The sequence below is a fragment of the Leptosomus discolor genome, chromosome 1, assembly GCF_034619465.1.
Source record: "Leptosomus discolor isolate bLepDis1 chromosome 1, bLepDis1.hap2, whole genome shotgun sequence".
Taxonomy (NCBI): Eukaryota; Metazoa; Chordata; class Aves; order Leptosomiformes; family Leptosomidae; genus Leptosomus; species Leptosomus discolor.
Window position 1 is genome coordinate 165,316,040 of NC_141391.1, and position 123,442 is coordinate 165,439,481.

Genomic DNA, 123,442 nt, shown 5'->3' on the forward strand with positions numbered 1-123,442 from the left:
TGGCAATTCTCAGTCCGAGAGATGGGTGAAGAGAAGCAAAATTTGGTTACAAAGGCTTTCAGAAGCTGGAAGAAATATTTTGATGCTTTAGTCTGTCATTTTCTGGACAGACAAGGAGATTTTGAGGCTGATTCATTAAAATGCATAACCCTTCTTTTTTTCTGATTAGCAAATATTTAGTAGTTATGGCAGGCAGGAGAGTCACCTCTCACCACCTTTTGATCACCGCAGAATGTAGTGATTTTTTTTTAAAAGTGGCAGTTTTGCTGAGACCCCAACTAGCCTTAACAAGTTCTGCACTTGCGGACAATGTGATCACTGAGCCCAATCTCAAACTGGTCTTGACGGACCTTGAAACTAAGGACTGTGTGTGAGGTAACAATGTTTTTTGAAGCTACCTTTATTTAACCACCAAAATTTAAAAAGTGGCAGGAGTGCCATTCAGGGTTAATCTGCACACGGGTTTCACCAATTAACCTGGAGAAGTATTATTTGCAAAGTAGTACTGAGGGAAATGCTTGTTTCCCTCCAGTCAGCACTGATGAGACCCATCTGGAGTGTTGTGTCCAGTTCTGGGCTCCCCAGTGCAATAGAGACATGGCCATAACTTGAGTGAGACCAGCAAAGGGCCACAAAGATGATTAAGGGCCACAAAGATGATTAAGGGACTGGAGCATCTCTCATATGAGGAGAGGCAGAAAAATTTGACTGTTCAGTCCAGAGAAGAGAAGGCTCAGAGGAATCTTATCCTTGTGTTCAGATATCTGATGGGAGTAATAAAGGAGATCGAACCAGAGACTTCTCAGTACTGCCCAGGACAGGAGGCAACGGGCACAAACCGAAACACAGGAAATTCTACTTAAACAAGAACAAACTTTTTGGAACAGGCTGCCCAGAAAGGTCGTAGTGTCTCTCTGCTTTAGCTGACCCTTCTTTGACGGTGGGGGTAGGACCTATTGCATTAGGTGTTAGATTAGAAGAAAAGATACCTTTTTTTTTTTTTTTTTTTTATGAGATTTGATTACCCTAACACTGAAATATCTGTCAGTACATTTATATTAGCTTAGTTGAAGTATATCTCTAAAAGGATGCAGGCTTCTTTACTACTGACAGCCCTTTGACATCTTAACTCTTCCCTGCTATATAAACGTTTCAATTGCTGATTCAGTATTGTCAATATAGTTGCAGCATGCCAGCAACTCGACTAATGTCTTTTGTTCTTAGAATGGTGGTTTTATTCTTAATAATGAGAATAATTACCAGAATGTCTTCAAGATCATTCTTTGTCAAGAAGATAGCATGCTTCACTTAAAAGTTTATAGTTTCTCTGTTTCTTCACCATGCTAACGATTGTAATTGTAATTAAATAAGTGTAGGCTTTCAGATTAATTTGGCTAATTAGCTTATCTGGATTGTTCTCCTGCAGTCTGAATGTCTAATTTGCTTCTATTTGTCTAATATCTAAGCTGTTTCTCCTCCATGTGGAGCTTCTGTCTTGGTAAGAAAAAAGTCAAGGTTTTTCTCTGCTATACAGTTTTAGGAATGATGACTTATGTTATAGGTGAACTATATTTTTTTTGAAGATCCTTGCATTGGAAAACACATTGGCATTTTGTAGGATCATCTGTAATCTGCACTAGCACCTATACTGCTAGGCAAGGAAGGAAGCTAGGGTGTGTTGTGTGTGATGATGCATAGAAATGAGGTTCTGTGTGTGGAAGTGAGGGTACGCATTCTAAGGAGGCCTTAGAAATCGTTTTGAGGTCCTGAGTGGGAGATAAACAGAGCCTGCACTTGCCAGGGTGCTTAGAAGAAAAAAAAAAAAAAAACACAGGAGAACTTTCAATCTTTGCTGTTTGATTGAAATTTAGTGTAAAATGAGTCATGTTTAATTATTTGTCTTTTCACATGGAAATGGCAAACAATTTTTAGTGCCAGCTCACTCTCAAAAACTTTTTTCAAGTAATGTTGCTTGGCAGGAAGAAAATCTCTCTGTCAGGTTGAAAAACTGCTCCATACTCTACCACTGATTTGCTAAGTTATGTAGTGGGATGCTTGTTTTGCTTTGTTTTTTTTTCTTTTATCTGTAAAACACCCAGAGCAACATCAATGCTATATATAAGGTAGATAGTGATTGGCCTCTCTAAAAACTGAGAATTGTTATTTTGGTCCAGCATTTCACAGCTAGTTCCAGCAATGCAAACCTGAAAATTGTTTGAAGCTTATGACAAGTTTGCTTTATCCAATTAGCTAGAAAATGTCATTGCTGGAGCCAGGAGGGGAAATAACTCTAGAATAGTGTTCCCTTTTCACACCACCTGATATCTCTAAAGCCTTTTATTAAAAAAAAAAAAAAAATAATAAAAAGTAATCTTTTGCAGAAATGGTTGTTAAGACCAGAAAAAATTTCACTTCTCGGAAGTAGGCCAGGAATAATTCTCTGTGCAGAATAGAGCCAGTGTGATGGTTGAGGAATGGGTGCAATAAAAGATTCTGACACATAATGCCGGAGGCCAGCTGCCAAGTCTTCCAGTGTCTCAAACTACCAGGAAAAGCAAAGAACTTCAGAAGTGCAACTCAAAATAAGGAGCAGGGAACTGTTTAAAAGATATGCACTTTTTCAAAGACACATCCAGAACTGAAAATGGGAGAAGTCCTAAATTCTGCTCCTTGAAATCCTCAGGTAATGATATTCTTCAATCTGCCTTCCTTACAAAAAACAGGGATGTTCTTGTCCCTTTAAAACTTGTCACAGAGCAGGGACAGCGATCCCTACGTGCTGAGGAGCTGATGCCACTACTTAGGGAGCAAGAGCCGAGAGCCCTTCTCCCATCTCTTTCTTCCTCCTGTCTTTATCTTTAACCTGCAGCCTGTTTATAGGGGAAGGGAAGGAAATCTCTCCTCTCCTGGTGAACTGAGAACAGGTTTACAAAGAGGGAGCTTGAAGGGAAACTTGCCTAAACATGTGGATGTGAGGGGTGGAGCTGGCAAAGACGACCCACCCCTGGGGCTAATATTGCACTCCTGACCAGCGCCTATCGTCCACTCCACTTACTCCCAGTTTACTGATCATTTGCAAGTGGAATAAACCAGAGTCGTAGAGATCTCACAATAAATCTTCAAAGCTACAGAGATTAAGGCACATTAAGCTTCTTTCAGTCCGTATTAGCTGAAGAATCTGCATTGTATTAAACAGACCGTGATAGATAACAACCCTGCCCTGATGTTCATTCGGGTTATCAGCCTGAGCTTTCAAAAGCTGTGACTACTTGGGATTTGGTCTAGTTGCTTAAGTGGGAACGATGTCACGTTCACGAGAAGCGCGGCAGATTTCACAGCCCGCTTCAGTGTGCCTTTCAGCCTGGTTTTTACTGGGGACACTGAAAGCCTGATTTTTCCCTTTCTCTGTTTTTCCCTTCCTTTTCTCCTCTCCTTCGAAGCTTTTATTAGCTGATCTGTATGCAGACACAAAAAAAATACACATAGAACTGAAAAAGAATACAAAAAAGTGACCGTTCATTGTTCTCACTTTTGTTATTCTAATATATCTCATTTAGCCTTGCCATTTTAATCTACCTCATTTTAACTGAAACTATTTACTATTAAGTATAATTTAATTATGTCTTACATTCAGTGTACGAAAATAAATGCCAGGGCCTTTTGCAACATACTCCTTGTCTTCTAGAAACTCAAATTCATCCGTGCTAAGAAGGGACTCTCCTGAAACAGAGTACTGACGTTTTGCATGGCAAATTTTTGCAAAGTATAATGTGGCAAAATATTAGGCTTGGGCTTAACTTGTTCTTTTCAACCAAGGGGAAAAAAAAAAATCTGGCTGCTTTTTAATTAGAAGCCGAGCGAGGCTTTTGTCTTCTGATTTAATGAAAAATTATCCCAAACGATACGTAGCGATCCTTAAAAAATATTAATTAATTTCTGGTGTAACTTTGTGAGACATAATAATTAAGTGGGACCATAATAATCAATGCTGTTTCTGATTTATGAGGATTGTTTGAAAATTATTTCAATATTCTGGAGATTTGGATGAAAACCTAAATTGGTGGCTGTTACCTATGGAAAAAAAAAAAAAAAAAAAAAAAAAAGAAAAAACTCAACAATCTGTGTCTGAATATTTATAGGTAATATTGAGATTGAAGCGTTCTGTTCACACAAGTCAGATTTCTACATTATTTAATTTCGTTGAGGAGAACCGAGGCTTTAGCTGGCTCCATTAATGTTTAAGTAGCATATGATACATAATAGTGTATCTATACCTCTGATATTTTCGCCCTACAAGTCTGCTTCTGACTTCTGTAAGTCTTAAAGAATAATGGTATACACTACTGTAACAGAGAAAGAGTTAAACTAGCAGTTTATCCGGAATTTAAGTGCATTAACTAGGCATTGACAGCTTCATTTTATAAACAGAGACTATTTGTAAAAAAAATCAAAATCTTGCTATTCACTTACAGAACACCACAAAAAATGCAGAGCCCTGACAAGTTCCAGACGCTTTTCAACAGTATATATATTCCTCTGAAGGTCTCCTATTTTCCCAAAACATGAAATTCTGTAGAAATACTGTATCCTTAATAGTTAAAGATACGGTTAAGGGAGCCGAATCTTTATCCATATTCAAAGCTTAGCCATGAAATTGTGTTACTTCCTTCTCTTTGAAATCAATTTACGACAAAAATACTGAAGCTGCCCCCTCGGTTTCTATCCTAATCTGGAGAAAACCCCCTAAAGAATAAGCCTGCATTACAGGGAAGACTTTTTATCTACGGGTTTTATTTTAATTTAGAAGGAAAAACAAAAGTTTGCCGTTCCCGGGGTCTCTCTGGCTTCACAACGCGGGGTTAAACACATCTTTTCTCTCTCATCTGGCGTCCCAACGGCAAGAAACTCCCCAGAATGAAAGTCCTCCGTCTTCTCTTCACTCCCCGAAGAAACTGGGGTGATTTGGCGGCCCGCATTTTGCAAAAAATATGAATTTATAACTCCGAAGAAACACAGACTCGGAGGACGAAAAGCTCTTCCTGGCTAACAGTTAGGCGGGCTCTGCAAAGCACCAATCACAGATCACCGCTTCGCTATAAATTCAGGCATCGGGGTTACTGTAGCCCAATTACTTTCTTTTGATTAGGAAGAAGTCTCTGCAGCGATGTCGGAGACCGCGCCCGCCGCCGCTCCCGCTGTCGCGGCCCCCGCGGCCAAGGCCGCCGCCAAGAAGCCGAAGAAGGCGGCGGGCGGCTCCAAAGCCCGCAAGCCCGCGGGCCCCAGCGTCACCGAGCTGATCACCAAGGCCGTGTCCGCCTCCAAGGAGCGCAAGGGGCTCTCCCTCGCCGCGCTCAAGAAGGCGCTGGCCGCCGGCGGCTACGACGTGGAGAAGAACAACAGCCGCATCAAGCTGGGGCTCAAAAGCCTCGTCAGCAAGGGCACCCTGGTGCAGACCAAGGGCACCGGCGCCTCCGGCTCCTTCCGCCTCAGCAAGAAGCCCGGAGAAGTGAAGGAGAAAGCCCCTAAGAAGCGGGCAGCCGCAGCGAAGCCCAAGAAGCCGGCGGCCAAGAAGCCCGCCAGCGCCGCCAAGAAGCCCAAGAAGGCGGCGGCGGTGAAGAAGAGCCCCAAGAAAGCCAAGAAACCGGCCGCCCCCGCGGCTAAGAAGGCGGCCAAGAGCCCCAAGAAGGCGACCAAGGCTGCCAAGCCCAAAAAGGCGGCGGCGGCGGCGAAGAGCCCGGCCAAAGCAAAGGCGGTGAAGCCCAAAGCAGCCAAGCCCAAGGCGGCCAAGCCCAAAGCGGCCAAGGCGAAGAAGGCGGCGCCCAAGAAGTGAAGTGTTGAAGTGGAAATACTTGAACCCAACGGCTCTTTTAAGAGCCACCCACTATTGTCCCAGAAAGGGCTGACACACTCCGTCACCGAGCTCCGTGCCTGCAGCAGGGCTAACCACACACCAGCATCCGTGTGGGACGTTCGTCTGTGGAGTGGATGGGACGCTAAACTGCCGGCCGTGGTTACGTTAGACTTGGGAAAAATAAAGTTTACATTCCCTGCGAAAACGCTTTCTAAAGGCTGACTTTTTTTTTTTTTTTTTTTGAGCACCACCCGAAGGGTGTATGTGTTAAAGGGACTGCTGGGGGCGGGTGTCGCTGTGGGGCGCGGAGGTTTGTTACGGTGCTTTAACCAGCGCGGTTCCTAACAGCCGGGGTGCGACTGCTACGCCTCTTAGTGACCGGGAACTGTCACCACGGCTCCTCCACTTCCTTGGCAATGACCTTTCCGCTCGGCAGCGCTGTCGTGGGGCACGTTTTAATTTCTGCGTGAATTCACCGACCTGCTTTTTGAGAAAGAGATTGCCCGGGCGGGAGGCGGGTGGAGCTCCCAGCGGTTCTCTTCCGCACCCTGCCGGCCTGGTGGCGGTGAAACCGGAGCGGCAGGAGCTCACCCGGGCAGCTCGCCCGAGCCGCTGAGGCCAGAGCGCTTCGCTCCCGGGGTTCTGCGCCCGGGAGGAGCACAGAGGAGGGGGGCGGCGCGGAGATCCCGCAGCACCGGGGGCTCCGGCAGCTCAGCCTGCGGCCGGCTGTGATTGGCCGATGGGAGAAGCCGCAGCTGCTCATTCGGGCGATTAGAAAATTTCGAAAAGCCGGCGGTGCTGCCGGAACCGGGAGCCCTGCCCGCGCTGGCTCCGTGCTTGCTGGTGATCGTGGGTCCGGGAGTCACGGACAACCCCGTGTTCTCAAAGCGCCTACCCCCTTTCAGAGATGTCGTCGCTTCTCCTATTCTTGTCCTTGTCTTCCCATCTACAAGGCTGCTTCCTGTCTTATACAGAGGAAGAATTTTTAGAGTTAAGACTATTCGGAGACAGCCATGCAAAAAAAGAGCTGTCAGGATCGCTTATTTTCCCCTCATACTAATTTTTGGAGGCGGGTGTAAGTGTAGCTATCGAAACTATATGAATTTATTTATGACGGAAATTGTAGTACAATATTTTCCATCCCACGTGTCTACCGCAAAAAATCTTAACCACAGTTTAATTTATTGGAAAAGTATTTGAACGGTAACACTTACAAAGATAATACATTGCAATTTGCTTGAAGCTGCAAAGTACACAAGGATTCCAGAGACAGGTTATTCATCACCACAAGCCAGCGACTGCTATGATAGATCTTTGTCAAATTATACTTACAGTTCCTTTTTTTTTTTCCTTACAATTTCAAACCTAAAACCACCGTGACGACAGCGCGTTAAAGCTCTTTTCACGGAGTAAGTGGGTGGCTCTTAAAAGAGCCTTTGGGTTAAAAGAGAAATTCCGAAACACTCTACTTGGAGCTGGTGTACTTTGTAACAGCCTTGGTGCCCTCGGAGACGGCGTGCTTGGCCAGCTCGCCGGGCAGCAGGAGCCGCACGGCCGTCTGGATCTCCCGCGAGGTGATGGTGGAGCGCTTGTTGTAGTGCGCCAGGCGCGAGGCCTCGCCGGCGATGCGCTCGAAGATGTCGTTGACGAAGGAGTTCATGATGCCCATGGCCTTGGACGAGATGCCCGTGTCGGGGTGCACCTGCTTCAGCACCTTGTACACGTAGATCGAGTAGCTCTCCTTCCTCGCTCTCTTGCGTTTCTTGTCGCCCTTCTTCTGCGTCTTGGTGACGGCTTTCTTGGAACCCTTCTTGGGCGCTGGGGCAGACTTCGCCGGCTCGGGCATTTTGAGATCGCTTCCCTTCTGCGAACAAGAGAAACAACCAAAATGGCCGCAGCGCCCTCTATTTATAGGGCTGTTATGCAAATCGCAGACCTCTAACTCGTGCGATCTGATTGGACCTTCCAGCACGGGGCGAATCTTTGCCTCTGATTGGTCACAATACGATCCGTCTTCTAATTGGTTGTACAATGAATGACTCCTTCCAGCCAATCGGCAAGCGCTAATCCCGCCCAGGGAAGGGATAAAATGGGAAGCGGCGTTGCGTCAGTATGATTTTCTCTGGGTTGTTCTTGGGCGAGGTTGTGCGGTGTTTCCCCCCAGGAGCCTAAAGCATGTCCGGCCGTGGGAAGCAGGGAGGCAAAGTCCGAGCTAAGGCTAAGTCGCGCTCGTCGCGGGCCGGGCTGCAGTTCCCCGTGGGCCGCGTGCATCGGCTCCTCCGGAAAGGCAACTACGCGGAGCGGGTGGGGGCTGGAGCGCCCGTCTACATGGCGGCCGTGCTGGAGTACCTGACAGCCGAGATCCTGGAGCTGGCGGGCAACGCGGCCCGCGACAACAAGAAGACGCGCATCATTCCCCGCCACCTGCAGCTGGCCATCCGCAACGACGAGGAGCTCAACAAGCTGCTGGGCAAGGTGACAATCGCGCAGGGCGGGGTGCTGCCCAACATCCAGGCCGTGCTGCTGCCCAAGAAGACCGAGAGCCATAAGGCTAAAAGCAAATAAGCTCAGCAAACGAAGCTACTCAGACTTTTAACAAAATATTACAACCCAAAGGCTCTTTTCAGAGCCACCCACACAGTCAGAAAAGAGTTGTATTGCTTTTCTTTTCGGAACTGTTTTGATGATAATTGTTTCTTACACCTTGCTTTTGTTCAGGAACTAAAACCATATTCAAAGTCTTAAAACTTTTGGTTCTTATCTGAGTAGTAATACATTTGCTTTCTATTTACTGGTGGGTTTTTTTCATGAAAGAATACTAGTATTCTAGTGATTTATTGATTCTTCTGTGTCTGTCTTTTAGCTTGATTGGTAAAACGCTTGGTCTTAATGTTGAACCTGCTCAGCTTTTGTGACTTTACAGGCTGTTTATGATGTGAAATATGAGAGGGGGAGTGGAAAAGGCTATGCAGCATGAAAATAAATAGACCATAACAAACCCATATAACTACATCTAAGAATGAAAAAGATTCTTTTTTAGTCCTTTGTTCTTTAAAAAATGCAAAGCTTCTCTGTGACTCAACTTGATTTAGAAATGAGAAATGCTTTAGGGGAAATGGCTCATTTTCATCTAGATCTTTTAACTGGTCAGACCTGCACTGTAAAGCAACAGTGTCACATCTTTGCATTCAGGAGAGACTACTTGCAGTGCTGGTATGTTCCTGGTTTAAGTGGGATTTTCAAAACCTGCCACTCAAATTATCCCTCTGTGCATAGCTATTCCTCTTGGTACATGAGTTAATGGTGGGCAATAGTACTTGAACTGATCTACACTATTAGACAAGTATCATCCAAGAGCATAATATTAAAGCTCTTTAGATACAGTGCTATAAATTATGAGAGCCTGTCTAGGTGATCCATCTTGCTAGGATGTTCCCAGAAGCTGTACCTGATGGTCTGTAGTACACTGCATTGAGGCCTTAGCTCCCACCTGTGTAGCACCTCTGCCTTCCCTATCTCCTGGGAAGAAGGAGCTTAAATGAAGGAAAATACCACCTATAGCAAGACACTTCACCCTGTGCCTCTCTGCCCCACACCCCCCAAGCTGTAGCAGAGAGGCTTTTTAGGTAGGACTGTATCATGGCCAAAGTGGGAGATCAGAGATTATTTGTGCAGAGAAACAGAAAGGAAGTGAGCTGGAGTACCAGACTAGTCTGATACGGTGATGGTATCTGTGCCTAAGGGGTTTGTCTGCAAGTGGATACATTTAGAGCTGTAATGTTTGCATTATGCTGTGTTATTGATCATTAGCTGCAGCTACGTATGTCCTGGCATTTATGCTTCTCTTATTGAAGAACTGTGATATAAAAACTGTGTTTTAACATGCGCAAGTCTTCTGTATTTAGTTTCCGGAATAGACTCCCCTACATATGTGTGTGTCAGAAGACTGCAATCATAAACCAGTTTGGATTGGAAAACACAATCGAAGATCATCTAGTTCAACCCCCCTGCTGTGGGCAGGGACACCTTCCTCTAGACCAGGTTGCTCAAAGCCCCATCCAACCTGACATTGAACACTTCCAGGGATGAGGCATCCACAACTTCTCTGGGCAATATGTTTCAATGTTTCATCACCCTTGTTACAAAAAATGTCTTCCTTATGTCCAATCTAAATCTACTCTCTTTTAGTTTAAAACCATTACCCCTTGGCCTGACACCTGTCTTTTTTGCCTGCCTTGGTAAAAAGCATGTTTCCATTTTTCTATATTGCCAGGCTGCAGTAAGGTCTCCCCAGAGCCTGCTTTTCCTCAGGCTGAAAAACCCCAACTCTCTCAGCCTTTCTTCATGGGTGAGGTGCTCCAGCCCTCTGATCATTTTTGTGGCCCTGCTCTGGACCTGCTCCAAAAGGTCCATGTCTGTCTTGTGTTGGGGACCCCAGAGCTGGATGCAACACTCCAGGTGGGGTCTCAAGAGAGCAGAGTAGAAGGGAAGAATCCCCTCCCTCGACCTGCTTTCCAGGCTGTGTTTTATGCAGCACAGGACACGATGGGCTTTCTAGGCCACAAGCGTGCACGTCTACATCAAAGCACTGAATTCCAGGGGAAGCCCATGGAGGTGGGGGTATCTCTATCCAGGAGCAGGATTTCCCCATGAACAAACTCTGACTATGTGGAAATCAGAGTTGATACCACAGCAGAGGGCCTTGCCCTTCTTTGAGTGTGGAGGTAAGTTCAGCACATCTCTCCAAATTCTTGTCATCTAACTAGAAATTCATTATTTTTTTCACAATTTCATTCCAAATATGTCTTATTTCACTCACTACTCTGCTCACCTCAGTAACTGGAGTTTCACCCTCTGTGATACTGAGGTCCACTTCGCAGCATTCCCTATTTTTGTTCTTAGTCACTAATGGTTGTACCGATGAAGTTTTCCACTTTTGTATGAATTTTGGTTTTGCTAACATTTGAATTAGGGGGTGTGAAACTATGTGAAACTTTGGGTCGTGAAACTCTGCATTGCCTGTTTGACGATGAAAGAGGAACGTGTGGAAACTGCAGGAACCCAGGAACAGCAGGAGCTCTCTCAAAGCTATCTATACATACCTGATAGACATCAAGGAGAACAAAACTCAGGATATCAAGGGGACAATCTATCTACACACGCCAGATGTTAAGGGGATGCCAAGGAGACGCCTAGCAAACCTCTACACGACTGATTGTTAGAAGAGGTTGCATCAGAAAAGGGGCCCTGGCTTGTGCTCTAGAGGGAGGATTCAACTAGAGGACATAGTGAGGAAGACTATGGACAACCACTAGGGACCCTTGAAAGACCACCAGCCCATTTAGTTCTGCTTGATAGAGTGTGCACAAGGGGGAAGGAACCTATGTAAAACATTTCTGGGAAACCATTAGAGTAACACCAACTTTTCAGGGAAAGATGATGAATGTATAATGGGAAAGGTCTATAGAGGTGTAACCATCCGACCAAAAAGCGCTCACCTTTGCGAAATGTTTCGCGTGTGCGCCCAGCGCTGCAATAAAGAATGCCTTGCTTTCTGAAACCTACACATTGGTCTTGGAGAGTGTTGATCTCGCATTTCAGTAACAGTACCAGTTGCAAACCCTATGCTGCCATCACACTGATGAGGCCTCCAATGTAAACATAAATTTCCTATAAATCAGATGGATTATATGATAAAAGTGTTGGCAAATCTACCAGTATTAAAGACTTGTGGCTTTCAAGCAAATTCCATTGCACAAAGCAATGTGGCAAAGCAAATTTAAATAAATGAGCTTTCTCTCATTTGCTTATACAACAAACAGTAGTAAAGAGGAAATCCATACTATATGCTGCCTTAGCTGTATGACTGGGTTACAATATACCTTTACAATCTAAAGAACTTGTGATGCAAAAAACTTTCAACGAAGCTCCCTCAAACGTTATAGATCCCAGTTACGTTTAGGGATAACTCAGTAATGTCAGTTTATATATCAAAAGTCTTGAATGGTGTAGTTAAAAAGCAAAATGAAAGGTTTTTCTAACCCTTTTCACTTTTGCTTTGTTTGCAATGTTAGAAATAATGTGTTAAAAAGCTGTTACTTGACTTTAGTTTGCATATTATTATTATGATTTATAATTGCAGTGGTAGCAGATACAGACATGGACCTAAATTTCTATAGAACCTCTCAACAAAATGAAAATCAACTTTGCAGTCGGATGTAACACACTGATGTGATGGTTTTTTACTAATTATGTATTTATTCTGCAGTTACAGTGAGGTGTTGCCTTACTGCAACAAATGCAATTTCCTCATTGTATTTCAATGAACAGGGCGTCTGTCCTCTTTACAGCACACTTGAAAAGCTATAGATTTTTTTAAATGGAGCAGTTTTGCAAACATTTCCTTTCTCATTTAACTCCTAGTACTATATGTCCAAACTCAGGAGGAAAATGTTGTTCTTATAATCTGGGGACTTTGATCCAAATAATAATTATTGTCTCCAATTCACAGTAAAAGCAATTTCATTAGGCATTATACTCAGCAGCAAAATTTTCTTTCTGCTTTAACTGTTTTTGTTGAAGAAAACCTTCTGGTCCATGAGAGAACTGACTATGTCACTAATAGAAACACTTGGGAAACATGTCTGTGGCCACTTGTAGCAACCTTCAGGCCAGGCAGCCTTCTAGGAAGCATGATATTAACTTATACCAAATGCACTCCATGCTTTGGGGAAATGGGTTTGCAGTTAATTAATCTGTAAACTACTGGTGTCAGCCTCTGCATCACCCATTTCAGCCAGGACACTTTGGAAGACGATTTTCCAAGTCTTCCAGTGGTTATACGGTTAGAGGGAAAAGGTCTACTGGGACGCTCACCCTGCCCTTAGGTAGAGTTATGAAGAAGTAATGATCTTGACACACTAAAAGATTTTCTGTAATTCTTTTAGGCTTCCTTTAGTATTCAGATGGTTGTTTGTAATTTCCTCAGGAAACATGTCTTAGATAGAAACATTGACACAGATCTTTAGGTATAAACAACAAAGCAGACTTTGGGTACCAGCCTGGCAGATCCACTAGCAACAAACCTCCTAGTTAGTCTATAAAGAGTTTTAGTTCATTCTGTTCAATCAAAAAGCCAACATAATCTAAACTCAACCTAGTTTTGCCCGATTGGGGTGTATATTTGATTTAGCTCTGATTTGTTTAAAATAAAATTTTGAATGCAAATGGAATTTGCATTCAGTGACAATTATACTCATAGAAAAGACTTGTACTTTTTTGGACGCCTGTAACAATACACAAATATCTCAGTCCCTGAATTTAGGGAATATATTCTGCCAAGAAATATTCTGGAGATGTTGCCTAAGTTTTGTAAACTACGTTCAAGAATGAAATTACATTAACAACTGCACAAACTTAAAAAAGGTACTAATAATTTTTAAAATGTACACGTGCACAAAATATCTAGAACTGGCGACTACCATAGCCATGTCACTTTTGAGAGTATAAGTAGAACTTAAGATCTTAACACATTTCATTTAAAAATATAGCCTCATAACTCTCAGTATTTATTCATCCACTTCACAAATACAGTCCAACCTCCTATAAGCAGCAAGGTATCTTAGCAAAAGTGTGAAATACACAGGAACATTTCTGGATTCCATATTCGAAGAAAAAATATTGGGTTATTGTCGATTTTTCAAATGTTATACAGACATCTGGTCGGTAACACCTGTAAAGTTTTCTTTCCCTTGTTGGATCCAGTTGCACGATAGGGAGCAATTCTCTGTTTCAGGGGCCGGCAGCTGCCCGGAGCGAACCCAGAGCCCTGCAGCCAGCGCTGCCCATGGGACCGCGCTACGGGGCAGAGGGGTGGCTGAAGCGGAGAAGAGCGGACGGCCCTCTCTGCGGTTGCAGGCACTGAGTTAACTTCACAGGGGCCTCAGGTCTGAGTGTTTCCCAGCGGAGCACCTCACAGCCATTTTCCCTGCCGCTAAGGGACTCGCTCCCTGCTCCCTCTCGCACAGACCTGCAGGGCGCTCCGTGAGGACATGAAAGCGCTGAACCATTGGAGGCCCGGCTCCCGGGGCTGCGGGAAGGAGGGGAGCAGCGGCCGGGAGCGCAGTGTCCGCGTAGACAAAAAGAACGTGGAGCGGCCGTGGCAGAGGCGGACAAAGGGAGCGCTGCCGAGGGAACGGCCCTCCGTGGGCTCCCCACAAGAGGTAGCGGGAATCATCGGCGGGGCGGGGCGGTGGCGCCGAGCGCGGCCCCGGATTGGTCACATTTTGCCGCAGACCCGTTGGGCAGTGGCGAGGGACGGGCCCGGGACGGGGGCGCCGCAGCCCCTAACGCGGGACCGGGCCCGCCCCTCGCCCGCTCCTGCCGCCGGCGGAGCCCCAGAGCTCCCCCGGAACAGCCCCCCGGGAGGGGGGGCGCGAACGGGGGGGACGGGACGGGAGGGGAAGAGCCAAGCGAGGTGCAGGCTGACGGCGGGCGGGGCGCAGCGTGCGGGGCGGGAGCCCGGCCCCGCTGGCGGCGGGCAGAGCCGCCGGACGCGCCCCGGGAAGCCCCTGCCGAGGCATGCGGGGGCCGGCCGGGGGCGGCGGGCGGGGAAAAGGGCGGTGACTGCGGCGAGCCCCCGCCTCCCCGCCGCCCGCCGCAGTCCTCAACCAGGTCGGCTCCCAGGGAATATAGCGGGGCGCCGCGGCGCTGGTGGCGTGCAGAGCGGGGTTGCGGGTAGCGGTAAGATGTCTGGTAGAGGCAAGGGCGGGAAGGGGCTCGGCAAGGGTGGCGCCAAGCGGCACCGCAAGGTGCTGCGCGACAACATCCAGGGCATCACCAAGCCGGCCATCCGGCGCCTGGCTCGGCGCGGCGGCGTGAAGCGCATCTCGGGGCTGATCTACGAGGAGACGCGCGGCGTGCTGAAGGTGTTCCTGGAGAACGTGATCCGCGACGCCGTCACCTACACGGAGCACGCCAAGAGGAAGACGGTCACGGCCATGGACGTGGTGTACGCGCTCAAGCGCCAGGGACGCACCCTCTACGGCTTCGGCGGCTGAAGTTGAATCGCAAACCTTACTTGCACTGTCAAACCATCAAGGCTCTTTTCAGAGCCACCCACAAAGTTCACAACGAGAGCTGTTTATTGCTACAAATATTGCTCAGGTAGAATGGCAGCTAGTTAATAGCAAAAGTTGTGTGATCTTTCGTGCTTTGCACAACGTACATTTTTTCTTATGCATGCAAGGATTTAAATCGTAAACCAAAGTAATTGCAGCTCTTTTTAGGAAAACTGGGGGGCTCTTAAAAGAGCCGTTTAGGTTTAGGTTAAAACCGTTTCATTTGGAGCTGGTGTACTTGGTGACAGCCTTGGTGCCCTCGGAGACGGCGTGCTTGGCCAGCTCGCCGGGCAGCAGGAGCCGCACGGCCGTCTGGATCTCCCGCGAGGTGATGGTGGAGCGCTTGTTGTAGTGCGCCAGGCGCGAGGCCTCGCCGGCGATGCGCTCGAAGATGTCGTTGACGAAGGAGTTCATGATGCTCATGGCCTTGGACGAGATGCCCGTGTCGGGGTGCACCTGCTTCAGCACCTTGTACACGTAGATCGAGTAGCTCTCCTTCCTCGCTCTCTTGCGCTTCTTATCGCCCTTCTTCTGCGTCTTGGTGACAGCTTTCTTGGAGCCCTTCTTCGGTGCTGGAGCGGATTTCGCTGGCTCAGGCATCCTTAAAAGTTTCTTTGCAAGCTCGCCACTGTGCCTAACAACATCGAAAATGGCGCCTACCCCCCCCTTTTTATAAGGGCGTTATGCAAATTAGAGGATTGTAATCCTCCCATTCCTATTGGAGTAAAAAATACCAGCGTAATTACAGGCACTTCCTTCCTGAAGCCGTCATAGCTTGGGCACCGCATCTACACAATTGTTATGCTTTGCAGCTAAGGTGATGGCGGTCCTGCGTTCACTAGCGAAAAAAAAAAAAAAAAATTCATAATAGAAGCTACAGAGTTTACACTAATGAATTTATTTAAAACGTCTAATCTTAGCATAGCAGATTCGGTATTTCGCATGCTCCGTTTTTTTCACGACGCTTAGGACTATACTTTGTATGAGACTTCAAACTCCAAAATTCAATGATTAAAATATTTCAGAATTACTCGTGCACTAAAAACTTAGGAAATTAAAAACTCAGTAATAAACAGCTCTCGTTATGAACTTTGTGGGTGGCTCTGAAAAGAGCCTTGATGGTTTGACAGTGCAAGTAAGGTTTGCGATTCAACTTCAGCCGCCGAAGCCGTAGAGGGTGCGTCCCTGGCGCTTGAGCGCGTACACCACGTCCATGGCCGTGACCGTCTTCCTCTTGGCGTGCTCCGTGTAGGTGACGGCGTCGCGGATCACGTTCTCCAGGAACACCTTCAGCACGCCGCGCGTCTCCTCGTAGATCAGCCCCGAGATGCGCTTCACGCCGCCGCGCCGAGCCAGGCGCCGGATGGCCGGCTTGGTGATGCCCTGGATGTTGTCGCGCAGCACCTTGCGGTGCCGCTTGGCGCCGCCCTTGCCGAGCCCCTTCCCGCCCTTGCCTCTACCAGACATCTTACCGCTACCCGCAACCCCGCTCTGCACGCCACCAGCGCCGCGGCGCCCCGCTATATTCCCTGGGAGCCGACCTGGTTGAGGACTGCGGCGGGCGGCGGGGAGGCGGGGGCTCGGCCGCAGTCACCGCCCTTTTCCCCGCCCGCCGCCCCCGGCCGGCCCCCGCATGCCTCGGCAGGGGCTTCCCGGGGCGCGTCCGGCGGCTCTGCCCGCCGCCAGCGGGGCCGGGCTCCCGCCCCGCGCGCTGCGCCCCGCCCGCCGTCAGCCTGCACCTCGCTTGGCTCTTCCCCTCCCGTCCCGTCCCCCCCGTTCGCGCCCCCCCTCCCGGGGGGCTGTTCCGGGGGAGCTCTGGGGCTCCGCCGGCGGCAGGAGCGGGCGAGGGGCGGTCCCGGTCCCGCGTTAGGGGCTGCGGCGCCCCCGTCCCGGGCCCGTCCCTCTCCGCTGCCCAACGGGTCTGCGGCAAAACGCGACCAATCCGGGGCCGCGCTCGGCGCCGCCGCCCCGCCCCGCCGATGATCCCGCCCGCCCCGCGCGTCTCTGCCTCTACTTTGGACGCTTCCTGTGTTGCTTTTTTAAAAAATTTTTTAGTTATTAGTGTTCGCCTGCATAGAGACCTTCCTATGGTGCATCTAAGTAATCTCTGCCAGCCTTGTCCTTTCCGACCTACAGCTTCCCTCTGTTACTCTGGCCTTCTACGTGTTGCTTAAAGAGGAGGGGAAGGAAACGCTGAAGCCGCGTGATAAGAGGGACTTTTTTTTTTCCTTTTTTTAAATGTAACACGGTAATTCCTTCGTGTGGATTAAAACGTGACCATTTTTTTAGGTTTTGGTTTTGTTTTTTTCTCGCGGCACAGGCACACACGCACGCAAACACACACATATATCTGTCTTACCTTTACCTATTAGGCACCTTTTTGTCTATTGCGAGAGAAGCTTAGCCTAAAGAAGTCCAAGAAAACAGACCGTAAGGAAGCAGCACAAGTCACAACGTCGTGTTCGGGGAATACTTCTTGCTGGGAACCCAAAGGACCCGTTCTTGATCGGTACCTTAATGGAAATGAAAGGCTATTACAATACTTTCACACTAACGCTTGGGTTATCTCCTTGCCAAATGTACCATTTTAAAATAAGAATGCTACTCATTTTTTTTAGTGGTTAACAACAAAATACAGATCAGGGTTTCAATATTACCAACTTCCCTGGCTTAAAGCAGACTTGCTCAAACTAGCAAACTTTACTTCCTGACACAGATAATATTCAATTAACTTATACTGAGATTAAACACAATTTCACAATTTAAAAAACCTATTTGGGGCTAGCTGGGTTTTTTCCTTTCTTTTTAACAGCACTGATTTTCACAAATTTCAAGTGATTTTGCCAATAATAAATCATTTTTTCCATTTTATAGAGCAGTATTGAGATAAACACAAATAAGTCTTTGAGAAATGGGAATATTTTAATTCCCTGAAGAACTTTCAGGAATTTGTGTGTGTGTGTGGTTTCTATTTTAATGTGCTTTTAGTCCTCATATTCAGAGAACTCTTAGCAGTATAAAAGATGTTTACTGGCATAATTTCATGTAACTTCTTTGCAAAACAAAACAAACAAACAAACAAAAAGTGTTTCAGTAGAAATCCTCTGACCTCCCTGTGTGTTTCATATTTGTTAATCATAATGACTCACACATTTCTAGCATAAGAAATTTACTTAGTTCTTTCCCTTCATCACCCCTCTCTTATCCCCTAAGAAAGTGTACTAGATACATGAGCAAAAAGGAAAATTTATATCCTTTTAGAAGATATATACATACACATAACTTTTTTGAAACACAGAAATATAAGGCACGAGGGGTTTTTTTCTTTAAATACTGGTTGCTATCTGTTAGCTCTTTTTCCATTTCCCTCCTCACCAGAGAACCTTGTTCAAAGCTTTTTACCTTTTTTTTTTTTTTTTTATCAAATTGTATATATTGATAGAATCTATTTTATAATTCAGGCAACCACATGTTTTGGAATTGTGACTATAGCATTTAGGAAAGTGTCATAGCCCATTTGATTTGATTTGGGTTTTTTTGTTTGGTTGGTTGGTTGGTTTTTCCTTGACATGAGGGCCTCTTGGCTTTTCTGCTTGGTCACCTTCTTGTAAACACCACCATTCAGCTTTTTGTTTGATTCCTACGTTTAAACTACTCTTCTACAGTTAATTAATAGATCCACTAGCATGTGTGTGTGAGCATCCAGCCAGAAAAGCCTCTTAAATTTACAAAGCAAAAGCAATTAGCAACTCTGAAACACAAATCAGAATGTTAAGACATCCACAGGATTGATTGACAAATGAAACAGTTATGGAAAGATATCTCAAGGAGGAGAAAGGGTACGGTATCATCCTTTCTGTGACAGCAAACACCTGGAGGAGCCTCAGGGAAGGGTCTCAGGGAAGCTCTGGGAGCTCCACTTTACATTTCTGGGCGACATGGCTGAGGGCGGTTGTGCTATATAGTATAGTAGTGGAGTTCTGTGTCTGTACTGGGGAAGTGTGGTGAATTAGTGGGAACTTTAAACTGTACTTTTAGTTAAATAGCTGATAAGTAGTAACTCTTAAATGCTATTTCTAACTTGTTTAAAAAAAAAAAAAAAAAATCAAGCCAAACCACCAAAAACTCATGATGATACAAAGTATCAGTATTTGGGAAGTCTTCTTAAAATACAATGTATACAAGTGTTCACAAAATACAATGTATTTTGAAATAAGTTTAATGTGGTTTTAGTGCTATTCATTCCAGGCCCATCAAGCTGGATGAATTTCACAGGGATAAAATAAGAACTTCCTATTTGGTCTAAGTCTAAAGATCCCAGAGGTTACAGATATCTGAAAATGTATAATAACTGCATATACACGTGCACACAGACACGTACAACAGTTGCTATTCAGTCCTCATAGCAAGTAATCAGCATTGACTACTTCACATTAGATTGCTTGCTCATTTTATTTCTGTGTAGACTGCACTTGTGCTGCTGCGAGGTGAACTCCAGCTCTGCAGCCACCTGCCTAAACCACCAACGAAACAGCTGGAACTGGCCTGGCAATGCTGCTGACTTCGTTACAGTTTTCAGGCCTTGGCTGCAGAGGTGCAGTGACACTTTTGCTCTGGGGAAACTTCTGTGCTGTATTGGCCTAAACTGAGATTAGCTAAGTAGTCTGAGAGTGCCAAACATTGGCAGCCCCTCATTTTCTTTGGTGGCTGTGGTTACCTCTCAGACTTTCAAAATCATCTCTCCTGGACTAGTCCATATCCATGTAAATGAGCTTCATTTTTTCCTTGAAATATTCCTTTTCCCTAAAAAAAAACCTAAAAATAATTAAAAAACAAACAAACAAACAAACAAAAAAAAAACACCAAAAAAGAATTTGTCAGGTCACCCTGCTTGGAAGGACTGGTGGGAAGATCAAAACTGTCACAACTAAGGAAAATAACATTCAATTTCAACAACCAGCAGCATATTTCATTTAGTAGAAAAGAGGAAAAACAAACAAACAAACAAACAAACAAAACCAACAATTGTTCTTAATGTTTTATTTCACTATATAACTAACTTGTACTGTAACTAGCACAATCCTTTGCTTCAAAGTCCTTTAATCTCAGTGTGACAGTGATTTTGACGATGAGCTGGTTGACTACAGCAAAGCATACAGCTATGTCCCGGACACTGTCCTCCTTCCTTTTTCCATCGTGTTTCTTACAGTATGTACTAAGCTCTGGATCCACACGTACATTACAACGTTGGCTTACTGTGCTAAAATCCATGTGAGCATACTGAACATTTATTGAAAATTATCTCATGTGCCATGTGGAACAATTACTTCCTCCTTAATGGCCTCACAGATTGAAGCTCTGTTGTATAGGCCAGCATTTGGTATAGCTTTACTGGTCCATCCTGATGGATCAGTGGTGTGCTTGGGATGACATACAAACACACAGGCAGGGAGACAAGGGGGATGCTCAAAACTGTCTCAAATATTCATTATATGGGGCAGGCATGCAAGGAATTGCTGGAAGGTCTTCAGACATGTGTAGTGATGGCCAGGATAAAGGGTAAAGAGCAACAAAGAGATTTGAGCAGCATGTCAAAATCATGACTATATTTATATATAGTCTCCACGTGTGCATCAGAACCGATGACACAGCACAGTACAGTCTGATGATGTATAAAGATGGCGTGATCAAGCCCAGTAACGTCTTTTCTTCCCAGTCCTGTGCTAGCAACTTGTCACAGTGCTTAAGGGTCAAACAGACTGCAAGACATGGAGTCAGTTCTGGAATGGAAGCCACACACTACCACGGCCTGGAAGCTGGATAACAAATAGTTCTTTCTCTATGATTAACTATTAACTGACATCAACAAGAAGGAGAAGAACCCAAAACCACAACATCTAAATACTGATGTGCTGCAGCAAGCTCAGTGCAAGAACTTATGAGGAAGGGAAGGCATTTTTACTTTAAAGTGAATCGAAGAAAACTCAATAACAACTCGGTGCTATTAAGCAGGTATTCTTTATTATGGCGCCAGGCAGCACAGGGGAGAGCTCCTTCCATACGTGCTCCAACGGGTTAGCAAAACACATCAGTTCATATACACAAAAATCATACATTTTCATCAGATTTCCTGAGAAGGGCAGTCTTACAGTGATGAGTTCCAGGCATTCATAGTCTTCCTCACCGTCCTTTAGTTGAATCCTCCTTCTCGAGCACAAGCCAGGGCCCCGTTTCTGATGCAACCTTTTGTAACAATCAGTCATGTACTAGACATGTCTCCTTGATGTCAGGCAAGATGTTATCTATTTATCAGCTTTGCTCAGCAAATAGCTAAAACCATCCTTGCAGGGGAAGAAAAACTCAGGAAAAATGCAAGTAAAGCTTTTATTTATCTTAGTCAGGGATTGTCAGGGGTTTAACTCTTTCAAAAGTAGAATGATTTCACTCACACCCATTCACATTCACACACATACCCATTCAGAAGGCCAGGTTTGCAAGTAGCCAGTTCTGTTTGCAGGGGCAGGAAGGACAAGAAATTCTTGCTATGAGCCCTCAGCAGGTCTCCAGGGAGGGAGAGGTGTTGGCTACAATGCGCTCCTCTTTGAATGTCCTCTTGTGCAATTTAGAAGCTAACAGCAATTCTATTCTTCTGTCTCTCCAACCTCTAACACTTCTATGACCGTTACAATTTACTCACCAACTGTTTCTCCAGCTGAATGCCTTACTGCTCCAGGACTGATCGTTATGTTCCTGTCATTTTCTCTCAATTGCTTTAATTTATACTGTCCCTTGCTTTATCCTCTGCTTTGTTTTCTCAACCTGGCAGGCAAATATTTTAGGATCTTGATTGCCTGCTGCCTAGGTGCAATTGACATCCTCCATACTTGCAGCTATTCTGCTGCTCTTCTTTCTGGTGCTTGCACATGGTACTTATTTCCAGAGTTCTGGGACACGCATGATTTTTTTTTTTTTTTTTCCATCTCACTATTTCAGTTACTAGTGCTGTATGAGAAGTCACCAGAGTTGTAAAGGCCACCGCTCTTTCCTGAGAGAGTTTAAAGTCTTCAAAGTTTAGCAGCTACAAAATAGTGGAGTGTTGACCAAAAGTCGTGAGGGTGTCCTTTGTAACACTGCTGCACACTGCAGCTCTGTACCATCACCTGGGACATGGACACCCCTACAGTGGGAGGCTGCCACCTGGATGCCTAGGGACTTTGTCACAGTGCTGTCCTACAAGCAATAACTGTCCCTGGATAAAAGGGATTGAAGATGCTAGAAAAGTTGCCTCTCCGGACTTTCACATTACAATGAACTTCATGTGCTGACAAGCAGTACCTGCTACAGTTCTTTGTGGTCTATACTGTTATATTTTCCTAACTTTTCAGAAGGCATGGAAATGCTTGTTGGACTCAACTTTAGAGCTGGAGCAATGCATCTTTTACAGTATCTAGAACACTAACAACATTTTCAGTTAGAAGAATTTGTCTCTCAAAACCAAGGTATCAATTTGTGCTTCCAGTTTTCACCTTACAGCTGTTTTTATTAAATTCAGTTTCCATTGGTTTATATATTATGTTCCTTGAGTAGGTTGCCTTTTTGTTAGTTATTTTTACTTCAGTAAGAGCTCTGCTGAGGATACTTCCCATTTGACTATGGCTTCATAGTGTTACAGAAGAAATCTGATTAACTGTATTTTTTTTTCACTGAATAGTCTCATTTAGCATTAGTAGCTTAGCACTAGTTAAAGTAGTTTAATCCTTAGGCTGCAAGAGCTGAACAAGGATAAACTTTTTTATAAAACTATTGCTACTAACAGAGAACTAGGTGAATCCAACAGATAGGAGTGGAATGAAGAAGATAAGGACCAAGGAAACAATTCCAAGAGAATGAGGTAAATTCAGAAGAAGGCCAGCCCAGCAACAAAGAAAAACAGTAAGAAATCAAGACCACTGATCAGAATTAAGTGATTGGACTTGGGGACTGGGTGCTGGGTGATACAGGTATAATTGAGGAGCATGATCTGGTGTAGGGGGTCCCTCTCCAGAGGCACCCAGCTCAAGCTGTAACCTGAGAACTAATAAAAGAGGAACTGGAAACCTTCACTGGGACCTTATATTAATCAGCAGGATCCTAGGGTCAGACCCTGTTATGGTGGTCAGAGTACATAAATCCATAATAGTTGCTGACAAACAGTATTTCTTAAGGCTCACCTATGTATAATACAAAAAACTTAGCAAATATTCATACTGTTGTGTGTTTCAGACCTTTTATTTATTTCTGAAAGGAAGTATTTCACCAGGACCTCAGTGGTTATGATCTGTCTTACCCACTGAACTGAGAGGAAGCACATGCTTCCAAGCAGTGATTTGAGTCAGATCATACCGACACAGTGCCAGATCACTCATGGAGGATGGCTAAACAGCCACGAAGAGTCTTAGCCAAATATCTTACTGAGCATCTAATATCACCTGCAAAGGCACCAAGGCACCTTATGTGATTACCAACAGCCACAAAGTAGCACCAGTTTGCAAGCCAGTCAGCACATGGTCCTGCTCACAGCCAGCTTCTGCTACCTGGAAGCATTCATTTAGCTCAAGCTCTCCTAAAAACAAAACAAAACAAACAAACACAAAAACACACAACAAAAAACAAACCACCCCACAAACCACAGAAATGCTGCTGGACTTCGCTGGTACTAGGAGAACTTCTACTTGCCTTCTCACTTTGAGTTAGGAAATCTTGCACTAAGTCACATGTGAGTCTTAGACTAAAAAAATATTATGTTAAATAACCTGTCTGAGGCAAATTCAGTTTTATTTCTAAATTGTGGTGTTTGGGTTTTGTTTTAGCAAATACCTTCCAGGATCTATTCTGTATCAGATTTAACTGATAATCAGTTTTTCTCTGAACTTTATAGCAAGTGCAAGTTGCCTTTCAATTAAGTAATTTACCTTTGCTCAAAAAACACAATTAAATACTCTTGATATCTGTTCTTATTCATACCTTATAAAAGGATTTTTTTTTTCCTCAACCTACATCTGATTCGGTATTTTTGCTGTTGCTCTTTTATAGTTAAGTGATTCAACAACATATGCAAACTGATAGAATTCTAGGTAGGATTTATCACTTGTGTAAGGAGGGAAGAGCAAAGCCCAGTGTATAAGCTACAATCAATCCTACCACTGTTCCTCATATCACTACTACAACCATCTGCAGCTGTTACAGACTTCAAAATCCACTCAAATTCTTCCTAATTGCTAGTGCAGTCCACTAGGACAAGCTGTAATAAGTTATTATTAGTGTTCTTTCATAATGTATTACACTCCAAAACTGCTTCAGACTCAGGCATTATAATTTAGGGTTCATATGAGCTTGCCCTTCCTGCAAAAACCTTGCACATCTTCCTTCTCAGCTGATGGAGCATTAGTGCTTTTTGCAATCCAAGCATGCAGCTCTCAAAATGAGTCCAAATAATGCTGTATTTATTAACAGTCCAAGATCTTCAAAAGGAAAGAGGAAAAGTTACAGCTATTAAGGCAAATAAAACCTGTTTCCCTGTCTCAGTCCTCAAAAAAATCTTTTTTTGAACATACAAAAAACCCCCCGTCATTTCTGACTCAAACTTCTGTGGAAATTAAGTATTCTGATCGTTGGCTTATGCAAGAAAGTAAATACCTACTATATAAAAAAACACATTTTTTGCTTGATTTAATTATTGATAATTTTATCGTAAACTGGCATAGAAAAATAAATAAATCTCTTGTTATCACACACTGACAGGAAACGAGTTTGCTTTCGCTGAGACTCTTTTCTGCAGTCACACCGGTAACCATCTACTGCAAAAAAAAAAAAAAAAACACCTATGTTCCGAAAAAACCCACACGTTCTAACTCAATGAACAAATGGGGGAGAAGGAAAAAATGACATAGGCTGTCTTAACTTCCAAAGTACTATTCCCGATAGCTTCCCCCCCCCCCTCTTTTACGCCTCTGAGGTTAAGTAACAGAAAATGGCTGAAAGTCAGAAAAAAAAGGGAAAGAAAATGGTGACGAGGCACTTGATTGGTCAGATTTTGCTGCAGAGTCCAAGTTCCTGACACAGAGAAAGGAGGATTTCCTAAGATGAAGCATATCAGCAAGTAGCAGAAAACCAGGAGTCTTGCGGTTTCAGGCTTTCCAGAAGGATTATTTCCTCTAAGCAATTCTCCGTGGCTCCTTGTTTCCGAGTTTAAACGGAGGCTGTACGAATCCAAATCCAACGGTTTCTTAAAGGCACAGCTACCCATCTGGGGCACTGAAAAAACAAAGACCTTAATTTCCAACAGTTCAGTGGAACAGAAGTTCCCCGAATTACACAACACCGCCTAGATATGAAAAACAAAGCCAAACATATTCAAAGGTGATGGAAAGTCAGAGATAAATTTGGAAATCTACGTGTTTTTTTAGGCACCAACTAGAGATCTATTGAGTAGGAAGACAAGGGGTTGTGCAGCTGAATTTACAGTCAGGGAGAAACCCCTGGGCTCACAGAAATCACTGAATATGACGGATACGGAAGAGTCTCCATTTAACAAAAATTCTGGACTCGATGTCAAGTTTTTAGTCACTAATACTCCTTGTAAAACATTTCATCCGTGCTCAGTTCAGCAAATATTTTCGGGAGTCTAAACACAAACGGGGAAAATTAATCCAAATAGGCATCTCTAGTAATTCTCCCAAGATGCCCAGAACCATCAAGGATGCCACGAGTGTCCCCCAGAGAAGACACCAGCCAGAAGCACACATCTCCTAAAAATGGGACTTGCAGAAATTACCCTTGCCATCGCCCTACCCCCAGAGCTCTCTCTGGAAATAAAGTCTTTACCTCGGGAATAAGCCAAAAGTGCTTGAGAAGGGCTGAAGATGCCCGGAGGGCATCGCTTACGACAGGGACAATCAACCCATGACTGGTAAAGCAATGAGAAAGCCAAGAGCCCTTCCTGAAAGGACAGGAAAGGACTTCTTGCGCCTTCAGACATCACACACAGCCCCCTCAAAAAAAAAACCAACAAAACACTGAAGAAGGGTTTGGAAAGGAAAACAATATTTCTGTTGGGACAATAAACCGCACCGTTGTAACCTTAAGAACATAAAAGTAAACGCAGCATTCGGGAGGCATGTACAATACGCTTTTAACTGAATAAATCTCTAATCGACAACTTAAGTTCTTTAGAGCCATCTTCACGAATTCAGCGAGTTTGTACGATTACTTTTAAGACACACAGATAAACGAATCGGAAAAAAAATCATACAAATCTTTTGGAGCTGGGTATCTGCTCCTTCAGGGACAGAACGCCCATGAGGAACTTTTCCTTAACTGAAATATGATCTGAAAAAACGTGTAGAAAGCAATTTTCACTCTAAAATATCTTCCCTAGCACGATCACCTCAACAGGATTTGACCACACCAGTTTCGCTACGCTCGGAATCCCCTTCAACCCCTTTGAAACACGAGACATTTGGTTTGGTACTTACTTGCCAAGATTACGGGCTGTTGGTCACTGTCAAACTACCCGAAAAACACAAGGAAAACTCATCACTTGCTACACAGGACTTAAAGAGTTTACAGCTCCCTTTAGTGGCCATGTGGTGGCTCTTAAAAGAGCCTTTGGGTTTTCGATAGTCTGAAAGATCCGTTTGATAGAAGCTTAAGCACGCTCGCCGCGGATGCGGCGGGCCAGCTGGATGTCCTTGGGCATGATGGTGACGCGCTTGGCGTGGATGGCGCAGAGGTTGGTGTCCTCGAAGAGCCCCACCAGGTAGGCCTCGCTCGCCTCCTGCAGCGCCATCACGGCCGAGCTCTGGAAGCGCAGGTCGGTCTTGAAGTCCTGCGCGATCTCGCGCACCAGGCGCTGGAAGGGCAGCTTGCGGATCAGCAGCTCCGTCGACTTCTGGTAGCGCCGGATCTCGCGCAGCGCCACCGTGCCGGGCCGGTACCGGTGCGGCTTCTTCACGCCGCCCGTGGCCGGCGCGCTCTTGCGGGCCGCCTTGGTGGCCAGCTGCTTGCGGGGCGCCTTCCCGCCCGTCGACTTACGCGCCGTCTGCTTTGTACGCGCCATCTTCCCGGGAGCAGCTGCCCAGCACCGAAAGACGAAAGTCTGTACAGACAGCGGCCGCGGGGCCCGCTATTTATAGCCCTTAGAGCCCTGTGATTGGCTAGCGGGGAGACGCACGTTCCATTGGACAAAGGGAAGGATTCGAAAAGCCCGCCGTCCGGCGCGGGGGGGTGGGGGAGGGCAGCAGCCGCTTCCCGCTCCTCAGTTCCCTCCCTCGCCGGAGGCGACAGCGCTTTCGCTTCTCCTGCCCCCTCAGCTCTGCCCCTCCGAGCGGGGCCGGCAGCGGCAGGGGGCTCTGCCGCAGCGGTAACCCGCCAGCAGACACGGAGTTCTGACTCCGGCCCCGCCGCAGACACTTTTATGGCCTCCCCTGTCCCGGGCAGGCAGGGTGTCAGCCCCCTTGCAAAAGGCTTTTGCGAAAATCCACCCTTCCCTGCGCATCCTGCGCTAAATGAATTTCGAGAAAGCGCTGTCGTTCTTTTTTTTTTTTTGTAAGCACCCTTTGTTTTTTTCCTTGTATTTTCCTATTACGTTGTCACTTCGTATCTATGAGGAACCCGTTTATCCTGCCGCGCTTATCCTCCGCGAGAGAGAGATGAATAATTAAATTACCATGTTCTTTAAACCGTTTCACTCCTCTGTGCGTGGCGTGAAAAATTTCATGAAACATTGTCTTCCAAATATACACATACACAGACTAATAATCCCTACGGAGCTCTCTGAGTAAACAAGCTGCTCTGGCTTGCGGCCAAGCCGTTTGAGAACGACAGCTAATGTTTAAAGGGGACTGACATTTTATTAGAAAAGGTATAAACTGCATTGGAACAAGGCTGTTACTGCAATTTAAAAAAACAAAACAAAACAAAAAAAACCCAAACCACCTTTATTTCGTATCAGAAAGGAGGGGAACAAAAGAAAAAAACAAAACGCACAGCACTACTGTGCTTATTTACCTGCACTTAAAAACTAGAGCTGAGATAATTACCCTAAAACGATGAAGGAAAACTTTAATAGCTTTAGAACTCGATTAGGTGATTAGCAGTCTTTTTATAGACCTGCCCGATGAACAGTGGGGGGTAGGGCACACGCAATACGACCCAAAGCAACCCCGGTACTTTAAAATGACAAACATTTTTCCCTGCTATTGAACAGCATGTCCTAGTCCGGGAACTAAGAGCGCTAAATACAAGGACCACTCACCGACCGGAAACAGCGTGAACGACTCTTTTACTGAATATGTGGGTGGCTCTTAAAAGAGCCTTTGGTTTAGACGATCTTTCGAGCAGGAGTTTACTTGGAGCTGGTGTACTTGGTGACGGCCTTGGTGCCCTCGGAGACGGCGTGCTTGGCCAGCTCGCCGGGCAGCAGGAGCCGCACGGCCGTCTGGATCTCCCGCGAGGTGATGGTGGAGCGCTTGTTGTAGTGCGCCAGGCGCGAGGCCTCGCCGGCGATGCGCTCGAAGATGTCGTTGACGAAGGAGTTCATGATGCCCATGGCCTTGGACGAGATGCCCGTGTCGGGGTGCACCTGCTTCAGCACCTTGTACACGTAGATCGAGTAGCTCTCCTTCCTAGTCTTTCTACGCTTCTTGTCACCCTTTTTCTGCGTCTTGGTGACAGCTTTCTTAGAGCCCTTCTTCGGAGCAGGAGCGGATTTAGCTGGTTCCGGCATTTTACAAGTCTGTCGCTACCTGTCTACCGCAGGAACGACGTAGTTACAATAGCGGCGACCCCCCGTATTTATAGGGACGGTATGCAAATGAGATGACTAAAGGCTGTTCGTGTCTATTGGACAATCCGACGTCGTGATGTCAAACCATCCAGCATCTACGATTGGTCACCCTTTCATCTGTCTTCCCATTGGTTAACTTTACAATCGCAGCCTCCGCCAATCAGAAGTCCCACCGAACCCCAGAAGGAAGGGATAAAAAGGCAGGGGGGCAGCTCTCGCCGCATTCTTTCTGTTTCCGCAGTTTTTATCTTTTGCATAGGTTTAAATTTCTTTTATCGGTTTTTTTTTGTTTGTTTGTTTGTCGCCTAAACGTTAGTCTGAGGCATGTCCGGCCGCGGGAAGCAGGGCGGGAAGGCGCGGGCCAAGGCCAAGTCGCGCTCGTCGCGGGCCGGGCTGCAGTTCCCCGTGGGCCGCGTGCACCGGCTCCTCCGGAAAGGCAACTACGCGGAGCGAGTGGGCGCCGGCGCCCCGGTGTACCTGGCGGCCGTGCTGGAGTACCTGACGGCCGAGATCCTGGAGCTGGCGGGCAACGCGGCCCGCGACAACAAGAAGACGCGCATCATCCCGCGCCACCTGCAGCTGGCCATCCGCAACGACGAGGAGCTCAACAAGCTGCTGGGCAAGGTGACGATCGCGCAGGGCGGGGTGCTGCCCAACATCCAGGCCGTGCTGCTGCCCAAGAAGACCGACAGCCACAAGGCTAAAGCCAAGTAAAACTCTTTCAATAAACAACCCAAAGGCTCTTTTCAGAGCCACCCACATCTTCCCAGAAAGAGCAGGAACGCTGGAGCCTACCAATAATGTGCTTCTCCAGAAACTGCTTTGACACTGGACACTGTAGGTGTTGAGGGAAGGTTTCTGGAGTATCAACTTTAAATACCTTCAACTTTATTTTGCTGATCGCTCTAGGTCCCTGCATATTTTTTTTCTGTAAGTCACCAATGTACTTATGCAAACTTCTCTTAGTGTTAGCTTTTTTGAAAAATCAATAAACGGCAGCGGTTCGGACTGATTATGAGATCACTCGCTGCCGTGTGGTCTTACACGAGAACGGCAGGGCGGGCGCGCTGCCTCCATCTCCACGGATACAGTGGGGGGAAGCAACGTTAATTCCGACGGATGGGGCTGTGGTAGGGGGAGCGGGTGGAGTTTCCGTACTCACCCGCGGCGAGGGGCGTGGCCACTGCCGACCAATCTTGGGGAAGCGCGCGGTTTTCAAACCTGGGGTGCGCTTTCTTCCCGGTGCGGCCGCTGCTGCCCCTCTTTTGGGGATACATAAGGCATCTGAGTGCCTTGTGCGTGGCGGCCGCTTTGCTTTTCTGCCTACTGAGGTTTTGGGGTTTGTTTTTTTTTTTTTTCTTGTTTGCAGTTTATGGCTTTCAGGCAGTAGTGAGAGAATTGTATTTCACTAGGATGCTGTTTTGTAACTAACCCAGGACAGGTTCCAAAGGGCAGCGTCAAGTATTTCTGAGTAAAGGCGAGGGGGCGAAAATCGTAATGGAGGATCACGAACTCAAAATGGACTCAGGTGTAGTTTTCCACAGCGTGTGAATTCACATAGAAGCATTATGGAAAGCCACACATGGGTGCGGCAGGGGCTCACCCTGTACCAGCCTAGTCTTGAACTGATGTTTTAGTTCTCCGTTTTTCATTCTAGCAGCGTGGGCGGTGTTCAAAAGGGCTGTTGTTTTTCCTTGCTAAAGTTTCCCTTCTTACAGCATCGCCTCCTGGGCGTTGCCGCCTTCTGCTTGGCCCCGCTTTTTGGTGCCGCCTTTCGGCTTGGCAGCCTTAGTCGCCTTTTGGGGGCTCTTGGCAGTCTTGGCCTGTTGGAGCGCGGGAGCCTCTTGCGCTCCGTGGAGGCGGGCACGGCCCCGGTGATCGGCTCGGTGCCTCGGGTCGTGGCCTTTGGAGCTGCCCGCCGCTGCCGTCGGCTTCCTGGAGGTGGGGGAAGAGCGGCGGGCAGTCTCTGACGTGATCAGAGACAGGTTTGAGGGGGGAAGAAACGAAAAGGAAAAAAAAAAAAAAAAAACAACCAACCAAACAAAACCCCACCAAACCACGGAGTGTGAAGGGGATATAAATCAAGATAATCAGTGGGAGGCCAGTATTTATAGGGAGGGGCCTCTCTATCATTGGCGATTCGGAGCGTCCGCCCCGCCGGGTGGTAGCGAAGACTCCGCTCCCCTTTGTGATTCCTCGGAACAGATTAAATTTTTTTCCTTCTTCTTCCACTGTAAGGGACACTGCATTCCTTCCTTTGTTAGGTGGATGTAGGTAAAACAGGATCTTACTCCTTTTTCATTCGGTGGTGGTTTATGCGGAAGAAAACAAAACCGCTTGAAGGGGAGGCAGGAATGCGCCGCCTTGAGCCTCTGACGGGGGGGGGGGGGGGGGGGGGGGCGGTGTTTCTTTGTTCTTTAAAAACTCCCCTTGAGAAATAAGGCGAGGGAAACCCTGCTGCTTTTTGCAGTGTCCTCCCCCAGGAAGCAAAGGAGTGAGTCATTGGGGCAATATTTTAATCGCAAATGTTTTTCAAGCAGAGGGAGGTAACACAGGAGCGCCAGGCTGAAGTGTTGCTTGGAAACAAGATGAGAATCGCGGGACTTGTTTTAAATGGTACTTGCTGCTTATACAGTTTTCAAGGTTGGGTTGGTTGGTTGGTTTGTATTTCCGAAACTGGCAAAGAAGGGTTTTGGGGTTTTATTTCCCCTTTTTATCATAATTGTTTTTTTGAAAGAAGCAGTATTAGGTACTGATCACCTGCCACTCGGAGTTGGACTTTATTAGTAGGTATGCTGAAACATGAAGCTTAGAACTAGAGTTAAAACAGTGTTTAATAATCTCAGTTTATTTAATACAGTATATTAGGAAAAATATCCTGCTGTTGATGGATATTTAATATAGGAGGAAGAGATAACCTGGGTCTGAAGCAGAGAACTGAATTGCAGAAAGTCCTGATTGGGCTGTTTGAAAATCCCGTGTTTAGAAACAGAGACTTCCCAGGTTTCATCTTTACCCGCAGAAACACACTGTGAGGAGGGAGCATTTTTCTTTTTCAGGACAAATGTTCACACTGAAGTGCCTGAGGAGGAAGTGTGGCTGTTTTACTTCTCTTGGAAATTAAGGAAGGAGGGTTTTTTTCCAATAATGTTTGAAAAAATCATTCAAACCCACAAATAGTTTAACACTTTATTTTCAGATGAGATACAGAGAGCTTGAAATCTAGTCTAAAGGGGGTTTTTTGTTGGGTTTTTTTTCCTGTTATCTTCACTAGAAACTAGTTACATTCAGTAACAGTAAATCACAGAACTTACCATTTTGTTCTGTGCCTTTCTAGCTACGTTTCTCCCTTGAGATGGTGCATATAAAAAGCTCAGTTTCATAGCAGTTTATGACTAATGTTCTGTTTTCTATGTCACCGCTAGTATTTTCACAATGTTTTTTAACAGGTTTTTATTAGTACGGGCAAACTGATGAGTTCGGTACGCCAAATCCTCTTCAGCTAAAATATGACTGGAATATTTTCCTACAGCTACTGCTTATAGTTCCTCTTCCTTGTTTCTCCTGACCAGCCATCCACATTTAATGTAGAAAGGCAATATATACTTCTACCTCACTCTATCACTCTGCTTGTTATAAATGAACATACCTTGTTTGTGTACCATAGTTAAATAAAAGTCCTATATATATTGAAACAGAAGAATTGAAGTATAACATATTTACTTATGTGACAGATGAGACTTTAAAGAGCTTTCTTTAATAACAAGCATCATATTTCAGTTCAGATGCTGAATTTCTAATTAATCTGGATCCTTCCCCAAATTTCTTTCCAACTATTTAGACAACCTAAATTCTCAAACAGATTTCTATACAAAGGAGGACGGTTTTAGATTTAAGAATAGCACATCACAGATGATGACAGTCATGAAAAAAACATTTAATGTCATAGATGACCTAAATCACTTTTGACCTTTAAGTCCACACAAAATATATCTTTATGCTTTAAAGTACTAGCTATAGCATTGGTAGTGCAATCTTTCATATAGCATTCTCACAAAGAATGTTATTAAACCTGTAGTTACTTCATAGTTTTCCATTTTTTCTGTAAAACATTAGAAGGTAATATGCAAGGTAATATTAAAAAAAAACCAACAAAAAACCCAAACAACAAAATCAAAACACATGCTCAGTTGCAGAAAAGTATGCAGACCAGTAGAACAGAGTAAAGTGATAAAAGAACATTCACATTTCATTAACTTTATCATAGTGACCACAATGTATGGTAAAAGTCCTTAAATGTTCTTTTCTTTCAAAAAGTCTTACTTGTGTTTTTTCTTGAAAAAGACTATGCTTGACTGCTCTGTAATGACCTGATTGTAGACAGCATAAAGTCCTTGTCCAACTCCCCTGGCACTAAACAGCCTTCGAGGAAAGTCTGATTATTTTTTTTTTATTTTTATTTTTTTTTTAAATCCCCTCCCCAATTCAGGAGGAGGGGAAGTTGCTTCAGGCTTCTGTATTTAGAGAGAAAAAAAAAAAAAGTAGGCACGTTAAAGCATTTGCCTATAAAGTGAATGGAATTGTTTGCCTGCTAATGAGGGAATTTCCAACTGTGGGTTGTTTTTTGTAAAACTTATTTGAACATTGTGATGACACAGTCTATACAAAGGTTAAACATTTATTGGTCTATTCATAAACTGCTTTCAAAGCCTTCACTCATATTTAGTTCTTTTAGCACCTTTTTGCAACCATACATAGCAAACCACAATACGGTCAAGTAGGCATATGTTACAAATCTGGTGTAATGTATATAAACTTTTGAATCGCATCATCAGTAATTTACTTCTCATATTCCCTTGAAAACAGGCCTGCTTAGACACTAAAAAAAAAAAAAAAAAAAAAAAAAAGCTACTGATATTGTTTATTTCTCTCAGACACAGAGTACAGGATCATTGGTAAACATGAAACTCACGTGTCTCCATTCACAAAATTTCAGAGGCACTGGTGTTGACATTCAGAAAATTTGAATGATAGGATTGAAGTTTGAAAGCCAATTGCATTATAGCTGTAGAAACACAACCTAAACCTGCATTTGCTGGTGACAATAAATGGCCTGAGTGTATGTAATATTAAGAAGCAGATTGCCATAAACCACAGGTAATTCCTTGGACAACTTCCTTTTAGCATCTTCACAGATACTCCCTAATATTACAGTGGCAGAGCTGAGTAACGAGGAGGGGATCGATCAGTTTGGGGGATTTCTCCCCAGCACCATAAAGCTGCTGCATCCCTGCTGCAGCAATTTCTGACCAATCCTGCTTCCTTCCCTCCTCCTCCTCCTCCTCCTCCTCCTTCTCCTTCTCCTCCTCCTCCTCCTCCTCCTCCTCCTCCTCCTCCACTCGCCCTCCCTTCTCCTTCTGCCTCCCTCCGGTTACCTTCACCGCCACCCCCGCCCCTCTCCTCCCCGAGTAGGTTCCATTTCGTGCGTCCGCAGGCCGGGAAGGCAAAGCTGCCGGCTGACACCGCGGAGGTGGTGAGCACCCTGCCCCGGCTGCTATTAGAGCCAGGTGCCTTTTGAATACCTCCAGTGTTTCTTGCATTGACTGGTGGTTCGATTTTGACTGTGCTTTATTTATACCGTGGCTGCTGCCCAGGGTAAAAAAAAAAACAACCAACCAACCAACCAAAAAAAACCCCACCAAACACAAACAAGGAGCAAAGAAGCATCAGGGTTCCAGCTTGCTCTGTTAGGAAATGTTACTTCGATTCTGAAGGACTTAACAGCTGAGAGCAATGGACCGTCCTGCTTGACAATCTACTTCTGTAAGGAGCCCACCATCATTAGAACATTTTCTCCCTCGTTCATTCTGTCCTAGAAAACTTGACGCGTGACCGCATGACACACAAACAACCCTACCGTACTAGCTAGGCCGATGCAAACAAACATTTTTTCCTCTCCAAATGGCATCTCTTATATATCACGTCTTTAAGAATTCAATTATTTCAGGTCTCTGCATACAAATGATACTGCTCTTGATATGTGGGGGGGGATTTCAAACAGAAACCAAATCCTTCCCTGTTCCTATAGACACCGCATCTTTTTCCTGTCATGGAACTTTCTCCAAGGAGTTTGTAAAAGAACCTTGAAATACCTGCACAAACCAGGATGCTGGTATCTTGGAAGTCGTGAAGAAAAAAAAAAAAAAGTTAAATGAATATTAGCTTTTTTGGGGGTCAGTCATTTGTTTGGGATTGGGTTTGGTTGGGGTTTTTTTGACCTTATGGGAACACCAAAACTGGTCCTCAGGAAGTGCGTGTAATTAAATGGCAGCTGATACCAGCAGGGATCAGTTTGGAAGTCTAAGAGACAGGAACTATTTACCACCAGGAAGTGCTTATAGTTGTGCAAGCAGCTGTGTTCTCATCTTTTCACTCATCATCTTCAGCTCCTCTCCTTTATTTGGGAAAAGCCTATAGAGATAAGGAGTCCATTTTCTTAAGAAAGCCACCTATAATATTTAGGCAGCCTTTCTGGCCTCATTAACCTTTTGGCTGGTAACTAAATTTATAATTAGATTTGACCTCACTAAATTTGATAGATTGACCCACCAACCTTACAGATAGTGAAGAAGATAAGTAAGAACAGCTTCACCCAGTAGTTGTTTCTGTTCTGAAAATGTCCTAGCATCCTTAGGAGTGAAGTTATTTTAGACCTTAAATCGTCTTTATCACTTTTCTCAGAACTTTCTTTTCTAGTTGCACTACATCTTTCTTTCTTTATTTATTTTGAGGCCAGAAATCTGCACAGTACTCAAGGTGCACCTATTTCACACAATGCTACAATGGCACAAAGATACAATATCCTCCGTTTTGCTCTTTGCTCCTCTTTAGATGATTCTTGACATTCATATTATTTTCATTGCAGTGCCTCTGAGCATTCATCAAATAATAATTTCTTTATTTATTGTTCTCAGATGTGGGAGGGTTTGTTTTTATTAGGATCAAGCTGGAAGGTGCAGTGAAGGTGGAAAATGGTGGTGAATGAGATGGTTCTGAAGACTGAGTCACAGATCAGGGGCAGGAAGACAGGTAGTGAAAGTGAAAACTATTGTCAAAAAAAAAAAAAGTGAATAAATGAGAAGGGTGAAATTTATTTTCATTTAATAACATCCAAAATGTCAAAGCTTAGAGAGCCCAAGATATGTACACAGTAAAGGTCATGGCAAGAGCACTGTTGCAAGTCAGGCAAATGGAGATTTTGTTTTGTCACCAAGAAGAAAGTTTGATTTGCCACCATCCATTATGATCCAAAAGTCCAAGTCCACACGTCTCTATAGGCAGTGAAGTTCCCATTAGTCACTCGTCCCACTGTGTGTGTACAGACTGCCAACTGCTGAAGGACCTTGCAGCCACATCAGGGTAGCTCTAATGCTTTTTTAGGTGTGTGGAGGTTTCAACAGAAAATTTCATACCAGGTGCATCCATGTGTTTGTGTGTATGAATGCACACACATATAACATGCTGGAGGTGTAAAAGTATCACACAGAGCAGCAGCAGCATAGGATGATCCTTATCAAGATAATACTGATAAGATGAATATTTAATTACTATACATTGAAAAACGGGGGGGAAGATACGTCATTACCTTGTAAAGGACTTTGTAACTTTCTCCTGCGTGTGGGGGTTTTTTTTCTGCTTTCAGACAGAGCTATCCCTTGTCCATCTCTGTCAGTCTGGGGGTAACAAGCAAGGGCTACTGAGGGTCACTGAATCAACGCACCAATGCATGAAAAGGTAACACTTTTAAGCATCAGTAATTATGAATACATACACGATTTTAGTGAGGTTCATAAAGCTCTGCCAGAGATGGACCCCACCGTTCCTGAGGCAGGAGCTGCCACGATCCACAACACATGAGGATTTCCAGCTTCCACCTGGAGGAAAGCAACTTTGAATGCAGCAGTGGTGGCTTCAGCATAGGGTTGCAAGTAGAACCTGGAGGCAAATGAAGACCTGAGAAGAAACCCTGCTGTGCCCTGGGGCAGTCAGACCCATGGGGAGCTGTCAGTCCAGGTGCCAGGTCCATCAGGTTAGTCCAGGTAAATGAGGATAAAAACTAGGGCTAAGCTAATCAAAACTCAAGCCAATCCAGCAGTAATTTAGGGGCATATTGAGCTGTCTGGTGCAAAACATGGGATTGTCCTTTATATGGAGGGGATAACCACCAGTCATGCCTATGGGCCTGTTTCCTGGCAGATGACCTGGGCAGAGATTGACAGCATGGAATCTCCATGAGTAGGATGCAGAGAGCATTAATTTTGCTTATACTGTAATTAATGAATTTGTGATGCAATTATGACAATAATTTCTTTTGTTGTTGTTCATGGAATTAGAAAACTTCTGCAATATTTTCATCATGTTGACTGTCACTCTAGGCAAAAATCCATCTCCATTTTCATCTGGACTTCCACATTTCATGTGATGATGCTCTGAGAACACTTACATTTCCCTAGGAAGATGATGCAGTTGAATTCCTTTCCAACAAATGTCTCGCCTAAGTAAAACAGCGCATTTATCACAAGCTTCTGCTTTAGAAGGTGAAGAAAATTTGTATCTCCAAATTGCAACATTTCTATCACAATACTTTTAGCTGGTTTAAAACACACATCGGAGAGACTTCCTAAGTTGATATTAATTCTTCTAATAAACTGAAAATACGTATGCTGGCCTGTCTACTGGGAGATCAGCAGCCTCTTCAGATAACAACTAAACACTTTTCCTTAAATCCACAAAGAAAAGTAGATCACGGAAGAGAAAACAAATCTTGATATTTACATTATTTGACAGCCTCCTCAAGGGGGTGATTGTCTTTTGGGAAGGTCAGGAGCATTACTATGAGCGGCAGGATGGGAGATCTGATGCAGAAGGGAAGAGGAGCCCTACGATCTGCTGTGACATACCTGGAATGGGAAGAGGAGTAGAGCTGCTTTCTTGCTCCTTCCTGCCCTCTCACCCAACCTGCTCCTTCACTCCAGTGTGTTCTGGCAGCCTTCCCACATCATGGAAGACAGTTCAAGGCTCTTCCAACTAATGCTGCCTGATCAGGAAAACAGATTTTTTCACCCTTCCCATACTGTCTTGATTAATTGGAAAAGCTGAATTGTAAAAATAAAAAAAAAAATTAAAAAATTTTTAAAAAATTGATGCACAGTTTATATATTCACTTGTGGGTTCTGAATAACAAAATCCACATAAATGAACCACCAGGAGTAAAGGATGAACACTGGCCATAAAATACAAGACCAAGATGTCAAAATAAGAAATGAAGTGTTAGTCCAGAATTCGATCAATGCAGATTGCTCAGAGAGCCTTCCTTCTTTTCAGAACATTTAAAGGTTTGAGCTCCTGTAAACAGGATGTATGCCCCTCCTTCCAGTTTAATTTTGTCTGTTTTCAGAAGTGCCCCAACACTTCAATAACAGAGAGGCTTATTTTATACCTACAGCTGCTAGTGAAAAGTTTACAAAGATACCACATGCATACACCATGCTAAAAAAAAAAAAAAAAAAAAAAAAAAAAAAAAAGAAGAAAATTAAACTGTTCTTTGGTGTGGAAGAGATAAAATTGGGAAGCATAACTTGACTTTAATAATCACAAAATATAGAATAATATTTCCTCAAATAACCCAAGCATACTGTAATATAGCAATCTAGTCTATGTGCCTATACATTGCTATCATATCTATAAAGACTCTGTAAAATCAGTCATAGAAGCAGCTCACACTTTAGACCATCTGTGGTTTTTAATCACTTTTGAAGTGAAGATATTGTTTAGGTCTAGAACAAATTGCATTATTAGCTGTTTTGATTATTCAGCTGGGTTGTCACTCTTAAGTAGTAATGGACCTTGGATAAGGATGAAAAGTTGGTTATTTAAGGAAGTCTAATATTAAGAGGACAAAGAAAGTTTCATGCAAAAATAAGCAAAGGTTAAATTTTACAGAAAAAATATTAACCACACAATGAATGCCACAAAAATAGATCTAGTGAACTAAAAAGTAGTGAGAAACGGATGCTAAAAGAGATTACAACCTTTTGACAAAGTGCTAATCAACATTCACCCCACCAGGTATAGGAGGTGAACAGGGCAGCTTTCTAGGCAGACTACGTATTCCCACTAAACCACATAAAAAGAACGAAAATGTTTTAAGTGGATAATCTACAACGTATAGTAACAGCTAAAGCATTCCAAGTCATGAGGTGAAACGAAAGCAAAGCTATAGAAAAGACATGCAAATTGTGATAGGTAGAGACACAGACAATTTAAAGTGTCAAAATCCAATGCGAATTTTATTATATTAGCAAGTGAACAAGAGCAAAGGCAGCGCTGGGCGGCCGGGGAGTCTGCACTCCGCCAACGGCTCGCAACTTCCCGCCTCGTGTAAGCACATTATATACAGTCTCATTTCCTGTATTCGCGATGTCGCAATCAGGTCGATACTCTGCGCATGTTCCTTCTGTTGCTAGGGGGTCTTTCTCTGCCTCCTGGTGGTCGTAAGGATGAAGGCTGAGGGTCTTCCTCGTTGCCCTGTGGGTGAACTTATGCAAGAATGTGATTATTCAACCCCTTCAGCCACGGGTCTTGTTTACTTTGCCGAATGTCCTTCAGTTGAGCTATCAAGCCTTCTTGTGAGCACATAAATCTTTCATCTATACCCTCCCATACAGGTTTAATGAACAAAGCACAACATGTTACTTATTACAATCCCCCCTTTTTCTTTTATCCATTATTTTGTTCATTGAACCGTTGTAGCTCTTGAGCACTCAAGACAAGGGTTTCTGCTAAATCAGGCTCATCGGGTACCAATTCGTATTTCGCTCGAATAAGCATCAGGTGAGCGGCTTCTAAACGGTTCTTAACTATCGCAATAACTTTATTAAAAATACAAGGTCCGAACGCAAGCGTTACAGTGAGCAGTATTAATGGTCCCGCCAATGTTGACAATAAAGTAGTAAGCCAAGGAGAATGATTAAACCATGATTCGTACCAACTTTGTTGGGATTCTCGTTCTTTCCTTCGTTGTTCCAACCCCTTTCTTAGCTCTGCCATTGTGTCCCGTACTATTCCGGTATGATCTGCATACACACAGCACTCTTCCTTTAAAGCTGCACACAATCCCCCTTGCTGCAAGAATAATAAATCCAAGCCACGTCTATTCTGAAGCACCACTTCTGATAGTGATCTTAGTGATTTTTCCAATGCGTCTATTGATTTTTCTATTCTGCTCAAATCCTCATCCACTGCTACTCTAAGTGACTTAAATTCAGCTTGTTGATTAATCAGAGAGGTTATCCCTGTGGCCGCTCCGGTTCCTCCAATTGTAAGGAGGGCGGCTATGGTCAGAGCTGTAAACGGTTCTCTCCTAGCAAGATGGTGCTCGGGGGTGGTTTGATAATTGTAGACAAACTCATTTGAGTGATATACAATTTTTGGAATTATTGCTACTTGTATGCAATAATCTTTGTTTTTATTAAAATTTTGTAGGCTCAAGCAGGGTGTTACTCCGATACTTGAGCACACCCATTTTGTGTTTGGCGCTGGTATTAACCAATCCGCGGGGGCTTCCTTGGTGAGTGAAATACTTACATTACACAGATGCTGTTTTATGGGTGGAATTGTCCCAACGCACCGTCCTTTTCCTGTTACTTGTTCCAAGGTGAGACCTTGGACCTGATCTTTTCCTTTTCTCCATAAACATTGTGCAGGGTTCGTCCCATTTACACGCTTGGCCTTAGATGTAATTCCCACAGCCTCGTAAAAGGGTGGTCTAATGCCGTAACACAGCCAACAGGAGCTGGTCATTTGTGGGTTAGTTTTTATTCAATATTTGGTAGCTCGCTTGCATCACTTTCCATAAGGTATTCCCTCCTAAATCTTCTTCCGGGATAGTTATACCAGAGTGAGGGTTTTTACTAGTAAACTGGATATCATCGCTAATTTCAGTATCATTTGCGGGTCCCAGAATTTGTTCATGTGTGAGCACAGGATTTGGTCCAATTGGTCCAGGATCATTTGGAATGGCCTCCTTTTTTATAAAGAATAGGCTACCAGGGTCGGCACCGGCCACATAAAGCCGGACACCCCAGGTTTTTCCGATTATCCATGCTGAGTCCTCTGGGTTTAGGACGGTTATGTTTATTCCCTGACATACGTTTCCCGATGGTGGCCCGTTTCCAGTGTCTATATAATTATGCCGTGTTGGTTTCGTGCAGCCTGAGGGCCTCCACTTTACTGTAATGAACTTGTCAACTCCTCCCCCAGGGGTCCAATCCAATGCTATGGTTTCGCACCCCCAATATGCACAATAATAGTGCCCCGGTGAGTTACAGTATCCTTTGCCTGGGTTTGAGGCTGGGCACATATAGAATGGTGCTACCCGGTCTGGGTGCCAATAGGGACTGAGGGATCCCACCGTCAACTGGAAGGTGGGTGCTCCTGACTTAGTGATATTCTTAATTAATGCTTGGTCTTCCCATCTAGATAGGGTCCAATTAAAAGGTTGGTGTGCGTATGGCTCACAGATAGGGACGCAGAAGACTACCCAGATTGCCCCTATAAATATGTATCGGGAAAAGTGGTGGGTTTTGTAATATACCAATTGCTTATTCCTACCCCAATTTGATACCCGTACCCGATTTTTGTCATTTGCACTCCAGGGCTTCGCCTTTTTGCTACCATCCTTGAGGCAAGATCTCAAGCACTGCTTTGCGGTCCCAATCATTGGGTTCGTTCCTCCACAGTTTTTTACTCCTCTGCCTCGCTCGTCGACTCGGTTGCTTCGAGCCACGAGGGGTACCATCTTCTCGGCAGCAGGGGTATTCTTCAGGAGGGCTAGTGCTTACTTTAGCAGCTTGCCTCAGGATGTACGAATTCCAGTTGGTATCTTTAACTTGAGGTGTGTTGCACTTCACCCCTTTCAGGAACTTCCGTCACTGCCCTCTTACTATTTCAGCGACAAAAGGAATTGGTTCTTTCGAATGGTAACAATAATTTTCGGGCCGGATTCCCTTAGCAAATATCCCCCACCATTCCCTTGATTCGGGAATAGTCTCTCCCTGTGATTCTTTTAATTTTAGTGTCAATTTTGTAAGTTCTCTTTCCCACTCCCAGCAGATTCAGCAGACGCCCCTTGGGATCTTCAGTCTCGGCAATGGGCCCACCACCGTTCCCGACACACCTTACACACAAAGCACATGAATGAGTAACAGTTACAACTTAATATCTGCAATCTTACATGCCCATCTTTAGTCAGAATTGGATTTTCAATATATTCAATTTCAAAAGTATTCATTCAGGTCTTTTGAAATTTTATTTTTAGGTCCCCAGGTACACTGGTCACTTGCCACTGTTGATTCTTTATGGGTCCTTTGATTCGGCTGGCGTGAGTCCACCCTCTTTCAGCTGTTCGTATGGAGGTTTCTGTAGTAAGTAAAACAAGATAAGGCCCTTCCCACTGTGGAGTTAATGAGGTCTCTTTCCATGACTTAACCAACACCCAGTCCCCGGGTTTCACTTTATGGATTGCCATGTTTAATGGGGGTCGTTGGACAAGCAATCCTTTTTTCTTCAACTGTTCCCTACGACTCATTATTTGAGTGATGTACCACAGTACATGTGATTCTTTTAATTGAGGGTGATTATGTGGAACTTCTAGGTCATAGGGCATCCCATATAACATCTCGAATGGGGAAATCCCTACATCTGTACGGGGTTGGGTCCTTATATTTAAAAGTGCGAGGGGCAGACACTTGACCCATGATAGTTTGGTCTCAATCATCAATTTGGTGAGCTGTTTCTTTATCTCCCCGTTCATTCTTTCTACTCTTCCTGAACTTTGGGGATGCCAAGGGGTATGATATTCCCAATTTATTCCCAAGGCCCCCAAGGTATCCTTAACTATTTTAGACACAAAATGAGGTCCCCTGTCGGAATCAATGGCTTCTATTACCCCATATCTTGGGATAACTTCTTCTAACAGCACCTTTACTACAGTTTGGGCCGTTGTTCGTGCAGTCGGGTATGCTTCCACAAAGTGCGTAAGGTGATCCACGATTACCAGTAAATATTTGTACCTACCCACCTTTGGGAGTTCAGTAAAATCTATTTGAACCCTCGCAAAAGGCCTATGTGCCAGCTCTCTTCCCCCTAAAGGTCTTTCTCTTACTTGACTCCTGTTGACCTTTTGACACACTAAGCAACTGTTTGTTATTTGCTTGGCCAGACTATAAATACCCATACACATGTATTTATTAGCGAATTGGTCTATCAAAGCTTGGGTTCCCCAATGTGTGGTATCGTGGATTCTTTGTAATACCCCCATAGCCAAGGATTTTGGAAGTACCTGTCTCCCATCAGGTAACACCCATTTTCCCATTTCATCCTTTTTTACCCCCATTTTATGTAATTTCTCCTCTTCTTGAGTGGTGAAACTGAGGAGGTGGACCACCTTTCCATGATGCAAACAATGCTTTGCTCTCGGATTCTCACAGGCACATGCTATCCCATCCATGCCCCAATCCTCCCAGCAAGCATAACAAGGTTCCTTATAGAGATTACCTCCACAGTTGATACATTCTTCTCTCTGTTTGAAGGGATCCTGAGCCCTTAGAACCATTAGAGCAGCTTTTCTAGCCTCCTGATCCGCAGCATTATTACCCCGCTGTCGGAAATCTAGGCCTTTCTGGTGGCCTCTCACGTGTACCACTGCAATTCGGTTAGGACCTCTTAGGGCGTGAAGGACTTGGGTTATTAGGCCCTGGTGTATTAAATCCCTTCCCTGGGAATTTATGAGGCCCCGCTCTTCCCAAATTTTTCCAAAGGTATGGACTACCCCATATGCATACTTTGAATCTGTATATATTGTTCCTGCCTTTCCCTTTAGTAAACATAATGCTCGGAGTACTGCATAAAGTTCGCACGCTTGAGCTGACCATGCTGCGTTCAAGGGTCCTGATTCTATTACATTAAGATTTCTTCCCCCAATTACCGCATACCCTGATCTTCTCTTCCCTCCTACCACTCGAGAGGACCCGTCCACAAACAGCTTTTCTCCACCTTCCAGTTCCTCCTCCTCCAAGTCTGGCCTTATCTTTGTTTGTTCCTCAATGGTATGTAGACAATTATGTGTCAACCTTTCCCCTTCAGGTTCCCCGTACAAAAACTGGGCCGGATTTTGTAAAGTAGTGCTTTCTAAAGTTAGTTTTGGTGAGGAGATTAAAATCCTTTCGTATTTTAACAACCTAGAATCGGTGATCCATTTTTCGGCTTTTTGTTGTAAAATTCCCCGGATGTTGTGAAGTGATAGAACTTTCAATTCGCTCCTGAATGTTATTTTGTGTGCCTCTTCCACAAGCAGAGCTGCTGCCACTATCGCTTGCAGGCAGGTTGGCCACCCACGGCTCACTGGATCCAAAAGTTTGGACAGGTATCCTATAGGTTTCTTTTCCCCAGCCCACTCCTGTGCCAATACTCCGAATGCCGTACCCCCATCGATATTCACAAACAAGTAAAATGGTCTTTTTAAGTCTGGTAAGCTTAATACTGGTGCATTAATTAAATCCTCTTTTAAGCTTTCTAATTGCTTTTCATCCTCCTTAGACCACTTTAACAGTCCCTCTTGGCTTAATTTGGCATATAGAAACTTGACTTTGTTACTATAATCTTCAATCCATTGTCTGCAGTACCCCATTAATCCCAACAGCTGACGAACCTGTCTTTTGTTTGCCGGAGGGGGCATTGATAGTATCCCATTTACTCGCTCGGGATCTACCTTTTTTTTTCCTTCGCTCAGCCAATGTCCCAAATATTTGACCTCTGGTTCTACAAACTGTAATTTTGATCGGGAAACCTTCAATCCCTTTAGGCTTAGGAAATTTAACAATTTGATACTCTCCACGCGGACTTTTTCCTCTTCTTGTCCAGCTATCAGGAGGTCATCTACATACTGAATCAGCTGTACTCCTTCTCCCTGCTCATACTCTTGGAGAATGTGCTCCAGGGCCTGTCCGAATAGATTGGGAGATTCCGTGAACCCTTGGGGCAACACTGTCCATCTTAACTGCTGTTTTCTGTGGGTTTCAGGATCCTCCCATTCAAAGGCAAAATAATCCCTACTGTCCTTATCTAGTGGGCAAGCCCAAAATGCGTCTTTGAGATCAATCACACTGTACCATCGACTTTCAGGTCCCAGCTGGCTCAGTAAAGTATACGGATTTGCCACAACTGGGAATCTTGCAAGTGTTCTTTTATTAATTTCCCGTAGGTCATGGACCAATCTATAAGACCCATCAGTTTTCTTTACGGGTAAGATGGGTGTATTGAAGTGAGACATGCATGGTTCCAGTAGCCCTTGTCTAATTAATCTTTTAATCTCTGGTTTCAACCCCATCCTGCCTTCTCGTGAGATTTGGTATTGTTTTATTTTTACTGGAATTTCCGGATCCCTGATAGTTACAGTGAAGGGTGGGATATTCAATTTGCCCACTGTCTCCGGAGTGTACCAAACCTCGGGGTTAATTTTTACTTCATCCTCACTCCTAAGGGGACATAATTTTACTTGTAACTCATTATTTTTAACTTCCAAATTAATGCCTAGTGTGATGATCATATCTCGTCCCAGTAGGTTATAATCTGCTTCTGGGACCAACAATAGGGATCCCACCCCAAACTTAGATTCCGTTTCAAAAAGAACGTCTTTTACTACTGGAACCTTGAAAGGCTCTCCTTTTGCTCCAATTACTTGCATTGTCTCCGGGGACAAGTGACATCCCTGGGGTAACTCTTGTACTGTGGACCTCTCGGCCCCTGAGTCCACAAGGAACTCGATTTCCTGTTGCTGGGGACCTATTTTAATTTTTATCAAGGGCTCGGTTTTATGTCTAGCCCCCAGCAAATAGAGCCCCTGACACCCCTAATCCTCCTTGAATATTTTCTCATCCTGCAGCCGTTTTCTGCATTCCCTTCTCATATGACCCTTCCTCCCACAATAATAACACTCCACGTCCTTTCTCCTTGTTCCTTCCACCCCAGGCCTTGGGTCCGTCTTGTGAGTCGATCTAATCCCACCCCCACGCTGTCCTTCCCGAGCCACTGCCACCATCAATCTTGCCTGCTTCTTAAACCTCTCGTCCTCCCTTCTGACAAACACCTTCTGTGCCTCCCTCAATAACTCATCCAAGCCTCTGTTTTGCCAGTCATCTATCTTCTCAATTTTTCTTCTAATATCTTCCCATGCATTTGCTACAAATTGCATTTTCAGCAGAGCCTGCCCCTCCTGAGTGTCTACATTCAGACTCGAATACATTTGGAGACTCTTTCGTAGTCTCTCTAACCATTTAGTGGGCGACTCATCTGCTTCTTGATGTTCTTTGAAAGCTTTATTAATGTTCTGTCCTCTAGGGACTGCCTCCCTGATACCCTGGATGATGATATTTCTAAGATCTTGCATGTGGCCCCTATGTACCAGGTCCTGGTGATCCCAATTGGGCCTCTGTAGGGGCCATTTCACATCTGCCGCTGGCCCCTGGGCATGCTGTGCGTCCCAAATTCGCATCCCTGCCCTCCTGATCATGTTTTTCTCCTCTGTGGTGAATAAAATCCCTAAAATAGCCTGAATCTCATCCCATGTATAAGTATTGGGTCATAAAAATTGATCCACTCTTTCCGCTACCCCCAGCGGATCTTCCAGGAGATCCCCCATTTTATCTTTAAAGTGTCTTACGTCCCCTGAGTTAACAGGGACGGATACGAACCCTATTCCTGGCTGTGGACCCCCCATTGGCACTTCCCTCAAGGGGTACAAACCGCCACCCTCATGTGTACGTCGTGTTTGGCTCCTGGTTCTACGTCTGTAAGTTTCAGGGGAACAGGGGGGCGAATCAGTGTTCGAGCGGTGAAGGGCCGAGGGCAAGGGTTGAAGCGGTGCGGGTGGTGGTGAAATGGGAGGGGGAGGCGGTGGAGGGGGAATGTATGGTGGTGGTATTACAGGGACCGCGTCTTCCTCTCTATTCTTCCTCCCTCGGTAGCCACCCCCCTTTTCTTTTAAAGGGTATAAATTTACCCTAGTGTCAGCTACCATCCACAGACTGGCATATTCACTTTCCTCCAAATTAAATGGTTCCTTTGAGTTAACATAAATGTTTAGCGCCTGACATATCCAGTCCTCAAATGATCCAAAAACAGGCCAATACAGATGGTCTCCTCGAATCTGTTGTCCGCCCCAGACTTCCATGCAATAATGGATCATTTTCACCTTATCTTTTCCCTGCCTAGAGGGAAAGTTATCCCAGTGTTTCAACATCAGCCCTAGGGGACTATCGGGCGGTATTTGGGGCAATCTCACATGGGGCCCCTCTCCCATGGGCTCAAAGGGCTTGCTTTTCCTTTGTCCCATCTTCTGAGGCACTCACACACACACACACCAACTGCTCCCCTCGTTTGTGGCTCGCTCCCTCGCGGGCTACGAGAAACGCACTACTAGAGGGTCCGCACTCACTTCGCCCTGGCAGGACGTCTCATACACCGTGCCCCAGGATACCCAACCCAAACCGAACGGATTCCCGGCCTATACTCACGCGTCCTGCATCTTCGTTCGGAGCTTCGTGCACAAAGATTACAGGGTTACCGGTTCTCCTTTGCTCAGTGTTCAATTTAGGTTCGTCGGTCGAGACAGAAGCGACCTGAGGGCTGCAGGGGCCGCCAGATGGCGGGGCGCCTCCCCAGTGCAGCTGCAGGCCACAATCTAGTCGCGATCCGAGTCACGGCACCAAATTGTGATAGGTAGAGACACAGACAATTTAAAGTGTCAAAATCCAATGCGAATTTTATTATATTAGCAAGCGAACAAGAGCAAAGGCAGCGTGGGCAGCCGGGGAGTCTGCACTCCGCCAACGGCTCGCAACTTCCCGCCTCGTGTAAGCACATTATATACAGTCTCATTTCCTGTATTCGCGATGTCGCAATCAGGTCGATGTCGCAATCAGGTCGATACTCTGCGCATGTTCCTTCTGTTGCTAGGGGGTCTTTCTCTGCCTCCTGGTGGTCGTAAGGATGAAGGCTGAGGGTCTTCCTCGTTGCCCTGTGGGTGAACTTATGCAAGAATGTGATTATTCAACCCCTTCAGCCACGGGTCTTGTTTACTTTGCCGAATGTCCTTCAGTTGAGCTATCAAGCCTTCTTGTGAGCACATAAATCTTTCATCTATACCCTCCCATACAGGTTTAATGAACAAAGCACAACATGTTACTTATTACACAAATAATTACACATTTAAAATCAAATGTGCCAGATGAGAAGGGAAAAATAATTTTTTCACTAGTTCTGAAGATAACAAAAGAGGTCCTTTGAATCTAGGGGAAACAAAAGGAAAAAAACACTAATCACTGCCAGGGAAAATGTCTATGATATTAGAGAGTGAAAGAACTAATAGGCAGGGAAGAGTACACTTTATAGTTATGCAGAAGCTTACTAAGATTTCTGTTGTATTCTATTCATGCTGTAGCCAGTAAGTAGGGGAGGAAAAAAAGGCTGAATATAAATTCTTTTTTTTCCTCAAACAGTAAGTGAACTGAAAAACAGCATGTGAAGGTACAGGGATTCTAATATAAACTGAGGAGCTTCATCTGTGCCAACAGCACCATAAATGTTGTTATGCAAAGATAAATACGACTTTGCTATTTCTATAGATCTAGATCAGGTGATATTAATAAAGGCTGATATATACATTACCAAGCTGGTTACCTACACATGAAAATACTTATCAAAATAGTGACCGAACATAAGCTGAATTAAATAACGTACATAGTAGAAGGCTACAGAGAGACAGGAAAAAAGTCCTAAAACACACCCCCACACACACACCCAAGCCCCAAAGAAAGAGAAAATTCTTCAAAGAAAAAGGTCAAATAATGAAACAAAAAAATGTGATGGCTCAAAGGGAAAGGGCTGTGAAATTACCAATCAGAAACTTTTCGCGATCAGGAAGCATACCAGTAGTGGGGACTCATTAGTGAAACAGGGAAAAGATGGAGAGGGAGGGTATCAAAATGACAAATACCTGGCTAAACAAACACAAAAGACAAGACCTCTGTATTTCGCGCAGATACAAATAAAAAGGGGAAAACTCCTGACAACAAAGATTGTGGCAAACAGCGACTGTTTGGAATAGCATTTATTTCGTAATCCTTTGAGAACAAAGTAACAATACCCTCCAATGTATTTCACGGTAAATTTAAATACTAAGTCAGAGAGAAAAATTCAATCAGTGCGAGAACATAAGGATTTAAGGGCTTTCTACACCGGTCGTGCCTCCGGGAGATACCGCAGCAGCTTCCGTACTGTGCACTAGTGGTGCCGAAAGACCCCAAGCAAAAAAAAAAAAAAAAAAAAACACCAACATCTCCCAAAAAGACAAAGCTGCTCACCCGGTGCACCAGAACCGTTGAGAGCTCCAAAATTATTCGTAAAAGAAAGGCCAGCGCCAAGGGGAATATTACGCCAGTGACCTCCCCCCAAGCCGAAAACATCGACTGACCAGAACGCCGCAATCGCAGCCACCGTTTCCCCCATCTCCGGCCGGGCCCTTTGTTGAAGCGCCGCGAAATGGCGGCGGCGGAGCGCGGGCGGGGCGGGGCGGCCCCAGCGCGGGCGGGAAGCGGCGCGGCCGGCCCCGCCGCCCCCATTGGCTGGATTTTGCTGCAGACCCGCGGCCCGCGGGGCCCGGCTCCCCCACCGGCACCGAGCGCCGCAACGACGGCGCCGGGAAGCCGGGCCGAGCGCGGCGGGGAGGAGGCTGATCCCCCTCCCGGGGACTTGCTCCCGCGGCGCCGAGGCCGAGCCGGCGGCGGGGCCGCCCGAATCCCCGGGCCGGGAAGCCGGGACCGTACCGTCCGTCCCCGCCCCCCGTCGGAGGCGACGGCGCGAACGTCGCTGGCCGCAGAGGGAAGGGCGCGGAGAAGAGCCCGCCCTTGCCCTGCCCCGTCGCAGTCCTCAACCAGGTCGGACTGCTGGCAATATAGAGAGGCGCTGGCGGCTGTTCCCGCCACACGCTGCTTGGGGCGAGTAAAGTGAGATCATGTCTGGCAGAGGCAAGGGCGGGAAGGGGCTCGGCAAAGGTGGCGCTAAGCGGCACCGCAAGGTGTTGCGCGACAACATCCAGGGCATCACCAAGCCGGCCATCCGGCGCCTGGCTCGGCGCGGCGGCGTGAAGCGCATCTCGGGGCTGATCTACGAGGAGACGCGCGGCGTGCTGAAGGTGTTCCTGGAGAACGTGATCCGCGACGCCGTCACCTACACGGAGCACGCCAAGAGGAAGACGGTCACGGCCATGGACGTGGTGTACGCGCTCAAGCGCCAGGGACGCACCCTCTACGGCTTCGGCGGCTAAACTCGGCTCCTGGGATAGATTACGCTCTTACAACACAAAGGCTCTTTTCAGAGCCACCCAAGCTTTCAAGAAAAAGAGCTTTAATCGCTCTTCGCTGTATAGTTTGGTTCTGTCGCGGTAAAAATCAGGGGTAGTGGATGTGGGGGTATTAGGCTTTCGCTATCGTCGCTCATAGGTAGCCCCCGCTACCCGCGGTCCCTCCCCAATCCTCCCAGCCTAAAGCAACAGGCGAGTTTGGAACCCGTAAGGGAGACCGTGTCTCGTACGGGTGACCGTAGTGTTTTCTGTGAACAGTGCTGGGGGAGCGGGTGTAGCGCTGCACCGCGGGGCTCTGGGCTGGAGAGAAAAGCGCTTGGGTTCCGAAAGACTTGTACGTCCTCAGCACTCGCTCATCCTCCTCCCCGCCACCGGTCGCTCCCCCTCCCTCCCGGTCCTCCTTCGAAACGGGAGCGGAAGGGACCCGGGCAGCCGAGGACCACTGGCCGCCGGGGCGGCAAGCGCTATTGCGACAGCCGCTTGCCAGCCACAAGGCTTCAGAGCAGCGGCCGCAAACGGGAAGCTCGTGAAATGGCGGCGCTCTTCTCCCTGCTATGCGGGGGGCGGGACAAAGCGGGAAGGCGCGGGGGCAAGAAGCGCCGAAGAACCACCCGCAGCGCCTCAGGGGCTTCCGAAGGAAAGAGGCTGCGATGCCGTTCTCCGGCGAGAGCGCCTTCCTTTACCGCCCTCTTCTAGCTGAAAGGCTGCCGCTTCTCTAGACACCGCTCTCGACCCGCGCGCAGCCCGCCCCCAGCTTTAAACGGCAGACCTCAAGAGCTGCCAAAACACAGGCGGCAGGAAGAAGCGGGGGGGGGGGAAAAGAGTGCCACGCTACCTGCGGCCCGAACCTCCCCCCGTTACCCCAGTAAACGGCGCCTCGGCGCAGGCTGCCTATGCCTGCTCCAAAAGGCAGAGACACAGCTCTCTTCAGTGCAACGTGTGGTGGCTCTTAAAAGAGCCTTTGGGTTTGGCGGTGGCAGGGCAGGAGGCTCAGGCTTAAGCACGCTCGCCGCGGATGCGGCGGGCCAGCTGGATGTCCTTGGGCATGATGGTGACGCGCTTGGCGTGGATGGCGCAGAGGTTGGTGTCCTCGAAGAGCCCCACCAGGTAGGCCTCGCTCGCCTCCTGCAGCGCCATCACGGCCGAGCTCTGGAAGCGCAGGTCGGTCTTGAAGTCCTGCGCGATCTCGCGCACCAGGCGCTGGAAGGGCAGCTTGCGGATCAGCAGCTCCGTCGACTTCTGGTAGCGCCGGATCTCGCGCAGCGCCACCGTGCCGGGCCGGTACCGGTGCGGCTTCTTCACGCCGCCCGTGGCCGGCGCGCTCTTGCGGGCCGCCTTGGTGGCCAGCTGCTTGCGGGGCGCCTTCCCGCCCGTCGACTTACGCGCCGTCTGCTTTGTACGCGCCATCACAGTCTCCTACTTAAGCCAATCTGGCAAGCGAGCAGTGGCGCCTGTGACTCCTATTTATAGTGGCTCGTGGCACCGCCTCCTCCCCTCTGATTGGTTTCTACAACGAAGAATCTAATTGGTTAATTCGAAACACCCTGTAACCACGGCGGGAGCTGAAGGACCCCTGAGCCCCCCCCCCCCCCCCCCTCACAAAGAAAGCAATACGCTTTTTTCCCCCCTTCATTTCTTTTTGGGAAATATGAAGGGGTTTTGAAGTTTGATTTCCTTATTATTTACTTCTCCTGTTTCCTTCTTGAGTTGTTTTAGGTTCTGAATCCTGCTTGCCGTGTGTATGTTTTAAGCATGACTTTTTACTATGACCTTTGTTTTTTATATGCTTTTAGCTGCCAAAAAATCACGCTAGTATGGGAGTTCTAATTTCTGATTGCAAATGAAGTATTCGATTCCTCTGGAAATACTTCCCCAAATAATTTATAACGACAAAGTATAAGTGGCCAGGTTTTAACATACTTAGCTTTTATTAATTAAATACGAACGAACAAAGAAAAGTTATCCTTGTGACAAACCCAGATTACACATTATGATTTGGTTTTAACCATATTTTGTAGCCGACTCTTTTTTGCGGATTGTAATAGAAGAATCAGCTTGCTGAAGGGCACAATTAATAAACACAAGTCGTTAAAAAGATGAAAAGTCGTTTCCAAATTGACAGAAAATCAAAAAAATTCAAGCCTGGGATTTAACAGTAGGGATCACGGTTCGGCACAGGGGAGGTTAACGTGAATGTTCGAATTGGCCCAATGGGAGGGGACCTTTCCGTCAGCCAATGAACAAGCAGAGCTCCGGTATAAAATGAGACAGTGCGAGTCTCTTCAACACTTTGCTCGTTAGTTCCGTGCTACGGCGGGAATTAATACGCATAGTAATGGCGCGCACGAAGCAGACGGCGCGTAAGTCGACGGGCGGGAAGGCGCCCCGCAAGCAGCTGGCCACCAAGGCGGCCCGCAAGAGCGCGCCGGCCACGGGCGGCGTGAAGAAGCCGCACCGGTACCGGCCCGGCACGGTGGCGCTGCGCGAGATCCGGCGCTACCAGAAGTCGACGGAGCTGCTGATCCGCAAGCTGCCCTTCCAGCGCCTGGTGCGCGAGATCGCGCAGGACTTCAAGACCGACCTGCGCTTCCAGAGCTCGGCCGTGATGGCGCTGCAGGAGGCGAGCGAGGCCTACCTGGTGGGGCTCTTCGAGGACACCAACCTCTGCGCCATCCACGCCAAGCGCGTCACCATCATGCCCAAGGACATCCAGCTGGCCCGCCGCATCCGCGGCGAGCGTGCTTAAGCCTGAGCCTCCTGCCCTGCCACCGCCAAACCCAAAGGCTCTTTTAAGAGCCACCACACGTTGCACTGAAGAGAGCTGTGTCTCTGCCTTTTGGAGCAGGCATAGGCAGCCTGCGCCGAGGCGCCGTTTACTGGGGTAACGGGGGGAGGTTCGGGCCGCAGGTAGCGTGGCACTCTTTTCCCCCCCCCCCGCTTCTTCCTGCCGCCTGTGTTTTGGCAGCTCTTGAGGTCTGCCGTTTAAAGCTGGGGGCGGGCTGCGCGCGGGTCGAGAGCGGTGTCTAGAGAAGCGGCAGCCTTTCAGCTAGAAGAGGGCGGTAAAGGAAGGCGCTCTCGCCGGAGAACGGCATCGCAGCCTCTTTCCTTCGGAAGCCCCTGAGGCGCTGCGGGTGGTTCTTCGGCGCTTCTTGCCCCCGCGCCTTCCCGCTTTGTCCCGCCCCCCGCATAGCAGGGAGAAGAGCGCCGCCATTTCACGAGCTTCCCGTTTGCGGCCGCTGCTCTGAAGCCTTGTGGCTGGCAAGCGGCTGTCGCAATAGCGCTTGCCGCCCCGGCGGCCAGTGGTCCTCGGCTGCCCGGGTCCCTTCCGCTCCCGTTTCGAAGGAGGACCGGGAGGGAGGGGGAGCGACCGGTGGCGGGGAGGAGGATGAGCGAGTGCTGAGGACGTACAAGTCTTTCGGAACCCAAGCGCTTTTCTCTCCAGCCCAGAGCCCCGCGGTGCAGCGCTACACCCGCTCCCCCAGCACTGTTCACAGAAAACACTACGGTCACCCGTACGAGACACGGTCTCCCTTACGGGTTCCAAACTCGCCTGTTGCTTTAGGCTGGGAGGATTGGGGAGGGACCGCGGGTAGCGGGGGCTACCTATGAGCGACGATAGCGAAAGCCTAATACCCCCACATCCACTACCCCTGATTTTTACCGCGACAGAACCAAACTATACAGCGAACAGCGATTAAAGCTCTTTTTCTTGAAAGCTTGGGTGGCTCTGAAAAGAGCCTTTGTGTTGTAAGAGCGTAATCTATCCCAGGAGCCGAGTTTAGCCGCCGAAGCCGTAGAGGGTGCGTCCCTGGCGCTTGAGCGCGTACACCACGTCCATGGCCGTGACCGTCTTCCTCTTGGCGTGCTCCGTGTAGGTGACGGCGTCGCGGATCACGTTCTCCAGGAACACCTTCAGCACGCCGCGCGTCTCCTCGTAGATCAGCCCCGAGATGCGCTTCACGCCGCCGCGCCGAGCCAGGCGCCGGATGGCCGGCTTGGTGATGCCCTGGATGTTGTCGCGCAACACCTTGCGGTGCCGCTTAGCGCCACCTTTGCCGAGCCCCTTCCCGCCCTTGCCTCTGCCAGACATGATCTCACTTTACTCGCCCCAAGCAGCGTGTGGCGGGAACAGCCGCCAGCGCCTCTCTATATTGCCAGCAGTCCGACCTGGTTGAGGACTGCGACGGGGCAGGGCAAGGGCGGGCTCTTCTCCGCGCCCTTCCCTCTGCGGCCAGCGACGTTCGCGCCGTCGCCTCCGACGGGGGGCGGGGACGGACGGTACGGTCCCGGCTTCCCGGCCCGGGGATTCGGGCGGCCCCGCCGCCGGCTCGGCCTCGGCGCCGCGGGAGCAAGTCCCCGGGAGGGGGATCAGCCTCCTCCCCGCCGCGCTCGGCCCGGCTTCCCGGCGCCGTCGTTGCGGCGCTCGGTGCCGGTGGGGGAGCCGGGCCCCGCGGGCCGCGGGTCTGCAGCAAAATCCAGCCAATGGGGGCGGCGGGGCCGGCCGCGCCGCTTCCCGCCCGCGCTGGGGCCGCCCCGCCCCGCCCGCGCTCCGCCGCCGCCATTTCGCGGCGCTTCAACAAAGGGCCCGGCCGGAGATGGGGGAAACGGTGGCCGCGATGGTCTCTGTGCTCAAGTAAATCCACTGGTTTATAACCAGTACTGAGTTAAGTTATTCACCCACTTCTCCCCCCCATCCTCTTTCTTATTTTCCGCAGGGTTTTCAGTATCTTACAGATCTCTTAACTGCCTGATCAAGCAGCTTTTTTGTATTTATGGGATTGATGTGCTGTTGAAGGAACTGATTTGTGTACCTTGTTAATGTACGCATGAAAAAAAATTTAGCTTCGGCTTTTTTTTTTAAATGTAGCATGTGTTTGCTCATTCTTATGCTCTTACTGTTTATTGATACATAATATCTAAGCATTTCTTTAGCTGTTTTTTCCTTCATATAGTTTTGGACACAAAGTACATTTTTTTTTATAAACTGCAGTCTACATATGCACTCAGAGGGAAGAAAACTTTTTAATGAGTTGCCTCATCTCATTGATCTTTAGAAATCTCAAATTTCTAAATGCAATTTATTTCAGAAAATGCATGGCAGCTCCCCCCCCCCCCCCCCCCCCCCGACTTATCCTTTCCTTTTATCTTGTGGCTTTTTCAGAACAGTTATTTTATGCTGTAGAAATGTGACCCATATATTTACTGTTTCTCTTCGGATGATAGTGACACTCAGCAATTTACAAAGCTAGAAGGCTTGCAGAAATAGATGGCAAGGTATGCAGCATATAATATGATTCTGTTTAAAATTTCAGCCTCAACACCTAAAAGATCTACAGTAGCTACCTTAAAACCAGACTTTTCAAATGGGATTCTGAGGCGCATCATGTGCTTTAGAAATTTTCCAAAATAATCACAACTTCTAGGCATATATGCCTTACCATCAATATATTTCTAATAATCCCAGATGCTGTGTGGTGAGTGTCTTCTGTTGATAGTTTAGTTGTTCTACAACTTTTCCTGGCACTTCTTAGTTCTTTTCTCTATATTCTACTCAGAGGAATATAGCAGACTAAAATGATGTTCAGAAACCAATCTAGGTCTCCAACGCTCATCCTACCACTTTTGAAAGCCTGACTTTTTATCTCTACTTGTTTGCTCTGGTTAATGTTTTTTGTTTGTTTTTCAGGAGCTTTTGGCATTGGCATAGTGTACTCCATAAGCCCAAGATAATACACAGGTGTCTGAACGTCCCTCATCAGATAAGTGGTCCTCCAGCATTTCTGGCTGAAGAGGCTGCAGAAGATGGGATAGTTAGAGCCATGACATTACTCATAAATTCCATTTATTTTCTTGAAGCCCATTTTGGCAATAAGCACAGACAGAAAAAAAAAAAATGTTGCTAACCAGAGATTTCGGAATAAGAATGGGTATTTTTCGGAAAAATCTCTGCAGAGCTCACCTAGGACCTCTAATAGCAAAACACTTACCATCAGCTTTGCCTTTATGCCTTCCCATTGCCTCCCAGAAACTTCCAGCTGGAGCAGTTACCTGAACAGGAGAAAGCTGTCAGCCTATAGCACGACGTGTTCACCTGGAGGAGAGACACAAACCAGGAAAAAAAAGATAATCCCACAGCTCATACTGTTTGGTAACATGTAATAGGCTAGTGACTGCTTCAAGCACTGACATCCTTGAGTTGTTCTGGAGCTGGTTTTGAAAACTTTACTTGGTTCCTGCCCTTCAGGCTTAGGTTTCCTGATTCTGAAGGATTATTTCTTTCGGCTGCTCCAAAGCCTTGGTCAGTCACTGGAGACTCCACTGTTGTTGAGGTGGGATGGACGATGGGTAGCTAGATGTTAACAAGTTCCCATCCATTTCCTTTTGTGAACATGGTTATTTTAGGCTGTTGCGAGAAATATGTATGTCTGGATTCCTTTTCCATATATTCCAACTGTCTAAACAATGCAATAAATTCAGCTCTTCTGCCATTATTGATAAGGTTTCCACAAACAGTTCTTTCCAAGCACTTGAGTTCTCTTTATAAACAACTCCTAACCCTCTCCCCACTCCTCTTCCCAATTATTTTGCCTTCACCACTTTCTGGTTGTACCTCTTTGTGAAGGGACAGCATGCTTAACCACACTATACCAGGATTGACTGGCCTTCATTTATTATTCATCTGCTGCTTTTTTCATTTATTTGGTTAGGTTGGGGTTGGGTTTTGTGGGGTTTTTTTTTACACATTTTTTCAGTTGGAAGGCTAAAAACAAGCAATAATTGTGCAGTTCACAGTAGCCACCTTTCCCTAGTGGAGGATGCCTTTCTATTCCGTAGCTGATCTTTACAAAACTTGTTAGAATTAAGACTCTCTAAGACCTGGATCAACTGTCACTTTTGTCTGAAACTGATCAATAGACTTAAAAGAATTAACATGGCGGGGAGGGGGGAGGGGGGGGGCGGGGAGGAGGGCGGCGATGTTACGGAAGCTGGGTTTTTTATGTTTGGGGTTTTTTGTGTTGTTTCCAATGCCTCTGCTTTCTGGATCTATGGACTTTACATTGCTGAGCCTGCCCTGTGTTATTCTACATTTTCTCTTTCAGAGCAGTGCAACAAAAGCGACAGCCTTTGTCTGCTGTTGTGGAAACGAGACCAGAGATCCTACGCCACACTGTTCAGGAGCAGCGTGTCAAGTTGTGGACTTCCACAGATATTCACAAAGAGAACTCTGTTCCCAGGCAGAGGTGTTCTCAGTGAACTGCTTTTCCAGGTAACGTTTATGCCAAAAGGAGGGGATCAGGTTCACAGCATACATGAGGAGTTAAATATGTAGAGATGGGCCGCTCTGGCGTCTTTTCTTGCTTTGGTGAAAAAGAGAGAACTACTTTTCTTCTCCTTAAAAGACAGATATAGCTCCCTCCTGCCTTACCAGATTTTCCTCAAGCTGATCAAGCTGCTACTGGCAGCTGGGGGGGAGGCACAGCCCATGGAGATGAATGACCACCCACCCCATCCGTGTTCCTGATGAGAAGGAGCCGGGTTGCGGGGGGAAGACATGAAACCAGAGAGCCACAGCATCACAGTGGCAGCATGAAGCTGCTCTTCTCAAAACCGGTGGCTGCTTTTGCATCCGCGGTTCAGGTGTTAAGCAGAGCAGAAGCACTTGTGAGCATTACTCACTGGGAAGGAGAAAGGTCCCACCATTTCCTCACCTGGCTCCCTTTCTTCAGACAGCGTTCTTGTGGATGTGGGCTGGAAATCTTTGTGCATCAAGAATTTTGCAGAGCAGGGTAGAAGTAAAAAAAAAGGCAGAAGCAAACCAGCCTGGTAAGGTGACAGATTTTTTTTTTTTTTTTTTTTTTTTTTTCTTATACCAGTATCCAGCATCTCTGTAATTAACCTTACAAATCTCCTTGGACAATTAGTTTTGTTGTGATTTTAGCACTCACTTACCTCTTAAACCACATTTACCTGTGCCAGGTAGGTTTCATGTATAGGCCCATGCCATCTGTCTCCTCTGATACCGAGAAAGTCTAGACTTTGAATGGCCCTTAACGGTTCCAAAAAGAAATAGCATCATTGTAGCACTAGCTATTCAATACCAAATCATCCAGCCCTGGATTCATTCAACCATGAATTAACACGATCTCTTTAAAAGTGGATATAGTGTTCTAGTTTATTGATGACTTTAAAATTATAATGTTGCCACACAGCACTTCAATTTAAAAAAAACCAAAAAACAACAGAACTAATACATCAGAATTCTTAATGCAATTTTAGTCTACTTAAAAAATATTTTTGTTTCTTGCACAATTAAGTCAAATTAAGAAGAAAACAGCTTGAATTTCTGATTCATGATAAATTCAAAATGCAGTTTAACATCAACATTTAGTTACTAGGATTATCTTGGTTTTGACTTAAGTGTTCTAATACTTATTGCATCTCAAAAGAAGTTCACATTCTTTCAAGTTACAAATTAAATCAGAACTTCCATGTCATTTAAAGCCCGAAAAACAAGCCATGCTCTGTGTGCCAGCAGAATTAATTTCAAACACTATTAACAGCGCTTAGTGTTCCAGAACACCCGTGTCTTTCTTGGTTTTATTTTCCCCCTTCACATTTAAATTGTGGCTGTTGCCAACGCAGGCCATCACATGAAGTACGCAGGTATACCGCTTCCTGGAGGAAAAAAAGAGTAGCAAAACCCCTTGCAATTTCCTCCTTTTTTTTTTTTTTTTTTTTTTTTTTTTTTCTGGAGGAATTGTTGATAACGACACTTGGTACGTACAAATTCCCCGAGCACGCAGCCGCAGGAGGCGGGTGAGCCCGCAGGCGGGGCGGGGCTGGACAGTGGAGGACGAGCTTCGCCACCGAACGGTGCGAGAGCGAGAGCTCATTGTGATTGGCTGGCAGGATGAGAATTTTTAACCAATAGTAGCATGGGTTTTGAAAAAAGACCAATTAGAAAGCCGTTCGAACTTGAGGTGACGTTCTGGCTCCGTAATCCAATAGAAGCGCTGATTGCTGAGGCCAGAGATTTGCATAAGGTCCCTATAAATACAGGAGTAATCGCATTATCAGGCACTCCGGTGCTCCAGAGCAACCTGAGAGTTTTCGCCATGCCCGAGCCGGCCAAGTCCGCCCCTGCGCCCAAGAAGGGCTCCAAGAAAGCTGTCACTAAGACACAGAAGAAGGGTGACAAGAAGCGCAAGAAGAGCCGCAAGGAGAGCTACTCGATCTACGTGTACAAGGTGCTGAAGCAGGTGCACCCCGACACGGGCATCTCGTCCAAGGCCATGGGCATCATGAACTCCTTTGTCAACGACATCTTCGAGCGCATCGCCGGCGAGGCCTCGCGCCTGGCGCACTACAACAAGCGCTCCACCATCACCTCGCGGGAGATCCAGACGGCCGTGCGGCTCCTGCTGCCCGGCGAGCTGGCCAAGCACGCCGTCTCCGAGGGCACCAAGGCTGTCACCAAGTACACCAGCTCCAAGTAGAGCGTCTCGGACCGTCAGTTTTAACCCAAAGGCTCTTTTAAGAGCCACCAATTTTTTCAAGTAGAAGGGCTGAGTTACTTTTTTTTTTCTTTGGGGAGGTATGTAAATAGTTGTTAATTTGCATGTCACTAGAAAGTTAAATACTTGCTTTTTCTTTAAATATCTGAAATGTTATTTATTTTTCAAGTGTGCGGGGCTCGGTTACAGCCTGTGCCCGGCAAAGAGAGTTACACTTGGTTGATGTAAAACTGGGCAGTGAGCACACGCTGTCTGCTCCGGTCTTCTAACGCGGCTAAAAAGCGGCAGCAGCTTTGTCCCGGTGCTTTGCCGGCGCTCTGCTTTCGACACTCGGGAGGTGCCACGGGTGAAGGTAGGGAGGCTTTTGTTTCTTCAGCGTTTTAATTCGTTTTCCTTTTGATGGGTCCGGTAGAAAATCCCATCTGCTATTAAGAACTGTGCGTTCTAACCGTAAAATAAAATTACTGTATCTCTGCCTCTTTCAGTGACTAATAAATATTTTCAAAGCGGTTGCTGAAGCAAGTCCTCCAGGCTCGGGTGCAGCTTTATTTTTTCCGTACGTTCCAGTGCGTGTGTCGTGTACCCCCAACCCCCCCCCACCGGTCGGTTTTATCAGTGAAGCAGCTGTCTGTACGCAGTTAAGAAATAAGGAAAAGTTTTTCTTTACGAAGGGTTTTCCAGTTTAAACTACACCGTCCAAACACGCAGGAATTGATTCTTTAAAAAAAAAAAAAAAGTCACAGGCGTGGAGCTGGGGGCAGTTGGTGACTTACAAGGGTCCCCGGGGGGCTGGGAAAGTGTTGGAGCGTGGGGTCGCAGCTCCCCTGCCCCGCCGCTGCGGTGTGAACGCGCGGTTCCGTCCGCAGCAGCTACGCCGCCCGGGGCGCCTTCCCCTGCGGGGGAAGGCAGAGCCGGGGCACGGCGCACACGTTTCCCCCTCCCTGAGCCATTCTCCCCCCCACGCCCCCAAACGGAGCCCGCGGTGCTGTACGGAACCGAGAGGCCAGCGCTCGCTCCCCCGCGCACGGGACGGCACCAGGGCGGGGGGGGCGGTGTCACCGCCTTACGGGGCGGGGCCTGGCGGGGTGGGTGGGCGGAAGAGGCCAATCACGACCCAGCGCGGGACTTTTAAACTCCGCCGGGGACCGTAGCGAAAGCGCTCGCTTGGCCAGGGCTGCGCCGTGACCGCGGCCTGTTGTCGCTCCCGGCTGAGGGTGGGCGGAACAAGTGCCGGTGCTATCGCAGCGTCCCGAACTGCACGTAGGAAAACACTTCCTCCCGCAGGAAGCCCGGGTGTCCCACGCAGGCATTACCGAACGCGCGCGTTTCGACAAACGGTAACTTTCTATCTCGGTACAAATTCCTACTAAAACCTTTAAAAGATTTGGCTTTCCTACTGTGATTACCGTAGTGTTTCAGCTCTTTTTGAGACTAAATGGGTGGCTCTTAAAAGAGCCTTTGGGTTTATTTAAATGAGTAGACTGTAATTTTTTCTCAGTCGTTTCACTTCTTTTTGGGCGCCGCCTTCTTCGCCTTGGCCGCCTTGGGCTTGGCCGCCTTGGGCTTGGCTGCTTTGGGCTTCACCGCCTTCGCCTTGGCCGGGCTCTTCGCTGCCTTTTTCGGGCGGCCTGCCTTGGCCGCTTTCTTGGGGCTCTTGGCCGCCTTCTTGGCCGCGGCAGCCGCCGGCTTCTTGGCTTTTTTGGGGCTCTTCTTCACCGCCGCCGCCTTCTTGGGCTTCTTGGCAGCGCTGGCGGGCTTCTTTGCCGCCGGCTTCTTGGGCTTTGTTGCCGGCTTTTTCTTGGTTGCCTTCTCTTTTGTCTCACCCGGTTTCTTATTCAGTTTAAAAGAACCGGAGGCGCCGGTGCCCTTGGTCTGCACCAGGGTGCCTTTGCTGACGAGGCTCTTGAGCCCCAGCTTGATGCGGCTGTTGTTCTTCTCCACATCGTAGCCGCCGGCGGCCAGCGCCTTCTTGAGCGCGGCGAGAGAGAGCCCCTTGCGCTCCTTGGAGGCGGACACGGCCTTGGTGATCAGCTCGGTGACGCTGGGGCCCGCGGGCTTGCGGGCTTTGGAGCCGCCCGCCGCCTTCTTCGGCTTCTTGGCGGCAGCTTTCGCCCCGGGAGCGGAGACGGCGGGAGCGGCAACAGGCGCGGTCTCCGACATAGTGGCAGCCGGCGTCCACGAATCAGGGGGAACCACTGGGCCTGGAGCAAGTCGGCGGCCTCGTATTTATAGAGAGGAGCCGGGCGGTGATTGGTGCGTTGCAGAGCCCGCCCCGCTGCACGGCAGAAAGGGCCCTTCTCCCTGCTCATTTTGTGTTTCTTAGGAGTCAAAAAAGCCTGTTTTTATCACAATTTCTGCCACCGACCCCCCCCGAGTTCACAGCGGCGTGGAAAAGACAGACTGTTGTTCCCCTCGGCAAAGTTTCCCTTCGAAGAGGCAAAGGGTGAGTTAAAAAAGAGGCGATAAACGCTGAGTCCTGGACCTGGACAGACCTCAGGAGACAGAAACTTTTGTTTTTCCTTCTAAATAAAATCCGCGACGTGGGCAACTAAATCTCCAAAGTAATTAATTATTGTTCTTTAAAGGGTCTTCTCGTAATCTGAGCTGAAAATCAGGGATTCGAATGGATATTTTAACTACAAATTGATTTCAAAGAGGAGGAAGTAACACAGGCTCATCTTGAGCACTGAATATGGATTAGAAATTAGCTTCTTTGTCCAAAATACTTTACCCCTTTCAAAATAATTAAAATAAATTAAATTAGTGCATTCTGTAACAAGGCTAGAAGCAGATTAAAGTCCCCTGAGGGGCTCTTTGTGCCCCCGAAGGAGATGACTTTGTACAGCACCGCAGCCTGGGCTGCGGTGCTCAGCATGCACAATGCAGACACAGCTCCCTGGTGCTTTCCTACAGAATTATTTATTTTCTTAATAAATGAAGTGACATAAGAATTTAACACTGCCAGGTTTCATCAATAATTATAATTGGTGCCCCATTGCTTTGTAATTCAGCAGCATTTTAGTTTGATACAGCTTGATTGGTGAAAATCTGAGTCATCATTATCTGAGGAGATGCTGCTGCAGTTGATTTTTTTTCCCCCATATTTCCACACAATCAAACTTGCTCAAATTATCATTTAGGGCTCCCCTTTCACAGCAGTTTGTAAAATATTCCATTTTTTTATTGTCCGGTGACCAAATCCTGCATTGGAAGTAATATTAAAAACAGCAACTCCAGATGATGCATCTGCTGTATTAAAACAACTGGCTGCTGGCAAGAGTGGGAAGGTGCATCTGTGCCACACCAAGGCCACGCTTAAACAAATTAAAAATAAATGCATTTGGGGTTTTTTGGAGTACAGAGAACGAAAACAAGTATTCTCTGCTACTTTCACCTACAACCCTCTGTTTTGCCAAAGGCCTGTAAACTGCTTGTGACCTCTTGCTATCGTGGTACTAAAATTCTGCACAATGTTACAATTTAAGTAATTTATGTTTTCAAATGGAGAACTATAAAAATGTGTTGTTTGACCCATAACCACTGATCTTCTATTTTCACATCTTTTGTGGGCTATTTAGCATGATATATAAAGATGGAACAAAAGCTGGCACCAGCTCTTTTCACCTCAAACTGCCTGTCTGGCAATCTCCAGTTCTTCTCAAACCCACTCGGGTTTCAGGCAGAAAATGGGCGCGGTGGCTCCACCAAAGCCAAGAGAAAACGGAGAAAACCATCCAAAAAATTAGTAATTCCGAATGCCTATTGTTATGAAGACAAGACAAAGTCTGTAGGCCAAAGGGCTCTTTAGAGAGAGGCAGGGTTGTTTTTCAAGACATCGGTGAGTCACCTCAACTTCACTAGGGGCCAAGCTGACGCAGGAGAGGCCCATGGGGCTGCTGTGGGTTCCTCCTTGCAATAACCATCAACTTCGTCTTTCCCACACCCACCAGAGCAAAATTAACCCTTTCACACTTCTGTATTTCTAGGATGTGTTTACCGGTAGTTACCACATCATTTTGTAATGTTGCATTTAAGGTTTTCTTCTAAATTAAATCTCGTTTTCAGTAGTAAGTGCAAGTTTCGGAATAGGTTTTTTGTTTTTTTTTCTCGCAAGATCTACAGCTCCTTTTATGAGAAAGTGGGTGGCTCTAAAAAGAGCCTTTGGGTTACTTTTGTGGTGGGGATGCTCCCCAGGTTCGTTTCGTTTTACTTGCTCTTCGCCTTGTGGCTGTCGGTCTTCTTGGGCAGCAGCACGGCCTGGATGTTGGGCAGCACCCCGCCCTGCGCGATCGTCACCTTGCCCAGCAGCTTGTTGAGCTCCTCGTCGTTGCGGATGGCCAGCTGCAGGTGGCGCGGGATGATGCGCGTCTTCTTGTTGTCGCGGGCCGCGTTGCCCGCCAGCTCCAGGATCTCGGCCGTCAGGTACTCCAGCACGGCCGCCAGGTACACCGGGGCGCCGGCGCCTACTCGCTCCGCGTAGTTGCCCTTGCGCAGCAGCCGGTGCACGCGGCCCACGGGGAACTGCAGCCCGGCCCGCGACGACCGCGACTTGGCCTTGGCCCGCGCCTTCCCGCCCTGCTTCCCGCGGCCGGACATAGTTCCAAACGCTCTTCCGCAACCTCCGCCCAAACCGACGTGCAACGCGCGTCGCTACGTCCCGCGCCCGGCCCTTTTTATAGCTTCCCCGCGGGCCCCGGCCCGCTCTCCGATTGGTTGTGACACGCTCTCGCTCCCTCCGACCAATGGCGCTGCGGATCCAAATCCACCCAATGGGGGAGCAGGCGGCTGGCCCTCCCCGCCGCGCTGCCTCCGCCTGCCAGCTGCGGGGGGCGGGGAGCGGGCGGTGGCGCGGGGACCAGCACCGCCACCGCCCTCGGCTCCGGTCGTGGCTCGCTTCGGCCGCCGCTGCAGAAAGGGACGTGCTGCAGAAAGGGCATCTGATAGGGGTACGTGTCCCTGCGTGCCTGAGAAGAGCAGAGGCGCCCACCTGCCCCCCAGGAACGGGGAGAACCGCTGCTGATGCCGTGGCTGTCGGTTTAGACATAATCCTGTATTTAGAACCCCAGAAATAGTACCGTAGGATTACTTTTTTATTAATTGTAGTAGCAATACTAATATAGTTATATTATTATTACTACTACTACCATGAAAGATAAATGTTCCTTTCGTTAGGAACACTTGCAACCCAGCACTACTGGTATGTGTGGTAACTAGGCAGGAACAGGAACATGTAACACAGGCAATTCCTCTGATTCTGCAGACAAATTACTCACACTTTTACTCAAACTGGAGAATACTCGAACTGGATAACTGCACCGATAAGCTGAAGTGACTTCTTCAAGATTCAGGCTGTTTGTCTGGTGTGGTCTGGCTCTCTATTACAAAGAGATTCCTGTTCATTTTTTCCTTCTTTGCTTCAATTACCCAGGTTTCTCTTTATTCACTGTCATCTTTTTCTCATTCTTCCACATATTTTGAGCAAGGGGAGAGACTCTCCTTGGTTAAAGCGGTGAAGGAGCCTACACCCTTCGGCTACCCCAGTGTTACAGAGCAGGCTCTTTTTCCATCTTCCCCACAGCGTGGAGTTCTGCTCTCTTGTTTCCATAAATTCCAATTCTATGTGATATTTTGTTCCCATCTTCATTCCTTGATGCTTTTGTACTATAACTTGTGGTTATTGTTCTTTGTAATGCAGCCCAGATCCTATGATATGGATATCATAAAATTACAGTGGAGTAGCATGTGTGCCAGACTGTGATGCCTACCCTGGATACCAGCATTGTCATAGTTCAGGGAAAGGTGATGACATAACTCCCACCAGGCCATCCCAGACAGCCTATCAAAAAAAAAAAAAACAAACCACACACACAAAAAAAAAAAAAACACCACACACCACAAAAAAAACAAAACCAACCAACCAAAACCAAACCCCAAAAGACAATATTTAATCAAAAATCTGCAACTTTGAGATCAAGAGAACACCACATCCTTCTTTCCAGAAGGATACAATAACAGGAATTCTGATCTAAACCCTTCAGCATGTCCCAGTCACAGCAGGAGGATCACAAACAAGGCAAAATAAGAAGAACTTCATAACACACATAAAGTACTGTCACAACTTGTTTATTTCTGGGTAACTAACACCTGCTCCCTGTTCTGAAGTTTCAGTAGCATTTAGGAAGCATCTTTCCTTAGTGGTGTGATTCAGTGGATTATGCCAAATTAACTAATCTCAGGAGTCCTTTTTCTAATTTCTTCTGCAGTCACTAATGTTCACTGACACATTAGGCAAGTCATGTCACTTTGCTGTGGCTCAGTCCCTTCCCAGCCCTTTCCTCCCCACATAATTTTTTCTTCCCTGACTACTCAGAGCCACAGATGAAAAATGTGATCGCAAGATGGAGGTGGTATCACAGAGAAGAACCCCAAAGCTCTGTATGACCACAACATAAAAATGAGAACAAATTGGGCTGGGTTTATGGTACCAGTCATCCAGAGCTGAGAACATCTGTTCTGGAGTCGTGGAGAAGATGGCATTACAGGGTTGTGTCCATCACCAGTGCCATCATAAGGTAAATACAAAATTGCTTTCAGAGGCTGTGTTGAGACATTACTGTGCTAAAACACAGACTGTTCTTGAATATCAACACAAGCTTTCTGTTGTGTTCATTTCTCCCTTCTAAGAAAACAATTTCTATTTAAATACTAAACATTGATTCAACTCTCCCTCAATAAAAAAAAATATTAGTATGATATATAAACACATGTATGTATTTCACTTTCTTGTTCAATCCCTTTTTGACTGGTATCAGGTTACTGATACACAGTAGAGATACTAGGGAGCAATTTCCCATTTTCTCTTGATAGAAGTATAAACACACAACTTTTTGTGTAATTCGATGGATGTGCAGCCAAAGTGAATTTCATTGATCTATTCTTTTATAAGGATTCCACTCAGAGTCATTACCAGAGGCCAAAGATAACATGAATAAATCGAAAAATTAATCTAGTTGACGCAAGTATTCTCAGTTTAGCTAAGAAATTGCTTTACAATCATTTCTGATGCTGAGGGAAAAAAGGTTGTCAGCAGTCCTCAGAGCTGGATGTGATGTATCTGCCATGGCACATCATTTGCATGGCTGACGAAGAACCAGATGTTTACCTGAGTGCGTGTGGACATCCACAGATCCCACTGCTTTGATAAAAGCGACAGGAAGAGCTCACATCTTTCTGTTCTTTCCGCTTAGAACTGTGTTAAAGGCAAGGAAGGAAAAAAAATCCCCCATATTAAATTAGCTGAAGACAAACCACAGTTCTGGTCAGTCAGATGAGCTATCAGCCCCCACGTGCAGCCAGTTTCTACGCACACAGACCCAGCTACCCAAACAGCTCCCAGCCTCTTGTGTTTATCCAAAACCAAAACCACCACAGAGTGTGAGAAGCCTCCTGTATTACAGCCACACAAGACAGGGGGCACCCTGGCCTTGGACTCTTCCCAGAAAAAAAAAAAAAAAATCTTGGAGTTCCTGGATAATCTGTATGTCAAATCCAGCTCTTCCATGTGTCCTCAAAGCCCATTCCAGCAGTACTCTCTCCCCATCACCTCCCCTCTCCATATACACCCCCCAAGCCATCTTAGAGGTCTAGCAGTAGTAGAAACGACCTAATCTTCTTTACCTTGCCCCCCTTTACCCCAGACAGGGTGAAGAAGTGACCTTTCTGATATCATGTACAGTCCTTGTGCATTAAATTTCCTTTTTTTGACCCCGTTTAAACATTTAGCAAATTCAAGTCTTTTTTGCCTCAGTCTGAAGAGGATAAGTACAACAACAGGCAAGTGTTCACTCTAACCCAACCAAAGAAAAGGTGGCTCACCTACTTGAGAAAGTGGCAAATGGAACATTAAAAAAGTCAGACTGAAGGGGAGCAGAATGAATCAAGCGACTCCTGCAGGTCACTAATGTAACCGCAGGGCTGCCAGGGAGATTTTTTCTCGACCTGGAATGATCGGGAAGTCAGTCCTTATCCCAGAACACAGTTCCTGCTCTCCTAAGGCTGCTTCCTGGGAGGGAGGGTCAGTACTGTTACTAAACCGGGGGGTCAGAGGTACCACAACGATGCCCCCTCCCCCAAAAATCACCATTCACACATTTCACTTAAATAATAAAAACAAAACCACTTTTTTTAAAAAAAAAAAGGCAAAAATATAAAGAGGATATTCCATAAATGCCAGCAAAAAAATAAAAAAGTATTTAAGATGCTACCGAACCAACTGCAATGAACTCCTGAACAAGGATGAGAACTGTTGTACAAACCTATTTGTTTGTGTCCAGAATTCATGAAAACAGAATCAAAGGTTTCAAGTGTAAGTTTGGGTAGCTAGTAATTTTGTTTCCTTAAAACAGATTTAACCTCAAAACATTGACCATATAGATAAGTCTGAGGCTTATAGACAACTAAAGGTACTGTTTGAGACACCTACTAATCTGGCAGCTTAACAATTTCTCTTTGTTAAAAACCTAAAAACCCAAAAACCTCTGAGTCTGAGCTTTTTCTCCTAGAAATAGTATTTATTAAAGAACTAAGACACTCATCACAAGCTCTTCAACAGGGACAATGAAGAGTTTTCTCAATCTCTTTTACGCCCTATCATACTTACAACACTAACTCACACTTTTTAACAGGATGAAGACACCTACATAAATAGCTAACTACTAGCATTAGGTCTTGTGCTCAAATTCAGCATTCCAGACAAAATTTGGCTTTTTTGAAATATTTATTCTTTCTCCAAAGCAGCAGCTCATTTGGGACTTACTGCCAACACAACTGACCCCACTGGCCTTAAAGCTAATTTGTCTACAAGATTCCAGAAGATTTCACAGTATGTTTCAAACAAGAATAAAGATTTGTTTCTCGCATGTGGTAAGGGTTATTTGAATATTTGACTGTCGGCACACGGAACGAAGCTAGAAGAATACTTCTGCCAAAACAGAAAAAAAATTCTTTTTTGAAGCTGGAAGTGTGAAAGTCTTGCGGTGTTTTTTGGTTGTTTTTTTGGTTGGTTGGGTTTTTTTGTTGGGTTTTTTTGTTGTTTTTTTTTAAAAAAAAAAAAAACACACAGCACCTTAAAAAGCACTAACTTCATAGAATTTGAGATCAGATACTTTCCACAAATAAAATTACCTGTCAAGCTGTTAGGATTAAAATTGTTTACTAATTTTTACTTAAGGTAGCCTGTCCAAGATGGATCCAGTGGGCATCTGAGGCTTGATATGAAGTAAACCTTTCAGTAAGAGTATATCAAAGAAACTGTTTTGTAATTATTAGTAGTAGTTCAGGACTTAAGTTTCTACTACCCACCAACAAAGGCTGAAAGGCATGTTCAGGAACTTAAACACAGGAATATAGCAGGACTTTTTTTTTTTTTTTAAAAAAAGAGTATTATTTATAACGTACCTTCTGCTTTTATTTATAGCGTACCTATTGCTTTTCTGAGGTTCAACACCTCAATCTTCCCCCGCGGCCAGCAAAGAAGCTCCTTCGTTCCCATCTACATGCTAGTTTTAGACAAATCAAAAGGAGACCAGTATTTTGATACACTGAATATTTATTGTCTTTCACAAGACCAAATGAAGTTTCCCCAGCTGATGAAGAGCCATCAAGATGACCATAAAGGGGACAGGGTGCAAAATTCCAGTGTACAGTACACGCAACAAATTACCTCCCTGACTATCCTGGAAGAAAGATGATTGATCAATCTCACTGCAACTAAAAAACAGGATTATAAAATATTTACAGAAAAGAACAGTACAGAAAATAAAAACTGGACAACCATGTGTATGAAATGCTGCTAACACTTTTCTGGCTCCTTAAAAACCTGTTCCACTACCCTCACCAGAGCATTCAGGATGTGCAAGGATTCAGGTAGAGCATATCACCTCCCGCTCCCACAGCCCCCTCCCCAGAGTACCATTATCTCCCCCCAAGGAAGGTGGACGACTCAAGGGGAGAAGCATCACCTTTACCGTATAATTTCCTTCCACCAAGTAGACATGCTAGCTCTGAAAGGAGGTCCCCAGCCACACTTCATCCGCAGCGGTCTCTACTCGGAGCATTCTGGCAAGTTAACCTGTGGGTAGGGAACTATTCCCTGTCATACGAGCCCTTCCGTTGCTTGCAGGAAGACCTTTCCTTCTCTCTCCACGGTGGTCTAATCTGTGTTCAGAGGGGCAGGAAAGCTGACTAGGACTACGACAGGTCACAGGAGACCTTCCATTTCTTTCATGAAGGCTTCATACACATCATCCTTTGTCTGTACAGAGATAGGGGCAGACGATCCAGCCTTAGGGGCAGCTTTGGTTAATGGGAGAGCAGGCTCATCATCCTGTTTTCTCTGCGAGGCAGCTGAAGCCCCTTTATTCTCCCGGCGCACTCGCAAGGCAGTGGGCACGAAGCGAGTGATCTCTGCCTTGGGGTTAGTGATCTGTGGCTTGGCACTAATAGTGGCCGTAGCTTTCTTCTCAATGGTGGCTGCACTGGTGTCATCCGCCTTGGGGCGCTGAATCAAGCTGGGTGGGGCACTCAGTACCCCAGGATTTGGAATGGGAGCTGGTGGGAAGAGCCCAGGCGGGGCAGGTCCTAACGGAGGCACCAGAGGTGGCCGTAACATGCCTGGGCGAGGAGGAGGGATACCTGTAAGAAGAAAAGAAAGCATCAGCTGACTCCACACCTGGGAGTCTTAAAAATCTTCGGTCAAAAAAGTACACAGGCTCAGAAAGTCAAGAAAGAAAAACAAGACAAACCAACCAAAAAACCCTAACAAGATGCAGTAGCACTGTCTTTAAAAATAAATAAATAAATAGATGTTTTCAACACTGCACCAAATGCTGGGTTGAAAATGCTGCTGATCCTCAGACATTAAAAGCTACAGGAGCCTGTGTATTGTTCCCTTTCAAATTTTAGTTATAATCTGAACACAGTTTCTTGATGATCTATCCCACTGGAATTTCAAAGTCATCAGAAAGGTATGACCATGCAGAAAAAAAAAAAAAAGATATCCCATTCTCCAACTCATTAAGTAGAGCACCATTATAGCACCCTGAGGTTATTCAGAAACAGTCCAGCAGCAGTTTAAACTCTGATATTTCCTCTTTAAAGACAGATTTCTTGCTATCAAGCTGCACATAGCAATATGGAATGACTTGTTATTACACTGAAGAAGATACAGCACAATGCAGCCGCACAGACAGGAACAAAGGCAAACCAGTAACCGCTTATACTTCCTGGCTTGGTCACCACAGCAAAAACTGGGAAAACAAAGCAAGGAGAGCCTTTGTGCTGAAGCAAAACAGAACACTTTACCTGGTGGGGCAGGAGGGGGCAAGCGAGGAGGAGGCCCACGTGGAGGAGGACCTGGTGGCAGACCTGGCGGGGGGCCTGGGGGAGGGCCAGGTGGTCGCCCAGGCGGAGGGCCTGGTGGTAGAAGTCGAGGTAAAGGCCCACGCAGTCCTGGTAAGCCAGGAGGTCTCAGGAACGGAGGAGCTCCTGAAAGCAGGCACACAAATGAAAAGAAATTTAGTTCATGGTTAAGAAAATCCAAAACTATCCTGTCAGCTAATACTAAAGAGCCTCAACAGGAACTTGAAAGCTGTTCTAATGCCAGCCGGCTGCCAAACTAAACAGAAAATTTCTAAAACAAAAAAATAATAATAATTTAAAAAAAAAATCAAAAAGAGCCAGCAGTTTTTAGACTTAGCGGATAGTTTCTTCATAATAGTCAAGTATCTTCTCTCACTTGTAAAAAGGGCTCTTCCCCATGTAATGAAACAGCAGAAAACAGCTACTGAGCAGAGGTTATTAGAATCTAAACTGCTAGAAGTGAAAGAATTTTTTCACTCTGGCATTTGCTCTTCAGGCCTGAGAAGTAGTTCCTCTCTATTGAAAGTAACTGTTTTGAGGCTTGTCCTGTAGGGGGTATCAGAAATAAAACCGTGAGGAAGACATAGGAAAGAACTTTTTTCTCCCCCAACTACCCTTGGGGGGGGGGGGGGAATCACATTGTTAACATAGCCATATAGAATAAAATACATTAAAATCATAGTATATACTGTTCCTTTCAATAGTCCAACTATTGATCTTTGCAATGTAAGTATAAGAACTCAAGAGACAGATTTATACACTCTTTTTTAATTCCAAACAGCTTCTTACTGTTATTGAGTGCAGCTTTATGGTAACCGCACTAATTTACAGAAAATAAACAGCTGATTCCTCTAAATCAAAAAAAAACCTCAAGTGTTTGCCCTCAAAAAAACCATACACTATAAAAAAAAATTATTGATTGGCCTCATTGCTAATAGTGTCCAGGCAGTTTAATATTGACATAAATTCATATTTAGTACTTATTTCATCTGAGCAGAGTTTTCTTTCCTAACAAGACTGAAATACATTCAGCTGGTAGAACAGTAGAAGCCTTCACACCACAGCTTGTTGAAACAACCCCCCCCCCAAAAAAAAAACCCACCACAAAACACCAACCAATAAACCCATCAAAGCCTGTAACTAGGTAGTGGCTCCCAAACCTCTTTAGCGTGTCTTGGTCAGGGTAGGGTGTCAGGGGAACAGCACAAGAAAAAAAAAACAAAACCACACCACCACACCCACATAAAACAAAAAACCCAATGAACCAACCAACAACCCACAATGGCACCAGGCCCTGTTCTTCATACTCTAACACTGGCTCCATTGCTGCCTGTCAGCGTTAGTGCTAAGGAACAAGCCGAGGCCCACCAGGCTGACTGTAGCTACAGGAACCCGATGCCTCAAAAGCACAGCACAGCAACAGACCGACTGCAGAGGAGATCACACAGGTCTCAGCAAGTACCACACTGGGCTCCTGTACCTCATCTGCAACGCATTCTGCAGCTTCAAAACTCCCAAACTGTTACCCCGTCTGTAGTCCCGAGAGCCTGCATCGTTCAAACCAGAGTAAATCAAGTGTTCACCTGGTGGAGGGCCAGGAGGAAGGCCGGTGGGTGGGCCTGGGGGCCTCAGCGGAGGGGCCGGAGGTGGTCCTAGCGGAGGTGGCCCAGGCATAGGAGGTGCCTGTATCTGAGTCGGAGGAACAGGCTGCGGAGGCGGTTGCTGCTGTTGTGCCTGGGAAGTTGCAGTAGATGACCCAGTCTCTGCAAGAGCTTCCTCACTGAGTTGTTGCTGCTGCTGCTGCTGTTGTGATGTCTCTTCAGACTCCGAGTCCTCTTCCTCCTCCTCCTCTTCTTCAGAATATTCCTCCACTTCTCTCCCTTCTTCTGGAATTTCCTGACCTGGAAATGGAGACATACTTATAAAGTCAGTCCACAGGTATTATCTTTGTGAACATCACAGAAACTTGGAACACACAAAAAATAAAAAAAAAGAAAGATAAACCTTACTTCACAGTAAAGAAAATCGACCATATTTTTATTGCTAAACAGAAAATGAAAATAAATTAATTATAAAAATAATCATAACAGTTCTAGCTAGAGCTCTGCCACCAAGAGCTATGTGTTCCTGTGGGAGCTGAAACTTCTACTACTAACCCAAACTGCAGCTATTTGATCTATGGTTTGTGAGTTTGATGGGAGGAATAGGCAGATGAAGACACAATCTCAAAATAAACATAATCCCTGTATCAAACTCCAGCACTTTTGAAAGATACTAGGGTGTCTTTCTACAATAAAGAAACAAACTCACTCACTCTTCACCTATTGGTTAACTTACTTCTGAAAAAAGGATATTTTTAGGGCGTATGAATCTTTATAGGTTACAGGCTGAGCCCATTGACAACCGCACCCTTTCTTTTTCACTAAGAGGTTCATATTTCCTTTGAGTAATTGTTTAAAAGTTAAGCAAGATAAAACTCAGTAGAAAAAACATCCCAGTACATCAAAAACCCTGCAAGTTGCTACTGTAACTTCAACTCTGCTATGCAAAACACACATGCTAGACTAAAAATAACTTAAATTTAAAAAATCCAACAAATATCTAACCACAGCTTATGCTCTTAGCAAATCTTAACATTATGACAGTAAAATATTTACTCTATAAAATAAAAAGTGCAAACAAAGTGAGCTCACTAGATAAATCTCAACTGGAAGCCTAATGGCAAATCTCCACTTAATATATTCATCTCACTCACCTGCCATTCGTAACATCATGGCCTGGAGTGGAGTCAGTTCTTTCATGTTCTTTTTCTTTTTTCGTGACTTCCCAGGCATGTCTGCAAACCGTACACTATGACCTGGGGAAAGCAAAGAATGGGCAAGGGTGGTGGGAGGTGGGAAGAAGATCATAAAAATTAGATATATTTAAGTCTTCTACCTGGTATGGATAGCATATCATTCTAACATAATGATGCTCCTTAAATAAGAGTTAACATCGGTATCACCGATCTGAAGTTTTGCTAACCCAGTATTCCCTATCAGTTGGTCTCCCACAAGCAATTAAGAAAAAAAAAATATTACCCAAAAGCATCAGCAGTATGAAATGTACTTGTTTTGGCTTGTTCAAGTCACTGAAAAGGGAGTATATTTTACACTGAAGCTTAATTTTTGTAGGGTACCCTCCCAATTCAATGCTTCAGGTGAAAAATGGCTTGCGACCTTATTAAGCCAACTCAACTGTTAAGAGAACAGGTCCACCTGAAAAAGATGCTTCACTTCCAGATAGTTTCCTTCCAATCTGTTTACTAATAACAATTCTTCAGATGGAATTTAGGTAGCTTAGAACAGTTAGCTGGCTAAACAAATTACTCTCCCTCCCAGTCATTAAAACAGACACAAACTCTGCTAAGTAGTGTCTCTCTCTTGAGAGGGCTGGGGGAAATAAATAAAATCAAACTCCACTGTAACTTCTCATCATACCTGATTTCTTTTCTTCACCACCTTCTCTCTCCTTGTCATTATCACGATGCACGAAGTCCTCACCTTCACTGTCTGCATCTGACCTATCACTGTCACTATCATCACTACTCTCATCATGCTTGTCTTGATCCATATCCTCAGGATAACCTTCATCTTCGCTGGTACTGGACATATCATCATCATGCCCTCGCTGTCCTGCAGGAAGCAACATGTTAGGAAATACATAAACTCCAAAACACAAAATATTCTGTCTTTCACACCAGTGTATGTCTGCAGTTAGAAAAATCCCCCTAGCAACAGCATGGACATACTGCCAACCCCTTACTGTTTAGCACATTCTTACAGATATTTTGGAGACTCTGTTAACCAGCTGGTTGACTTGTACAGCAAACAGGTGAAGGCAACTTCTACCTACACCTTATTAGTTCATTTCTACACCCATTATTGAAATACTTCGATGCTTCCTGGTATGCAATAAACCTGATCTATCCATTCACAAAAGCTTCTAGGGATGATACAGTAACTGTCTGAAAACGAGGACCTAGGTTCTCCTAGCAAATGCACACCCAAAGTTGGCTGGGTGGCTGTGGGTTTTGTTGTGGTTTTGGTTTAGGGTGAGTTTTGTCTGGTTTTGGGGTGTTTTTTGTTGCTTTTTGGGGTTTTTTTTTTTGGTTGGGCTTTTTTTTTAATACAAAAAAAGGAAGACTTCTCTGAGAATGGTTGGGTCTTTTTAAGAGATAATATGTACAATGCTTCAGCACTGTTAAGATTACATGGCAAAGTATCCCATTTGTGCAACCTAATAAAAAAAAAATCTGAAAGTTGTAACAAGCTTCAGCACTTAAAAATACAGTTGATAACAAAACTGCAGATACTGTGAAATACACCAGAATCACCTCAGAGGTGCAATCACGTAAGAAGAGTCATTCAAGTAGTATTAGCACCCATATCGCACAGAGAATACCTTGTTTAGGGCACACTACGTTCACAGCAGTACTATCCATAGCAAAACAGAGAGGCCAAGGAAAGGCCCCAACAATAATCAGAAAGTCCTTACCTGCTTCAGAACTGTAAGAAATCTCCTCTTCTCGCCTTCGAGGAGCCATCTCTAAGGTGAAACCCACTTTACGACCATACATCTGTAGGACTTGAGGTGGGGGTGGCCCTGGAGGAGGGCCAGGGGGCTTTCTGCCTGGAGGTAAACGTGGAACACCAAGCCCAGGAGGAGGAAGTACAGAAATGGACCGAACTGGTGGTCTGGAAATAAGAAAGGAAATGAGAAATGTAGGAACACAAACAACTAGAAGCAAACATGCTTCATTAGAATTCTTCACCCATCTCTTATCACTGCTTACACAGCAGCCTTCTAAAAAGAAACACAAATATTCATGTAGTATAGATTTGTCCAAAGTAGTTTACAACCTCATACAAAACCATGACTGCTGGAGATCGGACAAATGCAAGCTTCTCAGAAAGCAGCTGAAGAGATGACTGAAAAGAGAGCAAGGATTGAATCCCACCACAGAAGCAGAATGAAAGTTGGTGAAAACAGAAGGCTATTCAGAAACAAATAGCAAGAACTAGTACTAGAATGAGAAACCAAATAAACAAGTAAACTAGGACCTTAAAGCTAATATACTAGCAAGACAAAACAACACATAGATGGCAATTTAAGGGGCATTTAAGTTCAAAGCATGGCTTTAAGTTTTACTGATACGCAGAAAGACAAATGCTAGAAGACATAAGTTGTTACCCAAAGCAATTTAAACAATAAACCTGTAATAGTATGGAAAGATTTAAAAGAGCTCTGGTTAAAATAAATTTCAATTCACTTGCACAGAACTCCTGATTCCTGCTAGTCAATATTACCTCTGCTTCTACCCCTAGCTCCTCCCCAGGAATAAGAGTGCTCCTTTTCACTTCCCCTCCAAGTTTCTTTTTCCACTTACCCATAGGCTGATGTCTTCTTGAGGATAGAAGGTGGTTGGGCCCCTGGAAGGGGAATGTCCTGTATTAGGATGTTGGAGGGAGCATGTGGCATATCTGGTAAGGGGATACTTTCCACTTCAACATGCTGAGCATTCTGGGGGGGGAAGAGAGAATGGGTTACTCCTACAGAAGCTATTGACAGCCTCATTGCCCTTCAGAGTACAGAATGCATGGGATCTGCCATCACTTGCCACAGGTGTCTGTTCTGAGGGCACATTATCCTGCAGCAGTGCATGAAAGACATTTAGGAACAAGTCAATGGTAAAAGCTTTTGACACAAAAGAAAGCATGTGCAGTGCACCCGTGAAAGGGTTTAGTATTTCAGTCAAAACCCAAGCGAGATGGAAACCTGCTTTAGACCTTCAGTCCCCAAAGCAAAGAGGCTGCAGACAAATACACCTGTATTTTTTAAGTATCCAGAAGGCACAAATCACAGGCTGCTGCCTATTCCAAAGAAAAAAAAAAAAAGTTACAGATACTTGCACTTGGGCAACATTATGTTCTCCAATATGGTAAGGAAGAACAAAGAAATCTCTGTAAAGGAATCCAAAGGATTCTCGTTATTTTCAGCAACAGATTTAGCAGAAATTCACAGAAATCTCAGCTGCACACTCACAGGCCTGCTCTCTCTTTAATACAGAAAACGAATTCCAATATTGTTGATCTGCAACATAAATTTCCCTTTCCCCTGTAATTTCACGTTGAATGAAAACAGTGTTATCAGAGATACAGACTTCACAACCCTCATGCTGTCCTCACTGAAATGCTGTAACTGGAGATAGTACACAAATTAACATAAGTACTTAATATGGGCCACATTAACACATACACTGATCTCTTACAAAGTTCCCTTCCTTCGTAACTGTCACAGCTAATGAGCACAGAAAGAGTATGCACCGCCACAGTTACAAGCCTGAAATATAATAAGCATTACCTTGACAGCATCAAAATACTGGCTGAGTTGTGATCTCTTCTGCTCATACTCCACTTCCAGCTTGCGCAGCTCTTTATAAATGTCAGGATTCTCCTTCTCATAGAGCCGCAAGATGCGCTCAAAAGTCTCTCGGAGTTTTTTGCGTTTATCCTTTAGCACTTTTTCATTAAGTTGTGGCTGCTGTACTGGGTTAAACTCTATTCCAAGACAGCAAAAAAACAACCCCAAAATTCTTAAGTTACTCTACTCCACAACTATGAGGAATGAAACACCTTCAAATAAAACAACTTCCAATCCCTATTTTCAGGAAGTCTTCAGCCTTACAACAATCCCATCCTTAAACTCTAAGTCATTATTATGCACATTACTCATTCTTTATAGCAGTCATCTTCTCTGGCAGGGGAATAATCTTTGATAGCAGCACACCAAATCATAATCAATCCCTGATTATTCATAGAATCTCCCCTTCTAATGGGGGAAAAAAAAAGGTTACGCTATTTTAGTCTTCGAGTCATTCCTTAAAACTGTTATGCCTCTACATAAACCGCTGCATAAGTCCAACACCTGGTACCTCTCACTCACCCATCTCATCCAATTTTTCCATGTCCCGGATAATCTGCTTTGGATCTTTCATCTTTAGTACAGCTGCTCGTACCATCATTCGTTGCTTTTTGTTCTAAGATCAGAGATCAATGAGATCAGAAAAGTGTCACAGGAGAAAGAGAGAATTTGTACCAAATATCCCCCTCTCAATATTCCCACTTTGCGGGGAAAAAACCCCACACCTCAAAATACCCTGCAAATATTAACCATGGCACGCATCAGCAGCAAAGGTAATTAAAACTTCTGGGAATTTTAATTCCACTATTTTGCTATTTTACAAATGCTTCTGTAATTCATTCACCCCAATTAAGACACATACAGTCAACAAGATAAATCAACTGACAAAAAATATACAGGAAAACATGCTAAAAAGTATGTAAGTTTTGAGCGGGTTATTTGTGGTTGTGGGGTTTTTTGGTGTTGGTTGGTTTGTTTAATTCCCAAGTACTTACAATAACATTTCAAAAAGCTGTAATCATCACAACTTAAAAAACAGTAGATGATAAGATATGATTGCTCAAAACAAGATTCCTACGTTTTCTTAAATTACTTGTTTGGACAGTATTTTGCAAAGTGAATCTTAGGATATCAAGCAAAACATCTGTAGTCTATTATCAGCCACGGCCCATTACAATCACAAACACTATGCATAGTACAGGGAATGCCATGTAAACATTCCCAATCTCTTTATTTACCTTCTTTAGTTCTCTTTTCCGAGCTTCCTTCCCTAGAGAGGAGGGGAAAAGAAAGAAAACAGCAAGTTGAAAGAGAATCAAATCCACAAAGAACCTTTCCTTCATTGAGACTGGTGCTGTTTCTCAACAGTTCACTCATTTTACAAAGACTAACTGTTTAACTCATCTTCCCAGTGAAAGGAAATCACAGTATCAAATAGATTTCTATTTAATGTGTGTTATACAGAAAGAAAAAGAGATATAGCAGCCTTTGTGACTGCAGAAGCAGGAGTGTTTCTCTAGCAAAAAGAACAATAGGGAGCAAGTCATAGCGACGTGTGCAGTCATGAAAGGACTGCTGCCCAGAAGCTGAAACAGAGCCAACAACGGACAATGCACTTTAAAAATATGTAGGCTTTGAGTATGCGTCTGCAGTAAAGCGCATCCACCATGGAATTCTGGATTTTCTTTATCTGCCTAGCACTGATAACATCTGGCATGTTACCAAAAGAAAAAAAAAAAAAAATTAGACAACTCCTCATTCTAACCAGAGCATCTGCAAAATTTGACATGGTCCTACAAATTCTAGCCTCAGACAGATTAACTATGTCCCAAGAAGCAGTTTGCAGTTTAGCCAACAGCTAAGTACAAAGACTTTTGAACACTGATAACTACAGTGAAAACTAAGAGGTAAATACTCAGATGAGCAACAGCACAAAAGCAAGCAGCCTTCTCAGGAAGTTTTTACAGCAGCCAAAACTGAGATAATATTTTTCAAGTTAGGGAAACTCAGTTCTGATTCACAAATGAGGATCTCACCCTCAGGGAAAGCTTTTTATCTGCTTCCCTAGGACCCCTCCTCATTCCCATCTGCTTAGTTTTTATGGATACTTACGGGCCTGATCCGTGGGATTCATAAACTTCCCACTCTTGGTGGATGACGTAGATCTTCGCCCCATTTTGACCTTTTTCCTTCTGCCTCAAAAAGTGCTTTAAAAAAAAGAGGGAGAGACCTGGAAAAGATGACATGGTTTCAGATCCTATGCACCAGTAGCTCAAGTCTGCTTATTTCTCTTCTCTGTACCAGCAGGCTGCTTCCACAAGAGTCTCAAACATTTGTGAGGTCATCAAACCCTACCACAAACTCAGGCATTCACATCAAAATCACCCCACTGTACCTAAGTACTACTATTTAACTAAGTATCTGCTTACTACTACTTTACTAAGTAGCTATTTTAAACTAATCAACTAGTTCAAAAATGATCATGGGGCTGGAGCACCTCCCCTATGAGGACAAGCTAAGAGAGTCGGGGTTGTTCAGCCTGGAGAAGAGAAGGCTCCGAGGAGACCTTATAGCAGCCTTCCAGTACTTAAAGGGGGCCTGTAAGGACAGACTTGTTCGCAGGACCTGTTGCAACAGGACAAGGGGTAATGGTTTTAAACCAAAAGAAGGTATATTTAGACTAGATATAAGAAAGATTTTTTTTTTTTACAATGAGGGTGGTGAAACACAGGAACAGGCTGCCCAGAGAGGCGGTAGAAACCCCATCCCTGGAAACATTCAAGGTCAGGTTAGACAGGGCTCTGAGCAACCTGATCTGGCTGAAGATGTCCCTGCTCATTACAGGGGGCTGGACTAGGTGACCTTTAACAGTCCCTTCCAACCCAAACTATTCTATGATTCATTATTATTTGCTTCAAGATTCAAACCAAGAAATTGCTTGTTTACGTTATGGAGGGACGGAAGAAGGAGAAACACGTTCTGTTTTTCTAACAGCATATCAGAGCCCTTCTAGCTTTCCATATACTCTCATAAGTGCTCTCCAATTTTTACCTTTCCATTCCTCTCTATTTCAAATATTTCCCACAAATTTCCTCCCTTCCTCAGACTTTTAAAATGCCCTTGATTTCTTTCCCCAGAAGCCACTGTACCCACGAGCAAGTGTTCTTCACACATCCACGTCTTCTTATCCTCCCCATTGACCACTGTCCTCATGCTCTCTACCTCCATCAGTATTATTTCAAGCTGTGTTATAATGACCAGAGAATAAAAGGTTATTTAAAAGAATTATTTCCTGGGTTTAGACATTTCTTCAACTTACAGACTACGTAAGCGTGCAAACTACAGCCAGGGATGCTGCCTCTCTCACAGCTCTATTGTCCCCCAACCTCCACTCCTACCTCCCTGTCAAAACACCACTGGGAAAAAGAACCACTACCACCACAAAAACAATTAAAAAAAACCCAAACCAATACACAACAGACAATAGATTCCATCACAAAATCTAAAACACCCTCTGAAATTCAGGAGTGATGGGATGCAGCTTTCTAGCCACCATACTGCACCCAAAGAGATCGTGGCCAAAGTGAAAGCATTCACAATTCAGTCCAAAGTTCTCTGCAGCCTCACTGCAGTCACCACATGCATCCTTCTTCCCTAATTACAGGAGATGCCCCTTTCAAACTACTAAATGACATGCCTCCCCCCAATCCCGAAAAAGAAATTTAAGCACGGTGCCTCATTTGGTGCTTTCAAGGCCGCCCTGAAGGCGTTCCCAGCAAGCTCCAAGAACTGACCATGCTCCATGGACTGACTAGCAGAAACCTACCGAGCTCTGCTCACGGCTCGCACCGCCAGGGTAGGCTCACAGCCGGCCTGTTGTTTGAAAAAGCACCCCATGATTTGTGATCACCAATAACACACCTCCTACTTACAAGATTACACCGATTTTTTTGCAAGAGACTGTCATTTCTTTAGGCGGGAAGCTCACCAGAGTTAGGAATTAATATTTGTGCTCCGCATTTCCCGCATTTCTAACAATTAAAGTGTAAAGAGAAAGAGAACAAACTTCTGAAACCTCGACCCCAAATCCTTTTAGGACGCAAAGCAAAAAGCTTCGACGCAACAAGTTAAGAGTCGAAGGAGAAAAAAAACCCCACAAACACTAAAGCTATGATTTTGGGGGCCACTGGGGAACGAGGCGGAAAGCCTCCCACGAGGCACAGGAAAGCCTCCCCTCCTCCCCCGGCCGAGGGAGGGAGAGAAGGCGGTAGCGCAAACCGCCTTCTTCTCCTCCCTCCCGCTCTCCTTCTCCTCCCAGCCCAGCCCCGTCCCGCTCCTCTCACCCCTCCGCCCGGCCGGGCGGGACGGCCCGGCTCCCTCCCGCTGCGGCGGCCTTTACAACCCCCGCGCTCCTTGCCGCCACGGCCCCACCGCCATCTTGAACCGGGACCGAGTGGCGCGCCGCCGTAAAGCGCGACGACCGCGTTCCGGAAGTGGGGGGCTGGGGCGCGCCAGCTCCAGCTCTATGATTCCGCTGCTCTTTTCTCCCCCGCGCGGAGGCTCCTCTATGGTTAGGCCGGGGCGGGCGGGAGGCGGGGAGGGGGCGTGGCTCGAGGCCCTCGGCGCCCGTCGGGGATCACGCGAGCGGCGCGGCGGCCCCTGAGGCGGGCGGTTGGGGCGGGGACGGGCTGAGGGCGCCCTGGGGGGCGGGGCGCTGCGCCGGGGCCGGGGCCGGGGCCGGGGCCGGTGCCGGTGCCGGTGCCGGTGCCGGTGCCGGTGCCGCCCTCAAAGCGGATTGTGTACCCGCCGTGCAATGAGCCATTTCCGCCCACTCAGGAGAGATCCTGCATTTATCCGGGCCTGGCTGCTCGGTGGATTTGTCCACAGATCAAGCGCACCCAGTGCCGGCTTGTGGATCGCATTTATACATTGAGTTCAAACATGAATCTGTTATAATCAGGTCTGAATTTTGAATAGATAATTTCTTTTCATTGATAATTAATTGCTTTTAATGAGCAACTAACGTCTTGTATTTAATTATTTCCTGATTCAATTAATTTACATTATGGTAAGAAATATACAAAACCTTACTTATCCTAAGAGACAGCAGATGCAGGCCTTAGGAAGACGGCCAAAGCTAAAGCTGCTGCGGATTGTGAAATTGTACAGAACACAGAACGGGGAGGCAGGGAGACAGGCACAGGGAGTGAAATTGTACATTCTCAGCTAATTCTCTTATCTTATGTGATGAAACCATAGAAACAAAGGAATGTTGCTGTGAAGACTCTCCCATCCTCCCTATCCTAATTTGTAAATCAGAGATTTTGATCAGTAAAATAACCAATGATTATATTAGTATAGGAATATTAATAAAGTCATATAATAGGGTGGACCAATCATTGTAAATGTCAAAATTAATAGTGGGTATAACGTGCATGCTTACGTTAAAATACATTAAAGAGCATGACTTTGCAGAAAAAGTATATAAAAATGTTGAATTTTTAAAGCAACTTTGAAGCACGTCAGGTGGAGCTATCCCCCACGCTTCCCAGTGCTGCACTAAAGAAGTGCCTGCTTATCTGCAACTGTGTAGATAAGTTTGTCATGATTGCGACCCTCCATCAACAAATTGAATACATATATTCATTCTCATCTACGTAGATTATGTCATTGTGCCAGATTCCCCTTCTTGGACCTTGTCTTCCTCTTTTCAGGGTCCTCTGGTGGTCTTTACTAAGGGAGTACCCTTACTCCTCTTATCCATATATAGTCACAAGTCATCTAAGGACAACTTTAGACCATTTTCTCCTGCCAAATCTTCTTTTAAGTCATCAAAAAAGACCTTTTGTCCTTGATTAAATGGATAAGGTTGATGGCCAAGATGCCTTGTCCTGGGCTTATGTCAAATATTAACCATAATTCTGTCACATGATGCCTGAACAAAAGAGTTTACATTTATACTAAATAAACACAGACAATACCTCTTCATTCTTGGGAGAAGATGGAGATATTAACTATTTCACTGGAATTATGCTGGGACAGAAGAGAAGCCCTGTGAGCGTGGCCCCTGCAGCTGCCTTTCCCCCACGCTCTCCTGGGGCGAGCTGATAAAATGCTGCCCTGACCTGAAACAAGGTAGAGCTGAGGGATGTGAGAAGCCTCTGTTTGTGGGGAGTAACAGCCAAGTGCTGAGGGAGCAGGAGTTCCATGTAGTCTCAGATGTTGCATGTGTCTTGTTGAGTTTGGCCTGAAGGCAGCCCTGCTCCCCTGTGAGCAGGGCCGACACCCCTCTGTTCGGCTCATGTGCCAGCTGCTCTTTCAGGGAACTACTGGAGAAAAGTGACTGGATGGCGTTCGTCAGACACCTCAGGCCGTGCAAAGTGAACAGGAGAGCTAGTTTGGTCCCAGCAGGGACCACAGAAACTACTTTGTTACTTGTCTTTCCCTTGAGCCCCCACTGTGGTAAAATGCTGATCAGTTTTGTAGAGGCTGGTAAACACTTGGTAGGAATTGTTCTGCCTCGTTGCCCAAAGTGCCTCTCCTGGCAGAAGTCCCCAGACACATGAAGAACCAGAATGAAGGTACATGAAACATCTCCTTGGATACCAGTTGCACCACTGTGAATAAGGAGGAGGCAAGAACAAAGTATGGGTGCAGGCTTAAAGAATTAATTTGCTGGGGGGAGGTGTAGGAAGGACATTTTTCTATGCACAGATGCACCTGGGAGCAGAGGTGGTCTGATCTCTGAGCAGGATTTGTAGGCCCCCTGCTCTGGGTAACACGCAACACAAAGTTGTTACAGTTTTTCAAATAATAGAGACTTATTTGGCAAACATGGAACTTTATGAAGGAGCACTGCAGGGTGGGTAAAAGCAAGACTATAAGCTGCACATGGCATTAACACCAACATTAGTTGCAAACTGCACACAATCCAAGTTAGCAAATGGCCAGCCCAGGAGCATCCTCAGAGCTGGGGCTTCAGGAGTTCTCAGTGCCTAGGGAGTCTTGCTCACCAGGTACACAGCAGAGTCATCCCCACCTTGTGCCTCTTTGGCCTGTTCTTTTATATTGTTCCTGTTGTCAGAAAGAATTTGCCACAGGGCAGATTTTGATTGCAACCATCCAGTGTTTCGACACAGGTTTGAAAGCAGCTTTGGCTGGTTTTGGCTGGTTTACAGTTTCTCTTCTTCTTTAGGGATGTTCTTATTTGAAACATGCATATTACACAGTTTTAATTCTTAATCCTTTGTCCAGAACAACAGACTGAGCAGAGGGAGAATGCTTGAGGGGGTGCGATGGGAACGCTGTGGCCATGCACATCCCTGTCATGTACCGTGTCACTGGAGAGGGGGGCAGCTGAGGCTTTGAAGATTGTCCGTCCTTCACGGGGCTTGGGGTCTTCTGTCATGACAATACTGGGCTCAGTGGGGACAGTGGTACTGCCACAGCTCTAACCGCTTTCTCCCAGCAGTGTCTGCTAACTCAAAGGACAACAGTCCTCTTATATTTTTCACTTGGTACTTCTCTCACACCAAGAGGCAGCTCCATCTAGTCTAGAGGAGAAGCATCAGCAGACTGGTTAACCCCAGACTACTGATGACATCTTTGGAGGACCAAGTGCAAAACTGGTCAGGGCGCTAGAGAAAGCAGGAATTATTTCTTATTTCGTGGGACAGAGTTTCAGTTATCAAGCAGAGACAGAGCTAAGCTGTTTCTGCTCCACTGGGTGCTCTCCCTTGCATCTAGCTGGTTAGATGCATGCTGCACTCAGTTCAAGTATATAACTGTCGGTAATGCAAGTAAAGCCCATTAATTTCCTTATTGCTAGAGTTGCGGCAAAGAGTTTGGGAAGGTCCCAAGCTGATTGGCAGATTTTTTACCTCAATACCACCTTGTTATGGCTGGATGTTGCCATACCCCTCCACAAGGTCATGGGTGGCTCTCCTAGCTGGCTGGGGCTGATGGCCCCGCCTCTGTGACCTCACAGCCTCCTGCCTCATAAGCAGAGGGCCAGACTGCCACCCACCAGCCTCCAACAGCCTCAGCAGCTTCCAACATCTCATGGGCATGAAGCCACCTGCCACACCTGCTGCTGCAGGCAAGCCAGCTTTCCTTTAAGCCCACCAGGAACAAGGATCTATCAAGAGGTAAATAAAAACTGTTTATGTTCCTCATGGCATATCCCACTTCCTCTGACACTGCTTAGAATTTGCTTTCAAGAAAATGTGGACAAACTGCCTGAAAAGTACAATAGATTTGGTTTTATTTGACCCTGCTATTCTTGTATAGTAGTGATTGGCTATCTCACAAAGATACATACCAAGCTGGAGGTTTTTCTTCCTATATTAGAATTTGCACAGAGAAAAGTTAGCAGGAGGCAAGAACACTTGCCTCTGTGACATTCAAATATTGCTGTTCTGCTGACTGACACCCTTTTGCCTCTAAACAAGTACCTCCAAACTGAGTGCCACTTGTGTCAGGAGACAGGAGATGTCTCATCTTGGAGAAATGATGCCAGAGGTCGCCATGTCACCCACCACAATACCTCGTGTGAAGCAAGGCAGTGCTTCTTGCCTCCTCTGAATTGCTTTTCTTGACCTACATCGCCCAGTCTACAACTTGGCCTGGTCCCAGCTTGTCGGTCCCTGGCACCCCGCCCTGCTCCCGAACACTGGGCTTTCTGACGGCTGGCAGAGCTGCTTGAGAGTCAGAGGCTGCATTGCCATCTAGTGGCTTTTGAATACAGAGGCAAAGAGGAGCCAGAAAACATGATTAAAGTGGAACAGTGAGGGAAACAAAACACAACAAAACCCAAAACTCAGTCTGGAAGCGTGGTGAAGCCAATGTAGAGTTTCCCTGTTGTAATCTCGTCCATCTCTTCACTGTCAAAGGCACGATTTAGTTATTAATATAATAATCGAATGTTGCTGATATTGAATATTAACAAACATGTATGAATTTGGATATGCATTTAGTATGGGGGAAGCTCGTACTGAAAAAGGAACCTGTACACAATCCTACTAGATTAGTCTATCATGGATATAATAAATGAATTTATAAATTGCACCTATAATGAAGATTTTAATCTTTTTTCATTATTTGGTTTAAGATTTTTTTTTTCAGACAGGAAAAAAAAAACAAAGTACAGGAAAGAGAGGCCTTACAATATTAGGTACGTTTTTATTAATTCTTATATTATTTCTTTTTTTTCAAAGATCAAAACAAAAAAAGCGAACCACAGCAAATCAGAGCAAGAGACTGCAAATCATGTTCTTGCTTCCAGCTTTGTTTTTAAAACCTGAAAAATAAGGACATTTGGTAGTATATTGTGAAATGCAGAATCCGAGCAAACTCTTGGCAGTCCCGCATTGACGGGACAGGGTAAAGCACTTGCAAACAAATTTAGTAGATTAATAGGGCTGTAATCCTACAGACACTTGTACGTGTGTATAATCCCATTTCAATCAACAAGCAGCAATTGTGCACAGAAATATTTACCTGTGGATTGGCAGGAGTGGGCCATTACTGAGCATAAGAGGTTATTCACAGCCAGGCATGCCTGGAACGCTGCAGCTGGTTTCTCTCAGTTGTGGGGCAAGGTTGTGTGTGTGTGCCTGTAGGCCCGTGCTTCCCTTACCTGCTAATCTAGTGGGATTAGAGTTTATTTAAAGAAAATCTCTGTCTGGCTCGTTAGGCAGGGATGGGACAGGAAATAGCAGTTAAATGTGCTTCGGCTAGTCCTTGTAAGCAGTTCAATGAAAACGGAATTCAGCCTATCAGATTTATCACTAATCCACTCTAAGAGTTTACCAACCACAGCTGTCCCAATGAGCCCTCCAGATGACGACATGGACTGACTTGTTGAAATTGTTTTCTCCCATCATGTTGTCATCTTTGATATAGAAACACAGTAAGAGAAAAAACACACCTTCTCACCACTACTGCTCCAGCAGTGGATATTATTGTCACTAGTACAAATTACAGTTCAAGGTTACCTACAATGCGTTCCAGAAAATAGCTGAAGAAAAGATGCGAAGTATTTGAAGCGTTGCATCCCAGAAGCACCTATAAGCCAGTTCCCTATTAATATATTTTGGTGCCAATTCCCTGATCTGTCACGTCTCTTGTTCTGCTGCCACTAGTAAGAAAAAAAGCCATTGGTAGTTCATTTACCATAATGAATCAAAAAGATTTCTGCAGGCGTAGCTGCTGCAGTTTCTGTCACAGCAGGAGAGAGAACTCCAGCTTCATTCACTGAACCTGCTGTCGCACCAAAGAAGTCACTTCACGTATAGCATGCTGGTACTTTTCTGAGGCTGCTTTAAACTCAGCCAGGTGCTTCTCATAGCTTTTCACAGCTGTCAGAAGCTGATTCCTCTCCACAGCTCCCAGGATGGCATGGAGGATCATTTCAATGCCGAGCCCAAGAATGGTGATGCTGATTCCCCCGAGAACAGATGCCCCAATCTGTGCAAGGAGACTGATGAGCTTGCCTACAGTGAGAGTTATAAAATTGGAGCCAAGAAGTTTGATAGCTACCATCTCAGCTGTTGAAGTAGCTTCGCCAAGAATGATGGAAAAAATTTTATGGGCTATTGCAATTTTCTCCAACTCAGGCTCTTTGATGTCATATAGCTTCTGGTACAGCACAGGCTCTAGCTTTTCCTTCATGTCACTATCAATCTTCTGTACCTGATGCTGAATCTCACTCATCGCTTGAATGATAATGTCACAGTTTTCCTTGACAGTGCTGCTCTCTCTCATCTGAATGTGGGTAATGGTACAGCCCAAGTGTTCATTCAGCACTCCAGCCAGCTCATTTGTGGCATGGAAATTTGTGGCCATGCAGTTGAGCAATTCCTGGTGTAGCTGGATCAATTCTTGCCTTCTCTTGGGGTTATCTGGGTAAAGCAGGTCACTCAGCGCCATTCTTCAGAAATAGGCTACTTCAAGAGAGAAAAGAAATCTCTTGCTCTGTTCAATGCCCATAACCCTAGCCCTTAAAGAGCAGTAAAATGTCCTTTGTCTCTGCCTCACTGGTTCTTGTTATACTCAGCAAGCCAAATCCCCAGGCATAGCTTGTAAATGTAGAAATATTAATACTTGTTTTGGTTTTTTAGCCAAATTATTGGAAAAAGGACCTTATAAGACATTGAATATTCTCAGAGCAACAGAAATATGTAAGAAATATGTAATTAACAGATTGGTAAAATGAACATGAGCCTTTCTTCACCTTGGAAACTGAAGATAATAGAAGCTGAATTAGTTCACTAAAAAATGGAACAATCTCATCTAATCAGCAAAATCTAAAATAAGCTGTGGAAATGAAAGGCCTGTTCTAGACACACTTTTGTATCATCCTGTTTTTTTTTCAGTTAGTGGCATCTGATTTTTAAACAACTATGATGACTAGTGGAGTGGGCACAGGCTGTATCACCATAAGGGTGTTTTAAGCCAGTGTAGCTTATTTCACCTCATATTCTTGATAAAATGTTACTATAAAAGCACTCTGTGCTTATAGTAATAAACTCACACTTGGGAATTCATAGAGAATAGTAAAACTATCTGTAATAAACCCATCTTAACCTGTATAACCTTACACATCTCTCCCCTTGTGTTTCCTTCCCTGATATTTAGCCCCTGTACCCTCATTGTTTATTCACCTCCCTAATGCTGTGATTCCCCATTGTTTTTTCCTTCGTGAACATCAGACAGCTGCAGACAGCCCCATGACGTTCAGCATGCCGTGTAAGCACCATGAGGTGCACCTACTCCAGCAGGGTGTCTGTGATGGCAGACTGCCTTAGAGCAGCTTGCAGGTAGAGCCCCGCTTGCACAGCCACACTCCCTCCCAGGGTGTCCTGTGTAGAGCTAACATCAGCAGGTGCTCACCAAGCTTCTAGGACATGACTGAGCAGAACCTGGCCCTCCCTTATGACTGTACAGACCAGAGCACAAAATCTAACTTCTTTGATTCCTCCCCACCAAACACTTGCGTCTGATCCTTCTGGTCACCATTCTTCTCTGAACACTGTCACTGATTTGCCAGCAAAAGGGCATATTTAATACATTTTTCTTCACTACCTGCAGTCAATATACAGAGTCCAAAGTGACTGAGTTACCAGTGATGATCGCTAAGCTTCTGTAATCAGTTCTGTGCCACTTCCCTTTAACCCACCTCCAGCTGCAAAGTAAAAATGCTTTAGCATGATCTTGACTTAAATGCATACGTCTTACTTTGCAATGGGGGCAACCTGTGCGTGAGTAGGATGACTTATGACTTCTTTGTTGGTACTTTTGCATTCTTAGCCCATTTATTGCAAATCTGGGCCTCTTTTATACAGTGCTTTGCATTTTTTCAAGATAAACCTCTTCTTGCTGTTGATGTCTACATATCACAGTTATAGCTATAAATACTTATGTGTAGGGGACTAGCTAGATTTTTCTTCTTAAAAACATACCTTTATGTCATTTTAGTACTTTGTAGTTCTCGCATTATCTGCTAACTGCAAATCATCATTGACCCAGCTGTATTTTAATAAACCCACCCTCCCCCAGAAGATCACTGTAGAAAAGCAGAATGATTTCAACAGTCCCCTAGCTGACTTTTAGTCTCAGTGTTAAAATACAAACCAGTCTCAACGGAATTTTTTCCACAATATTTTGCACAGTATTGTACATTTCTTTCAGCCACTTACCTTGTAGCTCTGTCAAGAGAATAAAGTCTTTAATGCATCTTTTTCTTCAAGCTGAAGGGAGCAAAGTACATATAGAGTAAAGATTTGTGATTTTCAGGAAATGTAAAGCCATGTCAATGCAAGGTATGATTTCATATCAGTCCTGTCTCAGAGATGTTGCTGGCTTGCTCTCTGACTCAGTGTGATATTAGATCCTTTCCGCTCCAGTGATGTTTTGTTGAAAGGTCATTTGTTTTTCCTTATTTGTAGAAGCTGAGAAGACATAATGTTCTAAGAGGAATAGCACTTCAACAAATGTTTTAGATACTAGACAGGTGTGGGGGAGACTTTTAGCATCTATTCTTTGTGCATGATTATTTCAGCTTCCTATAACTGCTCTAGATTTTATGCCTCAATGCTAAAATTACCTTTTACTCTTCAAATCAACACTTCTGCTAGCTTTCACATTTGCTTTCTAGAATTAGGTGAGCTACATATATTTCCATATTTCTGACTCTTTCTCCAGCTCCAGGGAGTTCTACTCCAGAAGTTTTCCTAATTAAAGATTTAGACTGCCTACCTGATTTTGTCAGAGTGCTCCTGCAATCAGCTGAAATGTGTATGGGACAGTGACTTCATCCTCTTTGCCCTGTGTTCCTCTGGTGGTTTCCATCAGCATGTGATGAGTTAGGGATCCAGAGGCAGGACTTCAGCTGGGTCCTGTTGCCTGCCTGCTTGTTGTTAATTCTATTGTGTGATGTTTACCCAGATTGATCTAATTTTCTTCCTTCTATCCCCTTCCTTCCAATTTTAACAGATTTCAGTTTATTTAATGCTAGTTCCCAATTGTTAGATCCTCTGTTCCTAGAGGGAATAGGTACAGCATGAATCCCTATACCTACGACAAAGGTACTATCACAGGTACCTACAGCCATGACTGAAAGTGGATGGTATTACTTGCTGTTCTCAGAACATAAAACATGTAGGACAGCACTTTTTATTCATACAGATAGAGGATTAGGTTTTTTTTGCTGGGATTTATAAATTTAAATTGTTTGTAAGTATAAACAATAAACACTAATGCTTGCAGTTATTCCTTAAAATAATGAATTGTTGCCATGACTGGTTTCTACACCTGTTAATTATGGAAGTTCAATAGTCCCACATGGATAGAAAAATAGATACCACAGACAGTGAAAACAGGCTTTGTCTGTCCCACCAAGACAAGCTTGTACTTCTGCCTTCATCCAAGCTAGACATCTTTCATGCTCTGATCCTCAGAAAGATGGACCTGCTGCCCAGTGGGCTCTGGTCATGAATGCTGCCTCCCCAGTAGAGAATGGTTTAGTTCTCAGATGACAGTAAAAGATCAAGCATAAAATGAGTGCTCAGCAATTGCAGCTTGTTTTCCCCTGAAAGCTGAGCTATTTTATTCAGCCCAGAGCTAGAGTACCAAACTCTCCTTGTTTTCAGAGCTGTAGGCATGAGGAGATGAGCTGAGTGAACACAAATGATTTAACTATTACATTTCTGCAACCATCAATTAGTTGTGACTCCAGAAATGCTTCTTCCAATATTGGACTGAATTGAATTGATCAGGCTGGCAACTGCCTCTATGTCGCATTCTATAGGCTGGAAACAGGTTTCAGGTCTTCAAGATTTGCAATGGATGCAAATTCTTCTCTTCTAGAATCTCTATCATTCTGGACATGACAGAAAATAATTTAAACAATAAGCAAGCAGTTTTGTTGCTGCTTTACTCTGGGTCTTTAGGGAAGGTTAACAGCTGTTGTTTCAGACATATAAAGTTTGAGGGAAGGACTTTATCTGGAGTTCCTGTCACCCTTCTTTGCTGCAATTTGCCAGGTCCTCTTCTTTGAATGCTATGAGAGTGGAAGAAGGGTGTGGCTCTGGCTGAACAGCAGTATTGGCTAAAATCAATTTAGCCATTTCACACAATTTCAGACCACTTCTGCCATGGGAAGGGAAAGGAGGAAAAGCCAGAGGGTTGAGCTGAGTGCTGAGAGAAAAGTCTTAAAAAGCATGAAGTGGGATGGGAGGTTGCAACTGTTTGGACACATTTAACTGCACATTTAACCACAGCAATGGCTGATGAAACATGTCCTCAGCAACCAGTCTGGCTTTCCGGGACTCTGGTACAAGCAAAGGCAACATCAGGAGCATGTGCTGTCCCAGGACTGTACCTGCAGTTGGCCTTGGGAGAACTCTTAGGTGCAAGCAGAAGGGCATAACTTCCTCAGTAGTCACAACAGTAGCAAGAGAGGAGCCTAAGCAAGGAGAATGTTTTATGCTTCCACCTGTCAAGGGATGCTTGCAACATCTAGCTGCTGTATGAACTGACAGATATGGGTCACTTCATGGGAAATTGTAGCCTGACAAAACATTGCATTACTCAGCTCTCAGTTGCTTTGCCTTTTGAATATAGATGTCTGATGCGGGTGACTTTGCTGTGTCTATCCCCCCCTCCCCAGAATATGAGTTTAATTCTGTGTAGACCCACCAATATATACAAACGGAAGGATTATAGTTCTAAGGATAATGTAAAGTAGTTTGTGTGCTAGGACTTCCATAAATTTACCAATAAACACCAAAAGGCAAGAATAATTCACTTACAGCACTTCTGTTGCTTTTCAGACTGCACTCTGAAGATCAGATAACAGTAACAATTCTTGCAGCTGTTTCACCATATTTTGCTGGCCTGCTTGGTAAGACTACTGCGAAGTCTGACAAAGAGCTTTTTCTGTGTTTTCTTCTAGCTGTAATATTTCAGGGGAGGGCGGGTCAGGTGGGTTGATAATTTGTAATATCGGTTTCAGAAGTGTAACGTTCTAGCTGAAAACATATCCAGTTTTATTCCCCTGTGTCTTCTGGGTTTCCTCTGTTTGCTTTTCAGAGTCAGACTCCCACTTCAGAAATGTTAGCCTGTCTTGGTTTTAAGAGTGATAAAGAAAGGCTGGTCAGGACCTGCCAGAATCTACATGACTTAGTGTACATCTACGTCTCTTCAATCAACAAAATATACCGACTCCTTAATACACATCTTGGCACCAACTTCCCCATCATCCCAGTAAAAGAAAACCTCAGCATTAAAGAGAATCTGCAGCTCCTGGTCAGCGCTTTGAAGGAGATGCAAGCCACCATGGAAACAAAAGACAAAGATGTACAGGAAATCATCAGCCACAGTTTATGTGCTAAGATTGCTGGTCCCGTCACCTCCCTGCAGGACACGATCACTGCAGTAAAGGAACTTCATGAGAATTACAAGGGCGTCGTAGAAAGCATCATGGATGTACTCGTTGCGGTGATGTTGAAACACAACAACTTCCCTGACAAAGTGGAGTCTGCTATTCATCAGCTATTGAGTTCACCTGCCTTATCCCTCCAAGTATCAGAACTTCTCATGGACTATGCTGATATTGTGAAGGTGCTGCAGCAAAATGAGAGACCAAGTACCACAGAAGGCAACTCCTCCTTGAGTGGAATGTCACAACAGCTCAGGCTGGACTCTCCACCCTCCTCCTCTTCATTTCTTGTTTTCCTGCAGCCTGCCCTTCAAGGACACAGATCCACAAAGAAAAGCCTGAAAACAGCAGCTGACTACTTAGAGGAGGCTTTCAGGGTGCTGAAGCCACCTTGTGAAGGATTCCAAACTTTTGTTAAAATGGTTGAAGCCTGCATCCTAGCGATAACAGACAAGCAGAAAGAGACATAAATGTGCTGATGTGTCAGAAACCCATCTTGATTCCTGTGATTCTCACATAGGAAAAAGTTTAAGTATGCTTGAACACACATACAAGAGGTATCTACAGCAGCTGCTTCTAATCTTTTCGTTCTGCATTGAAATCTGGGCTTAGTATCTTCAGCATTTAGGGGTCAAAACCAAGTTCTGACAACTTACTATTTGAAATCACTGGTAAACCAGGAGCAGCAAGAAAGAAATAAAGATTGAAAACAAACTCATAGTAAAATAGTTCTGTATTAAGTCTGTTTTAGCTGCCTGGGCAAGCATGTGTCAGGATTTCAGGGGCAGTAGTTCAGTTTCACAGAACATGTTACTAGGATTTAAATGATTAGATGATGGCCTCTGCATTACAGACACCTAAATCTGATACACAAGATGCTGTGCCTTAAATTCCTTCATTTAATCTGCTAAAATCTGAAGACATGCAAATTCTTTAAGCGCCTACATTTCTAATGCTAATATTTCTCATATGCCTAAGTTCTGCATTCCTTGCCACAGGATTTCCAAGGGAATGGCAGCACCAAGCTTATATGGAGCTGCTTCAAGAGCCAAGCAGTTCACACAGGTGCTTTGGCTGTCCTTACTTGTGACTATCTAGCTGATGGGCAACTTGTGCGGTCCTCTTACATTCAGATAGATCTCTTTTGGATAGCTAACTTGTTGCTTACTCTTTCAGACAGTGGGTAGTGAAAACAGAATTCCAGCTTCCTGCCAAGATCAGCAGTGACTGAAAGCTTGGGTCATTTGTGAAATGTGTCAGAGAGTTTCAGTTCGATTATTTGAAGACTCCACTGCAAAGTTAAATCGCCATGACTAGTCTGCTTGGACCAGTGAGATAACCTCTCTGACCATAGCCTCAGCCCAATGGGGCTTGCATCACTGAGGGGTGAGGGACCGGGGGGAAGCAGCAAGCAAGGCACGTTGGAAAGGGGAACTGCAGACAGAAAATGTTTCTTACAATTTCCATAATTATTATCTTATAATTTCCACACTTGTAGCTTCTGGCTTGCGTGTCTATGGCTGCAGAAGTGCTAAATGAACACATAAAAGTGAGAAGAATCTGTAGCTAAATCAAATGTTCCGGTTCCAATTTGTGATTGCAATTCAACCTCCAGCATTAGACATTGCAGTCCAGTGAAGTAGAAAGGCAGGTAAATAAATTTCAGTCATATCCAATGGGGGGTTGGACTAGATGATCTTTCGAGGTCCCTTCCAACTCCTAACATTCTATGATTCTGTGATTCTGTGATCCAACACCCATGAAGACAGCAATGGGGTCCACAAGCTGTCCTTCATTTCAGCATGAAATGACCAGCATGTATTCATCAGTCACTAGAGGACTGTTATGAACACAACATCTGCCTGAGTTTTTCAGAAGAAGTGCTGAAGTTGAACATGAAAGCTGAAGACAAGCCTGACAACTCTCATGATCCTCTGCTGCTAAGTTCATGTTTCAAGGCAGCTTTATGCTTCTGTCCCTGATGTGTGAAATGCAGACAGTCAAGATGAGAGCTATGGCTTTGGTGCAGGAGGTCATGCAGAGGGTAAAGACCACTATGCAGCAGCTGTAGACTTTGCTGTCCCCTGGGACCCTGCACTCAAAGGACATATGCAAGGCTGCACAGTTACCCACTTGACTTCACCACCATGCTGTCTTTTGCATCCCACAGACAGAGTCCACTAAGAATAAAGGTATTGAGATCTGTAAAGAGTCCAAAGTCCACCTACAGTAAAGGGTATCACTGACCTACTCTGCAGAAAGGCTATACATAACTGCCTTCCTACCTGAAGGGGTCCAGGGAATGTCTGTTTTGATGAACCAGTCTGAATGTTCCAGTCTCAGCTGAAGAGCTGCAGCAAAAAGCAAAGGGAGGGTTGAAACTTCTGTAACAACAGGAACTCCAGAGACTGATTTCCTGTGAATTCTTCTTGCCTGCAATTCAAGCGTATATGTCTGGATGCAGCCAGAGAATCAGGCATTGTGGGCCAAGCACATGAAAACCCCAACTATGTTAGGAAGAATGGAAGAGGTGAGGGCAGTGGAACCGCTGTTCTTGCTTCTTGAAGCTGAAAGAAAGTCAAGAGAGATGTCATTTAGACCTCTTTTGGCTGCCTAAAGCTTCCTCCACTTGCTAACACAGCCTTTGCCCAGAATAGCCTTTTTCTCAAGACTACCTACTATTTTGGCTTAGGTCCAGGCACAAACTCTCATTCCTGAATCACTAGTTGTGTGTTCAAAAGTTACATTGATACACTATTGTCCAAAGAGACAAAACCAATAGTCCTGTATTGGTGGTGGACTCACAGAAGGATAGGGATATGGAACTGGCCCAGTGAGATCTTCCAGCACAGTTATCTCTATAGCCAGGAGGCTCACAGTATGTGCTTTGCCAAAGGATGCCTCTCTTCCCTTCTGTAACAGGAGCACAAACACCCGTAAAGCAAGAGTAGTTTTGTCTACACTTACCTGAGCTTGCCAGAGTAGTAGTGGCTCAAAGCCCAGCATAGTCCTGAGGCCTGAAGTGTAGCAGCCTTGCAAGCCACCAGAATAAATATCTGAATTCAAGCAGCTTGCAAATCTCAACTGCACCTGCAATAGGAATGCTGGGAACTCAAATGCCTGTGTCCTATGACATCCTTGCAATAGCAGATGGGGTAAATGGAGGCTGTAAAGAGCACTGAGACCTGCTGTGTGTCAGGTGGATTCACTTTTAGTGAGCTGTGAGGTGGTCCCAGGTTTCACAACAAACAGGCAAAAACTGGGTCACGTGGCTCTCATAGGTGAACATATCTGGCAAGCTACAGATTTGGCCTTGAATATGGCCTCATGTAGGTGTAGCTGGTGAGGGCTGCTTGGGGTACTTGAGATCGGACTGACCTGCACCCCATCTGCATGAAAGGCTATATACAATACCTTCCACAAGCTGGCAGTGGTACTTGCTGTAGTTTCCCGCAGAATGCAGATGCAGCCTATTACCATGCTGTGTCTGAAAGAAGCTTTTGACAAGGAATATCTCATAAGGGGGGATGAGGACTTCCTTCTCAGATGTGTAGTAAGAAAAGCCTTGTACAGCTGCTCCCAGGCAAGTTGTCACTGTGAATAAAGTTTCGTTTCCAAACTTCTGGGCTTCATTCCAGAGGCGGGAGGTGGAGGTGAAACGGCCAAATCGCACCCTGCTGCCAACCGTAGCCTCGATATATAAGTCTTTTACACCCCTGTGCACCCGGTAGCACTTATGTTTCCCCATGCTATCCTTGCTGCTCTGCCGTTGCTTCATTATCTGGATAGCAGTCGTCAGGTAAAAGTGAAAATACTTGAAACTGAAGTTGTGTCTGTAGTGCTCTGGAGAGCTTCCTGCTGTGGATGTGGCCCAGTTCAGCTGCGAGTGCAGGGAAGAGTTCATGGTGTAAGCCATGAGGACTATGGCATGGCTTTCATGCATCTCCCTCAGGAGACCTACAGGGCTCTTTAACAAAGCCTCCTGAGCCTTCTTCCAGAGACTCAAATAGTCCTTGTTAGCAGCTATTTCCTTTTGGAAATAGTCTCCTCGCTCCAGTTCTTCCACCATCTGCTCTCTGCACCCCAGATACTGGTCATCAAAGGAATGCAGAGCCATATCCATTGTGAGGCGGGTCTCAGCCTGCAACGTAAAAGCAAATGAAGATTCGCATCAGAAGTGTGAACCCTTTGTGTACGTCTATGGATGCAAGCCACGTTTTTCCCTACCCTCTTCTTGCCTCTTTGTCATTATTGGCAGAGGAAACACAGCAGGTAGGTTATAGTGGCCCATAAACTATATAGGGATTCAATTTCTTTCTCCATGAAACTGTACTTGCTTTGAGGGAAAGCTAAAAGGCAGTCACAAGAAATAGAGCGATATTGTTACTGTCCCATCCAACAACACATTGATTTTACCAGAGCCGAGGAACAATTCCATGAGATCTAGTCACAAATACACCCTGGGAAATGATCTGGCTCTAAACGAGAAAAAATTTCCAACCAAGTAGTTAAAAGGAATTAGGACTAGTAAGAAATGAAGCAGAGCAACTGAAAGCAGAAGAGTTAAAACTGAACCCAAAGTTCCTTAAAGAACATGAAAAAAAAAAAAAAAAGGAAAAGAAAAGAAAAAAAATTACTTCAGTGGAATACACAATTTCACTATTTCAAATAAAGAACAATGTTTACCCCTATAACCGGCATTTGCGAGATCAGCAACAGAAGGCTGGCCAGCAGCAATGGCGTCCTAGAGTCCGTCCAAGACACTGTAAAGAACATTCTGCTGAAGTAGAGGTCATTTACATCTGTTTCTGTCCCCTTTTTCTTGAACTGGAAAATTCTGCAGTTTGTAATTTGCACTCAGGTTTTTGTGACAATTCTTCAACCAGAGATCATTCAACAGATTCTTACAGCAATTCAGAAGTCATTAATCAATCCAAACAGACAATTTACTGGTAGAAGTGTGCCCACAATCCATAAGGAAGGGTCTGGTTGTACCAACTTCAGCTGGTATAGGTGTCCTTCACCTTGCTAGTTCTCTTAATTCCAAGGTACCTGGTGCTCTTGTTCTTGCAAAAAGGAAGAAAACTCTGGCTTAGAGAAGCCTAAAGCAGTTGTCTCCTGAGGAGCAACGTGTCAGGATAAGGTGGAGAGCGCTCCTTGGTCAAGAGCTTAAAAAGTCCTTTTGAGGAAGTGCAGAGCTCTGATAAAGCCAACACAGAAATGCAGGGTAGGTTGGGATCCCATCTGGAAGCAGAGATAACATAACTGTCCCTCTCTTCAGCTCCCCCTACTTTCTAGTGATGTGTTGCCAATCTTACTCTTACACGACTGCAGAGTGGCACCTTGTTGAACTGTTTACATTGGGTACACTCAGAATGAGTGTGTAAATACAGATTCTATACTGACACTAACCCCCCTCTAGTACCTGTTTTCTAGTCAACCTTCCCAATAAAAGGCAGTGAGTTACTCACCTGTGAAGCCCCATGGCATCTGGCAACTCTTCTACATGGAAAAAAAAGAGCCAAGAGGAGGTGTCAGAGCCTCATTCTCTCTACAGAGAAGTGAAGGCCGTTTTCCATTGCCAGCTAGTGATAGGCTGGGTGAGGGGGCCACTTGTAGTCGTGGTATGATTCCCTGAGAAAAGAGATGTCTGTACAGCTGCTTGGATTCTGTAGACAGAGAGCATTTGCCAAATATTGCTGAGATAGGGTGAGAGATGACATGAAGGTCACATATTGGGTTGCGTTCAAAGTGATCTATAACACTGCACCAGCTGATGCTGCTGACAATATCTGCAGCCACTGGTGATATGAGATGATATGAAGGATGATGCAAAGTGATAAATGTACCTACTTCTCCTTCTTGGAATTGCTCTATCATCTGTGGTTGTATTTCAGAAAGCAGTTCTTTGACCGCTAAAAGTGAACCCACAGAAGCTCTTGCGGATTTATTCAGAGGCATTTGCTCTCCTGTTCATGCAGAGATAAAAAGGAGCTAAACTGTGACAGGCTCCAGTGGGAACTTTACAATCAGGATAAACAGATCCACTAAAATGTCAGTTCAGCTGCATATAATCCAGTTGCACATTATGTCCCTATTTTTCCTTTCTGGCCTCTTAGTGTATGTTGTAGTATGAAGTGAATGAGGAGGAAAGCCCACTGGATTTGCATTTCAAATACTTCAGAAGCAAGGTAGTTATTATTAAATACAATAAATACAATGGCCTTAAGATGGCAGCAGAGGATTTGTAGTGTTACTCAAGTCTGCATTATCAGGCAAAAACGCAGTCCTCCATTCCAGCAGTAAATTTGTAGAGTGCTTTGTAAACTCACATCCCCAAAGGTCATGCTGACTTCAGCCCATATAGAGATCTGGTGACACAAAGCAGATGACATGATCGAGGCCTTCGTGTGCAACTCACCTGAAAAAAATATTTACTGAAAGACAGAGGAAAATATACCACAAACAGAAAGATACAAATACAGACAGGAAGGTTTTTCTTTTTGTGCAAACAAAACTGTGCAACAAAACCCCTAACTTGTTAGTGCAGAAGATTTCACTAATCTCTCCAGTATTTTTCCCAGAAAAAAATTTTCACTGCTTTTAGTGAGCACTTGGTTCATTTTTACTAAATGGTGTTCAGGGGAGAGTTTTGCTGTGAGCAGTGAAGCCCCATCAGTTTATGCCAATAGGGGAACCAGTCCCAGATGTTTGACCAAGACAAGCAAAGGTACTTATTAACCATCTTCTCCTTGGCCAAAGTCAGCATAGCTGGTGCAAGTCACAGCACCTTGCCAAACAACAGATGCTCACACTCCCACTGGCAGCCATCTTCTGTGGACTTATCCCTTGTCCTTACTTCAGGGCAAGGTCTTTCAGAGAAATGCTGAACTCGGTAAATGGTGAATCTGGAAAAGCACTGGCCCTTCTCTTCCTGTGACATACCGTCACAGTGTACTGGGATCGTGACCTGAATTTCAGTGTAATCACTTCTGATTCACACTGGGGCACAGGAGGGGAAAAGGATGCTTCACACACCTAAATCCTGCTCTTCAGGGTTCATAGAAGCAGGCTTTATCTTCTAGGCATCCCTAACCACAGATAACAGTTGTACAGAGGAACAGAGAGAAGCAGCACACCGATCTGCTTTGCATAAGCAGTATTTATTGCAGTCAGCAGCTGGGGGTGGCTGTACCAGCTTACACGCAACCAGAGAGGAGAGGATTGGTCTTTCTCAGCCTCCTGAGGGTCAGCAGTCCCTGTCCTTGGAGATGGGATCTGCCACCTACCTCTCAGGGAAAGAAAGCTGACAGAGCATATCAAGGGAGGCTGTGCTGAAAGTTGCTAAGGTATAATATTCATACCAGAGGACGCCATGAAGTAGTGCAGACTGAAGAGGATATGTATATGAATACACACACTTTTTTTATATATATATATGTGTGAGAGAGATACAAGTTGCCTTGAATAAATCAAATGTTGACCCAACTTCAATCTGCCCTTGAACGGATTTGGGTTTTCTTTATTTCATAAAGTTTATTGCTTTTTTTCTTTCTTTGATTTTTTGGAGGTGTTCAGACACTTTTGCTTTCACGCATAAATGCTAAAGCATCAAAAGAGGCACAGATTATTTTTTGTTCTGCTTAGGTATATTCAGTTTCACCAGAAACCACTTGTAACAAAACCAAGAAATTTCCAAGTTACATTTTACAGTCACTGAATGCAGCATACAAACGGAAGGGCTCATCTAAACGGACTACTTAAACACACCTTTTGGGATTTATCTGTTGTTGCCATACAGGCAAATTTTGTGACAGAATAATCAGAAGAGTGTACCAGAGTCTGATTTCTGGCTGTGTAATAGTATTTCCACACTTCTATCTTTACAAAATGATCCTACACTGGCACATATATAGGGTGATCACACTACCTGAAAATACTGAATTTTCCCAGTTATTGTACCAGGAGGCAGCCATTCTGCCTTCTTCCCAATGAGCATCCCGGGATCAGATGCATCACATTTACACGCGTTGTGTCATTCTCCTTCTACAATCTTCCCGCATTTTGTAGAAGAGGACAAAAGGTCTTGTTATGTTTCTAAGGCATACATTGATTTTCTTGAGAGGAATCATAGTTTTTTCAGCCACTGTGTCGTGGGGATTCAAACGGAAGGAGGTAAGACACAGTCTTCTCAATCGTTTCTGGTGAAGCTCAAAATACCACAAAAGATGACTGGAGAGAAACATTTTTGATGAAAGGAAGAAAGATAACGCAAGCTCAACAAGTGGGATAATTATTACCCCGGTGTTCCAGCTGGCTAGGAAGACAATGAAAGAAGGCCCCAGTCTAGATGTTTTTCTTCACTCATTCCTGCCCACAACCTTCTTTCTCCTGGGGAGTTCAGAGTGGTCTCAAGCAAAATGAACGATGTGACCATCCCATCCTTAGTATCTCCCAAAGAAACGGTTGTAGGCCATGGAAAATCCTATCTGGTCAGAGAGATAGTCACAGGGTGGGTAGTTTTCACAACGCTCATGCATCTGCTCCATTGGACTTTTGTAATACTCAACATACCTGGAGCAGACAAAGAGAGACATGCCATTCTGCAGATTCAATTAACACAGTTGGAGAGGTTCCACACCTGTAACACTAACAGGAGAAGAGTGATTCCTCAGGGTGCCCCAACAGGGAACTCCTCATGGTAAGTTAAACTTCTACTTACATAGGGATAGACTACTTGATTAACACAGAAAAGTTGGAACCGAACCCAGCTTAAAGCAATTGCTTTTGAGGTTTTATCATCAAAAGAGACCACAGAAGCAGTTAGTGTTGGGTTTTTTTGTTCCCAACCTCATTCCCCAACTACCCAGGAATCTTTTGTTGTTGATGTTTATTTATTTATTTGTCACCTGCTTACCTTTATTTGCTCCCAGTTTCTGCTCACTTTCCCACTAGCCACTATTTTCCTTTAGCTTAAGAAGTTTCCTCTAATCTTCTTCACTTCTCTTGTTGACAGCAACACTATCCCCACTCAGCTTTTTTTTTGGGGGGCTAAGCAAGCCCAAATCTTTTAGTCTCAGCTATACACTCTGGATGCCCTTCTCTACTCCTGTTCCAGGTCTGGTTAATCTTTCTTTGACTGTACATGATGCTATAGGAGACGTTGCACCAGTATCTCATCAATTGTTACTTTATTTCTGTGTTGGGTGTACCCTGCAGCACCCTTGAAATCATTCATTGCATCCATATTTCCAGACTAACCTTGCCTCATGATCAAATAATGCCCTGAGCTATCTGTCTACTTCAATCCTTCCCGATTAATGCTTATAGCAGAAGCTACTTTTACAATATCCCACCTGTAAGGGGGTAGTCAGTACAGTCAATACTGTTGCTACTACTGAATTTCATCTTGTTTTTAATCACTGCAGGTTTCAACATCAGCCAGTTCCTCTGTTACAATACTCTGATCCTCTCCTCCAGAGACATGGCCTCCCAATCTTCTATTATCTAAAAAACAATATTATCCTTCCAGTCCAAAGACGGATTGAATAAAAATTCTTTTTGCACAGGCCTACATGAGACAGCGGCGTAACAACTTCTTCCAGGAAATATGTGAAGAATATTCTTGGATGACCTCAAATTTCTCCAGATGTTTATAGCTAGGACTTCTCCAAATCTTTGTGCCTAGGATTTCTACACAAACAGATGTAGGATCTACAGCTTCAGAAAGAACAGCCATTTTGATCTAGCCTCATCCTTGCAACAGAGCTGTGCTTCCTTTACAGGGAGACAGAGGTAATGACCAAGGCTCTGTGACCCTCATTATGTGGAAACTGGCTCTGATGACCCTGCAGGTTAGAGCAGCTTCTAACTTGCATCCTGGTGTCTCCATGGATAGTCCAGACAGCTAGTACTGTCTTCCTCCCGGGGAGGAATATCAGAGTCCATCTATGAGCTGTCAAAAGGATATTTATGGGAAAGAACCATTTGTCCATAAATAAGTATCTTCTACAGCCTTTTTGCTTCAACACGTGAAGGCACTAACATAGGTGTACAATGAATTAATGCCTTGTCATGTCCTGTTGCCTTCCCACCCCCTCTTCATAATAGGTCCAGCTCTCAGCCTGATTTGTGAGTTGTTACCTTTCATACAGGCTGGATCTCTTCTGCCTCTTCACAAAGGCATCAGCAACTTCTTTTTTAATCATGATGCCTACCAAGAGAGGACACAGTGGGTTAGAGATGCACAGCCATGGTCTGTGAAAAACAGAGAACAGTCAAACCTCTGAAAATGGACAGTCTGCTGTCTTCACAAGCAGATGACTGCCACAAACCATCCTAATTGCCCATTCATCTCTCCCCACTCCACTGTACACACAAAGCCCCACAGCTGGGCTCCCTCCTCACTCCAACCTGCACATCTACATGGAGCAAGGGCCTTTTCTGTCATAAACTCCATTCTGTTATCACACAACATGAACTGAATCCATGGCAAATATGCAGAAAGCATAAAATATTAATATGAAGAAAATGAACGGACTGGCATCCTTTCTGAAGTTGAGCTTAACTTCACGATCTTGTCTTCCTTTCTGTGTTTTGACAGACTCAAAAATGGTGTGGCGTACCAGCCACCAGGCCTTAACGATGCCTCTAATAAGCCGTAAGCAACAGGCAGCATGTGGAAATACCAATGCTCACATGTGCAGAGTTCCACGAAAGGTGAGGGGTATAAAATAGAAGAAATTCAGCCAGAGGGTGTGAAGATCCTAGTGTTCAGGACTTGGAGAACACGAGAGGTCTTTCTACCATGACTGCATTGGCCCTTGGTCTCCATTAACACACCATGTCAGCTCAGTTGCTTATTTGCTCTCTTGGATTTGCAGTTGCACCAACACCAGGGTGCTGCAGAGCACCCCACAAACAGCAAGTAGAGACACCTTGCTTCCCAACCCCAGCCAGGGCTCAGTGCAGCACAGCCTCACTCCATGGGTGGACCCATATGAGCAGAGGTGTGCACAAATGCTGGCACACCAGCAACACAGGCAGCTGCACACCAATACACGTCTCAGCAAGGAAACTAGCTAACTGTTGCTGTTACTGGGGGAAAGAAGTTTCTAAGATCTCTGCCTGTGGGGAGATGGTGGGGTTTGTGCCCTTCCCTCATCATCGTGGGGTGTTTGACCATGTTTCTGTTTGGCAGGTGAGCAAGATAGGTTTTAGTCTGGATCAGAATACCAACTACAGAAACTGCCAGTTAATGAGCTGTCAGAAATCACTGCTTTTCCCTGAACACTCTTCATTTTTTTTCTCTTTCCAATCTGTGTTTGTATTGGCTCACTGGAGAAATACCAGCTTTCATGCTTCTCAGCAGTAATGTTATCCTTTAAGGTGTGAGAAAGGAAGACAGGGGAGAATGAAAGGGATTTTCCATACAGATTTCTGCCAGGATCACCTTGCTGCAAAAGCTGTGAACATCCCAAGATGTGTAAATCCCCATGTCCCAGGCGACCTGACAGGAGGGACTACAGCCCCCAGGAGCCGCCAAGGAAGGCGCTTGTTTTCAGGCTCTCCAGATTGTGGGATTTGGCAGGGATATCACAGCCTGTTGCCGTGTGGCACCAAACCTTTCTGCACTGTGATCCTGCACACCAGATTGACTGCTCAGCAGATCCAAAATACTAGTACCTGGAGGACCTGGGGCAGGTTCTGCTCTCTTAACAGTCTGGGGATGCAGCAGTCACTTTGGATAGGTCTGTGAGGCTACCTCAGAGAAGCAGGGAGACTGGCCATGTTGCTCCACCCACATCACCCTGTTTCACAGAGGGTAGATACATCCAGCTGCTAACAACCTGCAGGACTCATGTCTTGCCTGGGTGCTGCTCAAGGGTAGTGGAGATGTAAGCTATGGCACTAGCGCAGCTGGAGTGATGATTGGACTGGATGGTCTCAAAGGTCTTTTCCAACCTGAATGTTTCTCTGATTCTATGATCGAGGCTGCTGGTGCAGGGAGGCTGACCTCCCTCCTGGTCTCCTGACCCCATGGCTGTGAAAGGCAGCCCCTCTGCTGCAGGTGCTCCTGCACCTCAGGGATGGCAGTGCTGAGGGAGCAAAAGTGGAGCAGCTAGAGGGACTCAGCATGGTTCTTGTTCACCCCTTGAACCTATCAAAGGGGAGAAAGGAGGCAGATGCAGGAGAATGGAGCTGAGCATCAGTCATAATGTTATACTCACTGTCAGCACTGGGAGATCCTGAGGGGTCTTTGGGATCTGGAAGACAGACAGACAGAAAGGAGTTTGCTTGTGAATCATCCTCCTCTGCTCCACTTTGTAACGAAATCCCTCTGCCTGCTGGCTGGGTCCAGCTCCCCCCACTTTCCCAGGAGGTCTGTGCCTCCCAAAAAGGGTTTTGTTAACACCCACCATTTAGAGAGAGACTACTCCACCACAACACAATTCACCCATTATGCCTGAATTTGTTTAATTTCAACTTCCTCTGAGCCAGATTAAATGACACAATAAATATATAAGGACTATGGAAGCTGGAGGAAGACCTTGCTCCTTCTCTCTCCCCGCCCTTGCTAAGAGCAGAGATAGCTAGAGGTAGTGTACCATTTGAGCAAAATCCCAAATTTGTACAGAACCTGAAGATAGCTAAGCATCTCCTCTATCTTTGGAAACAGAGGTTTCCTTAACTCTGGGGAAAAATCACAAGCCATTGGTAAGTCAGGCCAAAAATTAGGAACAACTCTGCCCTCACAGTTTTCTGCCTCAAGGTTGAGGTACCTGGCTCACCAGCCCTCCCAAGAGGAATTTACACACTGTATTTCTGTGTTAAATCCTAATCTTAATCTTTAATGATCCCTGCAAACATCCAAGGAAAGCATTCTCAAAGAGAAATGGAAGGTCTCCTATCTTGGCTTTCCCACACTGCCCTATTTCATAAATTTTTTCTTCCACTATTTCACCATACTTTTTTGCAACTGTGTCAATTCCACCCAAGTCACTAGGTATTTGGCATAAGTGTATTTATGGGCAGAAAGAGGACTCCAGAGACCAAAAAATAACAACTGTGCTTAAACAAAAACTTTGTATGAAAAGGGTTGTTTGTAGTTCTATTTTTAACCAATGTATACACTCCTTGGATTAAAAAAATATAAATTAGAAGTTACTACAAGGCCATTAATCATTCTGGAACATAATAATGACTAAAAAAAAAAAAAGGCAGATATATACTCAAGAGTGAAAAAGTGTGAAAGAGACTGACAGAAGGAAAACACTGATTAAACAAAATATATTTGCCAGTATTGGATCATGACATATTGATGCCAAGGACTGAACAAAATTTAACTCTGAATGAGATAATATGGGAAAAGACAGAACTCTCTCCTGCTCAGCTTCTCTTTTCCTGCTGTAAAGGGAAAACACTTGTTTTTCTGATATTTCCCTCCTTCCCTCTCTCTTCATCTATAGGGTTCAACGACATTACTATGTCTTCATCACAAAGTCACCATCTAGTGATGACACCTTCAAATGTGATGTGCTCTTATTTCAATGGGACAACTCCCTTTTTTTATACACCAGTAGGAGGCTTTTTTTCCTCCAGAAGTTCTCCACTTCCCACATCTCTCTGCAGGTGCAGACTTGACTCGGAGCCTGTCTCTGTGACCCTACACCACTCCAGGGCGGGCAGGCACCCACTGGGGTTGGCTCAAATCTGCTTGCACCTCAACCCTCTTACTCAAAATTGAGAAGCCAGAATACCTTTGCCAGTTCACCTAAATGCTAAACTGGTTTGATACTTAAACATATCCAAATGTTCAAATTCTCTGCTGCAATTCGATGGTGCAGCTGGGGGCGGTGGGGGGTGGGACCCAGCAAGAGATGAGGCTCTCTGTCCCCAAGCCCTCTCTCGTCCATGACTCTGTCTCTCAGACAGAGATCTGAGGTTGTGCAATGACCGGTGCTGCATCTCCTCCCCCAAAGCTGTGCGTCTCTCCCAGATCGAAGGGAGACTGGCAGCAAGATGCAGGGTTGAGCAGCGGTCCCATGAGCCTTCCCAGGAAGTCGTCCCCTTACCTTTCTCACAACAGCAGAGCGCTGCCAGGGCCAGAGTCACGATCAGCGGTGCCAGCAGACTCCTCATGTCTTGTTTGGCTGCGCTAGTCTCCCTAACCTCAGAGCTTTCCTGGATGTTACTGAAGTTCTCCGGAGCTTGCTTTTGGGCAGCAGTTTATATCCTGTGATTGCCTGGAGAGATCAGGGCTCTGGCTTGTGTTCCTGTGTCTGAGCTCCAAAACAAATCCTGTTCTTTGGATCATTTTGACATCCATCTCAGGACTCGTGGCATGTCCAGAAGATTTTATTTGAGGTTTTGAATGGAACTGTTGAAGCAAAACAACTGGATAAAAAAACCCCATTTTTCTTATAAACATCAAAGCCATTCATCTTCTTGCTGGAAATTCAGGGGAGAAACCAGCACACCCTGAAGTAGAGAAGTTCTTTCCGTGTGATGGGGCTCTCTCATGTGAAAAATCAAATGAGACTGAATCCAGTGGTGACCCTTTTCCCCCATCCCATCCTGACCCATTCCCCTGAAGGTAAAGAAACCCATGAAACAATTTGCATAGAGCAAATACACAATAGATTTTTGCTTCAGACGCTTTCACCAAACCACTTCAGAAAGCTGAGATTTTTATACTGTTGGGAACTTTGGTAGTTAGTTTGAGGAAGGGTCTTTCTTTTTCATTCCTGGAAATCTTCCTAGCTTGGAGGCCTTAGTTCGGCTTCTCTTGTCTAAAAATCAAATAAACCTTTAGACTCCAAAAGTGCTTTATTTTACAGGACATGCGTGGCTGTGGGTACTTGGTATGTCAAGACCTCTGCATGGGGCCTTCTACAACCTATCTACCAATAACCCCATACTCCCCAGACCCACCATCCAAGTTCCCAAAGCCATGTCCCACAAACAGGGTACGGATCACATCTTCCTCCACATCATATCCAGTCTTCCTCAGCCCCACATACAGGGCACATGTCCAAAGATTACAGAATTAAAGCCTAAAAGGCTCCCAAGGGCAGGCAGAGCCATTAGGGATTTTGCGAATCATTAGAGAAACACTCTTTTAGCTTAGAGAAATTTCAGGATTTAGGGGGAAAAAAAAAGTTTAACTTTTCTAATGTCCACAAAAGACTGAATATAAATACTAAAAACTTCCAGCAAAAGTATCTTAAAGAGCAACTGTATATAAATAAATAAATATCTAAAAATAATATGTATTCTAGGAAAGTTATGCTTTCGAAAGAATACTTGAAAGAATATAAATATACAACTCTAGTAATCCAAACAGCTTTACTTCTCTTCCCAGCTTTTCCCAAGATTTCTAACCAGTATGTAGTCTCTTAAACATGTTTGGTTATTGCTTACATTAACAAAATCCCACAGAAATCTCTTGTATTATTCATTATTTATACTGGTAAACTGGAGGTTGGAATCATGAGATATTTCTGGACACAGACCCAGACAGCACTAACCCAGTGCCTTCTCTTTTGGTAGTGTCACAGTGTCAAGTCAAACCCAGACACTTCAAACTTGTTGACTTTAGGGTATGAAAGTTTTGCTCTGATTTGTGATCGTAAGAATCACCTACTTGGGAACATGCAGGACAAGTGTGGGTGAAAATATACTTAATCCGTACAGGGTTTTTTCCTTAAACTCACTTATGTCTCACTTTTTCCTTTGGACAAAACTTTAGCAACTGTCAGGGTAGAGTTTCCTATCAAATCAAAAGTGTTTTCAATAAAGAAATCATGTTTTATTTCAAAAGTTCATTTTCAAAGCTGGCAAAGCCTTGAAGCATATTTTGGAAGAAGTTGCATGTTTCTAATGCAGCAGGTAGATTTGGTTCTAGAATTAATTTCACGGGATAGTCAACAATTTGATACTTTATACTTCATAGCCTTTGATGGCGTGCCATGAATCTTTCCCACTTCTATAATTCGCAGGTGCCTGTGGAAGCCTGGAGATGTGAATATTGAAACCAGCTGTGCTGAGCTGAGATAGAAGATGTCTCCTAGACACCCCACACCAAGGAGTGTCTGAGCTGCTGTGGCTGCTGACCAGCCCAGAGCAGCATTGAATTCTTGAGCATGTCAGCATTGGTGCCTCTTGGGCCTGCAGACAAGCTCTGCAATATACCCTGGTGCTGCTGGTGGTGACAATCTGACAGTGGTCATACTAACTCCTTGACAGGCCGGGAGGTGCTCAGCAGTCTATGCACAGGGTCAGGCCACATCTTGGTTTCAAATGAGTTATGAACAGTAAGATAAAATTGTTCTAGGTGAACAAAGTTGGGGTTGACCCCAACTGTTTTATTTGCCACCTGAAGCTCCCCTTCACCTTTGGTTTCTGCAGCTTTCTAGTGCTACCAGAATCATTCCAAGTAGAAGTAAGGGCATGAAAGCGGATTCCAAAAGGGTATACAAGTAAAGTCTGGACCACGCTCCTTCCTACAGGAGCACCCTACATGAGGACCTGAGGGTAGCTGGATAAACAATATGCAATTTACAGTTTTTTTCTGTCACTAACTCTTGCCCTAACTTTGTTTTTAAGATTAAACAGGTGCTTTTTGAATTTTGTTTCCCCAACAGAGGAAAGATATTACAGGTTTCATTTTCAAAAAGTGAATCTCACCCTGCCTTCTGAACACCATGCCGTTTTAAGATGTCTTAAGTCTGGGAACTGAAATTTGTCAGTGATCTCTGAAAGAAGCCACCTGTAGACCCTGCAATAAAAATATTGTAGATCCTTTCAAACTTGTATGATTGCAAGGTAGTGACGTTTTTCATAATCCACACCAGATTCTATAATAAACAAACTCAGCTTCTTCAAGGCAAATTGCACACACACACCCAAAATACTGTGACTCATGAGAAGATAGTATCAAACCAGCAGTTTATTGTGTAGTAAACACCGACATCCTGAACTCTCTCTGATCTCTGCTACATCAGCTCAGCGCTAATTAACACAGTGTAGGAATCCATGGCTACATGGGAGAGAAGCAGCAGGCAGGATAACATACAGGGACACAAGCAACTGAATATGTTTCAGAGCTATTGCATTTTTTGGGAGGATACCCTGGGCTCCAGGCCCCAGGGTGGGGAACAGGTCATCCTTTACTTAGTCCTCCTCCTCCCAAAATAGTGCCTGTAAGCAGCAGCATAGCCATGGCGAAAAGCATACAGTTCGCAGGGGTAGTAGTCCTCGCAGATCTCCCTCTGACGTTCCTGGGGTGCCTTAATACGTTCCCTGATCCTGCAAAAGTAGGAGAGATGAGGAGTAAGGGCTGTCATCTTGTCTGTTTACAACCATTTCCTGCCCCACAACCCCCCACCAGGATTAAGGATCCATCACCAGATTCTGTTATCCAGCTACAAAGATCTTAGCACACCAGCTTCTGTGTTCACCGCACCCAGCGGAGCAATGTGACTAGAGTAGGAACATTTTGCCTCTTCAGGTAACCTTTTATTTCAGGTCTAAGTAGGGTGGCGGGGAGAGGGGGGTGGCTCCTGCCTCAATCTGAGGAAGAGTCCTCCCTCCACAACTCCCCCAGCCTGACACCTTCAGCTCTTCTGATCTTCCCCAAAGCCACACATGGAACAAAGACCTGAAACATCCTGCAAAGGGGACCACCTGGTACTGCAGAGAAGGTCTACCTTGACACCTCGCCAAGAGATTATTTCTGTGCTTCAGCCTTTATTTTCACATGCCCTGCATGAGACATGAAACTGCCTGTATCTGCATTTTATAGATGAGGCAGGGATGTCCCTAGATGGCCGTGCAATTTAGAAAAGGTCGTGAAAATTCTGCATGAGATCTGAAGACTAGAACAATATCTCGAACTGAGCTTTCTTTCTGGTCATCCCACACTGATTCCTTCTCCTTCTGTTGGTGTTTCCTTCAGAAAAATTAAGCAGAGCCCTCCCAGCACATGACATCTTCAAATGCAAGGACTTGCTCTCTGCTATCTGAGTTCTGGCTTCTCTCAAGGTTGGCAAATTCACAGGCATCTCACACTGAGAGAGGGGCTGAGGCCTCTCAGAAGTCACTATGGATATTACCTCTGTGCTCAGCAAGGAGACACCTCTCCCCACTCCCATCCTCAGTGTCCTGAGGCCATAACATACCTCTCCTGAGAAATGGCTTCTAGTCTCGTGTCAGCCTGTATGAAGTCACTGGCCCTTCGCCTGTTGATGAAGGGATCTGAAAAGGCAAAGGGTTGTTCAGAGTAGATAGATACTTTTTCAAGGCCAAATTTCAACAACAGCTAGCTTCCACATTTATAACAGCCTCCTTGTCTGCCCTCCCACACACAGTGAAACTCAGGACCTTTTAATATTCCCTGCTGTCCACCCCGTTAGTTCGTATTTAGGCTCTCCCTCTGGCTGACACAACCTGTGTGGAAGCGCACATGCCGCTTTTGCTCTGCTGTTACTCAAGCCACCCAGGGGAAAGCTACTGTGATTTTACTGCCAGAGCCCCTCTAAATGAATGGAGCTTGGCTCAAGAGGTAAGTGCCAAACTGCACAGGCTGTGGGAGGTCTGGGCACGCGCAGCAGAATTAGCAGAATTGTGAAATTACAAGCAAAACCAGGAAGGGCCTGAGTCTATCTGCCTCCAAGCCTAGGCAGTCACTGAGCAGTCTGTGTGGCAGTTTTGGACTGAGGTGCTTGAAGGTTCCTTCTGACCTTTTTGAGAAACATCAGAATGCTATTGCAGAGCTCAGAGGTCTGTGGATGTCTTTGGTACTGGCTCCAACATGTGCCTTTGTGCTTCTGACTAGCTGCTTTGTGAAGTCCTTCTTCCAGATGGTCTAACTTCTTTTTAGCTTTGACCCATCTGTTCTCCAGTCTCTCCAGGATATTGCTTGTTCCAGAGTGAGACTCTCCACTCTTTTATGCTTTTCCTGTGACACTAACTCTCACTTCCCACCAAAGAATCCCTCCTGCTCACACATCCCGCCTGCTTCTTCCAAGGTGCTGAGAGTAAGGCTCTCCCTCTCTTTGGGGAGAACAAGTCACATCACTGGCTTCTGCACTACCTCTTTCCATGCTTATCCCAGAGTGTTTTGAGCAATGGCCTTTTCTAGTGTGACCTAGCCTGGTTTAGGTGCACGCAGCAGGGATATAAGCTTGTGACTTCGTTTTCCGATTCTTACTGTATTCCTTGCAAAACAGTGTTATGCACTTGTGCCCAAACACATGAAGTCATTTTTCTAACTCTCTCCCTTTTCATCCTGAAACTCCATCACCCAGTAAATTCAATTTCCCTGGGCTGAGTGGTTCTACCTATTTAATCCCTACAGTAAAGTACAAGGAAATGGTCTCAGAGAGGTCTGTAGCACTCTTCAGATTCAAGAAAATAGTAAAGCAGTCTCTTACTGAGATACTCATGGGATTCCATGCTCTCATGGGACTCTGGGGAAAGAAAGAGCAAAACATGTGATAAGACACTGTATTGATGGGATTCACAGTCTTTCACACACCGCAGATCAATAGAGTATGCATACACAAATCAGAGAAGCCAGGTTTTAAAGCACCTGTTTAAAAGGAAAAGAAAGGGATCAGTGGTGTGACCTAGCATTTATATGAGGAATTTAGGGTGTTCAGGAGTTCAGAATGGAGCTACCTGGTGTCTTGATCCAGGACATCAAGGGTCATGCTTGGTCTTCCAGTGTGAGATTCTCAAGCATAGTTCCTCACCTTCATATTCCTCACACTACAGTGGATATGATACCTGCTTACCTTCAAAGCCTGCATGTGTTCTTACAGAATGGATTAGCACAGTAAGACGTGTTTGATTCTCGCATGAAATAGCATCTTAATTCCATCAGTAAGGAACTGTGTGCCTCACAGGAAAAGGAGGCTGATACTACATAAGAAGAAAGGAAATCTCCCCTTTAACAAGGAAGAATTAAGAACTTTTATTGTAGTCCAGACAAAAGAGGGGCAGAAAGAGGATCAGTCTGCGAGATGAGCTGGAACAGAGAGGAAGGGGCTGAAACATCCTGGACCACAAATCACAATGACTGGAGCTGACAGCTCTGGAGCAGGGCTAGGAGGATTTGACACAAGGGCAGGAAAGCAGGCAAGAGATCAAGTCAAGGGAAAAGAAGACACAAAGTTGAATAAAAAACATCTGAACAGACTCAAAGATGTCTGCAGGTTTGGAATTATCACTCTACACAGTAAAAATGGTCACCTACCATAGCAAGTAGCAGCCATCAGCAAGACAGCCAGAAGTGTAAAGATGATGAGAGTGCGCATTGTGCCAATGCAGAGAGGAATCTCTCACTTCGTCTCTCTTGCTGGGTCTTAATGTCTTCCCCCTGAGGGCAGCTGGAGATCCTGGGCTGCCTACAAAATTAGCAGTGGAATGTTTATTATGAAAACAGAGCCAGGAGGGGGCCCATGAAAGAGCCTGGGGAAGTCGACTGCTGGCTGGTACAAACTCTCTATGGAGCCATTACAAAACATCCTCTATTAGCAGATTGAATCAGGTTTTGGGAAGGAGGGGGCATGTCCCCTTCCTCTCCCAGTGCAGGGTTGGGGGCCATAACTCACAGGCAAGTATGTACACTAGCACTCCATGTTCAGAAAAGCTGGCCTGCGCAAGTGGAAGGAATTTCAGGGTCTGCTGGGGGCCCAGAGGGAGAGGTGTGTGCTGATCCCAAATGTAAATGTTTGCCTTTCTAATTTTTCGTCTGATCTACCCTCTTTTCCCTTGCCATCCTCTGTCTGGATACATCCAGCCAAGACTGTTCTGTCAGCTTTGCCAACAGAGACGGAGAATGAGACTTCAACACTCCCTCCCCACTCAGTCTCCCTCCTTCCAGTTGGCCCCACTGCAGTGCCAGGCTGCCATTTGTCAGAGGAGGAACACGACCCTACTGCCTCTTCTCCTCTCCTACTTTACTGCTCCAGGAGCGACAAGCAGCAACCTAGAAGAAAGGGATCATGATTTTTGTATTGAGATGACAGCAGCACCGAGAACTCTATCTCGGCAGGTCCTCACTGTGGTCCTGATGCTCTCCCAGTCCAAGACACAATCTTGGTGAAGGCAGAGGTAACCATATCTCTCAGGACTGCTGCCTCTCTGGTCTAGCACTAGTAGTCCTTGCCTCACTGGGCACTGAAGTCAGGTGTCAATACAAGGCTTTTCAGCTGGGATGAACCTCCTAGGCCAGCAGTGTCTGGGAGCATTACTTTGCCTTCTAGGGCCTAAAGAGCTTGTCTGGGACTGATGTCATGGTTAGCGGCAATAGACAAAAGATGGGGTGTTCCCCTTTCCAGCTCTGTGGTACAGTAGGAGGCAGTGAAAGAAGAAAGAAGGAGTTACAGAGATGGCCATCCCTACTGGGTGAAAAGCAAAGGGGAGTATTTTGCTGGAGGCAAGGCAGGGAGGGAGTGGGTACCCATTGCCTGCCAGCCCACCTCCATGTCAGTGGTGGGAATGAGACCACGCACACTGCCTGGGGATGAGCCTAAGGCACAGTAACCATTGTTAAGTCTGATCCAAGCTGTTTTGTCCATGCAGGCATGAGGATTTCTCACTGACAGGGTGCAGACTAGGTGCAATCTAGGTGCAGACAGTTCCCCCCATGTCAGTGTGGTGTTGTCACTGCTGTCACCTGCAGAGGCTGGTCTGGGGAGGCATCTACAGGGACAGCTAGCCAGAACCTAACACTTCCCCAATGTGGAGTGAAACTTCAGTGGAACAAGATTACTCTGGGCTTTACAACTTACACTTTTAATGCCAAACTCATGGCCCTTGCCTGAAGCTTGTGCTCTCTGGGAGAGAAATTGAGCAAAGCCTTCAACTTCCAAGAGAAGAAAAGAGACCAAAGAGAAAGAATTGCTTTTCTTCCCCATTATCCATCCCCGTGTGGAGAGCAGCTCAGTCCTGCACCATCAATGACACCCACACCATCCACATCCTGCCCGTTCAATGCTCAGCTTGAGATGAGGAGGAAAACTAGGTTGTGCTGGGGCAAAAGCTAGAAGTCTGCTATAGACACAAGGTCAGAGGAGAACTGACACTTTTCCACCGTCCCTCTGTGCCCTGACACTTCAGTCTCTTTAAGAGAATTCTCTCCTCTGGGATTGTTTGCGTTCCTTAGAGCCTACAGTTTTGGACTTAGTGTCGAATGTGGATTTTATAGGTTTCCTGAATGTCCTGTACCCTTCGGGAGCTCTTGGGAGCTGCCAAGAAAGGGAGGCTTGAGGGAGAGGGTGGAGGAGAGACCCCAGTGGGTAAGCAGAGGGGCACAGAGAGGAAGATGCTGGGAGTACTTAGGAATGAACGTGAGGCTGCACAGCTGGAAACTCCAACACACTTTCCAGCCAAACCCTCCTTATTTTTCTGTCTTCAGTCAGGGCAGAACCCTCTGCTCTCTGTAAGACTCTGCTCCCATTTCAGAGGACTCTGATCCCAAAATGCCTGGAGCATCCCCTGCCATCAGCCACAGAAGAGCCACAAACACCACTTTAACTCACATGTTTCATTTTTCACTACACAGGCAATGCATTTTTCAAGAGATGAATGAACATGCGGACTACACAGCCCTATACCAACAAATCTACTTTAGGAAACACTTTCCCCTTCAAAAGTACACCTCCTTTCTACTCCCCCTGCACTCCATACTTCTCCAGAACACATCTCCCCTCCCCAGCATCACTGGGCTGCCCCAGAGGTAACACGCAGCACAGTGAGACAAATCCCTCTACTTTCTAGCAGCACCCACTGCTTAGAAATACAGAAAGAGGAGCTGAGACGAATTGCCTGCAAATGCTGGGCAGTCCCCCAAATAAATGGGAGATCAGAAAAGCAGCCCTCTGACCTGTCTTCTGCTGGAGGGGAGAATCACAATGTTACACATGCCATAGCAACCACTCCCAACATTTTGCAGCTGTGAAGCACCAGCAAGGCATTAATAACGAGCAGCCGTCCAGGAAAAGCAAGGCGGTCCCTGCATACTCACTAAGCTGTCGCTTTCCCTCCAGCCTGCAGCTCTTGTCTGAGGGGGAAGCTCTCCCGGCGTCCTGGACCTGGGACTGAAGAAGAGGGGCCTTTTATTTATTAGCATTGATCAGTGACTCCTCCCCTCTTCTGTCTCCCACTCTTGATCCACCCCCAGGCTACCACCTTCTCCATGAAAAACACCTTCTGCCCACAGCCAGGAAACCAACAACCCCAAGGAACTGAGCCAAGAGAGAGAGGCAAGAGCCAGAGCAGATGTCAGGGGCTACTGAGGGCAGAGCCACATCCAGGCTGCCTTTCTGTGCGCAGGAGCAATGAGTGAGCGGAGGTCTGAGGACAAGCTCCAGTCTCTCCCTTTGCAGCAAGACCCCCCCCCCGCCTTCTACCCTCTCCTTCCCCAGCTGTGCTCTAACTAAAGTCACACTGCTGGCCAGAGTACCTGTTCTTCTATGGGGAGCAGGAGGCCAGGAGCCTTCTCCCATCTTCTTTCATGCTCTTTTGCAACTGTCTGATCCTGTCTCTTAATGGCAGGCTAATGTCAGACTGAAAACTCACATAACAAAAATGTCTGCTTTTGGAGGCAGCTCTGAAACCTCCAAAAGTGACGCCTGTGAGGCAAAGAGCTGGTTTACACAAACCCAAGCCCTTGAGATGCACCCTCGCTGCTCACACCAGACCCACAACAATGCTGGACAACACGTCAGACAACCCAGGACATATGCATGTTGGACTGGGCTATTTGGCTTCTGGCCCTGCCTGCAGCTGAGCCAAGAGCACACAGGCACCACGCTGGGATGCTGAACTATAGCAACATTGCTGGATGTAGCAACCTGCAGCAGTGCCCTCTCGCTCAGCAGAGATCCACGCCTGTTGCGTGCTTAGCATGGGTGCTGGCAGGTCCAGTCCTTAGGTAATGGTGGGCACAGCCTGAGGGACTGAGTTCAGCAGAGGTGAGATGGAAGGGATGACCAGCTGTAGAACCAGTGGCTTGGGAAGTTAAGAAAGAAAACCTGTCACATCTATTCACTAACCAAACAGCTGGTGAGTGTGGCTTGTCCAGTCTAGGGTAAGATCAAGTGTGACCTGACTTACAGCCTTGGTTGCAAAATGAAAATGATAGCATAACCATGGAGTTAAAGAACAACCAAATGACTGGGACAGAGGTGGGATTTGCTGCACTTTTGTAGCACACCTTGTCACCTTACAGCTAACACATGCATTTTCAATCTATGTACTTTTGCCTGATTCCCAAAGAACAGTGAGAGGCTCCTATCCAAGGGTGGGACCTTTAGCTCCTACAGTGTCCTTGTACAAGCAGCTCTTGGCCCTAAGAGCCTGAGAACAGCAACCTTGATCCATCCTCAAGGCATAGGGCACATAGTCACCTTTGAAAAGCAGTGCAAAGAGGAGGGCATTTCTTGCCCTCTTCTACCACCCTTCAGCGACAGCTGAATATCCAGCCCTGTGGCATGCTGAACCCTGAAAGAAATCAGGACCCAGAAGATCTGGCTGTCCTCATCCACCTAGATATTGGAAAAGCTTTGGCCCCAGTGCCATCTGACAAGTTTTTAGTTACATTGGAGAAAATGAGCATTAAAGCCAGAATCATGAGATGGTAAGAAATCAGACAAATGGGGCAGAAGCTTGAGCAGTGGAAAGGAGAAATGTTGAGAAATTACTAATAGAATTTCTCTTGGGACTAGTTTTACTGAATACTTCCATTAATGACTGGCTTAAAAAGGAAACACAAAGCAAGAAAGCAACATCAGTGGAAAAGAGGCCTGAGAGCTCATACAGGAGGAAAAGGATGACCTTGAAAGATGGAGTAACAGAAACAGGGTAATATGCAATAGCGCAAAGGCAAGGTCTTCCATGGGCATCAGTAGTAAGAATTCTGCCATAAATTAAGAGCTCATCAACTGGAAGTGAATGGGGAACAAAAGGAACAGTTATGAACCAACGACCATAAAGGTTATCACAGCATATTGACTCTGAGATGTCTACTAAGAATGTGCCAGCGGAGACGGGCACCTATTAGTGCTGCTGGATAAGATACCAGTGAGACCACAGCAGGATTCCTCTGTATGGCCCAGGTCACTCATATTCATGGAATAATAATGCCTGTGGGAAGTGACTTAGATGAGGACTAACAAGGTGAGGTGACTTGCAGTCATCCCCAAAATGATAGACATTTTCACCATAGCCTAAGGGAGACATCAAGCCTCTCCTTCCCTGCATTGTCCATAAGGCTTTTCCAGCCAGACAATGGACTAGCAATTAAGTTTCCAGTACTCCTCCAGGGGCTGTTTCAGAGCCCACAGCTCTCATGATTAAAAGTCGTCCCATCTCCAGCCTCTGTGTCTTTAGGGCTATAATCCATATCCGTGTGTCCCTTGCTAAGTGCCCAGTTCATGCCAGGAAGGCTTCAGCAGAGTCGCTGAGCGCTGTGGCAAGGGAATAAACCCTATCAGCTCTGTGACAGAGCAGGGTTTCCAAACCCAGGTTGCCCAGGGTATCAAGCAACTGGACTCACCAATCTGGACAGCCCTTTCCGAGCTCGCTCCTGTGTTTTCAAGGATGTAAGTTAGTCAACCACCACATGGTCTATGGCTTAGGAAGAGATTTCTCAACACGATAAACAAGTGCTTTTTGGAACAACTGGTTCTACAGCACATGAGAAAACAAGACTTTATTTTTACTTTTTTCATTTAGTCCTAAGTAATACCTAGGAACAGATCCAAGAAGCAAGTATAATTGAGCCACTAAGTAACAGTGTCCGAGTATCCACAATATAATTAAAGTCAACAACCTCATGGAATAAATCGTGCTGAAAACTAGCATACTGACACTAAGCTTTAGAAAGGCAGCTGTTTTTTAAACACAGGAGCTAGTCAAAAGACTATGAAATAAAAATAAATGGAACACATTTCAGACATTTAAAGAACTTGATATACATACCTGAATGTGTGTTAGCTCTGGCAGCGAACTCACTAAGCTACCCAAAATTAACCCTAAAACTAGTTCAAAAACTAGTTCAACCTGAGAAAAACACAGATTTAAACATTTCAAAACTAGATTTAAAAACTTCCAAAGATTAAAATAAAGAGGGAGCACATAAACAGAAGAAATCTAGTTTCACAGCAATCAAACTTTTTTTTTTCAAAATAACTGAAATGAGCAATTTCCATTTCAGTGGTGGGGTAGGGAGGAAAGAGTAATTTCATAATAAGTAAGAGCCGTTTGTTTCCCAAAAATAGTTAAAGACATATCTTTGAAATCTGTTTCCACCTTTCCCCTGAGAAGAATTTTGTCCCCAGCATTACAGCTTTGTGCTAAAACAAAAGTTTCTAGTGCGAGAATACTTATTTGTTCTAATTGAAACTTCTAACAAGGAGAATCTATGTGTATAGTCTTAGGACTATTGTTGAAACCACTGTCTGAGGCTTACAGCTAATGTCAGTCTCCTGTGGGGGAGGAAGGTTCCCGTGCCAGCTCACAGCTATTTTCTTACATGTTTTGTCCAACGTTTTGGACCAGGGTTCATTTTAGAAACTCCCTTTTCCATCCTACATGATGACTTCCAGTGACTTTCTGCTGCCCATGAACGTGGAGCACATCTGTACGTTCAACCTGACGGGTGTCACTCTGCACTCTGGGACAATTGGTTGCACAGTATTCCAGTGCCTGAAGACTCTGCTCAGAACTGAAATTAAACACCATGAAAAGGCCCTGATGCTGCCTCCCTGACCAAATCCAGAGGGTGAGACCATAATTCTTCTTCCACTTGCAGCGTCCTACAGAATGCGAGCCTGTCTCCACATTAGCTACTACCATAAGGAGAGGTCTCTCATTGGTGAGCTGTGGGGTTTGTTTGGCTCGTTGGTTGGTTGGTACATTGTGGGGTTTTTTTAGCCACTGTATTCTGTTGTTGGTGGAAAATCTTTAAACTATTGCAATTTATTACAGAGATTAGTAACCAGACACAACCTCATAGCCACAGTTTATGGAGTTGTGATCCTCGAAGTTACTCCTTGTAAGCCATCAGACTTCAAAATGAAAGTCAGCGTCCCAGAAAAATCATAATCTGGGTATAAATACAGGAGCACTTGGGGTCAGCAGTACAGTTCAATGGGAACTCATCACTCTCCATTTCTGCTTGCTGCATAAAATGAGCCTAGCTCAAGCCTTCAGCTCCAATATTCAGCACTCTCTATGGGATATCACTAAGTTACCTTAAAGACTGACTCTATGTTTGGCCAGGACTTCCCAGAACAGCTGTGTTTGGCTGAAACAATGAGAAAAGATTACTGGTAACGGGAAGTTCATGAGCACAGAAGACTAAAATTTCACAGAAGACAGACCAAGGTTATTTAGTTCACTGAATAAAGCAACCAAAGCATTCAGGGCTAAGAGCTAACTGTTGCTTCCTTTGGCTTCATCCCTACCCACCCACACATGTCCACATACACTGATCAGCCTATTTCTTTTGCTGTCTGGGAAGGAAGAAAGGGAGAGGGTAATGTTAATATTATTTGGACGTTAAAAAATTTGGCAGAGGCTCCTGTAGGAGCCATATAAGTAACTAGAATTGCTTGTTCTTCAATAATCCTATGAAAAACTGAACAAGCAAAAACTCTGACTATAAAAATGGAGCGTGTTTCTGGGTTTCACTCTTATGGGAAAGGAGAGCAGAAATATCTCTTCCTTTTCCACCCCCCAACCCCCACATGAGCACAAAAATGTCCTGACCTGATTCATTCTTTGGGATCAGATGAGATTTACCCGCCTTATTTCCTGTTCAGACATGCAGAATGATAAGAAAGCAGCTGTAGTTCACTCTTCTCATCCATCTGGTAAATAAAAAATAACAGTAATGTCTCTTTTTTCAACAATGAACTTAGATAGCATCTTAGATTCAAAATCTGCCAGTCCTTGTGAAGTCAAGACTGGACTGAAAGATTTCTGTTCCGTCTGTCTTGAATGCAGGAGGCCACTGAAATATTTACAAGTATCCCTGTAGTGTTATACATGTTTCTTTGTTTTATCTCAAGTTCAGTATCTATAGTCTCATAAATTTTGTCTTTAGCAAGTAAATAACTTTTTCTGTGGCACACCAAGCCCCTGGTCTTGGCCTCTGTTGTCGATATCTGATAGAGTTCAAAGGAAGATGAGGGGGTGGGGGGAGTTGCATGATATCCAGCTAATTGTGAAATGCTGTTTGTGGTGAGAAGAAAGACATTTCTTGAAGCATGAAATCTGATTACTCCTATCTTCCTGTGCATAACTACAAATTATATTAACATTCCTAACATCACATGCTAGCCAAGTCATTTGACTTGATGACCTTCCTTAGTAATGAGTTTCACAAACTAATTATATGCTCTTTGGAATCATATTTATTGTTTATTTTTATTAAATTTGACAACTGATTATTTTTATCAAGAAATGTCATGTTCTTATGAAGCAGGAAAGAATTTTAAAAGGAGAAGGAAAGATAAATCAGACCAATTTTTATTGCTTTTCAATTAGTGTTTTCATTCTTCCTAAAATGGCACTGGACTCCATAAGTCAACACTTTACCAGGGATGTCTTTGTCATTAGTGGTCATCATTTCCTTTAAATTATAAAAGAAACAATAAGAATAGTATAAATGGAGAACAAAGAAGAGGTCTAGGTGTGGAAGCACTGGGAAGAAAGGCATAAGAAGGGCTATAAGAACAGCTCATATTGATGATACCTAGATCAGCAGATCAGTAAGCTCCCAGCATATTGACACACAGATCCTCTGGACATCCAGACTGGAAAAAGCAAAACAAAGTTTAATACAAGATACGTCCTAAAACAAGACACAGAGTACACCTGAGACTTAATAATAGGAAAAATTCAAACCACTAGAGATGATGGCACTAAGATAAAGAACATGATTGAACCATAAGATATCTAGATGAGGAGGCAAAAGATAATGAGACCTAATGATACACAGAGGTGGGAAAAGATGGAGACAAAAGACCACGGTCACTGCCAGCTCCCGAAGGATGTGAAAGATGCATCTAAAATGACCATATAGTGATCAAACTAAGGGAAACCCAGGAGACATGCTGAGCACTCCATGCCTTGAGTCTTCTATGTGATTGCAAGAAAACCAAATAGTATGAACAAATGCATCTTGGTGCTTGTGAATATGTGGTTATGAGAAATCAGTGTGGCTTAAAATAAAATAACCTTCCCTTTCTATAATGTCTCACATTGACCTCTGTTACTCCTATATTGCAACATTATTTACTATGAAGTATCAAAAGGTAACATGAAGACTTTTTATAATGTCCTCAGTATGGAAAAGTCTTCATCCAAAACCATCTCACATCATTCTGCAGCTTTGGCAGTGGTCCGCATGGCAAGAAGCTTCTTTGCTTTCCACTTTGGCTTGTGGTTCCTTTAGGTAGACACTGGGAGGAAACCCGGGACAGATGCACAAGAAAAAGAGCAAGGCACCAGTGCTGCAGGCATGAGGTGATATTCTTGGATTCAACATCCTCCCTCATTTGGCTTGGTCAACGTTTGTTGGGGTCTGCTGTGCTGAAACTATCTGCCCTTTTTTTCTCCACGCATGATAAAGGTTGGTATTTTAAGACCCAATACAGGTGCCAAAAATCATACAAAATCATGCATATGACTTGTAGCATATATCAGTCCTAGAAGTTGCCTAGAGCTTTTTCCATAGCAGAACTTTTCTTCAAAGACTTTTGCCAACAAAGACGCTCCTGTCCTTCCTGGGCTTTAACTGATATTTTTTTCTCCTT

At 45.2% G+C, this 123,442-nt stretch overlaps 21 protein-coding genes across 26 annotated transcripts; 7 read left to right on the top strand and 14 right to left on the bottom strand.

Annotated features, from left to right (window-relative positions):
- The first annotated feature begins 5,164 nt into the window (after nucleotides 1-5,164).
- Nucleotides 5,165-5,849, top strand: LOC147416362 (histone H1.03-like). The gene has a single exon (XM_086470252.1). It carries the CDS (start codon nucleotides 5,165-5,167, stop codon nucleotides 5,828-5,830), a length of 666 nt encoding a protein of 221 aa, XP_086326378.1. The 3' UTR covers nucleotides 5,831-5,849.
- Nucleotides 5,850-7,000: 1,151 nt separating this feature from the next.
- LOC104352627 (histone H2B 7) lies at nucleotides 7,001-7,702 on the bottom strand. The gene has a single exon (XM_009959012.2). The coding sequence runs from the start codon at nucleotides 7,695-7,697 to the stop codon at nucleotides 7,317-7,319; it is 381 nt and encodes a 126-aa protein (XP_009957314.1). The 5' UTR covers nucleotides 7,698-7,702; the 3' UTR covers nucleotides 7,001-7,316.
- A 324-nt stretch (nucleotides 7,703-8,026) lies between these two features.
- Nucleotides 8,027-8,416, top strand: LOC104352626 (histone H2A.J). Its single transcript, XM_009959011.2, has one exon. The coding sequence runs from the start codon at nucleotides 8,027-8,029 to the stop codon at nucleotides 8,414-8,416; it is 390 nt and encodes a 129-aa protein (XP_009957313.2).
- A 6,182-nt stretch (nucleotides 8,417-14,598) lies between these two features.
- Nucleotides 14,599-14,911, top strand: LOC147416363 (histone H4). Its single transcript, XM_086470274.1, has one exon. The coding sequence runs from the start codon at nucleotides 14,599-14,601 to the stop codon at nucleotides 14,908-14,910; it is 312 nt and encodes a 103-aa protein (XP_086326400.1). The 3' UTR covers nucleotide 14,911.
- A 278-nt stretch (nucleotides 14,912-15,189) lies between these two features.
- Nucleotides 15,190-15,570, bottom strand: LOC104340877 (histone H2B 7). Its single transcript, XM_009961821.2, has one exon. It carries the CDS (start codon nucleotides 15,568-15,570, stop codon nucleotides 15,190-15,192), a length of 381 nt encoding a protein of 126 aa, XP_009960123.2.
- Nucleotides 15,571-16,124: 554 nt separating this feature from the next.
- Nucleotides 16,125-16,437, bottom strand: LOC147416364 (histone H4). The gene has a single exon (XM_086470291.1). The coding sequence runs from the start codon at nucleotides 16,435-16,437 to the stop codon at nucleotides 16,126-16,128; it is 312 nt and encodes a 103-aa protein (XP_086326417.1). The 3' UTR covers nucleotide 16,125.
- A 10,190-nt stretch (nucleotides 16,438-26,627) lies between these two features.
- Nucleotides 26,628-27,067, bottom strand: LOC147416365 (histone H3). The gene has a single exon (XM_086470299.1). The coding sequence runs from the start codon at nucleotides 27,065-27,067 to the stop codon at nucleotides 26,657-26,659; it is 411 nt and encodes a 136-aa protein (XP_086326425.1). The 3' UTR covers nucleotides 26,628-26,656.
- An 864-nt stretch (nucleotides 27,068-27,931) lies between these two features.
- LOC104347844 (histone H2B 8) lies at nucleotides 27,932-28,793 on the bottom strand. The gene has a single exon (XM_009952985.2). It carries the CDS (start codon nucleotides 28,733-28,735, stop codon nucleotides 28,355-28,357), a length of 381 nt encoding a protein of 126 aa, XP_009951287.2. The 5' UTR covers nucleotides 28,736-28,793; the 3' UTR covers nucleotides 27,932-28,354.
- A 326-nt stretch (nucleotides 28,794-29,119) lies between these two features.
- On the top strand, nucleotides 29,120-29,509 carry LOC147416366 (histone H2A-IV). The gene has a single exon (XM_086470316.1). It carries the CDS (start codon nucleotides 29,120-29,122, stop codon nucleotides 29,507-29,509), a length of 390 nt encoding a protein of 129 aa, XP_086326442.1.
- Nucleotides 29,510-49,453: 19,944 nt separating this feature from the next.
- Nucleotides 49,454-60,313, top strand: LOC104339695 (histone H2B 1/2/3/4/6). Of its 2 annotated transcripts, XM_086470369.1 has the most exons (2): nucleotides 49,454-49,492; nucleotides 59,462-60,313. In XM_086470369.1, exons 1-2 carry the CDS (start codon nucleotides 49,454-49,456, stop codon nucleotides 59,768-59,770), a joined length of 348 nt encoding a protein of 115 aa, XP_086326495.1. In that variant the 3' UTR covers nucleotides 59,771-60,313. The 2 variants fall into 2 exon arrangements, with proteins under 2 accessions (XP_086326495.1, XP_009954770.2); XM_009956468.2 differs by lacking the exon at nucleotides 49,454-49,492 and having other exon boundaries at nucleotides 59,343-60,313.
- Nucleotides 49,926-50,264, top strand: LOC147416367 (histone H4). Its single transcript, XM_086470324.1, has one exon. It carries the CDS (start codon nucleotides 49,926-49,928, stop codon nucleotides 50,235-50,237), a length of 312 nt encoding a protein of 103 aa, XP_086326450.1. The 3' UTR covers nucleotides 50,238-50,264.
- Nucleotides 51,270-51,680, bottom strand: LOC147416368 (histone H3). Its single transcript, XM_086470331.1, has one exon. The coding sequence runs from the start codon at nucleotides 51,678-51,680 to the stop codon at nucleotides 51,270-51,272; it is 411 nt and encodes a 136-aa protein (XP_086326457.1).
- Nucleotides 52,609-53,019, top strand: LOC147416369 (histone H3). The gene has a single exon (XM_086470340.1). It carries the CDS (start codon nucleotides 52,609-52,611, stop codon nucleotides 53,017-53,019), a length of 411 nt encoding a protein of 136 aa, XP_086326466.1.
- Nucleotides 54,025-54,363, bottom strand: LOC147416370 (histone H4). The gene has a single exon (XM_086470353.1). It carries the CDS (start codon nucleotides 54,361-54,363, stop codon nucleotides 54,052-54,054), a length of 312 nt encoding a protein of 103 aa, XP_086326479.1. The 3' UTR covers nucleotides 54,025-54,051.
- A 978-nt stretch (nucleotides 60,314-61,291) lies between the features above and the next one.
- Nucleotides 61,292-61,948, bottom strand: LOC104347038 (histone H1-like). Its single transcript, XM_009951968.2, has one exon. It carries the CDS (start codon nucleotides 61,946-61,948, stop codon nucleotides 61,292-61,294), a length of 657 nt encoding a protein of 218 aa, XP_009950270.2.
- A 2,046-nt stretch (nucleotides 61,949-63,994) lies between these two features.
- Nucleotides 63,995-64,384, bottom strand: LOC147416371 (histone H2A). The gene has a single exon (XM_086470391.1). It carries the CDS (start codon nucleotides 64,382-64,384, stop codon nucleotides 63,995-63,997), a length of 390 nt encoding a protein of 129 aa, XP_086326517.1.
- Nucleotides 64,385-69,383: 4,999 nt separating this feature from the next.
- On the bottom strand, nucleotides 69,384-82,044 carry WBP11 (WW domain binding protein 11). Its single transcript, XM_086470398.1, has 12 exons — nucleotides 82,012-82,044; nucleotides 79,781-79,898; nucleotides 78,907-78,938; nucleotides 78,191-78,284; nucleotides 77,609-77,805; nucleotides 76,635-76,768; nucleotides 75,743-75,942; nucleotides 74,686-74,880; nucleotides 73,962-74,063; nucleotides 72,790-73,107; nucleotides 71,150-71,332; nucleotides 69,384-70,480 (listed from the first exon to the last, which is right to left on the bottom strand). The coding sequence occupies exons 2-12, from the start codon at nucleotides 79,842-79,844 to the stop codon at nucleotides 70,047-70,049; spliced, it is 1,953 nt and encodes a 650-aa protein (XP_086326524.1). The 5' UTR covers nucleotides 79,845-79,898; nucleotides 82,012-82,044; the 3' UTR covers nucleotides 69,384-70,046.
- A 4,780-nt stretch (nucleotides 82,045-86,824) lies between these two features.
- Nucleotides 86,825-90,400, bottom strand: SMCO3 (single-pass membrane protein with coiled-coil domains 3). Its single transcript, XM_086480071.1, has 2 exons — nucleotides 90,367-90,400; nucleotides 86,825-88,614 (listed from the first exon to the last, which is right to left on the bottom strand). Exon 2 carries the CDS (start codon nucleotides 88,595-88,597, stop codon nucleotides 87,920-87,922), a length of 678 nt encoding a protein of 225 aa, XP_086336197.1. The 5' UTR covers nucleotides 88,598-88,614; nucleotides 90,367-90,400; the 3' UTR covers nucleotides 86,825-87,919.
- On the bottom strand, nucleotides 90,384-98,763 carry ART4 (ADP-ribosyltransferase 4 (inactive) (Dombrock blood group)). Of its 5 annotated transcripts, none has more exons than XM_086480060.1 (4): nucleotides 98,295-98,763; nucleotides 97,023-97,749; nucleotides 95,894-95,959; nucleotides 90,384-90,417 (listed from the first exon to the last, which is right to left on the bottom strand). In XM_086480060.1, the coding sequence occupies exons 1-4, from the start codon at nucleotides 98,382-98,384 to the stop codon at nucleotides 90,413-90,415; spliced, it is 888 nt and encodes a 295-aa protein (XP_086336186.1). In that variant the 5' UTR covers nucleotides 98,385-98,763; the 3' UTR covers nucleotides 90,384-90,412. The 5 variants fall into 5 exon arrangements, 4 of the variants coding, with proteins under 4 accessions (XP_086336186.1, XP_086336167.1, XP_086336179.1 ...); XR_015184061.1 differs by having other exon boundaries at nucleotides 90,386-90,417; nucleotides 95,067-95,959; XM_086480041.1 differs by lacking the exon at nucleotides 90,384-90,417 and having other exon boundaries at nucleotides 94,324-95,959.
- A 3,289-nt stretch (nucleotides 98,764-102,052) lies between these two features.
- LOC104341444 (osteocalcin-2) lies at nucleotides 102,053-107,750 on the bottom strand. Its single transcript, XM_009947216.1, has 4 exons — nucleotides 107,684-107,750; nucleotides 105,839-105,874; nucleotides 103,752-103,821; nucleotides 102,053-102,182 (listed from the first exon to the last, which is right to left on the bottom strand). The coding sequence occupies exons 1-4, from the start codon at nucleotides 107,748-107,750 to the stop codon at nucleotides 102,053-102,055; spliced, it is 303 nt and encodes a 100-aa protein (XP_009945518.1).
- A 3,029-nt stretch (nucleotides 107,751-110,779) lies between these two features.
- On the bottom strand, nucleotides 110,780-113,929 carry MGP (matrix Gla protein). The gene is made up of 4 exons (XM_009947217.2): nucleotides 113,869-113,929; nucleotides 113,045-113,080; nucleotides 111,791-111,866; nucleotides 110,780-110,918 (listed from the first exon to the last, which is right to left on the bottom strand). Exons 1-4 carry the CDS (start codon nucleotides 113,927-113,929, stop codon nucleotides 110,780-110,782), a joined length of 312 nt encoding a protein of 103 aa, XP_009945519.1.
- Between the last annotated feature and the right edge of the window lie 9,513 nt (nucleotides 113,930-123,442).

Coding starts and splice junctions, on each gene's coding strand:
- LOC147416362 (XM_086470252.1), top strand. CDS start 5,165: ATGTCGGAGACCGCGCCCGCCGCCGCTCCCGCTGTCGCGGCCCCCGCG.
- LOC104352627 (XM_009959012.2), bottom strand. CDS start 7,697: ATGCCCGAGCCGGCGAAGTCTGCCCCAGCGCCCAAGAAGGGTTCCAAG.
- LOC104352626 (XM_009959011.2), top strand. CDS start 8,027: ATGTCCGGCCGTGGGAAGCAGGGAGGCAAAGTCCGAGCTAAGGCTAAG.
- LOC147416363 (XM_086470274.1), top strand. CDS start 14,599: ATGTCTGGTAGAGGCAAGGGCGGGAAGGGGCTCGGCAAGGGTGGCGCC.
- LOC104340877 (XM_009961821.2), bottom strand. CDS start 15,570: ATGCCTGAGCCAGCGAAATCCGCTCCAGCACCGAAGAAGGGCTCCAAG.
- LOC147416364 (XM_086470291.1), bottom strand. CDS start 16,437: ATGTCTGGTAGAGGCAAGGGCGGGAAGGGGCTCGGCAAGGGCGGCGCC.
- LOC147416365 (XM_086470299.1), bottom strand. CDS start 27,067: ATGGCGCGTACAAAGCAGACGGCGCGTAAGTCGACGGGCGGGAAGGCG.
- LOC104347844 (XM_009952985.2), bottom strand. CDS start 28,735: ATGCCGGAACCAGCTAAATCCGCTCCTGCTCCGAAGAAGGGCTCTAAG.
- LOC147416366 (XM_086470316.1), top strand. CDS start 29,120: ATGTCCGGCCGCGGGAAGCAGGGCGGGAAGGCGCGGGCCAAGGCCAAG.
- LOC147416367 (XM_086470324.1), top strand. CDS start 49,926: ATGTCTGGCAGAGGCAAGGGCGGGAAGGGGCTCGGCAAAGGTGGCGCT.
- LOC147416368 (XM_086470331.1), bottom strand. CDS start 51,680: ATGGCGCGTACAAAGCAGACGGCGCGTAAGTCGACGGGCGGGAAGGCG.
- LOC147416369 (XM_086470340.1), top strand. CDS start 52,609: ATGGCGCGCACGAAGCAGACGGCGCGTAAGTCGACGGGCGGGAAGGCG.
- LOC147416370 (XM_086470353.1), bottom strand. CDS start 54,363: ATGTCTGGCAGAGGCAAGGGCGGGAAGGGGCTCGGCAAAGGTGGCGCT.
- LOC104339695 (XM_009956468.2), top strand. CDS start 59,390: ATGCCCGAGCCGGCCAAGTCCGCCCCTGCGCCCAAGAAGGGCTCCAAG.
- LOC104347038 (XM_009951968.2), bottom strand. CDS start 61,948: ATGTCGGAGACCGCGCCTGTTGCCGCTCCCGCCGTCTCCGCTCCCGGG.
- LOC147416371 (XM_086470391.1), bottom strand. CDS start 64,384: ATGTCCGGCCGCGGGAAGCAGGGCGGGAAGGCGCGGGCCAAGGCCAAG.
- WBP11 (XM_086470398.1), bottom strand. CDS start 79,844: ATGGGGCGAAGATCTACGTCATCCACCAAGAGTGGGAAGTTTATGAAT. Junction 75,943..76,634: donor AAGAAGACATCAGCCTATGG/GTAAGTGGAAAA, acceptor TCTTATTTCCAG/ACCACCAGTTCGGTCCATTT. Junction 71,333..72,789: donor TCCTCCTGGCCCTCCACCAG/GTGAACACTTGA, acceptor GCCTGCTTTCAG/GAGCTCCTCCGTTCCTGAGA.
- SMCO3 (XM_086480071.1), bottom strand. CDS start 88,597: ATGGCGCTGAGTGACCTGCTTTACCCAGATAACCCCAAGAGAAGGCAA.
- ART4 (XM_086480041.1), bottom strand. CDS start 98,384: ATGTTCTTTACAGTGTCTTGGACGGACTCTAGGACGCCATTGCTGCTG. Junction 97,750..98,294: donor CGCAAATGCCGGTTATAGGG/GTAAACATTGTT, acceptor TTTACGTTGCAG/GCTGAGACCCGCCTCACAAT. Junction 95,960..97,022: donor CCACTGCCAGCTTGTGGAAG/GTATTGTATATA, acceptor TTTTTGCTGCAG/CTCTTCAGCTGAGACTGGAA.
- LOC104341444 (XM_009947216.1), bottom strand. CDS start 107,750: ATGAGGAGTCTGCTGGCACCGCTGATCGTGACTCTGGCCCTGGCAGCG. Junction 103,822..105,838: donor AGGATCTCCCAGTGCTGACA/GTGAGTATAACA, acceptor CTCTCTTGGTAG/GCATCATGATTAAAAAAGAA. Junction 102,183..103,751: donor AGATCCAGCCTGTATGAAAG/GTAACAACTCAC, acceptor TGTCTGCTCCAG/GTATGTTGAGTATTACAAAA.
- MGP (XM_009947217.2), bottom strand. CDS start 113,929: ATGCGCACTCTCATCATCTTTACACTTCTGGCTGTCTTGCTGATGGCT. Junction 113,081..113,868: donor GATGGCTGCTACTTGCTATG/GTAGGTGACCAT, acceptor TTCTTTCCCCAG/AGTCCCATGAGAGCATGGAA. Junction 111,867..113,044: donor GGAATCCCATGAGTATCTCA/GTAAGAGACTGC, acceptor TTGCCTTTTCAG/ATCCCTTCATCAACAGGCGA.